Below are 144179 nucleotides of genomic sequence, written 5' to 3'. Positions count from 1 at the left end.
CTGCGATGCTCTTTTCATGTGTCAAATCTTCTTCTTCATTTTTAAAGGTTATTTTCTCCTGTTTTTCTACCAACATTTTAAACTTCAGTATTAGTTTTTACAATTCGCTACGCCATGGAGGTCAACCTTGCATCACTTCCAACGTGGAGGTGGAAATGGTGTGACAACTCTTCAGAGTTTTATTTTATGCATTTTTTTGCGAGTCCAACTCAGCAAAAGTGCATTATTACCAAGGTGACTTTGTGCATAAGCACGTACGCAGAAACGTTGAAACTTGCCAACCAAAAGGAGAGATGTTCTTTTTGTGCATCTATAGTTGTGAAAAATGAAATTTCTCAAAATCCCTATTGTTTGGACAACTGTTTATGTGGTGGTGACCAATTGTGGGGTTTACTGGGGGTACCAGGGATTGAACTCAGGGGCACTTGATCACTGAGCCACATCCCAGCCCTTCTTTGTAATTAATTTAGAGACAAGCTCCCACTGAGTTGCTGAACAACCCGCTGTTGCTGAGGCTGCCTTTGAACCTGTGATTCTGCTGCCTCAGCCTCCTGAGCTGCTGATATTGCAGGTATGCACCACGGTGCGGGGACCAATTGTGGTTTTGATTGATTTTGTCAAAAGACCTTGGTTGTCCACTGTGGTATTTCCAATGTTTGTAGTAATAAACCTGGGCATCCACAATCAGCAACCAGAGTGTTTTACCTTTACGCCTTTTGCTTTTGACCTATTTCTTTAAGAATATATTTTGCATCAGACTGTCCACACTGCCCGGTTGGCTAACCCGTGTCTCTGCTGTTGTTAGTGTTCCTGAGTGTGGATTCTGCCAATCGGTCTGACATTGCAGCCTATTTTACTGTGCAAGGTGACCCATGAAATGTCATGTTGTATATGTTTCTAAATAAATCCCCTTTCGAAAATGTAAATAAAATGACTTCTGGAGAATTTTGAAATTATTTTTGTCCAGAATTATATTGTTGAGATTTTGATATTTCAGGGTTGCAGATTTTATCTAAAGATCTTTCAAGACTCTGGGGAGTTTACTCTTTCTGCACGTCAACATTCAGGACTATGGTGTTGGGATTGTTTTGGGGGATTGTGGCCCAAACCCCTCTTTTGATCCCGAGGCTCTAACAACCACCTATTTGGTGCCACTTCCCCAATTTCTGTCCCCAGCCCCGACTTCTCCAGGGACTCCAGACTCCAGGAACATAAGAACCCACTTGCCACAGCTGCCTGAGTGTTCAATGGCCTCTTGAGTTTAGTATGTCCCCAAGCAGAAGTTTTGATCCCCACGCCAAGCCTGTCCCTCTGCTTGTCCTCCCAGTCTCCGTGTGGTTTTGGTTGCCACCCCCTGCTCAGTCCACTAAGTCAGAAATCATTCCAAGTTTCCCTTGTACTCGTCCCTGGATTTCTGGGATGACGGAGACATTCCCTGTCTGTGTCTTCCAATGCAGTCATCACACGTGACCATTTAGCACTTAGAATGTGGCTAGTGTGACTGAGGGACTGGATTGTTAATTACAGCTAATTATAATTAATTTTAAGATAAAATGCCACATGTGGCTACCATATTGGAGACCGCCAGGCTCTGGAGCAGATGCCCCGTGGGCACAGCGTGCCTGGCACGGCTATGAGTCGGCTCTGCTCCTTCCCCCTCCCTGCTCCCCTCTCCTCCAGGGCTGCACCCCTCCCTCTGCGCCCCTCTTTCCCTTCTTGGGCCACTCCCTTGCCCTTCTCCTGCCCCTCCCTGGCCTCAGGGGCCTCTTCCTCCAGGCCGGCTGGCCTCCATGCTGACTCCTCGGCCAACAGAGCTGTCGCTGTAAATCAGCCCCGATAATTTGCCATCTGGTCTCAGCTCTTAGCAGAGAGCAGAGGGAGCCAGGTGGGTTCTGGCTGGAGATGGGCCGGGTAACTAGGCACCCGGGCAGCCAGGGACACTCCATCATGACTGAGGCTGGCACTGCCCTCCTATGACACCCAGTGCCAAGAATCTGTGCCAGATTCTGAGCAGGCCACCAATCACGGAGGCGCCAGGGGCCTGGTGGGTGGAGAGTGGCCGGGAGCCTGGCTGCAGGTGCCTGGAGCAGGCGGCAGATGGAGGCAGATGGGTGGCGCGGGGGCAGCGGTGGTGAGAGGCTGCTGGGCAGCGACGGGAGTCTCCCATCGCCCGGCATCTGGGACCTCGCTATCCTCATTGCAGCTGTGGGGCCTCGGGCGGCTGCAGGAGGGGGCACCATGGAGGAGCGTTGGTGGAGAGCAAAGCTCTGGCCAGCCTGGGGCACTGCTGTGCTTCATTGGGGGCCAGCATGTATGGGGACATCCAGGGTCACAGCTGGAGGGCAGCACATTAGTCCTTAGTGAGGGTAGGACACTGAAATACAGTTTAGTGACGCACGGGGGAGTGGGAACCGCAGCTCCCGATTGTCCTCTTCCGAATAAGCAGATGGAGTGACTCAGGAAGCCCAAGTGACAGGCCAGCTCAGCTCCCTGCCCCAGCTGTGTCACTAGGTGGTCTTCACCTGGGAGTGACGACGTGGGACTTCTCCACTGATGGGCACCGAGTGGTAGGGCCAAGGAGGCCAGCCTCCTGCAGAGAGTGAAGGTCCCACAGGAGGAAATCTCTCCACCCACATGGTGACCACATCCTGCGGGGGCGGTCCTTCCTGCCTGCTCCAGGAGGGACCCCAGATGACCTTTGTAGCCACTGTTGTCCACCCACGGGCCACTCCCGGGTCACCTGCAACTGCCGGTAGCTGCACGCCCTGGCCCATGCTTTCAATGGCCACTGTGTCAAGATCTGCCCACGTGGCCAACAGAATGCTGGGAATGAGGAGCCCAGGGCGGGGGCAGCCCCTGAGCCACGGCTGATGCAAGTTGGAGGATGTGCACCCAGCTAAGGCGCATGGCCCCTGTCTCCCAGAGGTCCCAGTGGAACCCTACCTGGGTTGCCCACACGGGTGATCCCAGGCCCATCAGCCTCCCTCCCTCCCCAGAGTCCCTCCAGCCACCCTCTACCCTGGAGGCAGGCTCAGCTTCTTAGGGAGCCCAGACTAGAGTGGCTGAGAGACTCTCCAGGGACACCTTCCACCAGTCCTTCGAACTTTGCCTGACATCCTATTGGCCAGGATTAATCCAATGGCCACATCTTCCTACAAGATGGGTAGGAAAATAGACCTTATTTCAGAAGTCTATGTGAGCAGCTAAATATTGGGGATACTATCACCAAGAAAGATGAAAGGAACAGAATGGGACATCTAGCCCTCTGCTATGTGCCCTTCCTCATGGAATTTCAGTTTGGTTTTAGGGACTAGAGGACGGAACCCTTTGGGACAGAGCTCAGCCCTGCGGCTATCAGTGAGTAGAGACAGCTGGACCCACCACCATGGAGGGTTTATTCTAATAGAAGAGGCAGCTGCTGAACAAACCGTCGTGTAAACTACTAGCCCAACGATTGCGATGCACTTGGAAGGGCAAGTGCAGGTGCTTCCCCCGACCTGGAGCCTCAGTGTGTCTAACAGAGCTAGAAGCCGCTCTTGTGGGGACCTGTCCATTCATGCAGTGCCTTCTGAGCATCCAGATGCTGGGGCCTTTGCTCAAGGAGCCCACAGTGCTGAGGAGAAGACTCAGGACAGGGAGGCGAGGTGCTGTGTCAGGTGCTCCGGAGACTTGGCTCCTGTAGCGGTTCCCCACCGACAGGTGAGGAGACTGAGATTTCAGGAGGGCAGGAATCTCTGTGCTACCCAGGGCACGGGAATGAATGACCCATCCCAGCAGATGGGACAGAGTCCAGCCCATCCCTGGGGCAGTCACTGGGCTTCGAGGAAGAAGTTGGGGACGCTGGCTTCCTAAGCCTGCAGGCATCTCCAGGCCCAGGGCAGGCTCATTTCTTTCCTTGATCGCGACAGTTTCCCGGGGCCTTTGGGGGAAGTAATTTTGAATGTAATGATTTCTTTTTACATATGTCTATTGACTTTTCTCCACGCTGCATTGATATTTCCTAACACTTAACCACCAGAACGGCCACTGACACCAAGGCGAAGCTACTGAGGACGCCAAATTCCAAACGTCCCCTGTTCCTTTTTACCTCTTTCTCTAAAGCTTCATCGGGCTGCTCATGGCAGGCTGGAGGGACGAGAGAATTAACAGCTGCCACCCTATGGCTGAGAGTCCATGTATAACACCCTAGTGCCCTCCCCTCCAGAGAGCACATGGATCCAAGGAGCATGTTCTGCACTGCACCTGGTCCAGGCAAGCAGGATTCCACTGGGAATCTGCTCTTTAATGCAGATATTAAAGAGTTCCTTCTCTTCCCTTCCCCTTCCACACCCTTCCCCACATTTCTGAGCTCTCCTAGCTAAGGTATGTGCACTGGAGTCCTAGACTCAGACTAGTCAAGGACAAAAAGACAGAGGCATCGTTGCAAAGTGTATTCAAATCCTATTTCTGCCACTCAGACCCGGGGCTGCTAACTGCAGTTTTCCTTGCCTCAGTTTTCTCATTTGTAAAATGGGTACAAGGACAGACCATACCCCATAGCGTCATTCTGAAGGGTAAATGAGTGAGCACATGTAAAGCCTGGGCATGTTACAGTGGTCCTGGGAGGCAAGACTCCATCCTCATGGAGCTTTGATTCCAAAAGAGAAGCCTGCTATTACACAAATGATCACACGGAATGTTAGTCAGTGTGGTTGTGTTGGTGGCACAAGGGAACAGCACAGGGTGCTTTATGTGAGATTAAAATCTCATAAAAAAAATGAGTACATATCAGAGTTGTCACAACGTAGGCATGTGGCAAATGCTCAAATGTCATTGAACCAGGAGCCCCAGCAGGCCAGGGGACTTTGCAGGTTCCTCCCCCCAGGTGTGCTGGTCACTGTTCCCAACAGGACTGGCAGCTCCACTCAAGTGACTTCATGGCGACAGCCCTGGGCACGGCCAGCCTGGTTTCTCCATGCATTCCTGACCATGTGCTCTGGTGCTGAGTCTGGGTCCCAGGCCCTGGTCTCTGGTTCCCAGCTGAGGCTGGTGCCATCCCACAATGACCCGCTTCCCTCACTGCATGCAGTCAGGGCTGTTGCTAGGCAGGGGCCTGAGACCCTGGCCTCTCAAGGCTCAGGCTAGGTGGGGAGGTGGCGCCTGGAGGTGACCCTTCATAGGAACCAAGGCACCTGCTCTGGGCTCCTGTTCCCTTCACCTGAGCCAACAAGGGGTCCAGAGAAGCCCTGAGGATGCAGTTTCTAACTAGCTCTGATCTGCCTAGAGTGCAGTGCCCTGAGGAGTGCAGGGAACCAGTCTTGCTGGGGTGGGGGCTGGGGTCCCCCGGGGCCTCCTGGACTGAGGCTCTGCAATAGAAGACAGGACTGGAAGGTCGTGGACCAGGAGTACTGAGATTAACTTGGCCATCTTGGATAGGCACGTCCCCTCTCTGGGGCTCAGTGTCCTCATCGATAAAAAGAGGGCTGTAAAGTTCCCCCATCTCCGATTCCAGGGAGACCTCGCCAAAGATTCCAGGCAGGAGGCCAGATCATTAATACCATTATGTGCCACAGGATCTTCACCCACGGTCACCCACGGTCTAATTCTGCACAATGACCCTGTTATGTAATGACTTCCTCCTGTTTTATAGATGAGCACACCGAGGCAGAGAAATTACATAACTCACCTAATGTCACAGAGTTAGCAGTGATGGCGCTGGGGTGCTCCTTTCCCTTGTAATGAGACTTCCCTGTTGCCTCCGGCCACTGTGGGGCACGTCCTCATTCTCGGCTTGAAACTCAGGCAGGGCGGGCAAGAGGGTACCTGGGCGGGAGGGACTCAGCAGGCGGGAAGAAGAGGGCATGCTTGCATTTGCGCATGCGCAGGTGGTTGCGCGTGCACACGTGACCTATGTATTTTTGTGCACGTGCGCGTGAATACATGTGTTTATGAGCAGGTGTCTGTGTTCACGTATGTCACGATGCGTGTGGCTGCACCTATGTGGCATCTGATAGAAGTCCAGGTTCCTCTGAGACACCCTGGGTGACAGGCGCTCTGGCCAGGTCTCACCTGGTGTCTTCTCCTCCTTTCTTCCCTCACCCCTTTCTTCCTCCCTCCAGCTCTCTAGGCAGAGTCACTGGAATTGGTTTTCTTTTGCAAGCAAAACAAAGCCTGCCCTTTCCAAACTCCAAATGCTTTTTCCTTTTGGAAAATCTATAACAATTAACCAGATCTGCCAGGAAAGAAAAACCTGGAACCTGCTGAGATGGCTCTAGCAAAGGCTGAATGTTCTCCGACACTGGTTAAAAATTCAGAAGGAGCCCTGGCATATGATACGAGGCACAGTCTTTTACTAAAGAGATTTAATGGCCCACAATTCAATTTGAACTGAAAGAATCCCCCCAATGACTCCTTATAAAGTCTTCCCAAGCCCTGAGTCGATATCTGTGGGGCTGGTGAGGAGCAGCCATTGATTAGCTGTCTCTGCCAATGAGCACTACGAGCCAAGGAGGTGGGGGAGGGGAGGCCCACACACCATTACCCAGTGGCACCTAATAAAATCGACACCTATTGACTGGCTGCAGAGCCGTTCAGACCAGGACAAAGGATGGCTAATGCAAGGTCCGGCTGCTAACCAAACCCCCTGGGAGCCCCCTGGACAAGTGAATCCAGAATCTTCTACCCATGGGCCCAGAAATGATGTTCCCCATCATTTCAAACCCAAAGATCCTAGGGAAGAAAGACTAGACCTGATCCTATAAGACCTGAGATTTCACTGTGTTTCTTTTTGTGAACCAAACTGGTTAGAAAGAAAAAAATTGCTAGGACACCCCACTAATCCCATGATGTTGATTTGGCAGCCTCCACCACTCCAGAATGCAACAAGGATTTCAGAGGGAGAACATGATGATTCTGGACATCTAAGAAAGTGGTCACGATAAAGTCCATGCATTAAAATACATGTGCTATTCCAGGAAGAGCCACTTGGGTCCTCACTCAGAACGTGTTAACTCTTGGTTGGCACACAATTATAACTAACTTGATGTTTTCTGGTCGCTCGGGCCCTTTTAATACTGGTAAGCAACAAATCAGACTTAAGTGAGAAGAAGCCAGGTAGCAGTAAGAAGTAGGAACTGACCAGAAGAGTTAAGGCAAAAGAAGGATGGCATGGAAATCTAGAACCTTCTAGAAGAAAGGCAGACACAAACAGTTCCTGAGTTCCTGAATTAGCCTACTCAGGCGCCTCGACAAACCATCACAGATGATGGCTTAATCAACAGACATTTATTTTCTTAGTTCTTGGGTGTCCAAGATTCAGGCACAAGCAGGGCTGGATTCTAGCACTTTCTGGCTGTATCCTCACATGGCCTTGCGGGAATGCAGACACACATAGGGCTTGGGTCTCTCTCTCTCTCTCTCTCTCTCTCTCTCTCTCTCTCTCTCTCTCTCACCACAGTTGTACTAGGGGAGAGCTCACCCTGGTGACCTCACTTAATCTTCATACCTTCCCTAAAGGCCATTCCCAAATACAGCTGCATTGAGGGTTGGTGCCTTGCCGTAAGCCTCTGAGGGGACACGGTTCAGTCCGTAACAGTCCTTGAGGTCTGCTGTGCCCCACGTGGTACAAGAGATGCCCGTGAAGAGTTTGTCAAGAGCAGCCTTTAAATCATGTGTACTTTCCTTTAAGATGGCAGGGGACTTAAGGGGCACATTTTATGAAGATTTCCCTTGAAAAGGAAAAGAGTGTTTGCAGAAACGATGGCTTTTAAGACAGAGTTCCAATTATGGGAAAAGAATGTCACTCTTGTGAACAAGTTCTTTTTAAATGATCTCTATCAGGGTCCTGCCAGAGCTGTTAAGAGATGTCACCCTCAAATTAGGATCATTTGAAGAGAGTTGATGAAATCTCCAACATGTGAGAAGACTGAAGAGCAGAGGAAGAAGGTGGGGGGCCAGGGTGGTACCGATAGGGGGCTGCACCCCTCAACCTGAGGGCAGGTCAGTGGATTCTGAGGCGGAAAAGGCCCAGGGAGAGGGCTGTCCTGTAGGTGCTGGACTCTTCACCGTGGTCAGGTGGCCACACCACAGCGAGTCCTCAGGAAATAACTACCTGAGCCTCTCTCCTCCTCCCTCCAACCTCCTCCATGGCTCCCCATGTGTGAATCCAAGCAGAAATCAGGCATCAAGGGGGATCCCTTGGTGGAGTGTGCAGTTTGCCCCCAGGGGTGGAGAGGTGGCATGGAGCCACGGTTGGAGGACGTTCTTGTCCCATCTTTCCTAGGATGCAACTTGGCTCTTTCACAGGTCACCTTGCCCATCCCACTGTGCCTCAAGCGCAGACTGGGAAGCAGGAGCTCCTCTCCTCACCTCTTTTCTCCCAGCTGGGCCTATTGGGTTCTCCTATGTCCCCATGGTCCCCTAAGGTGCTTTCCCAGCTCCCACCTGCCGTGTCCCACGATCAAACACACACATCTGTCCACATCCTCAAAAACAAGAAAACTCATTCCACACCACATGGAGCCCACCCAGCTCCGAGGTATGCCCCGCCGACCCCAGGGAGGAGCGCTCCTGGGTGGCCACCGTGTGGAGAACAGAGGTGCCTTCCCACACCTGCGCCATTGATTCTCACCAAACTGCTCTAATTAGCACATCCCTCGCTATGATTAGGCTTCCAGGGAAGCATGCCAAATGCCATTAATTATGGATGTGATCTTAAATTATTCACTTGGAATGTTGTTGTTTTTTCTTTTCCTTGATGGGCCCCTTTCATTTCCCACTAACTTTTTGTCACATCCAAGAATAGATCCAATTAAGCCTCAAAAAGTTGAAGTTGGTTATGTTAAAGAAAAGGTAAACTGAACATTAATCCCCTCCCCCAATGACGGTGTTGGGGAGGATCAGCAAGAGGAAACGGACGGACGTGGTTTCTTCTGTTCTCTCTGCAGCTCTCAATGGGCCATCAATGCCACCTCGCTCCTTTCTGAAGGGAGCCTGGGTGGCGATGGCTTAGGCCAGTTCTGGGAAGCAGTTCTGGAGCTGAGGATACCTGTGCAAATGGTTGATTGGTTGATTGATTGATTGATTGATTTTGTTTTAATTAGTTATACATGACAGCAGAATGCATTTTGTGGTGCACAACTTCTAATTCTTCCAGCTGCACATGATGCAAAATCATGCTGGTAGTGCAGTCATGCACGTACATAGGGTGTGAATGTCCATCTTATTCCACCATCCTTCCCACCCCTTGGCCCCCTCCCCTTCTCTCACTCCCCTCTGCCCAATCCAAAGTTCCTTCATTCTTTCCATGCCCTGCCCCCATTATGAATCAGCATCCACTTATCAGAGAAAACATTCAGTCTTTAGTTTGGGGGGATTGGCTTATTTTGCTTACCATGAAATATTCTCCACTTCCATCCATTTACCTACAAATGCCATAATCGTATTCTCTTTTAATGCTTCGTAATATTCTGTTGTGCATATATACCACAGTTTCTTTATCCATTCATCTATTGAAGGGCATCTAGGTTGCTTCCACAGTTTAGCTATTTTTGATTGAGTGGCTATAATCATCGATATGGCTTGCATTACTGTAGTATGCTGATTTTAAGTCCTTTGAGTATAAACCCAGGAGTGGGACAGCTGGGTCAAATGGTGGTTCCATTCCATGTTTTCTGAGGAATCTCCATACTGCTTTCCATATTGGTTGTACCAATTTGCAGTCTCACCAGCAATGTAGGAATGTGCCTCTTTCCCCACATCCTCGCCACCACTTATTGTTGTTACTTGTATTCTTGATAGCTGTGGTTCTGACTGGAGTGAGATGAAACCTTAGAGTAGTTTTGATTTGCATTTCTGTAATCACTAGAGATGTTGAACATTTTTTCATATATTGATTGATTGACTGTATTTCCTCATGTGCAGATGGTTGATTTAGGAGGCTGAAGGGTGGGCAGTGAGTGGGGCAGCAGAGGGGAGGCGGCCAGCCAGGCTGCATTTCAGGGAATTTTCTTGCCTCAGCTCCATCCTGCTGAGCTCTGGGGCATCAATCACTTGAAACATTTATTTCTAAGATGAAGAAGCTTGTGCGCCAGTCAGTCCTTGATTCTGGACCACCCACAACTGAAAGGGAAGGAAGCCCCCAGACATCAGCCTGCTGACCCCACACATAAACTAGCCTTCACCCTGAGTCTGTTTCTTGCTGTTTGAACCCTTGGGTCTCAGGAGCTCTTGCTACAGAGCAATAGATAACCCCACACAAAGGCAGTGTTTTGAAGAGGGTATCCAGTGGGTTGTGGGCCTTTAAAAGCAAATAGGCAGATTCTGGAGGCTGGGCACACAGAACCACTAGAGGGGTCCTGGTCAGGACCACACCACATCCACTAAAGGGGGAGAAACAGGACCATAGATAGTAAATTAGAAAATGGAGAGTGACTCGGCTTCAGCACCCCTGTCCTTTGGGCTGTTGAATCAGATGCTCTCAATACCTGAGTTTTGGGGGAGACAGAAGTGAATCCTGTTGGAATTTTCCTCCAGCATCAGAAGCTCATCTCATGGGACCCATCAGTGGGAAAAAAAAGTTTTTGAGAGTGGCCAAGATTAAATACCCAGGTGGGAGGCTGAATCGTAGTCACCACAAGCGTTCCTAAGTGTGAAGTTTCCTGCAGGAGCAAGAACTCTAGCTGATTGGGGGCAGGAAGCTCATCTTGGGCTTTCTTGAAAATGTAGAGGGTTTTTGTATTTTATGAAAAACATTCTCCCATCTATTTGTTCATTTGACCCTTTGAAATAAGACTCTGAGCTGATACAACTTTCCCATTTTACAAATGAGAAAAACCAAGGCTCAGGAAGCTCACGAGATTGGCTTACCCGAGTTCCTGAAAGACAGTGTGGTAAAGCCCAGAGAGCTGATGGCCACATGTGTCCCTGCAGCCAAAGCCTTCGCCCGGAACCCTGAGTGTATTTCTTGCTGTTTGAACCCTTGAGTCTCGGGGGCTCTTGCTACAGAGCAAGAGATAACTAATGGCAACTGTCCCGAATACCAGGACCTGCAGACCTGGAGATGGGCTTTCTTGGCTTCTCCTATGGCACACACCAACATGGCATCATAAGGAAATGAGCAGAAAACCTGGCTCCAAAAGCTTTTGAAAACAAAGGACTCTTTTGCTGTGGAAGAAGGAGGAGGTAGACATGACATCTCATGGCAGAGAGCAAAACTCCTGAAGAATCCTCTGTATCCTCCTCTTCCTCCTGGAAAACACTCTCTGGAGGAAAATCCCAACAGGATTTCCTTGTGTCTCCACCACAGCTCGGGGCACAGGGCTGGGTCCCCAGGGCATTGAGTGCATCAGAGTCAACAGCTCTCCAGCCCCTCTGCTTCTCCATCCTGTCCCCTAACTCTTCTCTTGGTTGGGCTTATCCCAGGATCCTTCCCTCACCTGTTACCAAGCAGAGGTGAGCCCCCGAGCAGCACCGACATCCCTGGATTGTGGGGCAGCTCTGATCTTTTAATAAGTTGTCATTGTCACAGGGGTAAGAGCAGTCATGGACAAATGGCGAGGTCACTGATAGCACCGAGGACCGTGTGTCTGCCCGTGGCAGGGGATGAGAGCCTCACAGAGGGAACAGCACCTGTACTGAGACGGGGAACCTCTGGAAGCAGGAAGGGTGTCCCACAGGTTTGCAAACGTGCCACCATGCCAGGGAGGACGGCAGGCTCAGGTGGCGAGGCCCTGCGGCCCCTGCACCTCAACAGGGAGTTCTGGGGCCTCCTTCTGGGCAGGCTTTGAGACTCTGGGAGCAACTGGAGCTCACCCTGACCTTGGGTTATGTTTCCCTTGTTGGAACATGGCCCTTCCTGGGTTCGGTTTGGTGGCTCATTAACAGTGAGGCCTTTGGCAGCAAGCTCCCCCCTCTCTGGGCCTCAGATTACTCCTCTGCAACACAGGAGGCCGTGGGGGTGGTGCCTCTCCAACTGAGATTAGTTTAGAAACAACTGAAGAACTGGGTCAATCCCCCAGAGAGGCTGAGTCCTAGAGTCAGGACAAGCCTGGGAATCTCCTTTCTAGTAAGGGACCCAGCTCTTCTGCTGCAGGCGGCCTTACACTGTAGTAGCTCCTCGGCTATCTCAAGACTATGGCTCAGCCTTCAGACACCCACCTTCCCGGGGATCCTGGCCAGTGGACAGCCTAGGGCATGGTTCTCAAAGTGTGGTCCCTCAGGCAGCAGCTGCACCTGAGGATTTGTGGCTGGCGTGGTTTGAACCCTCTGAAACAAGTTGGGAGTTTAAGCCCCATTGTAAAGTAGTAATAGGTGGAAAATGACTGTCATTATTTATTATTTTGATATGGGAATTGAACCCAGTACTATGCTACTGAGCTGCACCCCCAGCCCTATTTATTTATTTATTTGTTATAGATGGACACAATATCTTTATTTTATTTACTTATTTATATGTGGTGCTGAGGATCAAACCCAGTGCTTCACACATGCTAGGCAAGTGCTCTACCATTGAGCCCCAGCCACAGCCCCTTTTATTTATTTTTTAGAAACAGGGTCTCACTAAATTGCTGAGGCTGGCCTTGAACTTGTGATCCTCCTGCCTCAGCCTCCCAAGTTGCCGAGATGACAGGCTGCCTACTATGGAATTTAGAGGTGAGGCCTCAGGGAGGCAATTAGGATTAGATGAAGTCATCAGAGAGGGCCCCATGATTGAAAACTGGGGACCAAAAGAAGAGAGACCAGAGCTCCCTGTCTCTGCCATGCAGTATCCTGTGCCACTCAGGATACTGCCAGGAGGGCCCCTGGACTAGGAGCCAGAACCGTGAACCAGAGTCACCTTTTTTCTTTGTAACTTCTTGGGTCTGTGGTATTGTTATTAATAACAGGAAATGGACCAACACAGCAAGGCTTAGAAACTGGGGGGCCGGCAGTTCTTCATTGGAACAAGGCCTGCGGGTGAATCCAACTCTTGCTGAGGTAAAAAGACCCGTGGGTGGGAGTTGGGTGCTGGGTGGTGCCCGGCCTTGGGGAACACTGCCACTCTCAAGGAACTTCCTAGTGGCTGGAGATAAGGCTCTAGGGTGGCCTGGATTGTCCTTGATTGGTCTCTGGGTCTCCAGAAAAAGCATCTGGGCTACAACCAGCATCTCCCTGTGATCAGCAAGCGACCTGCAGAGGAGTCGGGAACCATTAAACCCTGGCCCAGCCCCCCGGCCTATTCACGCCTGCTCGGTCCTGGCCTCTGGGTGCCCGGAGAAGGGGAGGGCTCCCTGAAACTTCCCAGACCCGAGCTTCCCAGACTGTGGCTGGGTCAGGAGGGTCCACTTCCTTTTATTAATTCCTTCCCTCCAGCTGACATCTCATTTTCTCACTGGCAACCCATGGAGCCTGGCTCCCTGCCTGCCAATTTCCCCTCCACTCCTCTGCCCATCAGGCCAGAAAAACAAGGAGATTAGAGCAGACCTCGGGCCTGCCAGCCTTCAGAAAAATGAACCACCCACTCTGTTCCACCTTTCAAATACTGTTTAATCCTAGGGCAGATGAGAGGGGGAAGGGAGGTTCCTGGCCTCCCACCCCTGGGCCTTCCCAGCCCCCCACCCAATTCCATGCTCCAGAAAACTCTCTCTCTTGCCCTTTCCTCTTAGGGTGTCGAAAATTCCACCATCCATGCAGCGTTCCCTCTCTCTCAGCTCCGCACACGCTTCATTTATTTATTTATTCATTCAACATTTATTTACTGAGCGCCTTCAGGCTCTAGGTGCTGTGCTAGGAATCCAAGATGCCTCCGATGGTATGTGACCTGAAAAACATATTTTAAGCCTTAGCAGACAAAGTGGGTCCCTCAATCTTCATCAGAACTTCCTGAGGGCGGATCGGGAGACCTTGTAGGTAGAAAGGATGGGACTTTGGGGTAGAGAGTGAGGGGGGGCCATGGAGAAAAGTCTCAATTCAACTTAGAAACCTGTTAATTGAGCAATTAATGTGTCCCAAGACCTTCACTGGGGGCCTCAAGAGAGGCCACACAGAGTCGGACCCTCCCATTCCTGGGCTCCAGAGGGGATGCCCAGTGGAGCTCTCCCTGGGAGGCATTGCTGTGTTAGGGGCAGAGTTCTGACTGAGCTGTCAAGAGCTGACTGCTTGTTCCAGCCGGTTCTCTGACTGTGATCTTGGAAAAGTCACTTTTATCTCTAAGTGTCCATAGATTCTCTCATGGGGGTGGGAATTATAATTGCCCTGCTGGTGAGAACCCATGGGCTAGAAATCGTGGCTGCATTTTGTAGACCGTGAGGAGCTGTAGATACTGGGTGCTAAATATATTCTTGTGAAATGACTATGTGCCAGACACGATTTAGGCACTGGGGACCCATGAACGCAAGGGATGGGAATTCGTCTCTTCTTGGAGCTCCCAGTAGTGGGGAAGATGGACGAGGGGCCAACACAGAGTATGTTGGAGGAAAGGAAACGGAACTGGAGCCAGGAAGCGTGGGTGGGGGCATGGCGGTCCTACACAGAATGGCCAGAGAAGATCTTTTCCTAAGTGACTAAGAGATGCTGGGGCAGGAACTTTAGGGAGGGCCTGTTACGGTCCCATGCTGGTGGTGCCATGGGAGGTGGTGGAAACATCAGGAGGTGGCCTAGAAAAGGTGCAAGAAAAGGTCATAGTGGGTGTCCCTTTGAAGGCTCTGAGTTCTCCTGGATTCTCCCTTTCTCACTCTCTCTCTCTGAGCCTCCTGTTTGGCATGAAGCAAGCCTCTCTGCTCAGCCATGCCCTTCAGCCATGCAGCTCTGCCTCACCACAGGCCCCGGACAAGAGAGCCAGGGACCGTGGACTAAGCCTGTGAAGCTGTGAACAGGATACATTTTTTTCTCCTTTTAAGGCGATTTCCCTCAGGGATTTTATCACAGTCATAGAAAGCGGACTCACAGGCCCTGAGGTGGAAGTGTGCCACAGAGAGCCACAGGGTTCCTAATGAGGGGAAAGCCCGTTGTTAGAGTTTCGGGAATTTTGCCGGCTACTTGTTAAGTGCCGCCATTATTGAACATTATAGACTGTCAATTCATGATTAAATATTATATCAAAAAGAAAAGTAATAAATATTCAAAACTCATCGCTTCTTAGTCATTTAGCTGCACAGTTTGCTCACCCACATGCTTCAGTTGGTGTAGAATGTTACGTTCTACGTGATGGTGGGAAGGTGAAGTCAGGGTTTGCCCCTGACCATCTCTTCTGGACTCTGCGTGTGAGGAGGTAGTGTTGGCAGGTAGATCTCGGCCATGGTGAGACCTCTGCATGGCGGGAATTAGCAGGACTCCCGGCTCCACCCTCTCCCTGGGCTCCCTGTTTCTCTTGGAGCTGCTTCTCCTGCGCTGCTGTCTCTCTGGGCCTCTGCTTTCCCAGGGGACTGCTGCCAACTCATTGTTCCCACAGTTCAGTTCAGTCTGCCCAGCCCTGACCTTGCAGTCCCGGGAAGGATGATGATCCCAGTGAACAGCTGTCGCCTCTGACAATTCTCTTCACAACCAGGCAGACGTGGTGATGGAAGGTCCTCCTGTCACGGAAGGAGACTCTAAAGCACACAGAGATTTAGTAACTCACCAGAATCAACCCGGTAACTAAGAGTCTTTGGTTGAGCCCAGGCCACTGGCTCCAGAGCCACAGAGCAACTTTGAGATGAGCCATGAGGCCTTGTTGTCAGAGAGCTTCTGCTGAGATGGGGAGATGGGGAGTGTCTGAGCCTTGAAGGACAGAAGGGTCGTGCCTGGAAGAAGCGAGGCACAGGGGGACGGTCCAGGTGGAAGGAACAGAAAGCACAAAGGTCCAGGGGGTGGGGAAGATGGGGTGCATTGGGGGAATGGTGGAACGTCTGGATTTAGCTGTCTTTCTTTCCATACTCCCTGGAGAAGCCCATCTTCAGATGCTTCAAATTATAACTTTCTAAAAATAATTCATCTCTGGCCTTGGCTTAGCTGGGTAGTTCCTTGTTCAGTGACTGGCACTTCACTCTGAGTGGAAGTGAGGTCAGTTAGTTTTCTGAGCAGAAATTGGTGGATGGAGTGCGTGTGCCATGGAGAGGACAGGAAATGCCCGGGTGGAGACTGGCTGAGCCAGCCTAGCCCAGGATCCAGCACTATCCCCAGATCTGCCTTGGTGAGACCCGTGGGTGAGGAGGAGGCCGGGAAGCCGTGGCTGTACATGGATGTACTGTCCCCCTCTCCAGTAGCTCCTAATCTGCTGTCCTGGTCACAATCAGACAGTGGACATCTCTGGGTCACTCCTTATGTTATGCATCGTCCTTTGTAAGAGTCTCTATGGAGCAGAGTCCCCCAGAATGACAAATGGCTCTTTCTGAATTCTGAACAGAGACCACCTTCTTTGTTGGGAAAGTCTTCATCTCTCCCACATCAGCTTGCTCACCTCCTTTGATATGTTCCCACCAGCTCCATTCCCTGGCCGTCTGCACCATGGTGATGGCATCCTGGAAGCTTGCTGTGGCTCCAGGTGAAGGTCCCAGTGGGAATGTCCACTGAGGCGGGCGTTTTCAAACTTATTGTAAAACTATGCTTGGACAAGATGATTTAGATTTTTCTATTTGCCTACAATCTTAAAAAGAAGACTGCTGTTAGAATCAGCCCAGGGACTCCCGTTTCTCTAGAAGGTTCTGGTGGTTTGGAAGATCTGGGTCACTGACTCCTCTGGGAAGAAGACAAGATCTCCAGGACTGAGGGCTCATGTTTGAGACGACAGGACCCAAGTCGAGGCACGTTTGAGATTTTCAGGAGGAACGATGCTCCTGAGCAGGGCCCCCAACAGTGAAAATGGGGTGCGTGTGTCTGAGGCCAGAGAAGACCTTCTGCACATGTAGTGACCGTAGGTGCTGGTTCTGGGTCTAAGACACCAGCAGTGCCCTCTGAATCAGAACCCTTAACTACATTGGATCTGTTTTTTTTTTTTTTTCCTGAGCTATTGGGACATTCAGAGGTAAAGTTAGTGTCCAGCCAGTGACAGGACGCCCCGACACCTGACTCATCCATTTCCATGGTGGCCCCTTTTTGGGTCCTTGTCAAGACTGTGCTTCAGATGGAATGGAGGCAGCATAGGATACCAGAATATGTGTCTCCAAATCAACCCCCTCTCTACTGGTGACTCTGCGGGTGGCCCTGGAGAAGAGAGGCCATGGCCCAGCACCACAGGATTAGTCGGGGGGGCCTTGTCCCTGGGCCTGGTGTGTGGCTTCCTCACCTTCAAGGCCTCTACGTCACTCATGCTTCCCTCCTCCCCACGTGGAACCTCTAGTAAGCTCACGTCCCCGACATTTCAGGCTCCTCCACGTTCCTCAGGCTTTACAGCCCTCAGGTCCATCATCTGTCCACTGTTCTGAACGTCTCTCCCTTCCTCTGTCCATCCATACACCCATACACCCACCCATCCATCTACCATCTACTACCTACCACCCATCTACTACCTATTCACCCACCCATGCACTCATCTACTCACCTATCCACCCACCCATCCATCTAGCCACCCAATCATCCACTTACCCACCTATCCACCATCTACCACTTACCACCCATCTATTCACCCACCCACCCACCTACCCATCCACTCACCCATCCACCCACCCATCCACCTATCCACCCATCTATCTATCCACCCACCCACTACTCATCCATCCACTCATCTATCTACCCATTCACCCATTCACCCACTCATCCATCCATTCATCCACCCACCCACCCATCCTCCCATCTACTCACTCATCCACCCACCAATCCATCTACCATCTACCACCCACCCACCCACCAATCCACACATCCACCCATCTACCCTCCCATCCACCTATCCACCATCTCATCCATCACTCATCTATCCACCCATCCACCCCCCTATCCATCTACAATCTACCACCTACCCATCCACCCACCCATCCACCTATTCACCCACTTATCCATCCACTTATCTAACTACCCATCCACCCATCCACTCACCCATCCATCTACCATCTACCACCCACCAATCCACACATCCACCCATCTACCCACCCATCCATCTACAAACTACCACCCACCTATCCACCCACCTACTCATCCACCAACCCATCCACCTATTCACCTACATATCCATCCACTTATCTATCCACCCATCCACCCACCCATCCACCCATCTACCCACCCATCCACATACCCACCCACTCATCCATCTACTTATCTATCCACCCATCCACCCATCCACTCACCCTCCATCTACCATCTACCACCCACCCATCCACCCACCCATTCCCCTACCCATTCACCTATCCACCACTCATCCATCCACTCATTTATCCACCCATTCGTCCACCCATCATCTCTCCCTCTCTTCATTTCTCTACCCTGTTCCACTCTCTGAGCAAACATTAAGCACCTCTCCATGCCAGGAGTGGGGCTAAAATTCTGCCCCTGGCTTCCAGCAGCCTTGGCCTCTGGTGGGGTAGATTTGCCCATAGATATGAGAGTGGTCAGGACCAGGTTTAGGGAGCTCAGGCTTCAGAGCCAGGCTATCTGGGGTTTGAATCCTGGCTCTACTGCTAAGCCCTGTGTGACCTTGGACAAACTACTTGATTTCTCTGCATCTTCAGCTTCTCATCTGTAAAATGGCACTCCATTGTGTCCTCCTCCAAAGTGGTGGCTCTGCTTATCGACTGCTCCATAATAAAGCCATTTTATGTTATCTGATGACTTTGTGGGGAGGTTACTCAGTCTGAATTTGGCTGGTTAGAGCTTCTTCTCCACGTGGCATCAACTCGGGCCATTTAGTGATAGTTGGCTGGCCTGGAAGGTCCCAGATGACTTCAGGCATGTGTCAGGCATCTTGGCTGGAATGACTGAAAGGCTGGGCCCTGCTGAGACTGCAAATTAGAGTGCTCACTGATGGCCTCTCTAGAGCATGGCTGTACCAGGCTAGACAGGCTCCTCCTCCTCCTCCTCCTCCTCCTCCTTCATGGTTCTAGGGATTGAACCCAGGCATTCTACCACTGAGCTACATCCCCAGCCACTTTTATATTTTATTTTGAGATGGATTCTCACTAAGTTGCCGAGGCTGGCCTCAAACCTGGGGTCCTCCTGCCTCAGCCTCCCAAGCAGCTAGGATTTCAGGCGTACCCAGCCTAATCAGATGTCTCACTTCATGTCTCAGGACTCCCAAACAGGGCATGCCAAAAAGTGGAAGTCTTGCCGGTCTTGAAGGCCTGATCCAGAAACTGCCCCAGCCTATTTCTACCACATCCTACTAGTAAGAGCAGACGCAGGACTGGCCTAGATTCAAGGTGATGAGAGCAAGACTCCCTCTCCGTGTGAGAAGTGGGAAGACCCAGGGACCTTTCTTCAAGCTGCCACAGTTGCATGGAGACTAAATGAGTTAATTCAGGAGCAGCAGCTGGAGCAGAGGCTGGGGAGTGGAGGCCCCAGGTAGGTGGTATTTGCAGTCTTTCTTGTGGGTGATGTCATGGGAGTGTGGTCTTTGCTAATTTGAAGTAGATGGTTAAGAAACCAGCATAGGTACAGCATGGGACTAGTCACTGACAGCCACATGCCCATTCCAGGACATCCTGGGACAACAGAGGGGGACAAGGAGGGAGCCCTCAGAGGCCTCTGCCTTACTTATGTCGTGCCAGGTCAGCTTGGAGTGTCTACTCCTGTGTCCTGGGCTCACAGAATCCAGTGCACAGACATGATGCACCGGTGCCAGGCTGCCTGCCTGGACCCCTGCCGCCCAGAGCTCACAGCCTAATTGGCAAGGGCCATTTCAACATCTTAGCAGAAAATGGAGTTTTTCTTTCCCTGATGTCGTGATTTGACTGGGAGTTAGCAAAGCATCAGTAGAATCCTAAATGTCTTCTTAAAAAAAAAAAAAAAAAAGAAAAGAAATCCAGCCTTCATCGGGCCTGGCACCAGGCTCTGCTCTCCCTTTGTGGGAGAAAGATAAAACGCTCTCATGCGTGTCCTCCCGCCCGCGGACGGGCTGGTTAAACATCTCTGGTAATGGCTTAGTGGTGCCAAGGGTTTTCTCTCTTCCCAGGAACAGTTCCTGCCTTTCAATGGCTTCCGTGGGGAAGAGACGTAACACACATGTAGAACACGGGCTCAGAGGCTGGGAGGGGGCCCTGGCGGGGGCAGTGGGGCCATGGAGAACTCGCACCCGGTGCCAGCCAGGCCCTTCCTGTTCTCGTCACCTTGTTTGGTCCTCACTAGATGGGGGTGGGGGATGGGATGAGGATTGAAAAACCCAGAGCCCAGAAAGGTTGCAGAATCTGCCCAAGGTCACGTCCACGGCGTGGGATGGAGCCGCAATGTCCCCTCCAGCATGTCTGATGTCTGCTTTTTACCCTGCCAGGGAGCACGGGACGTCCCCATCTCTGCCTCTTTGCCCTGGACCCATTTCCAACAGACAATGGACCTCCGGGGGTCTCCACTCTGCACTGGACCCATGATTGTTGCCACAGCTTGGTTGGGTGACTTGCTCAGGAAAGCCTGAAGGCATCACGTGGGACAAGCCCGAATCAGGGAAGAGGACAGGGGACCAAGGCGTTTACCCAGAGCCCTGCAGGGATGGAGGGAGGGAGCAGGTGAATCATGGTGGTGCCTGGGGACCCAGGAGCTGCTGGCTGACATTCCAACAGGTCATCAAGTCACTGAGGCCTGGCTCTCGTGGGGTGGCTCCCCAAGGCTCATGAGCTGGCCAACGCTGCAATGTTCAGAGGTGGAAAGATGGGATGAAGAGGACTCTGACCTCCTCAGTGGATTAATCCACTTGATGGATTCATAATTTGAATGTATTTACTGGGACGTGGTAAAAATGACAGGTAGGTGGGTCCTAGTTGGAGCATGTCCTAGAAGATTTTATCTTCTCCCGGGCACTTCCTCTCTCTCTCCTTCCCTCCCTCCCCCCTCTCCCCTCTCCCCTCCCCCTCTCCTCTCCCCCTCCCTCTCTCTCTGCTTTCTGGCTGCCATGAGCTGAGCAGCTCTCCTCTGCTGTGAGCTTCCACCAGGATTTCTCTCCCTTGGAACCGATGGACCATAGACTGAACCTCTGAGACTGTGAGCCAAAATAAATCTTCCTTCTCTAAGCTGTTCTTGTCAGGCATTTTTGGTCATAGTGACACAAAGCTGATGAACACAAGGACTTTGAAAAAAATCTTTTCTCCACATGGAGCCTCAATTTCTTCCCTTTTAAGTTGAGAGATTATGATCCAGGCTCTCTAGGGTCTCTTAGAGCTCTGAATCTCTGTATATAGCAGGTAGATGCCACTCTCAGGCTGTACACTCTAGTGGCCTTAGATTCAATAAAGGGGGATAGAGATAGAGGGGATGCAAAGAAAGGATATGAGAGGGCAAGAAAGAGGTTTCAAGCCCATTGAGGGGATAAATAAAAATGGTCTTTGCCTCTTTATCCTCCAGTCAGGAGGAAGACAAGTCTATACTACAAAGGAGGACGAGATCGGTCACCTTATCCTATCGCCACCCACCTGGTCACTCGGCCCTGTCAGCTCTGATTCAGAGGGCAGAGTCACCGGGGAGAGATCCCTTTCGTGTGGGGTGACATCCCCCCAGACTGGGGCTCCCGTGCCCACCCCAGTCTGAGGGCTGCCTGTCACCAGTTGCTAGGTCTCTATCTGGAGTCCCTTCATTTACCTACACAGAGGGCCTAGGACGTGTCAGGCACTGAGACAGGCTCAGAGTATCATGTTGAAACCACAGACTAGGGGCCTGGTCCTGTGGAATTTCCATTCACATGGGAGGGGACAGAGCCTGCTGCAGGCAGGACAGGGAGGTTGGGCAGGGGTGTGGCTGGTCTGGGGGAGGCCCCTCTGAGCTGAATTCCCGGGGATGAGATGGAGCCAGGCGTGGGCTGGTTGGGTGTGGTGCAGACGGCAGGCGCAGAGGCCCCGGGCGGCAGACAGAGGGCGCTGTGCACTAGTGGGCAAGGGGATGGCAGGAGACCAACCGACAGTCCAAGACACAGCTCCACCAGCCCCAGGCAGTAATGGACCACACCTCCCTCCAGAGCCATCCGTCTCCGACTCCTGCAGGCCCCTGCCAGGCCCTGGGCAGGGCTCATTTCTCTTCCCTGCACCTTTGGCTACTACAGACCTGGTCCCTGAACCAGCTGCTCATTCCCTGCTCCTTAGCCTGGACCAAGGCAGGCAGCCAGGGAGACCCCGGGACCCGGGTCTGTACTCACTGACAGAGTGTTGAGAAGCGCGTGGCCAGCAGACCCTCCCTTCCAGCCTGCCCCCTGCCCCCAGCCCAGCAGGTGCCCAGACCTTGGCCTTGACCCTCCAAGGCACAAATAACCCATTGCGTGCAGCTGTGCGGGCCTGTCCCGTCACGTCCCCCTCAAGTGGGCTCTTAAAAGCCCTGACCAGGGGGCCACCCTGACCCTCTGTGGAAGCTCTTCAAGTTATCTAGCCTGCCAGGCCTTCCACTTCCAGATCTATAAACAGGGATGTGCGTTCTGTACTTTTCAGGGTTGAAATCAGGTAACAACCCCTCGGCTCTGTGTGTGTTAACAGGTAACTATGACTACATTTATGAAGTGCCAGGTGCTCGACTTCATTTTCATAAGTAATATCTCATTTAACTGTCACAGGAGGGTGAATTAGAATCCCTATTTCCCCAGAGAGTCCCTGCAGCCCTCTGGGAGGCTGAAAGATAAGGGTTCTCAGGCAGGGTGGCACTGTCTCCCGAGGGGACATGCGGAAGTGTGTGTGCTTTTGTGGTGTTATGGTGCTGGGACAACCCAGGTGGGTCAAAGGGGCAGGTGGGAGTCCTAGTAAACGTGCCCTGGGCCAGGGAGGGTTCCAGCCCCTCAAAGGAAGAAGGGTCAGTGCCAAGGGTCAACAGTGTCCCTGTCTTGAGAAACACTAATTCCAGAATATTCCCACATGAATAGATAAGGGTCCAAGTCCCGGATGAAGGGACGATAAAGTCCGGGACCAGCCAAGACCCACCTAGCAGGCCAGGGCGGGCTCCTCACCCTGCCACCAACACCTTCCCCCTGCGGAGCCCAAGCCTGAACAGCCCGCAGGGCAGGGAGCTGTCCACCCCTGGGGAAGGGCTCTGTGCCCCATCCCACCAGCCTGGGGAGAGACCCCTCCCCAGCCGGAGTTGGCCCCTTTCTGCCGGCTTCTCAGCTTTCCACAGCCCCATGGCCACCTCCCGGATGGGAAAGTGTTGAAAATGACTTTTCTGCTCCCGCAGCCTGTGATTAATCACGGTTATGAATCTGGCAACTCCATCAAATAACACGGCCCTAGTTGGCCGTCACCTTCCTCCTCCTCCTGCTGGAGACAACAGGCTCCTGGCAGCTCTGCAGCCGGCTACAATTCACTCTGGGGACCTGTCAGACTGCAGCTTCCCCCAGCAGGTTGCATGGTGTTGGGGAGGCAGAGCTGAAGGAGGCGGGGGAGGCCGCAGGATTAGGAGACTGGGTCCCGCCAGGCCTAGGACTGCAGCTACTGAACCCTGATACTCACTGGTTCAAAGAGCATCTCAGCACTGATTCTGGTTCCCATTTCCGTTTTCTGATTCCTGCTGGATGTGAAGCATGTGATCCAGCAGGTGGGAGGGTGGACTGGCCGTCTCCTCAGGGGGCTGGTTTGCTTCTTCCTTATGGAAAAACCACCAATGGAAACCTGGCCTCTGCTAGCCACCTCCCCCGGGCCACAGGTGGACCCTGGAGCATCCACATCCATCCCCTAGCAGGTGTGAGCTGGGGAATATCAGATTGTAGAAGAACAAAATGATTCCTCTATACATTTAGGTTCAGTGCATGGGGCCCTGCAAATTAGATTGACAGAAGACAAATTATCAAGAGAAAAGCAAACAGAAGTTTATTAGTTTGTGCAAGATGCATATACCCGGGGAAAACAGTGACAGGTGACTCACAGGGGTGGTAAGGACTTGGGTTTGTAGAGCAGCTTAGTAATAGCAATGATTTTATAGCTAAAGAAGGACTTTGGGTCCTAGCATGACAAATTGTGGAAAGTAAATATAGGTGGATACCCATAGCAGGGAAGGACTGGTGTGTAACAGTTTCCAGAGACTCTTTCTTGGTGCCTTTTGCCTTTGGTGATAAAGTGCTAAGGTTTACATCATTCTCCTGGTACAGGAATTATGTGGGGGGACCTTCACACTGGCAATTGATGTTCTGTTTTTGGATGCACAGGGGAGGGTGGAGAGTATATCTATGTCTGCTTCAGCTCAAAAGGACCCTTGTGCTTGAGTGGCATGATTGTGGGTGGCATATTCTGAGTGCCTCTAAGAGAAGTCATCTGTGCTTAAATCTCTTCCAGAGATTTCCTGGCCCCATCCACATACCTGAAATTCTATGACTGCAGATTTATTACTTTGGGCCCTGGCAGTGGCACGCAAAGGTCCCCCCCCCATTTCCTAATTGTATCCATTATGATCCCTTTAATTGTAAATAACAGGACACTTAGCTGGGTCTTAGGTAACATACAATTTATTGGCTTAATAATTGAGAAGTTCAGAGACATGTTGGCTTCAGGCATGGTTTGATCCAGGGAGTCTCATGGTCAGTAGGGCTCTGGCCCCACTTCTTTGTGAACCTCTTGGTTCTGATTGACTTCCAAGTCAGTTTTGTTTTCTGGTCACTCCCTACTGTCCAGCACAATAGTGACCACAGTACCATCTGCACACACACAGCTTCTTAGATGTTCCTGAAGAAGCAACCCTGAGGAAGCCCCCAGCAAACATCTCAGATTTAATTATATGACTCAAATTGAATCATACGTCCCTTCATTCCCCTCCCCCAGTAAGTCACCATGGTCCAGATGATGGAACGGGTTGTATCGATTTCCTCAGAGCCCACCCTAGCATCCAGTTTGAGGTCATCACATCTAAACCCATGGGAGACATAGGGAAGGAGAGTCTGGTGCGGTTGGTCAGGGGGGGCAGGGGTAGCACACCTCAAAAGTCCACTAGCAACGTCCTCCTGCCCACAGAAGATCAGCGCCCCCTGCAGGATGGTCAGGTTTATTACAAAGCATGGGCGTTGGCCAGCATGGGTAGGGGGTGAGAGCGCCAGTACCTGGAGGCAGTTTTCTGGGATCCCATCTACGCTTGTCTTTCTGCATCAGGTCTGTGCTTCCCTCCACGTCGGCAGAGCTGGGCAGAGGGGCCGCAGCCCTCAGAGGTGGTGGGTACAGGGTCACTCGTTCACTCTCCTGATTGTCAGAGCTGGAGGGGGAAGCAGACATCCTGCCTCCATGCTGGTCCTCACCCAGGCAGAAACCACCCCTGGAACTTAGAGCCCCCAGGTTGTGGGGGGAGAGGGGTGTGGCTTGGTGCTCAGCCCGGTTTGGAATTGCAACTCTTTCTTCCATGAGCCAACATCTTAGCAGTAAGGGTCACCCAGAGTGGCTGAGGACCAAGGTGGGGTAGGGAGGTGGCTGGGGACATCCAGGGGGGGACATCCAGGGGGGGACATCCAGGGGGGGACATCCACAAAGCTCCAAGGGCAGTTCTCATTTGTGCCATGTTCCCCAGAGGGAGCGGGTAGATGCGGGTGAGCCGGGATGGATCTGGGTTCCACCTCTGAGGCTGGGCAAGGGGTTGGGGCATTTCTGACCTCCAAGACCTGGGCCTCCCAGAAAAGAGACAGCCTCCACCCAGCCCTGAGCCTACCAGGTCTGCAGCCCTCTGTCACCTGCGGCTGCCCAGGAAAGGGGGCAGCATTGGCATCCCCAGTGTGTGCAGGGAAGTCCAAGAGCATTGGTCTCCCTGATGCTCCTTCACCGGGATTTCCTGTAACTGGAAAAGCGGGGTCCTTCCGCCATGACGCTGGCTACTGTGTACCAGTGCTTACCTGATCCAGGTGCCATCCAGCCCCAGACCTGGATTTGGGCATCCCGGGTCAGCTGCCACTCACGCGTCTGGCCAGCCACTCCGTCCGTGCATCCACTCGTTCACACAGCGAGTCAATCATTCATCATTGAGACCCGAGCACTTGCCCGACGTCAAGTCTGAGGATAAGATGCAGGCCATGCCTCCCAGCGCCTTCCCACAGGATGGAGGGCCACACAGGCCTGAAGCAATCCAGTTAGGAAACAGGTTGGAGGACCCGGGTCACGACGGTGTAGACGGACGGATGCTCCCACAGGCCTTGATGTCTTCATCTGAAAATGGAAGCGGTTGGGCTCCAGGGTCTCTGAGGCTCCTTTCCACCCCATGAAACCACCTCTGGGTCACGTATGGGGAATCCGAGTCTGGAAGTTGGGTGGAGCCCAACCAGGGAACCAACTTGGGCTGTGCGAGCCCAGACACAGGCGTCGTGACCCCATCCTGCTCCCCACCCAGTGGCCTGCTGCTCCTCCAGGCTGCCTCCTCCGTGAGGGCGCGGTGAGGGATCCACCTTGAGCTGGGGTCTGGGCTCAAGGTCTTGGCTGCTCCAGGCTCCAGGACAGGAGCCTCATCTTTGCCTTCATGCAGACCCAGCTGGTCCAGGAGGCCAGGCTGCGCACCAGGCCTGAAAGAAGAGACATCCACCTGCTAGAAAAATCAGCAAACTCATTGAAAAAGCCAATCACCCAGCTTTCCCGAGTCCTTTTTCTCACCCAGCCGTGCCCAGACCCATGACCTTGGAAAGGTCCCTTATCTTGCTGCAAATAATTGCCAGGAAAAATCTACGGTCAGTTAGACAAGTCAACGTTCCTCTTGCACTTTTTACTCTTATTCTCTTAAATAAGCTTGAGTCTGACCTGAAGGAGAAGATGCTGGATGCTGGCTCGTTCTTTACATCACGCTGAACGTTTTCCCCACAGCACAGACTCCAGGGTTTGGGTTATTAAATCAGCAAGACCCAAATGCTCCCAAGATGAACTCCTGGTGATGTGATAATAGCAATTACCTTGGAGGGTTCCCCTGGGTGCAAATCACAGGAGAAATGTCATCAGTGGGAAATCTCCTGGCTCAGGCAACCCAACAGGTAATTGGCTGGTTTATCACCCAGATGCTGAAAAGGACAATGGGGTCCCGTGGCCAGTGGAAATGCAATCCTTTTCCTCACCTGAGCCAGGGAAAATCCCAGGGACTTGGAGCACCCCTGGCCGTAGGTGGCTCTTCTGTCCTTCTCCAGGCAGTTTGAGCCAGTGTAAAGGAATACAGAGGCAGACCTCGGTACCTGTGGGGCTCATGTCCATGGATTCAACTGAGTGCACGTTGGAAATATTTGAAAAAAAAAATGTCTCCATACCAGACATATGCAGGATCCTTTCCCTTGACATTATTCCCTAAATGATACAGTGTAACAACTATATACATGGCATGTACATTCTATTTTGTATTATAAGCAATCTAGAGATGATTGAAAGTGTACATGGAGATGTTGCCTAGGTTATATGCAAATACCTCATCATTTTATATAAAGGACTCAAGCATCTTCAGAGTTGGGTATCTGTGGGGGATCCTGGAACCAAACCCCCATGGCTACAGAGGGAGGCAGAAGGGATTGGGGGTGGAAGGCCAGAATTGGTATCCTTATAATTAGCCTGCCCCGCCCTGACTTTCCCCGGGAAGCAGCCTCTTGCTGTTCTGCCTCCCTTCCCTGCGCCTCCCCCAGGACTCACCTGACTCTGAGCTTCCGGACTCTGTGTCTGATTCCCTCTCATCTGCTCAGTTTTTCTGTTCTGTGCTCTCCCTCCTCTGTCTCCTCCCTTTCCTGGGGTGGGCCCCCTGTGTGCTTCAATGCATGGGATTCCAGGCCTCACCCCCAAGGAGTCTGCTCACCTGGGTCCCCTGAATCAATCAAGCCCAATTTGATTGTCCCTGATTCCCCAGGGCAGGGACCTAAGATATTTTGAAGGACATGCAAATCCAAAAATAATTGTATTACTTTATAAGTTTTATACATGTAATACTAAGAGGCAGGATATTAAGAAATAGAAGGGGAAAAGCTAATGAAGATAAAAAAAAATGGAAATTGCAATTTTTTCTTCCTGCTTTCCTAATTATTATTATTTTTTTTTAACTCCCAGGGTATGTTCTTCCCACTTTGGAAGCCATAGCCACGGGAACGGGGACAGGAACTTTAGCCATGGAGGACAGGGTGACATCACAGAGGTGGGCCCTTCTCCCCTTTAGTCTTCCCCTTACCTTCCTGGCCCAATCAGCTAAGCTGATTCTCAGGGGGGACCCTTAGGATCGGGGTGAGACCTCAAGACTTCTGTGGTAGTCAGCTTTTTGTCACTATGACAACATACTTGAGAAAAACAACTTAAAGGAGAAAATATTTCATCAGTTTCCGAGGTTTCAATCCATGGTGGGCTGGCTCCATGGCTTTGGCCTGAGATGAGGCAGAATATCATGAGAGAAGGGTGTGGGGTATGGCAGAGGGAAGCTGCTCAGTTCCCAGCAGCCAGGAAGGAAGGAAGGAGGGAGGGAGGGAGAGGGGGGAGAGGGGGGCGAGAGAGAGAGAATGTGTGTGTTTGGGGGCAATATATAGTTCCCCAGGGTATCCCCCCTTTCAACTGTGACCCCCCTTCTACAGTGGCCAGCACCTCCCTGTGGTCCATCCCACTGTGAATCCATCAGTGGACTAACTCACTGGTGAGATCAGAGCCCTCAGGGTCCAATCACCTTCCCAGAGCCCCACCTCGGGACCCTCCTGCATGGGGACCAAGCCTTCAACACCGAGCCTTTAGGGGACAGTCCAGAGCTATCAATACCCGCCACCTGATAATTCCTCATGATGTATGATATCATTGCCTTCCAGGCCAGGGGCAGCCATGGTGGGCCGTGGCCGGACACCTGCTGCCTCTCGAGGGTGCTCTATGGAGGCTGCATGCCTGGTTCTGCCTGTGCTGCAGGAGGGTCACACTCCTCTCTGGGGTGCTCGGCCTGGCCCAGGGTGCTGTGAATCGGGCCCACGCTGATTTAGTGGCACATCGTATTCCTGGTGACAAGATTCCTCACCTGTAAATGAGAGGGTTGGACCGAGTGACAGCCAGGCCTCCGTAAACGCTGGCAGCGAGACTCGGGATGCTAGAGGCAGCTTGGACCAGGGAGAAGGGAGGGGCTGGGAGGAAGTGGTCTGCCTGCCAGCTCCTTCCACCCACAGGAAGGCTGTGGGGTCCCGGGTCCCCAGGAAAGGGCAGCGTCACGTTCAGCCTTGACCCTTCAAGTGGGGTCAGTGGTCACTGATCCAATTTCTAGTCCATAGCTTCTTTTAGTAACCTCAGCTGCTTTTCACAGGAAAACAAGGCTGGTCTGCACCATCCCGTGGGGCTCTCCATGGGTGTAGTTGGCTTTTGTTAAAAAAAAAATTCCATGTATACATTTTAATTGTTTGGTGTAGCAGGGTGGGTGTGGTATGGGAAAATGGAAAATGTTCAGATGTTTGTTTCTGGTGCGTGTGCTGGTGCGTGTGCGCATGCGCACGTGCTGGGTCATGTTTCCAGTGTGCCAGTCAGTATTCCAAGAGCACTTATGTGTTAGGATGAATTAAATGTTAATATTTAACAAGTATTTCCCGTTGTTTTGGTAGTACTGGTGATTGAATGCAGAGGCATTCTACCCATGAGCTACATCCCCAGCACACCCCCACACAAACACACTTTTTGAGACAGGGTCTTATTAAATCCAACTTCAAACTTGCAATCCTCCTGCCTCATCCCCCCGAGTCACTGGGATCTCCAGTGTTCTCCAACTTACCCAGAAGAGCAGGGTTTACATAGATGAGAATTACAGAGGTGGGTAAGAGGGTCTGTGCCAGGCCCAGGGTCTAGCAGCAGACCTCTGACCCCCCTAAGCAGGAGATCACAGGGAGGGGTTCTTTCTGGAACCCATCAAGGGGGTCACATGTAGAAAGGTAACCTTGAGAGGATTAGCTTCCTTCAGCTGAAAGATAGTTGGGGACAGTAGTGAGGGACAAAATGTCCAGCCCCATGTCTGTCCCATTTCCTGCTGATGCTTACCTGTGGCCAGGATCCCCAGGAGCTGGAGGGCAAGTCAGTACCTGATTGCTTTGGGGGCAGTGGGCTGTGTACCCCAAGGGTCAGAGGAAGAGTTTTGGCAGAGGGTGATGCCCCAAATCTATTTCTTACCATAAATTGCAGTCAATAAACACTTAAAAGCCCTTGTCCATAAGGGGTGCATGGAATTTGGAGCCAATGTGGGCTCAGAGTTAGCCAGGGCAAGGCTTGAATCCCGGCTCTGTGTCTTGCAAACTGCATGATCTTGGACAGACTCCTTAGTCCCTCTGAGCCTTTGCCTGCGTGCATGTAGGAAGAGAGATCATAATGCTGGCTGCGTAGGTTTATCCTGGGGATTAGAGGTAATAATTGAGAGACGGCTGGCACGTAGGAGTGCTCAGTGGGGACTGCATTAATCCCAGTCCTCAGTGTTAAAACAGGAATTATTTGCAGAGGACAGGCGACCCCATTAGCTCTGGGCCGGAAGGAGCCCGGCGGCTCTCAGTTTCTTGAAGCATCACCAGGGTGGAGGATAGCCCTGCTTTATTTTCCATCCTCTTTGGTTACTTTGTTCCTTCTGCAGGCAATTATTGATGGAAGGATTTATAAATTACAAGGTGTTTATTGCCCCTGGAGAAAGTGCAGGCCAGTTGTCAATGGAATTTACTACGAAATTAAGCAGTAAGAAGGATTAAAGCCCAAGGAAGGGACCCGAGCAGGAATAGCTGCTATGCAGGGGGGAGAGCGGAGGTTGGAGCCTGTTTTCTGTGTAATTCTCAAGTGCCGCAGCAGCTTCTATAAGATAGGAGGCCTGCTCTGGCTCAGAGGGAAGTCAGCCAGGCAGCTTCCACTGCACCTGCAGACATGGCTTGGGCAGAACCTGCATTTCCCCTGCCCCTGCTGTGAGGAACCCAGTCCACAGGATCCTAGGCTGGAGCTCATGGCAAAGTCACTGTATGGTAATCCTCCTGTGTCCAGAGGAGACAGGTTCCAAGACCTCTAGTGGATGTCTGAAGCCATAGATAAAACAGTATCTATAGGGTTTGGTGTTTTTTCTTTTTCCTATATGCTATGTAGTGTTGCCACATAGTATCACAGTATCTCTGCATCACTACTCTTGCACTTTAAGAGACAACTGTTAATAGTAAAAACGGTAACTCTAAGTAAAATAAGGGTTACCTGAATACAAGCACTGCAATATGGTGACTTTGATCCCATAACCAAGGCGCTACTATGTAACTAATGGGCAGGTAGCATATACAGCATGGACACGCTGGACAAAGTATGATTCATATCCTGGATTGGACAGAGCAGGACAGCAGGAGATATCTTCGCGTTACTTAGAAGAGCATGCAACTTAAAACTTAGGAATGGTTTATTTCCGGAATTTCCCACTTAATTTTCTGGGACTCTGGTGACTGGATAACTGAACTAGGAAAAATGAAACTGGGGATAAGTGGGAACCTCTATTTCTCTTTGGTAAACATTGGGGTTCCCTTTGTTCTGATAAGTTGAGCTGGATGGCTCAGGCTTTCATTAATAGCTACATCCTATAAGAACCTGTTTTTCCACCTGAAAAATGAGCAAGATAACTGTGAAGCTTCAGCATCATATATGTGAAGCGCCTGGGCCGTTGGAGTGACCCTGGTCTGGCCATCCCTGGGCGAGTCCTCCTCAGCAGCACTTCTGGCCTCCTGTCTGCTCAGATTGGTTCGTATGGATTCTCCTATGATCAAACCCTCCAGATGGCACTGGGGGCTGCCTGTAGTTCTGCTGAAAGACACTGATAATTATGCCCAGTGCTCTGCCTTGGGGAGGGCAGCAGGAGCACGCTCTGCAGGAGCTGGTGCCCCAGGCTCATTTGCATTAAAGTTGGCAGCTTCCCTCATATTCCAGCCACACAGCACGCATGCTCAGGAGCCCGCAGCCAGGCGTGTGGCAGAGGCTTTGGTAACAGATGAAGGGGAGGAAGGCAGCCAGCCAGGAGCTCTGCCTTGAAAGGGATGACAAGACAGCGGCTCACAAGTCACCCTCCATGCAACGCAGCGCCGTCCTGGGTGCCGGTGGAGACGGGTTTCTAGAACTGAATTTCTCAGGCTGGGCTCTCATCCAAGCTTCCCCCCTTTCCAGCTGGGTGGCCTCCAGAAAGATATTTCACCTCTCAGTGCCTTGCTTTCTTTAATTAAAAATGGGGAGAGAGATGTGTTGTGATGAAGCTGTCACACAGGCCAGCTGTCACCACCCTGTTCATCTGCATGGCCATCTCCACCTTCATCCTCATCTTCTCCACTGAAGATCAGTGTTCTCTTGGTGCTCCCCACAGGAGCGGAGGGGCGTAGTGAGAGGAGCCCTGGACCAGGGGAGTCAGGGCTGGCATTCACTCATTATTATTTCCCCAAATGGATTGTTTCAAATAGGATCTAAGGACAGTTCTAAACATTCTTATATTTCTCCAAAAACAAGCAGAATAAAGACCTTGGGAAATTTGGACGAGGGGTAGCCGAGCAAGGGGTGTCCTCTTTGGTCCTGGGGAGTTTCCAGAGGTGGCCGCCATTCTGGCTCTGAGCTCCTTAAAAATATGATCGGTTTCAAAATTCACCGACAACCGTAAGCCCGTTGCAAAATGCATGAAGCTCCCGAGCAGAAGGTTGAACGAAAGAAGTCAGAAACAAGAGCGCCTGCTGCGCGTTCCATTTATATAAAGTACAACAACAAAGCGAACGTGCACGGTTAGAAGTCGCGAGAGTTATTGTCCTGGGCGGGGGAGGTGAGGCGTAGCTGGGAAGGGAGCCAAGGAAGGTCTTGGGGTCCAGGTCATGTTTTCTTTCTTGGTCTGGGTTTGGATGACAGGGGTGTGTTCATTATGAATTCATGATGTCTATGTATACATGAGGCACACACGTAGTTATGCCGGAAAATCGTAAATAAAGGCAGTTGCTTGGTAGAAGCCAAGGCGATCAGTGCACTGAAGTCTATAAGTTACACTTATGGTTAATGACAGAAATAAATAGCTGGTCTTCAGTGACCGAGCCTTCTGCATGGGGCCCTCTGGTAACTGGGGCAGGTATTTCCTTCATGGCCATCTGTGGGAGATGGGGTGGCACCCCACTTTCACAGATGGGGCCATTGAAGATTAGGGAGAGTAACTTCCCGTGCCCCCAGATCTCTTCACAATTTGTGTCATGTGCCCCCACAACCCACCTCACAGCACAGAACTTGGCACAGGAGGGAGAAGAGCATGTCCCTGCACTGTCACTAGCCATCACTTCCTCACATGCTAGAGTCCTTTCTGTGGCCCCTCTGATCCCCGCTGTACCAAATGGCACTTACTTGCCCTCTGTCACTAGGTCTGAAGTGTTCCATCAGCTGGATCAGGCCTCGGAGCTGCACAATTGTCCTGGTGTTTGAGGCAGGAGGAGCCCTGCATGGGGGAGGGGAAGATGTGAACTAGGGTGTGCTGGGGGCAGGGGGTTGCCCAGCCCCAGGGCCTTGGTTCCGTCTGTCCCCTCCTGTGGCCTTCTCCCCACTTATGAGATTCCTTGTCCCAATCCCTGGCCCATTTGCCACCAAGTCCACATATAAACTTTCCCCGCCCCAAATTCTGTTTCTTTGGGAAGACTTCACGGGCTCACCTGGGCCCCAGGTGGGGTCCAAGGAGATGTCATCCTCCTGATCCTAGAGGCCCTTTACATCTTTCTGGAAGTGTCAGGGACGTGACCCTCCAGCCTGTGGAGCATGGAGTCTTCCCAGTGCTTGTGTTACATGGAGTCAACATCTAATAAAGAATTATGATAATAATAACTTGAGGAAATTGATGCCCAGCATTGAGGAGGTCCAACGCATAAAGGGAAAACCCACTGTGAATCACACTCTGGGACCAGCGAGTGAGGAACACAGGCGTCCTCCCCAGAGACCGCCCACTCATTTAAATTAATAAATCCTACTTTCCTTGGTGCCCGAGTATCAGACTTATTTTATGCATTTTAGAATTGGCCAAAATGTTGAGGGAACAAAACAATTAGAGCTCCTTCTTTGTACAGAGATATTTCTGAGCTTGCTCTTATTTTGGCTGAATGCAGGAAAAGGGGGAAAAATTGAATTCCAACTGACAAATAGATTGCTTCTAAATCTACAGGCTGCCAGATGATCAAATTGGTGGAAATTTTCACTGTTTAATTGCTTCTTTTGCCTTTCTGGGTCTAGGCCTAAGACCCTAACACAGACTGGTTTTTCTTGAAAACATCCTAGCAGAGCTCGACACTGGAAAACGTGGGTTCACTCTGACATGTCTCTATATGGAGACTCTTTGCACAAAGTGGGGACATTTAAAATCTTTAGAAAATCATAAAACATGGCTCTGAGCCCCTGATGTTTCTGGTCTTAGGGAGGTCAGTGTGGGGGAGATCAAGAAAGAGAGGTGTTATAGTTAGGGTATGGAATAGCTCTCAAAGGCTCAGGTGCTGGAGGCTGGTTCCAAGCTGGTGGTACTATTGGGAGGCAGAGGAAGGAGGTCAGGGACATGCCCTTGAAGGGCTGCTATGACCTTGAGCCCTCCCTCCCTCTTTCTCTGCTTCTAGGTCATCTGCTTCACCAATCCCTCTATCATGATAATCTGCCTTGCTGGAAACAATGGAGCCAGCCAACCATAGACAGAAACCTCCGAAATCACGAGCCAAAATAATTCTTCTCTCTTGTAAGTTGTTTTTCTCGAGTACTTTGTCATAGCTATGGAAAGCTGACTAACAAAGAGGTGAGACAGAGGGCTTGTGGAAACTCAGGGCAGCAGTCTCTAGCAATACCCATGGGGATGGGTATTTCGACAGTACAGATGACTAAATACCAGACCTGCCCACCTCCATTCTTACTGCACAGCTGGGGTGGGGAGAAGGGTCTGATCAGCTTTTTGTGGGCCATTCCTGTTCTCTTCCCTTGAACCTTTTTATCAGATATCCCTGACAAGACTGTCATGCCTACCCTAACTCACCTAGTTAGGGCCAAAGCAATTCCCAACCTGGGTACCCAGAGTTCATACAGATTTTACAACACTGCCTCACGTCAGACACCAGGTGTGTAACCAGATTTTCATAGCTGTTACCAAAATTCCTGAAAAGAACTTAAAGATTTGTTTATTTTGAGCTCATGGATTTTAGGGGTTCATTCCATGGTTGGTCAACTCCATTGCCTTGGACCCAACATGAGGCACAGCATCATTGCAGAGGACATGGAACAAAGTTGTGCAGCTCCTGGTAGCTGGCAAACAGACCATGAGGAGCTAGGGACAACATGTAACCCCCAAGGGGCCACCCCAGTCACCGACTTCCTCCAGCCACACCCCTACAGTTACTTCTTAGTGATCCACTCAAAATAGTAATCCATCAAATGGACTTACCCACTGATCAGGTTAAGCTCTCATGATCCAATCACCTCACCTCTGAACCTTCCTGCACTGTCTCTCACACATGAGCTTTCAGGGGAAACCTCATGTCCAAGTCAAAGCCAGGCACAAGCTCTGCAGTCCCCAGACCTTCCACACAGCTGACCCACTGGCTACCAGTTGGGGCTTCCCAAGGCCCTCTCAGATGCCATAGTTCAGTAGAACAACACACAGAACTCAAAGAAGCTTTATACTTACACTTGCAGGTTCATTACACAGGATCCAGGTCAGCACCAGCTAAAAGAGACCCAAGGGCAAGGCAGGCAGGGTCTCAACGATGAGATGTCCCTGTCCTCAGGTCCCATTACCCTCCTGGCACACTGCTGACTGGCATTAGCCGTGGAAGGCTGTCTGAGCTTCAGTGACTGGAGTTTTCATTTAGGTTTCTTTACCAAAGCATGATTGAAGCGACAGTATGATTGAACCCCAGGAGGCCGGGTGGGAGTGACCAGCCCTCCAGGAGATGCTGGGCCACATGGAGGTGAGGAACCATGGCTTCAGGAAGTTCTCAAGGAAGCCCTGTGGAGAGAATGGAGGACCCTGGGGGAAGATCTTCATCCCACCTATGAAGCAAGTTCTGTGGTTCCTCAAATAGCATCCATCTCAGTATTGAAGATTTGTCGCTTTTGGCCACAGAGGGATTTCTTTTCCAGTCTGGGATCTCCAGAGGGAGAAACCGGGGCTCATCATAATTGGCCCGACGCAGGCTGCCAGTGTGCGGTAGAAGTCATCTTGTGCTTTTCTGCCTCCGTATGTACAAGGTGTTCTCAGAAACACAACTGTCCTAACATCGTCTCAGGACACCCAAGCTCCTTTCTCTTCTTTTATTGGGGAAAGTAATATTATATTGTGTTATTTCAAAGGGTCAGCAGTGGGTGAAGCAGAAGAGAAACATCTGATCTCCAAAACATTCTTGCTGCAGTGGGAGGGAATAAGGCTTGTTGTGGGGCAGGCTATATGGGCAGTGACCAAACAGACTCCATTTTACTCTGAGACTCCATATCATGTGAGAAATGCTTCTCCCATGGGAAAGCCCCGCCTCTGTACCCATGAATAGTTACCTAGCATAACATACTTGGCAACACAAAAGAGCAATTCTTACACAATGTAAAATTGCTTTCTTTGGTTTCCATTTTTCTTGGGCAATGTATCTTGTCAGAATCGTCAGATGTTAATAACTATTCTCTAACTTGTACTGAACTAGGGCCATTTTGACCCAATTCCCTTCTGCTTGCTTGCTGCTATGCCAACCTGGAGAGTCCCATGGGAAATACCAATGTACCCATTGCATTGTCTCGCTAACTGCCCAATTCAGCTTCTGTACCTTCTTGCTTTTGCAGCTATGTCAACCCAGATGTGGTTTTTCTGGGTTTTGCCTTTAAATATCCTAAAATGCTCAGGCTTGAGGCTGTTTCTTGCAGAGATTTCTATGGGTCCTGCAGGGGGCAATCACCAGCTGGTTAAATAAAAACTCTTCAATTTGGACAAAACTGGGACTTGGTGTGTTTTCTGAGCAACCTGCCCCACAACATTTGGAGGCCCCAGCGAGATCTACTTTTCTTGCATTCCAGAGATCTCAGGACAACCAAGGGAGGTGCTGTGGCAGAGAGATCGCCTAGGGAAAGGCCTCTGAGAAGATGTTCTTAACCCGGGGCAATCCCTCCACCAACCCCCTCCCACTAAAACTACCAAAAGTCATCTGTTTCCCTGGGGAAGTTAAGTCTGGCCTGTGTGGATCTGTATCTGGAGAGGCTCAGGGAAAGCTGGATGCAGCATTATTTACCCAAGTCCAGGGCTAGCTAGACATTGCTTGGTCCTCTGGTCCGAGTCTGGTTTTTACTCAGTCCTCTGGTCTGAATCTGGTTTTCTGTCGGTTACATTTGTCTTTGGCGCCTTACCTGTTGTGTGTCCGACTTGTGTTTTTATCTTGTCTTGTTTGTTGTTTGTAATTGTTTGTCCCCTTTTTGTTTTGTGTTAATTTCTATGTCAGTTTGTTTCTAATGTTAAAAATGGTTAAAAAGGTTTTTAACTGTGCTCACTAAAGCTTGTGTTAAAATGTAAATGGCTGCCAACAGGACTAAAAAAAAAAAAAATTCAAAAGTAAAAGCCAGAGGTAAAAAAAGCATTCTGGAGACTGCCTTTATTTAGGAACTGGGCCGGGTGCCTGACAGGGTAGACCAAGTCAGTTCCTATAGAGGGCAGACTAGAACTAAAATTTTTATAAAATTATTATTTCTAAGTTGTATAACAAAAAAGCATAATTTTGTCTAGGAAATTTGGCTTGTCTCAGTGTTTATAAGCACGAATAACTCCCAGCTATTAAAAATAGTCCAAAGATTTTTCAATGTCAGGCTAAACTTTGGTGGCTACTCTCCAAGAAACCAGAAAAACCAGAATGGGATCCCCACCTGGGGGGACTCTCTCGAGGAGACCAATGGAGCTACCTCTCTGGGAAGTTCCTTCAGGGAGGAATAAGACCCTGTCATTTGTCTATGTTCCCTTAACTCTTTACCTTTGATAAGCAGGACCACCTCAAGACAAAGACCAAGAAAGCTTCTGAAATTTTATATTTGTTAAATTCATGATTCTGATCCGACACACCTAGGTTAATATGTTTTTCTGATTACACTCTGCTTTGCTCTAAGGCCAATTTACAAGGGTTAACTCTCAATCTAATAGATTTTTAAAAAATAACCTACAAGACCTTTATTTGTTTTATGTAGGGGCACCCGTGTACTCTCAGTACTCTCAGCCTATGCGTATTGCCGTGTCTATATATATTGGGTACCAAAAATTGACGTATGAGCTCATAAATGAAAAATTTAAAAAACGGATCCAAATGCCTTTGGTTCATATGATTTAAAAGGTTCAGTTTAAATTGGGTAAATAAATAAAAGTAAAAATGTCTTTAAAGTTACTAACGCCCAGTTTTGTTTCTAGGTGCTTGAACAGTTGCTGATAAAATGGTAATGTCTATAAAGTTTCTAATATTCATTGTCTCTAGGGTTTTTTTTTTTAACAGGAAAAAAATGACAATGCTGTTCAATGCACTTGTCTGATACCTTGGCTTTTTTAAAAATAAGTAAATTAGATCTGACGTGTATGGAATTAATTATGGATGTGTTTGTTAGAGACATCTGATTGGTTTACAGAGTTAAAAATGATGTTAAGTATAATATCAAGTACTCTTAACTTTAAGTATCATAAGATAAAATACTTAATCATTGGTGTTTTCATAAATTGGTAAATTTTAAAAAGAAGTTGAAAATTACTTTGTGTCATCACTAAAACAAGGTTACTAAAAGTTAAAGTCATAACAGGTGTGATTCAAAATATAAGGGGTCCAAAGTTTTCAACTGCATTTCAATTGGAGTCCTGTAAATAACATGAAGTGTTATTTATCAAATGTTACATAGTAAAATGAAGTAATTTATCTGAAATAACCCTAATAAATTTCTGAATTTAAAGTATAAACAGAGGGATCAATGGATTAAAAATTAAGAGGTTCTAAATATCAAATATATTTAATAAAAGGAAAAAATGTTTCCAGTTAAGAAAGCCTTTACATGGTAAAATTGTAATACAGCTAAGTAAAAAATAAGAGCGCCTAATTAAGTAATATAAAGGTCTATAAATAAAGGATAAATATTAAAAGGTTTATGTATAACTAAATTGGTTATATATAAGTAACACAAATAGTTAGATCTATTCAAGTTTTTCCCTAAGGCCAAATATTAATGTACTGATATAAACCAAAGTTTGGACCTATATATTAAAATGACAAAAACTTCTTAAAATATTAATTACACTGTGTCTGTTAAGTTTTATTCTCTAGAGAAACTAGTCTTGGAGAAATTAAGGTTTGAACATCTGTGGTTAAATAGCAACTGTTATTTTAAAGAGTTGTACTGTTATTTTAAAGAATTCTGTACATTACAGAATCTACATTTTTCTTTAAAGGCTAAACTTGGTTAATATAAAAATAGATTTAAAGGAATGTTTTATTAAGCTAGTGTTCTCCAAACTAAAGCTGTCTGAAATGGTAATTTTAAACTAATCAGGGTAACAGATTTTATTGGGGATTTATTTATATCATCTGTTGTTTTGTATCCAAACCTTATGCTACCTTTTACAACGGTATATAAAAATTTAAAGGTATTTTAAAAGATAATGAGAGTCTGAGCAGTTTAAAACGTCAATATTGTAAAACATTTTGCTACTTTTCTTCAGAAATGGAAAGTTAAAAGCTCTCAGCTGTTCCTGATTCATGTTTTAGATATGTCATAGTGTGTTAGCTAACATCCACATAGACTCAAAACAATATATATAAACATTATAAAATGATATCTAAAAAGAGAGACAAAGTTCAGCTTCAAAACTAGAACACTTTACCTAAGATTTGTGAAGAGCCCTGCCTTACCCGAGATAAGGCTCTGCCTTCCACCTGACTACATGTCAAAATGACTCCAAAATGGGCCAGAGTTCAGCTCATTTAAAGTTGTATTCAAAGACTGATTTTATTATAAAGATTACTGTGATTTCAAACAGGGGATATAATGTATAGCTCAGCCAAGGTTCAAGATTGTATACAAGCTAAATATATTTTTACTGTGGTGAATTTCATTTTGTATTTTCTTTATAACTTCTGCCTGTTCATGTTCTGCAGAGGTAATATTCAAAACCACACAACCTAAGTTAATTTGAGATATTAAGCCATCATCTATAGACGGATGGTAATTGAAAGGGATAAAATTAACTGTAAAGTTACACACATTCAAGTTAAAGCCTGGTACTCTTACTTTAAGACTGATAAAACTGACTTGCTGGATGTTTAAGGCCAAGGCTTAAAGATTAAAGTTAAAATAAAGGGGCCAAGGAAACCAATATTTGACTCTTGCCCTCTGAGTCAGCCCGAACCCAGGGAACAGGGGAAGAGCTTTGCAACTCTGGGCCACATAACCTCCCATTCAGGGAGAGTAATGAGACCACTGGAGAACAGCAAGCCAATCAGTGCACGTGCGGCAAAAGAGGAGGGTCATTGGAAAGGGAAAACATCCCTGATGCTTCCACGGGAAGCCACATGGTCAGCAAGACCTTGACCCATCCTAACGCAGATGGCACTAGCAGAGCTAAAAGGTTGCTCATAAGTTCCAAGAGTGTCCCCCAAGGAAATTCAGCTGACTCTTAATAGATTGGAACAAGGTCAATTTGACCAGCTTGATCTCAAACACATAGCAAAAACAGTTAAAACCGAAGCACAGCCATTCCTGGGATTTAAAAAGAAACAGTAGTTATTTTAATGTAACTTAAGATGTACACTTGTATTAGCCCCCCAAGAATAAGTAAGACCTGAGGCAACAGAAGAGAGATTCTTAGGCAAGAATGCCTGTGAACTATCAATAGAAACTGCCAGAGCCAGAAGTTTTTAGTCAGTTTGAGGCCTACAGATCTTCCTAACCTCCTACACAGGTAGTCTTAATCAATGTTTGCTAGTATGATTATCTAGCCCTAAGCAACAAGGATAAAGGGATCTCTACTGAACACAGAGGTCATGCCAATAAAAAGGTATTTTTCAAAAATCAGATGACATTAAGTAACTTGTCTTATAAATCTTTAATGTTGTTAGAGTTAACATGAGGGCTGACTCAGAAGGCAAGAGTCAAATATTGGCCTTATTAGGCTTTGTTAGGCCTTGTTATGGGGACAGTTTCTCAGCTCTTCCACTTCTTGGTAAACAATCATTTATCTCTATCATTTTTATGATATTCATTGACAGGTTCTAGATGCTACAACTGCTATTTTGTATTAATCTTACTTCAGCACTCATGTCTTTGTTTCTCTCATAGAAGTGCCCACCCCCAGGTGAATTTACAACCTGTTCTTCCTGAACCAGATTTTTACCATGGACCCCCTTGACCAATCCAGTTTCTAAAAAGGAACTTCAAAGTGTTTGCCCCACTGAATGTCGCCCCACCCCACACCCCAGCTCGAAGCAGTAAGAGCGGTCATCGCCCTTTGTTTCCTTATAGCAGTAGAAGGTTCCTAACATTAGAGGGGGAAATTATAGTCCGTATAGGTAAATAATTGGGTTAAATCACAAAAATGGAGGCCAGTTTGGGTCCAGAAAATGTTAATCATCTTTTTTTCTTGCTCAGACTACGATTTTAGATCATGATATTTGTTTATAGTTTCAAATCATAACAACGACCACTTATGATTAATGTGGTTTTAGACTTTGAAAGGTGGACTCAAACATGAGGAGACTTACAAGAACAAGGCTTATGCTTCCCTTCCCCAGGTTTCCAAATACACAACTCCCCTTATCAACATTCCCGTCTTTCCGCCTAGGTGTTAAATACACCCGGGAGTCTTCTAATTTCTATGTGGCTTCAGAAGGTATTTGGTTTGCCTGCCTCTCAGGAGTAACTCCCCACTTGTCCCTACAACTTTTTGGCACATCAGGATGGAACAAATTTTGTGTGACTATTCATACCTTCCCAAAGTGTGCTACTACAATGGAGAAGCTAGACGAGAATATCTGGGTCTCATACACCATCCTAGGAGAATAGCCCCCATCCTAGTTCCCCTACTAATGGGCCTAAGGGTTGTGGGATCTTCAGCCCCTGGGTACAGCAGCCCTTTTAACTGGAAAAAAAGATTTCAAAGCCCTGAGCAAACAGATTTGAGTCTGGGGGAACTAGAACAATCAGTGAGCAGACTTGAGACCTCTCGCGACTCCCTGGAAGAAATGTTACAAAACAAAAGAGGTTTAGATCTCTTGCTCTTAAAAGAGGGATGCCTATGTGTGGTGTTAAGGGAGCTTCTGTACTCACTCAGGAGTGGCAAGAGACAGCCTATCTCTGATCAGAAAGTGATTAAAGGAAAGGGAAGAAGCAAGACAACATGAAGGAAATTGGTATCAAAATTTGTCCTCCTGGTCCCCTTGACTAACTACTCTTATCAGCTGTAGCTGGTCCATTGCTGTTAGTCCTCTTAGTTTTTAATTGGACCCTACATTTTTATAATCAACTGTATACCCATGATGATTGATCAATGATTTGGTTAGTTCCATAAAACCAGTGGGGAATGTTATGGGCCAGGCTATATGGGCAGTGACCAAACAGACTCCACCACAGGCTAGGCCTCAAGAAGGACTTTCTGGAAGTCAGGGAAGAAAGTTACAGAAAAATTATAGGAACTTAACGAGATTAAGAAACCCTCTCTCATGAGGACCTGAGTTGGGGTGGATCCCATCAGTGGGCAGAAAAACTGACCACAAGATTTTCAGGATTCATGGAACTGAACCGAGAGGTGGCTGTCAGGAGTCAGAGGATGGCATGAGAATGTGAATCCATTTCTCCCCATTTCTCTACCCCAGGGTCGCTCAGCCTGGGTACTATTAACACTTTGGACTGGGTCTTAGTGGAGGGCGGCATGCTGTGCATCATTGATGGCTAGCACATCCCAGTGGAGTTGGACACAGCCTTATTGCCCATGTTGAGAACCACTGATGACCTGTACCATCAGGCCAGGAGATGGATGAGGTCCTTCTCAGCACCAATATTTAAGAATTCAACAAAACTGAGCAAATAACACTCCATAGTACAAAATATCATGGCAGGGCCTGACCCCAAGAGACAGAGGTTGTGGCCACTGTGTCAAACATGGTAGACCACCATGAGGCCAGTCTGACCCTGATTGATTTTCTTGAAAATGCTTGTTTTCCAGACTAGATCTTTTTCAAAGACCACCTAACCTGGGGACTTCAAATTCTAACTTGGTTGACAGCCACATATCAGAGTGGCCTCCTCCCATTGGATTCTCACTCAATAACCAGTACCCCAAGGCAAACTTTCACACGAAACTCAGGGCCCAAGGTCCTCACAAACAAATGGAGGTTAGGACTAGATTTCCAGTCTGAGTTATTTTTGAGGCATTATCTCCAGAAGGTCCCTTTAGGTTAGAGAAAAGGAAACAGGCTTATGGAGGTGCAGGTTTGTATGACATCTGTAATTTCAGGTGGTGATGTTCTGCTCAGCAGGGATCTTTTTGCATTCATTTTAATTTTTTAGAGACATTGCCTTATAATACTACTTGGTTTCTCAGTTTGGGGTAGGATACAACACTTAAAGTTGTCTCCTAGCAGATGTGTTTCCTCCTGGTCTTGACCCTGATTGTCAAGGTTTGATGATGCAGAACATCGAGGTCCAGGGTGTGGATTGTGGCCCTGGACTCCTGGTGATGCAGAGGTTCCCAGCAGGCACTGCTCAGAATGTGTGCCCTGAAGATGCCCTGATGGTCCTTGACCCCTGATAGCCAGTGAACACACGGTTCTAGAAACCACACGTCATTCGTGCAGCGACTCCCCAATCATTCTTGGAGACCTGTTCTGGGGTAGACACCTGAGAGACCAATGGAATGGCGCTCACTTCCCATGCAGAAGACAGCTCGTAAACACACGTCGCCTAATGCCGGTGATAAAGACTTTACAAAGCACCAGGGGAGCCCCTCAAACAGCGATTCATTTGATCTGACCTTGGAGGACAGAACCCAAACGCAAGATTCATTCTCAGCCCGAGAGAGGTCTCGTCAACCACAGGTCATTTCCCAACTTTGCTAACAAGCCTGCCAGTGTCACCATGGTGAGATAGGAGCTGGAGATTTACTTCGCTCATTTCCTTTAGTCACTTAGGTAACCATCAAGGGACTTTCTACCCGCTCTTCATGTAGACAGGGCTCTGGTTGGGTGGAAACAATTAATGAAACGCTTTCCACATAACTAGAGGGCTTAATTGATAAAAAGCCAGAGTATGGATTTTGAATGCTCATTCTCTTTTTGTGTGAATTTTTTTTCTTCTTGGTTAAGGAGGTGCAGAGAAGAAACAGAAAAGATAATAGGCTATGAACAGTGATCTAAATTCCCATTTGACAGATGAAGAAACTGAGCCCCTCTAGAGAGGGCCAGTGACTTGTTCCCAGTGCTGGTTTTAAAAGAGAACTTATAAATCATAGAGCCGGCCTGCAGGTGGGGGGGAAGGGCGAGGGGACCGGTTGCCTGCACTCACTAGCTACACAGGGACATGCTCTGCTTTCTTCATTAAGAAATTAATTAAGCATCAGCTAATCCCTGCAGTGGCAATGGATGGTTCTCATAACCACACATTTGGTTTGTTGCAGGAGATGGGCTGCCTCGCGGCTGGTGCCAGGCATTTCACCCTCTGGGGCACAGGGCCTGAGGTTAGCTCATACGAGGTTGCACTTGGATGCATGGGACCTTTGGCTTCCCCCCACCCCAGCATCCCTGAATGTGCATGTCCCCCGAGTTCCTTTCGACTTAGACGGCCTCTTTCTCACATCCTACTTGCTTTTCCTGGAAAGAGGGAGAGCAGGAAGCACCCTAGGTTCCACAGTCTGGTTGGGAAGATTAGTATTCAGAAATGTCTGGACATTTGCCAAGAGCAATTTGCTACGTCAATTGCTGGCAAAGTGCCCCCTGGAGCCAGGACCACTGCCTTTTCCGTCTTCCCTGGGCCCTGTGGCTCAGCCCTGCAGAGGTTCTGCCCCTCCTCAGCCACAGTCTGGGCATCTCCCTCCCACAACAGGGCTGGGCGTGGTCCTCTCCCCCTAGGACCAGCCAATCTCAATGGACCTCCTTTGCTTCCCCCTCCCAACACTGTGCCATCTCTTTTTGAAGCCCTCAGTTGACAAGTTCTGGTCATTCCCTGGGTTTGCTTTCTCTGTACAGATTCACTCATCCCCTCTCAAGATTCCCAAAAGACAGACTTTGTCACCTTTGATAGTCTCCATACCTAGCACAGTGCGTATGTCTGAGAGACACGACTCCCTTCCCTCCCCTGAGCCTGGGATCCTCTGATCTCCAGTTACAGCTGATCCATTTCCTGCGAGCTGTCACTTAAAGGATGGGAATAGCAAACCAGTGCCTGGGGGATTCAGACAGGAAGCAGAAGCAGAGGAGCCAGGCTGCTGGGTCTGTAGCGACCCCCAAGCTCCACCTGAGTGAGACGCAGGTCCAGCCCATGATGGACCCAGCACATCCAGGAGTCTGGATTTCTATGAAATTCTCAGATGTGTCCATGCTGGTGCTAACTTTGTCTTTCAAAAGGGACACTTTGCAATGAAGCCAAGCAAAACACAAGTCTGGGCGCCGTTTGCAAACCTGGGCTTGGCATTCTCTTTGGTTAAGGTAGCACAGGCCCCGGCAAAGGGCAGGGTGGGCAGGGACTGCAGAGAGGGCCACAAGGTGCTCCTCTCTCTCCCTCCCACTTCTTCCTCCCTTGCAGGGGCAGCAGAGGCCCAGCCTCAACCTCTGTGCTTCCTGCAGCCAGGTTGGGTCCTGGCGCCTGTGTTCTCAGGGTCTCTGTCCCCCACCTTTCACTCTGCTGCCTTCCTCGTGGGTTAACGAGAGGAAAAGCCCATCAGAAAGGAAATGTTCATCTCCAGTGTCTTCTCGGCAAATCTGTTTTCAATTACATCCTAACACACCTCCAGGGAGCCCAGCCAGGTGGGAGGATTAGTAGAATAATGAGTTTAAGTTATTTAGTCTCCCCCCCTCCCCATCTTTATTCTGTGGCAATATTGAATCTAATCCAGGTCCAGATGCATTGGATGATACATGACAGGTTATGCCTAATAACTGATCTCATTTTCAAATTAATATGCAAATTCCCCCTCAGAGCTGAGGAATAAAAGAAATGAGTCGGGGACAGCAGGGAAGACAGCACTGTGAGTCGGGAAGGGGACAGGAGAGAGCGGAGCACTGTTCTCTTCCCCGGGCGTCTAATCAGAATTTTCATATGAGAGACAGGGAAGAGGGAATTTGGAAATAAGATTGAACACAGTCCCCAGGTGTACTGATGTCTCCCTCTGCAGGGAGTGTGCGGGATCTTGGAGCTGGGAAAGATTCCATCCCCATTTTACAGATGAAGGAATGGAAGGCTGAAGTTCCACTGCGTGTTGGGAGCTATGGCTACAACAGGAAAACGGAGGCCCCTGTGCCAGAAGGAAGCCACCAGACTTCTCTGTAGGAAGGAGCAGGGGGTCGGGGACTCCTTCCCTCCCGACTCTGGCAATCTTGGAAGCTTGAGCAAGCCTTTATGTTATGGGAGTTCGTGTGCCATATTTGGTCAGAGTGTGGACCACTGCTAATAACTGCTGGCTGAGAACTGAATCAGTGAAGCTGTGAATGTGGGCACCTGCTTTAATTTAATTGTCAACACACATGGCAAATGGAGTGAGATGTGAACCTGCCCAGAAATTCCAGAGAAAGTTGGGCTCCTTGGTGTGTCTGGCACCTGCCATCTTCCAGGCCAGCTCTTTGCTCTCAGATGGGCTGAGGGGATCCAGGTTAGAGACGATGACATCCATGGGTACCCATTTTGGAGATACCCACAGAAAATTGAGTTCTAATCCTCTGTTTACCTTGGAAGATGAGGAGCTGAGACAGATGGGGTTGCTGACAGATGACCCTGAACTTGTGAGAAGGAAATGGCAGCTCTCTGGCTGAGAGCTGGGCCCAAGTATGGAACCTCTTCTTGGCCCAGAGATCGACACCTGCCACGCCTCATTAGGCAGAACTGTCTCAGCAGGAGCCCTGTTCCCTTAATCACTTAATCTTCATGTTGGTTTCTTTAATGCCGTGTACCCTCCTGTTTCCCCCTTCTCTGGGCTCACCTTTGCTGTCATGATAACCGCAGATCAGATTTGGGGGCTGTTGGACATGGGGGAGGAGGCTCTGGAGTGAGGGGCTGCCGTGGAGACAAGGACTCCGAGGACAGATTCCTGGGGGGAGCTGGGGAGGAAAGAGTAGGTGGATCCCCAGGCTGTGCTGTCCAATACAATTTCAACCAGCCTTATGACGACTTCCGTTTGTATTTACATTACAATTTAACACAATGGAAAAATGTGTCCCCCAGTCCCGCCAGTATTCTTGCTAGGGTTGAACGGCTGCTGGCTACTGGCTACTGCATTGGCACAAACAGAACAATTCTCTCATCACTGAAAGTCACTGGACAGCTCCTCGTTGCGGTTTAAGAATCTGACTCCTGGTTTCATCCTCAGTAAAGTCTTTCTGGCCCTCTGGACCCGAAGTCCACTTACAACACCAAGTTCGGGGCTCTTCCTGGGGTTGGGGTGGGGGGAATGAAGTAATCCCGTTTAGGCATCTAAGAGGCCGTTTTTATTCCAGTAAAAGCCACCCAAACAGAACAGCTTGAGAGTGAAAAATTCTCCCACTCATCTTACAGCCACCCCTGGGAGGGAGGTGTGGGGTTCACAGTCAAGATGCAGTGGTTTGGGGTTTCCAGCGGCAGCGCTGTGCCTAGGAATTTTTTCTTCCAAAAGCGTCAGAGAACCGCACAGAGGAAAGCAGCGTCCAGGAGAGGGGACACAAGTAGGGAGAAGAGGGAAGGCAATCGGGGAACTGGGAGGGTCCTGGTAAGCCCCAAGCGTGGACAGCCCCTTTGACGGACCTGGCAGGTTTCGACAGTCACTTTGCCATCTGGCGTGGTCTGAGGAACAAGCACATTTGTTACCATCACGACTGTCTGCAGAGGCTGGCGGGGCTTGGCGAGGATCACCATAGCCAGGGGCTGAGGGCGGCGGAAGGAGCCTTGTGCAGCTGTGAACATGCAGCAGAGACTATTTTCTGGCTGGGAGCAGCAGGTGAGAGGTGTTTCAGGGTGGAAGCCACAGAGTGGGCGGCAATGGCAAAGACATGGAGGTTGACCAAGGGCACCACACTCATGCAGATCTTGACCAGCTCTGCATATGGCTATAGCTGGCCACTGGATGTGAAGCCATGATACCCCAGGTATTGAGGGAGCAGCGAGGCTGCTGGAAGCTTCCAGGTGTACATTCATCACCTGGGGATCAAGTTAGTCTCCCTGAAATCCATTTTTATTGCAAGTTGTATAGCAAGGCGATTGTCAATGTTCTCCCACACCAGAATAGGAGGCTGGGTATCTCGATTACTATATTTCAAACAGTTTTTGCAGTGATGCCAACAAGTAATATATTTGACATTGTGACCCAGAGTATGTATGCACATGCGCGGAAGCGTGCCCGAACTAAGGGAAATGACAATTCCTCAGAACAGTGGCTCCTTAGGATGCTCATTCACATTCTCTTTCCTCGTCTCCTCTGCCTGCTCTTTTTCTTCTCTTTTCATTCATTCAGTTTCATTTTGTAAAAATGCTGATCACAACCCACTGAATCGATCTGGCTTCTCACTAATGGGTTTCAACCTGCAGTTTAACAAACACCGGTGCTGATGAGTTGTATGCAAACCCTTTGCTGCCCTTCTGTCTCACTGCACCACCTGTGTGGATGAAATGCTCTCTGGTCACCTGTGCTGCACACAACAGAAGGACAGGGTCTGTGGAGGTTTCCCAGAAGCACTTGAGAAAAAAAATATCACTTCTGCTTCTCATCCAGCAATGGCTATCAATCCGAGAGACCATTTTCTGCCATGGAGACTGGTTTTTATTTCAAGATATCCGAGTCAGGACAATGGGGACATTCATTACAGCCCCTGTGATGTGGACCCAGCATTCCACCTGGCATGGAGCAGGTTCATCTCTGCCGGGTTTCTGTTCTCCCGACTAAAAGGCTCAGGGGTCACTCCAGTTAAACTGGGCTAACTGGGCTGCACAAAATAACCACACAAGAGACACAAATACCTTTTTCTTTGGGGTTGCTGTGACGGCTCCTCTGACCTTAAGGGTCCACAGAAAGCACGTGCTGACCCCTTTTATTGAGAAGCTATTCAAATGAGGCAAGGGGTCAGGTTTCAGGGGGCTGAGTCTATCTTCATGATGTCCACTGTCAGCAGGTTGCCTGACACCTGGGTAGGCCACACCCAAGGGCACAGTAAGAGGAGGGGACACACACAAGGCACTTCCATGGAAGATTCTATCCAAAACAGGGCAAGGGGTTATATTACAAAGGAACAGGTGAGCATAGCTTCACCCTTGGGGCTGTAGCAAGACACATCCATTTCTGTGACTGAGCGCCTCAGCACCCAGGTGGGGAGTGTAACTCAGTCACCAGTAAGGTTGGCCTCCCATATCTCATTTACTGTTTGTCACAATCCTATGATGTCAATAGCATTCGTCCCACTTTACAGATGAAAAAGAAAATGAGCTCAGAGAAGTCAAGCAACTATTTAGGGTTATGTGATCACAAAGCTGGAATTTAAACCCAGGTCTGTTCATAGATCCAAAGCCTCTATTGTCTTGGAAACATTAAAATTTTGAAGAGTTAAACATCAACATTGAGATGAACACAAGGCATTGACATGTGGACCTCTCACACACACCCACACCATATAGTTACTAAATCAAACCAGATTTAATTTATTGCCCAACTGTGCCGACACGGGTATAGGGCATGTGGAATCCAGCCATATTGGGTCTACTATACCCCTCAGAAAAAGGAAGAAAGGTACTAGAAGGCTGGCAAACACCAAGGGGGATTCAATCATGCAGACAGCCCCTTCTGATGCAGGAAGGCTACTGCGGCAGGCACGGTGGATCAGCTTGCTCACTTTCAATCTTCCCTACTCCCAGGGTGCCTTGCACTGCCAAGACTGCAGATCTACATTCCTTAGACTTCTTTGTGATTCCTGTTCAGCATATAAGTTCTCTAGTTAAATGCTGTTATGCCAGACTCCGAGACAGAGAGATGGAGGCTACCTAAGCTGCTGCTTTGGGGCAGTTGTAGAGGTGGGGCTCGCCTTTCTCCCTGAAAAAATGGCCAGATGCCCATTCTTCAGCTTCTTGGGTGAGAGAAGCAACTCTGTTGGACACAAAGGCTGATAATTTCATTCCAGCCTTGAGAGCAGTTCAAAACAGATAGGTGCAGGGCACAGCTACAGGGCTGGCCCCCTGATTCTAGATTCCTGGACTCAACATGGCTGTGGCCTTGAATTAAATAGCTCCAGTGGTGAACTCAGGAGCAGTTCCACTGACAGTTCAGGTCCAAGGTATCCCAAAGAGCTCCCCTGCACCCAGTCTGAAGCCCATATGGTTCTAGTCCTCCCAGAGATTGAGGCACTCAGTTGCATGTCTTAGATCTCTTTCCACTTAAATCTCCTAGAGCCATCTTTCATTTCTTGCATGGAAGCTGACTGATACATTTCTTGGATTCCCCGAGTATGCAACCCCCTTCTCAATATGCCCATCGAGGAAGTACTCCCTATACAATAAGGATATCCATCCTATCCTCAGGTGCTGATGCTCAGTCTCCACTGTGTTGGTTAACTGATTTCTCTAAAGCTATAGGCATCTATTTACAAATGGAAATGCTTTGTCTCATAATGTGTTGGTCAGAACCCTGTTCAGTTCTGGGGAAGCCTTAAATACTTAAAGAGGCTTTCTGGCTTCCTCTGGAAAACTGAGAACCAGAAGGCTTCATTTGGAGGAAAGCTATCCCCAGGAAAATTCCCATAACCTGGAAAGCCCTGAGGATTGGTGGTGTGACACCCCTTCCATCCGAGCACTCAGAAAACAATGACAGAGCACATTCCTATCCCCGAGTTCCTGAGGGAAAGGGATATGCTTGTAGGTCACCTGAAGAAATATCTCATCTATTCCCAGGATGAGGGGGAGCCATGGGATTCTATACTGAGGACCAGTCCCAACTGGAGGTGGCTGTCTGTCATGGCATCTTGGATGCAGTCATGAGCAGAGCTATCAAGAATGGCAGCCAGCATCAGTTTAAACACTAAACAGCAAAGTGACTGGCCCAGGGTCCCAGTGGGAATAGTGGGAAAACAGTACTAACCAGCCAGAACTCCTGGCCCCAAGCCATGCTCTTCCTGCCCAGTTGCTCCGACCAGCTCTTTATCCAGGGCAGCAGGAGACAGACATCTCTCCTGAAATCTGGGAATGGCCATCACCAAGGAAATCTGTGTACTAGTTCCCTGAAAAAGTGTTCCACCCTCCACTTTAGGCAAAGATTTGTATCCCTCAAGATCCATTACAGAAAACCGAAGGCACCCTCCATTTGAGTCACTTGGGAGATTTAAATAGAGACTATTAATCAGGGTTTTTCAGAGAAGCATATCTATATGCATATCTTATGGGTTGTAAGAGGAGATCTACCATAAGGATTGGCTGACATGATCCTGGATGCTGAGAAGCCCCATAGTCTGTTCTCTAGAGTTGCAGAATAGGAAAGCCAGTACAAAGGCCCAAGAATCAGGAGCTCTGATGTGAAAAGGCAGGAAAAGATGAAGTCTCAGCCCAAGGAGAGAGAGAGGTAATTCACCCTTCTTTTGCTTTTTTGTTCTATTCAGGTCCTCAGTGGATTGGATTGCCACATCCTACACGGCCAAAGTTGTGGTACCAGTTAGAGGCCATGGGGGATTAGAAAAGAAAAATTCACACATGCAGATATGAAGAGCTGGGATCAGGTGGAGCGCTGCTCTGATGGAGAAGCAGATCTAAAGAATTATGCCAGGGATTCCAAGATGGTGGGCCAGATGCAGCATCCCGTGTTGCTCCGTGACCCAGATCTCACCTAGTTGAAATACTGTACCTCAGAGTGTAAGAGGACCACTATACAGACGATTTCCACAGAAGTCACCAGTGCTGTGACCCCCCCCCCACTCAGGGCTCAGAGCCTCAGCATTTGAGCAGGACTCCATACCCCCGACTCCCAAAATCCAAAGCCCACAGTTCTAGTCCATGTATGGCTCTCAAATGGCTTAGCAGAATCATTTATCAGCACTTCTGCAGAACTCTATACTGTGCTCTGATCCCACTCAGGTCATTCAGCTACTACCTAGCCACAGCACAACACTACCACCCGGTCCCCTCACCTCAGACACCCCTGCACTGGAAGCAGACCAACTCCATCTTGGAGAACCTTTCTCTCCCCTATTTGGTGGGGGCAGCTTGCAGATTGGATCTATCTGGCCAGGTACCAGGTACCGGGTATCCAACCCCCACCCCAAGTGGCAACCTCGGCACAGTGACCACTCAACACAAAAACAGCTCCCAGTAGGGCAGGTATGCAGTGTGACCAGGGTGCTGCCCACCTGGTGTGAGCCTGGGTGAGAAGTCCTGCAGGTGGGACCTGATAAGTGAGAGGGGATGGGACTCAAGTTTGGAGCCTACCAGAGAGACCAGGAGCTGGGAAATATCCAGACAAGATAAACAGACCGATATCAAGTGATGAAATAGAAGAAGCCATCAGATGCTTACCAACCAAGAAAAGCCCAGGACCAGCTGGATACACAGCCGAGTTCTACAAAACCTTTAAAAGAACCAATACTAATACTCTTCAATTTATTTTAGGAAATAGAAAAAGAGGCAGCACTTCCAAACTCATTCTATGAGGCCAATATCACCCTGATCCCAAAATCAGGCAAAGATACATCAAAGAAAGAAAACTTCAGACCAATATCTCTAATGAACATAGATGCAAAATTCTGGTTAAAATTCTGGCAAATCAAATACAAAAACATATCAAAAAGATTGTGCACCATGATCAAGTGGGATTCATCCCAGGGATGCAAGGTTGGTTCAACATATGGAAATCATTAAATGTAATTCATCACATCAAAAGACAAAGAATCATATGATCATCTCAATAGATGCAGAAAAAGCATTTGACAAAATACAGCATCCCTTTATGTTCAAAACACTAGAAAACTAGCAATAACAGGAACATATCTCAACATTGTAAAGGCTATATGTTAAGCCTCACACCAACATCCTTCCAAATGGAAAAAAAAATTAAAGGCATTCCCTCTGAAAACTGGAACAAGAAAGGGATGCCCTTTTTTCACTACTTCTATTCAACATAGGTCTTGAAACATTGGCCAGAGCAATTAGTAAAGGGATATGTATAGGAAAAGAACTTAAGCTAGCACTATTTGCTGACGATACGATTCTATACCTACAAGACCCAAAAAGCTCCACCAGAAAACTTCTAGAACTAGTTAATGAATTCAGGAAAGTAGCAGGATATAAAATTAACATGCATAAATCAAAGGCATTTCTGTATATCAATGATAAATCCTCCGAGAAGGAAATGAGGAAGATTATCCCATTTACAATAACCTAAAAAAAAAAAAAGATACTTGGGAATCAACTTAACAAAAGAGGTAAAAGATCTATACAATGAAAACTATAGAACCCCAAAGAGAAAACAAAGAAGACCTTAGAATTTGGAAAGATCTACCTTGCTCTTGGATAGGCAGAATTAATATTATCAAGATGACCATACTACCAAAAGCACTAAACAGATTTAATGCAATTCCAATCAAAAGCCCAATGGCATTTCACATAGAAATAAAAAAAAATCATGAAATTCATTTGGAAAAATAAGAGACCCAGAATAGCTAAAGCAATCCTTAGCAGGTAGCATCACTATACCAGACCTTAAACTATACTACAGAGCAGTAGTAATAAAAACAGCATGGTATTGGCACCAAAACAGACTGGTAGACCAATGGCACAGAATAGAGGACAGACTCACAAAATTACAATTATCTTATATTAGACAAAAGTGCAAAAAACATGCATTGGAGAAAAGATCTTCCACAGATCATCTTCCATGGAAATTCACATGCAACAATGAAATTAAATCCCTATGTCTCACCATGCACAAAACTCACCTCAAAGTGGATCAAGGACCTAGGAATTAAACTCTGTCTAATAGAAGAAAAAGTAGGCCCTAATCCTTCATCATGTGGGATTAGGCCCCAACTTCCTTAATAAGACTCCTATAGTGCAAGAAATCAAGCCAAGGATCAATAAATGGGATGGAATCAAACTAAAAAGTTTCTTCTCAGCAAAACAAAACAAAAAAACAACAACAACAAAAAATATCCGAGATGATCAGAGAGCCTACATCCTGGAAGCAAATTTTTACCCCTCTCACACAAGAGCACTAATCTCTAGGGTATACAAAGAACTCAAAAAGCTAAGCACCAAAAAAAGCAAATAACCCAGTCCACAAATGGGTCAAGGACCTGAACAGACACTTCTCAGAAGAGGATATACAATCAAATAACAGAGGTAATAAATATTTTTTCATATGTCAATTAGAAAAATGCAAATCAAAACTACTTTAAGTTATCATCTCACTCCAGTCAGAATGGCAGCTATTATAAAGACAAACAATAAGTATTGGTGAGGATGTGGGGGAAACGGTACATTCATACACTGCTGGTGGGACTGCAAATTGGGTGCAGCCAATATGGAAAGCAGTATGGAGATTCCTTGGAAATCTGGGAATGAAACCACCATTTGATCCAGCTATCCATCTCCTTATACCCAAAGGACTAAAAAACAGCATACTACAGGGACACAGCCACATCAATGTTTATAGCAGCACAATTCATGATAGCTAAACTGTGGAGCCAACCTAGATGCCCTTCAGTGAATGAATGGCTAAAAAAATGTGGCATATATACACAATGGAATTTTACTCAGCAATAAAAGAATAGAATCACGGCATTTGCATGTAAATGGGTGGCATTGGAGAAGATAATGCTAAGTGAAGTCAGCCAATCCCCAAAAACCGAATGTCTTCTCTGATATAAAGAGGCTGACTCATAGTGGGGTAGGGAGGGGGAGCATGGGAGGAATATATGAATTCTTGATAGGGAAGAAGGATAGGAGGGAAAGGGAGGGGGTAGGGGATTAGTAAGGATGGTGAAATGTGATGTACATCAGTATCCAAAGTACCTGTATGAAGATACGAATTGGTGTCAACATACTTTATATACAACCAGAGATGAAAAATTGTGCTGTATGTGTAATAAGAATTATAATGCATTCCACTGTCATTTACTTTTTAAAAAAAAATCAATTAAAAAAAGTTATGTCAGCAATCTTTATTTAGATATGCCTTATTATCAGGTTAAAGACTATGCAAACATTCTTTGTACTCAAGAAAGTTATAGAACTAGAAATATCTATGCAGCTTTTCCACAGTTGCAATGTGCTATGTTTGGAGCTTTGTGTAGTGCTCAAGGAGGCTCATTTTTACAGTTCCTGTTAAGTGGGCGGGCTCATGAGGAGCCGAGCTGGTGAAACACTGGTTGTCTAGCATGAGAATTCCTCTATCCCTGGGAGCTATGTTCCCAAGATCAAAGTCGAAGCTGGTAAGACTCTTGCACAGAGCCTCTTCAGGCAGGGCATTACCATAGCAGCTGGAAATATGAGAATCTAACCAAAAACATTCCCAGGCAGCAGGCATGCCACATCCATGAAGTCAGAGACCCCCAATCTCGGTCACTTCTCTCCCATTCTGTCACTACTCTCCACATTAGCTGCCCACATTGGTGGGAGTGGATTTCCTTTACTTCATTTACTCACTCAAATACCAATCTCTTCCAGAAACACCCTCACAGACAAACCAGATATGTTTTACCAGCAATCTGGGCATTCTTTAGCCCAGTCAATGAACCATCAGAGGTATTTCCCAAGCTGTGATCGGGTGTGGGAAATGTTAAGTGATGCTTCAGTATTAGTGTGGAGGGGGTACCATTCCACACTGTCTACAGAACCAAGAGGAGGGAGTGGTACCAGATCCCAAAGAGACAGGCGGGTGTATGGGAAGGTAGAGATCAATACCCTGACTTCTCTCTTTTGCTCTCTAACCCACCCCCCCACATAAGCTGAACTCAAAAGTCAAGGGCACGGGAATTACAGAAAAAGAAGACAGAAAAAGCAAAGAGGCAGAGAAGGAGTGCCTAGGGATCCCCTCTTGGGCACACAGCAGGGTGGGGACTGGATCTGGAGGGAATGTTTATCTAGTCCAAGAGGAATTTGTCCTTGGAGGAGGTAGAAAAGCAATTATCCATACCCTCTGGGTGCTTGCTGTGTGGGAAATGGAGAATGTTCAGGGAACCAGCCTTCCCCTGCCCAATGCAAACCCAATTCCCCTGTGGAGACATTCCCCAGAGGGGTACTAAGTCTGAAATGATCTGCAGAGAAGTTAAATGGCTTCAAGGGCACTTTAAAAATTCCTTTTACTCCTTATATTTCTCAGGGAATGGGAAGGAATAGGTTTCAATCAAGGAGGAACCCCCCTACTGGTCTAAAGAAAGAGGCATTTAGAGATAGAGATAAAATAAGGTCCAACACTGGCTCCAGGGAGGATGGATGCAAACGACACCCCTGGGCAATTCCCCGTAGTAGCTGGATTGGTTTTGGGGGCATCCTTCAGGCCAGGTACCCACTAACTGTAATTGCCTGCAGCTTCCATCTAAAGAACCAAAAAGATGGACCTAGGTGTCATCAGCTGCTGTGGGAGAGTAAGGTACCCTGCAAAACAGATAAGTTAACAAATATGAAGTATCAACTCATTTTAGTGGTGACTTACCACCACTAATACATTAAGTGGGATTGACTCATCTGGACCTATTTCCAAGGTCCTCCAAGTTGCTGGGTGTTTATCTCCCTCTGCCTTTCGGACTGTCTACCGCTCCATCTTGCTGGATCACCTCCCTCCTGCCATGTAGATCCTTCCTTCTCCCCTGGAGCCTTATAGCACAGCCCCTTTGTGTGGGGGGCATCTGGCCTACCTCCTCAGCTTTAGGTCCAAATGGACATGTCACATACAATATGACAGTCCAGGTCCTCCAAAAGGAAGGTACCAGGATGGGATTAAATGTGTGACAATTTGAAAATATCTGGCATAGAAAATGAGGCAGGAGCTGGGAAAGGCTGGAGGAGCCAACAGATCACAAGGTCAGACTGGGCCTGACTGAAGGACAGAGAAGGCAGCTGGTGGAGAGCTTCCTAGGCCACCCTGAAAACTAGTGAAGGGCCAGCAATGTCACTGCCGAGTCCTCAAGTCAGTCTTCTAGAGAGGTGTCACAGTCTTCGGGGATGGCCTGCCTTTGTATCCCTGCTGCACCCAAACACTGGCTACAGAAGCCTTGGCACAGACGACCACATCTGAATTGATGGCAGCTGGAGTCTTGGACAATTAAGCTCCCTGTATTGGAGGGTCTTCAAGACATTCCCAGGGCTGTCCCAGTCCCCCAGCATTTTCCCTTGTTCACCCCATTCTCCACGGGCAGGAACTTCACTCTGCCCGATTCAGTGTCTGAGGTCAAGTCTTCCTTCTTGCAATGTGCTCTTGGTGCCCATCAGCTTTCCAACGTCTATGTGGCTGGCTTTTCCTTTAGTTGTTTCATGTGCCCTTACCACTCGCCCAGACCTTTCACTCTTCAGCTCATCCAGCTACTTCTCATCTTGCTGGATCCAGTCATTCCTAGAGGTCTCGATTCTCTCCGGAGTCTGCAGTCCTTCATCATGAAACCTAGTTCACCAGTGCTGGGCAGAAACTCCCTCTTCTACCCGTCTTCCCGGGGTTTTCCAGCAAGTGGATGTTCTTCATTCACCATGTTTATATTTTCACATGGACACTTCTCATTCTCATCTCATCCCACCTTAGCTGGGGTTCCTCTGAAAGCAGAACCCGAGTCAAGAACTTGGATGCAGGTATTTTGTTTGGGAGGGGATCTCAAGAAACAGGGGCGAGCAAGTAAATGCGAGGAAGAGATGCAAGGAAGAAGGGACGGATTATGAAAGTTCATTATTAGTCTAGGGCTAGATGGCTGCCAAGGTAAGTTCTACCAAACACTTTGAGAAAAAATGTTTTTTTTTTTTTTCTCTACTACTCCCTGCCAAAAAAAATAAAGAGCAAGGAACACTTCTTAACTCTGAGGCCAGCATTGCCAAAGCAACATAAAAACATTGCAAAAAAGAAATTTATAGGCCCATCTCTTTTAGGAACAAAAGTCCTCCACAAAACATTATCAATCTGAGTCCAACAACATATTAAAAGGATTATTCGTTATGATCCAGGATGATTTATCCTAGGAATTCAAGGGTAGTTTAACGTAAGGAAAAAAAATCAATGAATATAATATACCACATTAATAGAATAAAGGGGAAACTTCTGTATGATTATTTGAATGATGCATGAAGGCATTTGACAAAATTTCTATCATTTTATGATAGCAATACTCAGGGAACTAGAAGAAGGAAACTTCCTCTGTACAATAAAAGGAGCTTATGAAAAGCCCACAGTTGACATTAAACTGAGTGGTGAAAGCCTGACAGTTTTCTCCCCAAGAACAGGCACTAGGCAAGGAGGCTTGCTCTTGCCACTGCATCCAACATCGTTCTGGCCAGAACAACAAAGGAAAAATAAACAGCATCCAAATTGGTAAAGTAAAACCTTCTTTGCAGACAACATATTCTAGACAGAGAAAAATCCCAAAGAAACTGCAAATAAACTATGAGAGCCCATAAACAAATTCAGCAAAGTTTCAGGGTACAATTTCAATGCACAAAAGATTGGTTGTTTCTATGCCAGAAATGAATAATCTGAAAAGAAATTAAGAAACAGTTCTAGGGCTGGGGTTGTGGCTCAGTGGTAGAGCGCTTGCCTAGCATGTGTGAGGCCCTGGGTTCGATTCTCAGCACCACATATAAAAACAAAGGTCCATCAATAACTAATAAAAATTTAAAAAGAAACAGTTCTAATATCTAAAAAAACAAAATACCTAGAAATAAATTTAACCAAGGAAGTAAAAGACTTGTAGGCTGAAAATTACAAAACACTGAAAAAAAAACCCACATAAATAAGGTCTTCTAGTAGGTCTCACACCTATTAGAATAATAATAACAATAATAACAATGGCATCCCTTATTCATGGCTTGGAGGACTTCATCTCATTAAGATGCAACACAACCCAAAGCAATAAAACATGATCCCAATCAAAATACTAAGCCTTTTTGAATTGTTTAAGTAGAAAAGGGAAAAGGAAAAATTGATTCACAAATTCATATGGAATTTCAATGGGCCCCAGAGAGCAAAACCAATCTTGAAAAAAGGGGAATAAAGTTGAAAGATTCATCTCTCCAATTTCAAAACTTACTACAAAACCACAATAATCAAAACAGTGTAGTGTTAGTATAGAATAGACAGAAACCAATGGAATAGGGTGGAGAGTATAAAAAACAAACTCAATATGTGGCATATTGATTTCCACAAAGTGCCATGCCCATTAAAGGGAAAAGAAGAGTTTCTCCAACAAATGATTCTAGGTACAATAAGCAGATTTTCCCAAGCAAGAGAATGAATCTGGAACCCCACCCCATGCCATATACAGAAATGAACTCAGATGGATCAAGGACCTAAATGGAAGAGCTAAAACCATACAACTCTCGAAAGATGAGTCAAATCATGGCACTGGATTCGGTCATAGATTCTTGGGTCACCACAAGCATAAACATCTAAAGAACAGGTACATTGGGCTTCAAAGCTGAAAGCTTCTCTGAATCAAAGGAAAGTGAAAACCTTGTGAAATGGCAAAAATATTTGCAATTCCTATAGCAGTTAGGGGCTTAATGTCCAGGGTATAGAAAGAACTCCTGTAAGTAAAATAAAATAATTTTTTAAAAAGTCCTACAAGTCAACAAAAAGAACCTAATTTTTAAAATGGGCACAGGAATTAAATGGGAATTTCTCCAGAGAAGATATAGAAATGGCCAATAAGCACATAAGATATTCAACATTAATCAGGGAAATGCAATCAAAACCACAATGAGGTGCCACTTCACACCTACTCAAGTAATAATAAATAATAATAATAATAATAATAATAATAATAATAATGGCAAAGTATTGGCAAGGATGAGAATAAATTGAAGCCTTCATATATTGCAGAATTGTACTGTTGCTTTGGAAAACAGTTCAACAGTTTCTTAAAAAATCAAAGAATTGCCAGATGACCCAGTAATTCCACTCCTGAATATATACATCAAAAGAAATAAAAAGGGCCTCAAACAGATATGTGTACGTCCATGTTCATTATAGCATCATTCACAATAGCCCAAGGGAAACACACCAAGTGTCCAACATATGAATTGATAAATACGTGGTATATGCACACATTATTCAGCTATAAAAATAATAAAGTTCTAATAAACAGGGATGAACCTTGAAAACCTTAAGTGAAAGAAGTCAGAATATTGTGTGATCCGACTTATGTGAAATATTCAAAACAGGCAAATTCACAAAGGACATTGGAGGTTACCAGAAGCTGGGGAGAGGAGGGGAAGGGGATTTTATTTAATGGGTACAATGTTTATTTTGGATGATATAAAAGTTTTGGAATAAATAGTGGTAACAATTGCAGGACATTGTGAATGTAATGAATGCCATTATTTGTGCACTTAAAATGTTGAAGATGGCACACTTTATCACATACTCTCCAGTTCTCTAGAAGAGTGCATTATTGAAAGATCAGTAGAGGGAAGGGAGCCCTGGTGGGGAGAGGGAAGGGGAAGGAGAGGTTCTGGGGTCTGAATTAGAACAAGATCTATTCCATGCTTGTATAATTATGTCAAAATGGATTCTACTGCCACATATAACTAAAAAGAACCAATAAAAATAGAATGCATTATTGAGATTATTGAGCTGGGGACCGGAGTGGGAAGCTGGTGTTCAATCCTGTTAGGGCCACTCTGAAGAACTATGTGAAATAGACCTCAGAATTGCCCTTTGAAGGGAGGAAGGCTGGGATAGCTGTCCACCGACTTCTGTTCCCCAGTGAGGGCTGCCTTTGATTAAGTCCCCCATGGTTCCTGGCCTAGGAAACTGAAGCCTAGGAGTGAACTGCACACCACAGCTCCCGAGAAGGTCTTAGAGGCATGAGGCTGGTCAGGTGCTTGCTTGTGTTCCAGCCCCAGCTCTGGGGGAAAAACAAAGAAAACTAAAAAAAAAAAAAAAAAAAAAAACTAACAAAACCATTTGGAGGCTTGGAGAGCCAACAGATCACAAGGTCAGACTGGGCCTGGCTGAAGGACAGAGAAGGCAGCTGGAGGAGAGCTTCCTAGGCCCTGCCCTGGATCCTAAAGACAGGACTCTGGCCAAGCCCGTGTGCAGAAGTCAGCCAGGCAAGGCACAGTCGACTGCTGCTGAGGGGGTCCCTCGTCTGGGGACAGAGATGACAGGAGCCTGCCATGTCGGGTAGATAGGCTGATGGGCTGGGTCATCAGGGAAGCCTGCCTGAAGTCCAACATGTGGTCATTAGGATCATATCACCGGTGGCAGGGACAGTGTCCATCGGGAATCCAGCCCCTCTGGGGGTCTCAACTCTCAAGTGCCACTTCTCTCACTCCTGAGTACCCCAGAAATCCAAGAAGAAAACAAGTCTCCCTTAGAGATGCCTTCCTAGAATGTCAAGAGATGAGGACAGGATCTCCCGGTGGCACGAGAGGGATCCCTCTTCCAGGCCAGGGTGCCCTGAGGACAACACCAGGTCCAAGTGTCCACCCTCGGGTGATGGGGGACAAAGCCAGGCCAGCTTATCTCAAGTCTTTGGCGAGCAGCACGACCATCAGAGATAGGTTCTTAAGGTGTCAGAGCTGATGGGAGGTGGATAGTGGTGTGGCCAGTGGAAACCACCACAGAGGTGGACGTCTGGCTGCCTCAGCCACCTCATGGCTATGATCTGGTCACACCTCTTCCCCTCTCCTGACCTCGGTTTTCCCTGTTAAAAGATGCAGTAGTTCAGAGACAGACCTCCCGTGGTCCTCCTGAACACCACCCTCTTTCAACCACAGGAGCCTCACCTCGTCTATCCTGGGATTCCACGCAAGTCACACGCTTCCCAGGACTGAATCCGCCTTTGCTGAAGTTTGGGGAACAGGAGATTTCGTCCCCGTCATCCCCCTTGATTAGTATCGACTCAGGGCCCACAAGCACTCCGGAGAGCCTGGCTCCCGTCATCAAGGGAAAGTGGGTACATGGGGGGCACAGATGAATCTTCTTGCCCTTTCCCACCTCTGAGGTTTAGTTAGAGTATGAGCGGGTTTGAAGGAGGGTGTAAGATGGTAGTAGAGGACTAGTCATCAGGTGATAAAATCTTTGTCAGAGGCTGCATAGAACAAAAAGAAGAAAATCCTCCCAAATTAGGATCTGTGGTTAGAGAGAAGCAAGTTCAAATCCTGGCTCTGCCGCTTACTAGCTTTATATGTGAGCAATTTATCCAAGACCTCAGTTTTTTCACTCTAGAATGGGGGAAACACTGGCATATAAAGTTGTTTTGGGGATTAGCAATGATGTGTTTAAGTACCTGATGAATAACAGATGTTCACCGACAGTGAACTATATTATTCCTTAGGAGAAGGGACAGTAATGGTTATCGTTCTTTCCGTTGTAAGCAACAGAAACTGACAAGTTAGTTCAATGAAAAAGGAACTTTGAAGAATCATAGGATAGCCTACCACCAGGATGTGGGATCAGTAAGCAACAGGACTACTTTGGGTATCTTGATAGCAGAGGAGTACATTCTCTCAAGAAGCCCCTCTTAGGAAAGGTCAGCTCCCAAGAGGGCAAAGCACACGGCACAGACATGGCTGCAGGAGTCCTGTCCCCTCCTGGGCACCACAGCCTTTACCAGCATTTAAGGAGTCTTTGAGGACAGAGTCCCATCTCAGGGTGCACTTACAGGGATGATGTCATGAACGACATCCAGCTTTGGGCTCAAACTTTGCTTCTGAGGGGACCCTGGAGGCTGCTGTGAGTGAGCTCTGACTGGCTCAAGCTGGCCTCTTCTCCCAACACTTGCAGCCTTAGCAAGCTCGAGGATGATTGATGGGTGTCAGCCCTGTTCATCACTAGCCATGGCGATTACCAGTAACAAGCACAATTCAGAAAGATGGCGATCTATACTTTGTGTTCATCGATTTCTACATGCTTCCATTTTGCTTATGGCTCATCAATATAAATAATTGCATCACAGAGGTTCTTGTGTTGAACCCTTTGCATGCTTCTTAGTCCTTTAGAATGCCAAAGAACAGAGTGCTACTGACCCAAGGTCTGACTTATTCAAGGAAGTACCAATACTTCTTAGAATTCCAAGTGTGAACACAAACTAGAGCTTCGGAGATCACCTACCTGGTCCAGTGGTTCCCAATCCTGGGTCTACATGAGACTCACCTGGGATATTTCAATGCTGATGCACAGGCCCTACCCAGAGATTCAGATTTAATTAGAGTGGGGTCTGGGGTGATTCTTATGTGTGATTGGGGCTGAGAGCCATGATTTGGCTGAAACGATTGGAAGAGGATGAAGATAGGGCTTAAGGGCTTTGACTGGGTATTTGCCAAACTAGGATTTGAACCCAAGTGTTCCCATTATCCATTCAGTTCTCTTCTCCCTGGGTAGTTGGTGGTTGTTCTTCCATAAAGAGTTGGAAGGCTTTAGGAAGAAGTTATTGGATTTGGCATGGAGCCAAGAAGAGGCTCTTCAGCTGAGGGCAAGGCCAGGGCAAGCAATCCCTTGAACTGAAAGAACTCTGGAAGAGTCACAGTGAGACCTTCCCCACAAGACCCCTTGTAAACTACATTACATCATAATCATGTCAGTCTCTGGTGTGTCTGGGATTGTAACCCAGTGAGCTCTTGGTTATTGTGCTTTAAACATAAAGTCATGTTAAGAAAAAGGTTGTCAGTCAATATCTGAAACACACCCATGACCAAGAGGCCCTGCTCCGCTCAGCTTCCCCAGAGCCTCAGTCTAACTGAGGCCATATAGCCTTGTCCTTATGTGGCTAGGTACATGTCTGATCCCTAGTTTACACAAACATAGGTATAAAAAGTAAAAAAATAAATTATGAGTTGGGTGTAGTAGCACACACCTGTAATCTCAGCAGCTCGGGAGGCCGAGGCAGGAGGATTGCGAGTTCAAAGCCAGCCTCAGCAACAGCGAGGCACTAAGCAACTCAGCAAGACCCCGTCTCTAAATAGAATCCAAAATATGGCTGGGGATGTGGCTCAATGGTCAAGTGCCCCTGAGTTCAACACTTGGCACCAAATAATAAGGGAATAAAATTTTAGAAGTATAATGGTTACATCTAGGTGTAAGAGCACACAATTGGGAGAATCACATAGGGGTTTGCTTCATTATTTACTTAAGAATGAAGAGAAATGCCGGTTAGGGAAAATCTCTCCAGGCATTGCAGTCTGCTGATTTATTTCTGGAGTCAGGGATTGTTTGGGGATTTTGGTGGTTTTAGAGATGGGAGTAGGCCGACATCAACCTCAGAAGTACGTTTCCTTACTCACGACTTCACTAGTGTAAGTCGGCTGCTGACTGACTCACCCTCAAAGGTTATCATTGATGGGTTGGTTTTTTAAAGTGTGTTCAATGAAGCAAGTTTTCATGGCTGGATTACACTGAGGCAAGTTGTCACCGATTGATCAGACTGGTTTTTTATAGGCCAGTTTAAAACCTGTCTTTTTCAGATGTAGAGAGGTTCCAATTTTATTCTTTGTTGCTGGTTCAAAATGATCAGTTAAAAGAGTTGTGTTCCCAGATGAGAAAACCAACCAGAGGTCTAGCTAGCATCAGGGATCCAAATAGATCTGAGGCGAGATATATTATTGTGAACTTTTGGAAGGCTAGGGACAAGGAAAAAAAATCCTCAAGGTTTCCAAGGAGAATAAACCTTACTTATAAAGTATTAGGGATCAGGATGTCTATTGACTTAGTAGTAACTGGAAGCTATAAAGCAATGAATGAAGAATTCATAAAAATTCTGAAGGAAAATTATCTAACATGAAATTCTATGCCCAGCCTAACTATCAATATAAGGACAGGAAGTTTTCAAGTACACAGAATGTCAAAAAATGTATTTTTGCACTGTTTCTCAGTAATATTCTTGAGTGATACACTCTACCCAAAGAGGAGAATAGACCATAAAGAGGAAAATGGAACATATTATTTTGGAGAGAGGTGAAGAAAATAAAGGAAGCATTCAGATACAGCTGTACAGCAGTCATGGAGGACTATTTGTCCAGATGTGTGTGACTCATAATATGTTGAGGACACATAAAGGAGAAACTGGGAGAGCTATTTTTTAATCTACAGATGAAAATTTATGATGTGCCTAACCTGGGTTTTTATCTGCTCTAAGTTTGTGTTAGCTATGTTCCCTGGTTTCAGACTATGATGAGACTGTTCAGCTGTTGCCCTTGGAAATCGTCATCTATCAGGGGCCGTGTTGCCCTCTCCTCACAGTAGGTTTTGTGCCTACTCGTTTAGGGATACATGCATAGGTGGCAACAAGTAAAAACAATGATGAAACCCAAATGCTCACCTTTGATTGTGAGGGATAAATAATTAGGACATATAGGGGAATGTCAGTTACAGCTACCCCTCAGTATCTGCAGAGCATTGGTTCTAGGATCCCCAACCCATAGATGCTCAAGTCTGTTAAATGAAATGGGGTAGTATTAGCATACAACCTGCACACATCCTCACATTGCTTTAAATTATCCCTAGATTACTTGTAATAAAATATCAATGCCATGAAAATGCATGTTATACTATATTGTTTAAAAAATGAAAAAAAAACATCTGTGCATGTCAGTACAGATGTAAGCTTTTTATCTGCCATTGGTTGAATCCACACAGAGGCAAAATGCACAAGAGGGCCAACTCTACTGGTATTTTACATTCAATAAGCTTATAATGCTTCTTTCAACTTTAAGTCTTCTGGATATGATACATTTCTTAATCTTAGAAGTATGTATCATTGGATATAAATAAACCAGCCACAGTGCTTGCTATACTTCTGAAGGTGCATTATTCTCCATATTAAAAAATGCTCAGTGAAAATTCCAAATGGTAAGATGAACAGTTTCACTGTTATCTTGCTGCTGCAGAAGAGATTAAAAGAAAAACTGATTTCTGCATGTTTTTAAACCTCAGCATAATGAAATACTTTTAATTTTGTTGATTATCAGCTATATTAATGGCTGAACTAGTGTCCAGTCACACATACACATGTGTGTGCACACAGTTATATTGGAGAAGGTGGAAGAATCTGTTACTATTCATCATGAAATGACACCTGGAATCTCTTTAAATAACTGAAAGAAAATGGGAACAGAAAGCAGAGGAGGGTATACTCAGTCCCACATGAGCAGTGGCCCCACCTACTAGTGGAGCCAAGATGGAAAGATGTTGGCACCCACACCCATCAGAAGACCAGTAGCAGCCATTCCAAAACTCAGCCATCCTGGAGAATATAATGGAAGTCCCCTTCACGGATAAGGAAAACTGGCTCCCTCCCTGTCCACAGTGCGCAATATGCTAGATGCAGAAAGGAACTGTATTAGGATTCAGTGAAAGAAATGGATTTACCTATGACGACTTTCAGAGAGGAAGCATTACAATTTCCCTTCTGCCTTCCAGACTTGACTCAAATTTCTCTTGTAGTCAACTCTAGCCGGAAACCATACATCCTAGAGAATGCAATTCCAACACAGCTAAGTTGACACATTACAAAGTCACCACAGTGCGCCCCTTAAGACCTGATGTCCACAGACATCTTTCTCTTTTACCGTCCATAAATGGAGCAGCACACTTACCATGTCTTACAATATCACCTCACCTCCACGAGCCCCTGGTCTTACTTGTGTCCCAGAGTGGTGTTTGGGGTCTCCAGAAACTGGTCTCACTTCAGAGTCAGTGTCCAATCCTTGAAAAGCCTGATCACTTCCCTACTTCTCCACATATCCACACTATCTGTATGCCATAGATGTGTCCTCTGGACCACTGGGAACAGTCATTAACATCTCCGCATCAGAGAACCCATCAGTATGATTTGGTTTTCTGGAATCACTTCTGATATCCAATCCTGGGTGGGTCAGAGACACAATAATCCAGTCACAGAATATGGGTGCTCTGGTTTAAATGCACCCTCTTTGGGACTTAATTGCAACTGATGATTTGGGGGAGGTGAGACCTTAAGGAGCTGTTTAGGTCATGGAGTCTCCACTTGCAAAGTGGAGGCAGAAAAAATCAGGAGTTCAAAGGCAGCTATAGGAACTTAGCAAGGCCCTAAGCAACTCTGAGACCCTGTCTCTATAAAATACTGATGTATAAACATGTATAAAGACATGAATGGGTGTGAACACACTTTACAAAGATATGAAAAATTGTGCTCTATATGGGCTGGGATGGTGGCTCAGTGGTAGAGTGCTTGCCTAGCACGTATGAGGGCCTGGGTTCGATCCTCACCAGCACCTAAAAATATTGTGTCCAACTATGACTAAAAAAATATTAAAAATTTAAAGAATTGTAATGCATTCCGCTGTCATATATTTAAAAAAAGAAAATTAAATTAAAATTATATAAATAATGAATGGGCTGGGGAAGTGGCTCCATGGTTAAGCACTCTGGGTTCAATCCCAGTTACAAAAAAAAGGGTGGGGGTTCATACCATTATCACTGCGTAGGTTAATTGAGGGAATGAATTAGTGATAAAAAGGATGTGGTGCTCTCCCTTTCCTGTCCCACCCAATCTCTAGCCCCGAGATGCCTTCTGCCATGGGATGATACAGCATAAAACCTTTTATCAGAAGTGGCCCCTCCATCTGGGCTTCCCAGTATGATCCAAATACACTTCCCAGTCTGTGGTATTCTGTTACAGCAGCAGCAAACAGGCTGAGACCATGGGTTTATCTGAGGGATTTAACATGTGGTAGATGATAAAACTCTCAATTCAGGGGTAGGGGCGTGCGTGTGTGTGTGTGTGTGTGTGCGTGTGCGTGCGCGCGTGCGCGCGGCGTCTGCCTGGTGCTGAGCTGAAAGTAGCAGAGCAAGTATTGAGAAGGATAAAGCTTGTAAAGCAGGAGAAGCAAATAGAAAAATGTGCAACCTGTGACCGTCAGTCCCATCTCCCAGCCTCCACCTCCCTCTGTTGATGACATGCAGGAGAACCCGGCCCTTTTCACTGAAAATTGGGACTCACACCTGGCTCAGGATTTGGGGGAGCCAGAGGTAGAGATTTCACAGGAGCTGGAGGAGATGGCGCTTCTGCTGCTGCCTGTGCCAGTGAAGGAAGTCAGCGGATTTGCAAAAACAACCCCGCCTGAACTTTATCCTTCAGGGAGAAGTGAAGCAGTAGTCAAGCTTCCTACCTTCCAAGCTCCTGCACGTTTCCCTTGTGGCTTTCACCAAAAGCACACATGGAAGGGAATTCCCATTTTCTCCCTCTGGCTTCCCTGCAGGACCCAAAAGATGCCCAGTTTTTAGGGCACCTGGGGCTCCACCCAAGGTCTGTTGTTCACCACCCTCAGCCTGGAGGGGGGTGGACAGAAGGTACATGAGTCGTATAAGTGGGTGATAATGATAATGACTACTTCTTGGTAGGTCATCTAGCATCTTACGGCTTTCACATTTCTATCTGTGCTAAGTCTGGATCAGTTAGAAAAAAATGAGCTGCTTCTAAGCAGCTTGGGGGCCCCCGTAAGAGACCCCTATGTAAATTATGGGTAAGAAAATCCTGTAACAGTTGGATAATCTATGAAAATAACCTCTCCCCACCTCCCTGAAGGGTTTGTTTGGTTCTACTCATTAAATGTGTATAATTACACCTTGAGCTTAAGCTTGTTTTCGTTTGCATTTCTTTAATCGATAGGGGAAAAAAAGGCATTCATACTGAGATGATTTACCATCTACATTTCCTTGAGTTAGCACTTTCTTCCCATCTTGTTTGATCTTATTTTCTGGAATCTGTATCAACCTTATGTATTTATCAAGTCTTCATGTATTTGACAGTAAATATTTCTGATTATAGTTATCAAATATATTTCCCCTTTTCTGTTTTCCTTCTGATGTTTATTTTATTGCTTTTTATTGTACAAAAGTCCTTGGTTTATGGATTTCAACACATCCATCTTGTTCATGATGATAGCTTCCATTTTTAATATTCATAAATTTGTTTCTTCCCAGAACCAAGATAAATATTCTGTTCTATTTTCCTTCTAGATAATTTTTTATTAATTGGATTTTTATGTATATCTTCGATCCACTGGAGTCTATAGAAAGCAGTATTCAAGCATCTGGACTCTAGTGTCAAAAAGATGAGTTCAAATTCTATTTTTTCTCCTGACCTTAGAAATAAATCATTTTTTTATCTATGAAACTATTTTATCCATTAGCTCATATGCCACATTCTTAAACATTTTAATGAAACATACAAGTTTGTAAAACAAATGCACACTCTAACTTTTCCAAATAATCACTTCATCAGCATTCACTCTTCCAATCAGATTCCACTCTACACCCTTCTGTGGAATTTTAACTTGAATGGCATTGAATCTCACATTTATATTGTCCAAGTGCACTAGGGCACTGCTGGGTCAAATAAGACCCAAGAAGTGAGGGTGTTTGGAGGCTGACCAGTAAGATCAGCCTCCAATAATGATCTGACCATCAGATAGCTCATGGTGGGAGGCTCAAAATGAATAAGCAGAAAGAAAATGAGCCCAAAACTCAATGAACGGGAATCATAACTGGACCTTTCCAGTTAATCAGTGGTTATTAACAAAAATAAGTAATTTAAATAAATGCAGTGGAAAGCTGGCAATATTGATGACAGTGTCTACAATTCCAGGCACCAAGAAGGGGCTCCTCTTACAATGACCTTGGCAACCTCTGTAAGCAAAGGGCAAGTGCTTCAGGGGCTGCAGAAGGCTGAGGAAATGCAGGGAACGCTTACCTTTGTGCATTTGGTATTCCTAGGTATGAGGTAGCTCTCCCCCCCAGTCATTAGTGTCTTTTTGCCATTACATATTTATAATGTTATTTGAATGAGTCTCTTATGGTACATGTTGATATTCAATTTTTTTTTATTATCATAAATGGTGCTTTGATTCTGCATCTCATACCCCCATAACTCCAGAGGATTCATTTATTACCTCTAATAATGTTTTTGTTGATTTCTTTTGATATTCTAGGTCACCGATAAAGGAAAACAATACAAATATTCCTTTTATTTATATTGTTTGTCTTCCCACTCCTGCAGTTGGTGGGAGCTCTTCTGGTACTATATTAAATAGATACCAGACACCATGAAAAGGGCATCCGTTTTGATTTTTTTCCCCTCTTTAGAGGCAATGACTAAATGTTTCTCCAGCATGCATAATATGCCTTAAATCTGAAACTCAGTATAAATGTAGGTTGAAACAAGGTGAATAATCAATTGTAAGTAACTAATTTAAAGAATCTATCCTAATTATCAAGAATCATACACAATGAATTCTTAAACATGTCGAAGGTATTTGGGACACATTAACATGATACTTGATAATTGACCATATGGGGAGAAAACTATGTTGAGGCTTTTGATTTCTATAGGACAGCCTAGAACTCTGCAATTAAACTTGGTTTGGGTTTAGTGAATAATTCTATTAAAAAGGTGCTAATTTTATCAGTAAGTTTTATTTGGAATTTTTGCTTCTTTTTTTGGACTGGGGATTGAACTCAAGGGCACTCAACCACTGAGCCACATCCACAGCTCTATTTTGTATATTATTTAGGGACAGGGTCTCACCGAGTTGCTTAACATCTGGCTTTTGCTGAAGCTAGCTTTGAACTCGCCATCCTCCTGCCTCAGCCTCCCAAGCCACTGGGATTATAGGTGTGTGCTGCCGTGCCCAGTTGCATCTGGGTTTTCAAAGTGAATTGTTCTCACGTGCCTTCATGATTGGTATGTTATACTTGATAATTTGTTAGGGTCTGTAAACAAGTCAGGATGGCGCCTGGCATTTTGCCAGAGGGAATGGTTTGTGAAGTAACACCAGCAAGCCATTAAGTGTGGAGATTCCTTATTGGTTGACTGCTGTATCTATTTTATGTTAATTAAGATAAGCTGTGTGGAATGTATATATACCCCTCCTGTCCTACAATAAACGGCTCCCACTCCTGCTGTATCAATCTACACAAGTTCCTCATCACCCCCCGGTTATTTTGCTGTAGCCGGACTGCGGCAAGAATTAGCCTATTTAATAGGTATTTGCTAACATTCCATCTTTTAAAAGTATTCTTAAAGACCACATAACTTTCAAAAAAAGAAAATCAAGGATATCTGAGTTTTAAATAAACCACCTATAGGATCCAGAGATGGTTCCTTGTGAAGGATAAGGATTTAACAGAATTTATTATTTCTTATGTAGTCATTAGACTAGTTTTGTTCTTTTCACATTAGTTCTAGGAATTGAAAAATATAAGGGATTGTATACTTTGGTTAGCTATCACCCTTATTACCATGTAACAGAATAATTCTCCAACTAAAATACAAACACAAAAATATCTCCTTTCTCATTTGCCGACTATTGAGGTAGGGGCATTTCTTCAAGTTTTTCTGCAGAGCCAAGTTTAAAGTTATATTGTTATAATAGCAACGAATAGACCAATACAACTGAAACCAGTACAACTTTCTTTATAAAGGAAACTATGGGTTGGAGACCATACCTTCTTGGTGGCAGAGTCCTGGGATAGCACAAGGTACCATGTAGTGAGAGACAGGGAGTGTGTGAGAGAGCGTTTAGTCTCTCCCCTTCATGTAAAAACCCACCGGGACTCATAGGGACTCTACCCTAATGACCTTATCTAATTCTCATGACTTCCTGAAGGCTCCACTTCTACACTGCAGAGATGCATTCAGTTTTCACCCTTAATGCTTTACAACGGGATTAAGCAGCAACACACAAACTCTTGGGAGATACCTTTAAATCATAACTAAACCAAAGCAGATATCAGACTTATTGTAGGCACTAAGCAAATGTGTACAGAATGAGTGAAATACAGGCCCATTCCCCTTCTGTGTGCAATATAAACTGAGTCTGCAAAGTTGTCCCTCTTTTATTCCCATTCAGACCCATCTCTTTATCTTGGGAGACTGAATGCCTTTTATGAAAAAATATTTTAATGATTCCTATCTTGTCCACTCAAAAAGATTAAGATAGGAAAGAATAAGAATATTGAAGATAATAAGAAGTGTGGAAAAATAGTTAAGTGTCAATGTGGCTTAGATATTTGTAATAGTGGTAAAAATTAATCTTTATATCTTGTAGTCTCTCCTACCATGCATTTAGTTTCCTGATGTTTATTTTGTGTGACTAGGTATTGATATTATCAAGGTGCAGAGCTACTCCTCTCAAGTCTATTCTTTCTCCCCTTTGCTTAGTTTTTCCAGCTTCCTATGAAGGTCTTCCCACCTGGAAATGTTCTCCTGCCCGTGTCGGGCTGTGTGGGGGCCAAAGTTCCAGTCGGCTGTATGCCTAGAGATTCCTTCCTAAGCACAGCTTCAGTCTTGCAGTCTGAGAGGCCCAGATTTGTTGCAATGCTGCCAGCTTTTAAAAATGCTTTCTTCTTTCCTTCTTGGCCACTTTAAAAATTCGTTGACTTTAAAGTGTAAAAAAGATTAGTCAATTGGTTTCTGGGGAGTGGGAGGAGGTCTCTTGAGCAATGTCCTTACTTAAAAAACCTTAGGGAGTTTTTTCTTTTTCCCCTTTCATGATTCTTCTTTTGCTTAATGATGTTTTAATGAGTCTTAAGCACTTTTCTGTGCTTCTTGTGGCTTCTCATACACTTTCAGAAGATTTGTTTGAGTTTCATAAATTTCTATTTATCCATTTAACAAAAATATATGTTTGCCTGCTATAGTACAGGTTTCTCATGGTGAATCTGAAGGTTTGTAACCCTCCAGAATTCTTACATTGGAGCCTCTTCACCAATGTGATAATGGGAGGTGGACAGGAAGTGGTTAGATTATGTGGGCAGAGCATCACCTGTGGGATTAGTGCCCGGTAAAAGGGTCCCCAGAGAGCAGTCTCACCTCTTGCATCAGCAAGAAGTCACCATGTATGAATCAGAAAGTGGGTCTTCAAGACCCTGCATCTGCCAGGACCATCATCTTGGACTTACAATGCTCAAGACTCAAACTGGTTTCAGATAGAGCCTGGAGAATAAACAGGCCCAGAGTCAGAGGGGAGTGACTGGAATCCACAGGTTTAGAGTTAATCCGAGTTTAAAGGCGTGCATATCTCATGTTGACACCAGATAAGGGGCCAGGGGGTTGGGAGGTGCTGTGTGATCAACAGTGTTCAAATATACATGTTGAAACCTAACCCCCCTGTGATGTAGTGGGAGGTGGGGCACTTTGGAGGTGATTGGTCCCGAGATGGGAGCCCTCCCGAGTGGGATCAGCACCCTCCACAGGCACTCTCTGCTCTTCACCAAGCCAGGACACAGGAGAGGGTCATCTGCAAACTAGGAAGCGGGCCCTCCTCAGACATCATGTCCTGGCACTTTGATTTTGGACTTCCTGGCTTCCAGAACCATGAGAAATAAATGTTTTTGCTTAAGCCACAGTCTGTGGTATACTTGTTAAAGCAGTCAGATCAGAAACAGGCCAGAAAGGAATAGGGGGAGTCAATGCAAACCCACAGTGCTGCAAGCCACAAAGGCTGCCTTCCCATCCTCTGGTTGTACCAGCCCCTGTGCCCAAACCAGTGTGTGTGACAGCACCCTTGAGCTACTAAGACCTGGCCAGAGCTCGCTACAGGCAATTTTAAGATGCATGTTGGACCCATAAATCTTACACTTTGGTACAGTTTGCATCTAGAATGTCCCCCAAACACCCATGTGTTAAATGTTTATTCACCACATAGGCTATGGAAACATGAAGAGCTGGGGCCCAGGTCTTCTGATCATTAGGGGTATTCTCTGGAAGGCAACTGTGGGACCTACTCTTTCTCACTGGTCATAAGGTGAATAGCTTCCTAGGCTTCACTGCATGTGCCCTGCCATGATGTGTTGCCTTGCCACAGGCCCCAAAGCAATGAGTCATTCAGTCAACGACCTGCAATTTCAGAAAGTCAAAGTAAACCTTTCCTCTTAATTTGATTACCTTCAGTTGTTTGTTACAGTAACAGAAGTCTGACTAGCATACTTGATCAGATTTTCCTTTTTAATCTGGAAATAATTCTCATACTCTATCTAGGATCAGGTGCTGTGGCAATTTGGTATCCCAGAAAGTGGGGTTGAGATAGAATTTAGTAGGCAGGAGGTTTATTTAGGGGAGCCCTGGTAGTTGGACATGCACAGCAGGGAGGGGAGGAAGCCGGAGAAGGCAAAGGGAGAGGCTAAGCTGTAATATAGGCCAAGGAAGCCACGGGAGTGCCGGCACTTCAGAGGAGTTCCCCAGACTCCATCATAGGGCAGTGGGGTGTGGACTGCTGTGGGAAGGGGGGCGAACTTGGCCATGTCTCTCTGCAATAGTAGCAATCAATTGAGTTTCTCTCATGTATTTGAAGGCCTTAACACTCAGAAATCCTTTAAGTATTTAAACAACTCTAGTGAATTGATTTATCAATCAATCAGGCAAACACTAGCATCTTCACAAAAGTAGTAAAATGATTTTGCCACTCAACTTTTAAAATCTCACGAATTTTCAATTGGTTTCTTTAACAAATGCATTACAAGGAATGTTTTAAAAATATAAACCAGTGATCCAGGTAATATCTGAAGAAACTACTAATCTTAACTAATCTTAACTTGACCTTATTTACTTGATTCAAGAAACAAAACTTACAACAATATCATAACATTCATGAGATTATGAGAACTTTGAACACTGACCAAACCCTTGATTTTTGCTAAGGAAATTATATGACATGCTATGATTCTCACTATAATGTATGTTTTTCTTATAGATTAAATGGGAGTAGAGAAGCAGATCAGGATGAGGAAGGATTATCCATGAGTAGGCTGTTGCTGAAGGGAGGCAGTGGGTTCATGAATGCTCATTAGACGATGCCATAACTGCAATTCTGCTTAATAGACGAATTCCAAAACATCACATGGGAATTTTAAAGAGATTTGTGCGATTCCTTAAGATATTTTCAAGAACCCATTCCCGACTGACATCAGACTGAGGCGGAGGAGATAACTTCATTGAAACCTGCGGCTACAGGTGTGTAATTCCCTAGCCTTCCCTCTCCACACATGGGGAAACCTTAAGGGCCCCTCCCAGCTCTCCCGTGAGCGGGATAGCCAGCCCGAGGGAATCAGGTGGCGCGGGACCCGTGGCGCGGAACTACCGCTCCCACCAGGGTTGACTGCTGAGGTCTCTTGCACCAGCTACTGGGGGAGTGGCTACCAGAGGGCAAGTAAAATTCGCTGAGGATTCTCAGCCCCAAGCTCTACAAACTTAGGGTCTGAGGGAACGGCAAACTGGAAGAGTGTGCCCAGTCGTTCATGAAAACAGGGCTCCCGGGAGCAGCAGACCTGGCGTGTAGCCAGTATTGTGGTGAGCGGCACCTGTGAGAGGGGCCTGGCTAGAGGAAAAGTGGGAAGTGACTAGACACAAGAGGAGGCCCTAGGCACTCAGGATTGGAGACTCGCCCAGTCTGGGAGGAGCTGCTGCACAGTGACTGGTTCCCGCATATTGATAGGAGAAACTTGGCCTGGTGGGCACAGCGCCACCGACTGGAAGAGAAGTTAATCAAACTCTAAGACTGCATTTATTAGTTTTTTTTTTTTTGATTTGGGTTTCTTTCATTTTCATTTTTCTTGTTTTTTTAAATTTTTTTACAATTTTTTAAATTTTCTTCTAATTTTAATTTTAATTTTTTTAATATTTTTTTAAATTTTTTCTTCTTTTCCTATTTTTTTCTTCTTTTGTCTTTTCATTTCTTTTCAATTATCTTATCCCCCCTTCCTTGAATTCTACCTGCTTACTCTCATTCTCTTTAGTGACTTCTTCCCTTCCCTTCTAATACCTTTCCTACCAAGCATCAAATACATTTATAGGAGTAAACAGTAACTCAGCAGTCAAACAGAACAAGAAGTAACATGAGCAGCTTCAAAAAGCAAGGAAGAAAAGGAGTACAAACAATGCAGGACAGCCTAAATATTCAGGAGGACCTAGAGTCATCAGAAAAATGGTCATATAAAGAACTCAAGGAACACCTTAGACAGATGGAATGGAACCTTAAAGAGGATACGAGACAGCAAATTCAAGCAGCGAAAGAACACATTGAGAATGAATTACATAAACAGATAAAAGAAGAAGTTAAGCATCTTTATCAGGAGATAGAGATTATAAAAAATAATCAAACAATAATTCTAGAAATGAAGGAAACGATAAACCAAATTAAAAACTCAATTGAGAGTATCACTAACAGAGTGGAGCAAGTAGAAGCCAGAACGTCAGATAATGAAGACAAAATATATCATCTTGAAAAGAGTCTAGCCAACTCGGAAAGGCTGGTAAAAAAATCACGAGAAAAACATCCAAGAGTTATGGGATAACATAAAAAAACCAAACTTACGAGTCATCGGGATAGAAGAAGGTACAGAGATTCAAACCAAGGGAATGAGTAACCTGCTGAATGAAGTTACAGAAAACTTTCCAAAAATAAAAAAGGAAACATACAAATTGAAGATACACACAGGACACCGAGCACACAAAATCACAGTAGACCAACGCCAAGACACATTGTTATGAAGATATCCGATATACAGAACAAAGAAAATATTAAAAGCTACAAGAGAAAAGAGGCAGGTAACATTCAGGGGTAAACCAATAAGGTTAACAACGGATTTTTCATCACAGACACTGAAAGCAAGAAGGTCATGGAACAATGTATTTCAAACACTGAAAGACAATGGATGCCAACCAAGAATTCTGTATCCAGCAAAATTAAGCTTCAGGTATGACAACGAAATAAAAATCTTTCATGATAAACAAAAGTTAAAAGAATTTGCAGCCAGAAAACCAGCATTGCAAAGCATTTTGAGCAAAACACTACACGAGGAAGAAATGAAAAACAATAACCAAAACCATCAGTGGGAAGTGCCTCGGTAAAGACAGAGGGCAAGGGGAAAGATAATCATGGAGAAACAAACTAAATTTTTTAAAAAAAGGATAAATTATCAAACATGGAAGAAGTACAAACCATATATCAATAGTAACTCTGAATGTTAATGGCTTAAACTCTCCAATAAAGCGACATAGGCTGGTATCATGGATTAAAAAAAACAAATCCAACAATATGCTGCCTCCAGGAGACACATCTGATTGGAAAAGACATACACAGGCTGAAGGTGAAAGGATGGGAAAAAATATACCACGCACACGGTCCTCGTAAGCAAGCAGGGGTGGCCATCCTCATATCGAATAAAATCGACTTCAAGACTAAGTTAATCAAAAGGGATAAAGAAGGTCATTATATACTGTTAAAAGGAACCATTCACCAACAAGACATAACAATTATCAATATTTATGCACCAAATAATGGTGCTGTGACATTCATAAAACAAATTCTCCTCAAGTTCAAGAATCAAATAGACCACAACACAATAATTATGGGTGACTTCAACACACCTCTCTCACCATTGGACAGATCCTCCAAACAAAAGTTGAATAAAGAAACTATATAACTCAATACCACAATCAATAACCTAGACTTAACTGACATATATAGAATTTATCAACCATCATCAAATGGATATACTTTTTTCTCAGCAGCACATGGATCCTTCTCAAAAATAGACCATATATTATGCCATAGGGCAACCCTCAGTAAATATACAAGGGTGGAGATAATACCTTGCATTTTATCTGATCATAATGGAATGAAACTGGAAATCAATGATAAAAGAAGGAAAAATCATGCATTACTTGGAGAATGAATATGTTACTGAATGATCAATGGGTTTCAGAAGACATAGAGGAAGTCAAAAAAATCGTAGAGATAAATGAAAATACAGACACAACATATCGGAATCTATGGGACACAATGAAAGCAGTTTTAAGAGGAAAATTCATTGCCTGGTGGTCATTCCTCGAAAAAAGAAAAAAACCAACAAATAAATGAGCTCACACTTCATCTCAAAGCCCTAGAAAAGGAAGAGCAAAACAACACAAATGTAGCAGAAGGCAAGAAATAATTAAAATCAGAGCAGAAATCAATAAAATTGAAACAAACGGAACTATTGAAAAAATTAACAAAACTAAAAGTTGGTTCTTCGAAAAAATAAATAAGATCGACAGACCTTTAGCCATACTAACGAAGAGAAGAAGAGAGAACTCAAATTACTAACATACGGGATGAAAAAGGCAATATCACAACAGATGCTACAGAAATACAGAAGACAATTAGAAATTATTTTGAAAACCTATATTCCAATAAATAAGATAGTGAAGACATCGATAAATTTCTTAAGTCATATGATTTGCCCAGACTGAGTCAGGAGGATACACACAATTTGAACAGACCAATATCAATGGATGAAATTGAAGAAGCCATCAAAAGACTACCAACCAAGAAAAGCCCAGGACCAGATGGGTATACAGTGGAGTTTTACAAAACCTTTGAAGAAGAATTAATACCAATACTTTTCAAGTTATTTCAGGAAATAGAAAAAGAGGGAGCTCTTCCAAATTCATTCTATGAGGCCAACATCACCCTGATTCCGAAACCAGACAAAGACACCTCAAAGAAAGAAAACTACAGACCAATATCTCTAATGAACCTAGATGCAAAAATCCTCAATAAAATTCTGGCGAATCGAATACAAAAACACAAAAAAATTGTGCACCATGATCAAGTAGGATTCATCCCTGGGATGCAAGGATGGTTCAATATACGGAAATCAATAAATGTTATCTTTAAATCTATTGATGTGGTGAATAAGAACCATATGATCATCGATAGATGCAGAGAAAGCATTCGACAAAGTACAGCATCCCTTTATGTTCAAAACATTAGACAAACTAGGGATAACAGGAACTTACCTTGACATTGTAAAAGCTATCTATGCTAAGCCTCAGGCTAGCATCATTCTGAATGGACTAAAGTTAAAGGCATTCCCTCTAAAATCCGGAACAAGACAGGGATGCCCTCTATCACCACTTCTATTCAATATAGTTCTCGAAACACTGGCCAGAGCAATTAGACAGACGAAAGAAATTAAAGGCATAAAAATTGGAAAAGAACAACTTAAATTATCACTATTTGCAGATGACATTATTCTATACCTAGAAGACCCAAAAGGGTCTACAAAGAAACTACTAGAACTAATAAATGAATTCAGCAAAGTGGCAGGATATAAAATCAACACATATAAATCAAAGGCATTTCTGTGTATCAGCGACAAAACTTCTGAAATGGAAATGAGGGAAAACACTCCATTCACAATATCCTCAAAAAAAAAATTAAAATACTTGGGAATCAACCTAACAAAAGAGGTGAAAGATTTATACAATCAAAACTACAGAACCCTGAAGAGAGAAGTAGAAGAAGATCTTAGAAGATGGAAAAATATACCCCGTTCATGGATAGGCAGAAATAACATCATCAAAATGGCGGTATTACCAAAAGTTCTCTATAGGTTTAATGCAATGCCAATCAAAATCCCAACGGCATTTCTTGTAGAAATAGAGAAAGCAATCATGAAATTCATATGGAAAAATAAAAGACCCAGAATAGCAAAAGCAATTCTAAGCAGAAAGTGTGAATCAGGTGGTATAGCGATACCAGATATCAAACTGTACTACAAAGCAATAGTAACAAAAACAGTGTGGTAATGGTACCAAAACAGGCGGGTGGACCAATGGTATAGAATAGAGGACACAGACTAATCCACAAAGTTAACTATCTTATATTTGACAAAGTGGCTAAAAGCATGCAATGGAGGAAGGATAGCATCTTCAACAAATGGTGTTGGGAAAACTGGAAATCCATATGCAACAAAATGAAACTGAATCCCTTTCTCTCGCCATGCACAAAAGTTAACTCAAAATGGATCAAGGAGCTTGATATCAAATCAGAGACTCTGCGTCTGGCTCCGATCTACATATTGTGGGGTTGGGCTCCAAATTCCTTAATAGGACACCCATAGCACAACAGTTAATAACAAGAATCAACAAATGGGACTTAAACTGAAAAGTTTTTTCTCAGCAAGAGAAACAATAAGAGGTAAACAGGGAGCCTACATCCTGGGAACAAATCTTTACTCCTCACACTTCAGATAGAGCCCTAATATCCAGAGTATACAAAGAACTCAAAAAATTAGACAATAAGATAACAAATAACCCAATCAAGAAATGGGCCAAGGACCTGAACAGACACTTCTCAGAGGAGGACATACAATCAATCAACAAGTACATGAAAAAATGCTCACCATCTCTAGCAGTCAGAGAAATGCAAATCAAAACCACCCTAAGATACCATCTCACTCCAGTAAGATTGGCAGCCACTATGAAGTCAAACAACAACAAGTGCTGGTGAGGATGTGGAGAAAAGGGTACACTTGTACATTGCTGGTGGGACTGCAAACTGATGCGGCCAATTTGGAAAGCAGTTTGGAGATTCCTGGGAAAGCTGGGAATGGAACCACCATTTGACCCAGCTATTGCCCTTCTTGGACTATTCCCTGAAGACCTTAAAAGAGCATACTACAGGGATACTGCCACATCGATGTTCATAGCAGCACAATTCACAATAGCTAGACTGTGGAACCAACCCAGATGCCCTTCAATAGATGAATGGATTTAAAAAATGTGGCATCTATACACCATGGAGTACTATGCAGCAATAAAAAATGACAAAATCATAGAATTTGCAGGGAAATGGATGGCACTAGAGCAGATTATGCTTAGTGAAGCTAGGCAATCCCTAAAAAACAAATACCAAATTCTTCTTTGATATAATGAGAGCAACTATGAACAGAGCAGGGAGGAAGAGCAGGAAGAAAAGATTAACATTAAACAGAGACATGAGATGGGAGGGAAAGGGAGAGAAAAGGGAAATTGCATGGAAATGAAGGGAGACCCTCATTGCTATACAAAATTACATATAAGAGGTTGTGAGGGGAATGGGAAAATAAACAAGGAGAGAAATGAATTACAGTAGATGGGGTAGAGAGAGAAGATGGGAGGGAAGGGGGGATAGTAGGGGATAGGAAAGGTAGCAGAATACAACAATTACTAATAGGGCATTATGTAAAATTGTGGATGTGTAACCGACGTGATTCTGCAATCTGCATTTGGGGTAAAATTGGGGGTTCATAACCCACTTCAATCTAATGTATGAAATATGATATGTCAAGAGCTTTGTAATGTTGTGAACAACCAATAATAAAAAAAAAAGAACCCATTCCCCGTTTTTTCCAAAATGTATTTCTTAATTAATCCAAAAAGCACTCATGCCATAGACTCCTAAAAACCTTCGGGGTTGACAAGACACTGCCCCTTCCGAAGCAGTGGACCTCAGCCCTAGGAATGTGCCCTGTTTTGAGGCTCCCCTGGCAATTCTAAGGTGCAGCCAAGGCCGAGCACCTGTGTGTTACTCAGTGCATGAGAGTCACCCGAGGACTGGGTACAGCATGCCGAGTCTCATCCCTAGAGGTCCTGCCTCCTATGTTTGTGACAAGGAAGAAGAGTTGGCACTTACCACAAGTTCTAGGTGATGCTGCTGTGGCTGGTTCAAGGACCACACTTTGAGAATCACTGTCGTAAGGCAAGTGGATATTTACTACCTCAAGAGCATCAGTGTTACCAAGTCAATAATTCAGGTCCATCACACTGAAGCCGTCATGGTTTGATGTTGGAGTGTCCCCAGACTCCTGTGTTGAAGGCTTGGTTCCCAATGCAGCAAAGTTGAGAGGTAATAATTGGATCATTAGGGCTCTAACCTCAGTGGATTAATAACTTGGAGGAACTATTGAGGGGTGGTGGAAACCCCAGGAGATGGGACCTAGCTTGAGGAGGTAGGTCACCGATTTGATTTGTTTCACTACCTCTTCTGAAAGCAGTGGGCCTCAGCCCTGGGAATGTGTCCTGTTCTGAGGCTCCCCCTGGTGATTCTAAGGTACAGCCAAGGCCGAGCACCTGTGTTGCACAGTGCATGCTCCGGAAGCCCTAATGTGGTTCCTGGTCCCTTCCCCTCCCCCCCTTTCCTCCCTCCCTCCCCCTCTCCTTCCTGGCTGCCAGAACTGAGCAACTTTCCTCCAACACCCTCTTCTGTCATGATGTTCTGCCTCATTTCATTTCAGGCCCAAAGCAGCTGATCATGGACTAAAACCTCTGAAACTGAGCCAAAATAAATCTTCCCTCCTTAGAGTGGTTCTCAGCTTTTTTTATCTCGGTGACAAATAACCAACACAGAAACTATCTGATGGAGGATGAAGTTGTTTAATGTCCCATCTCCTGGCTGGACAGAGAGGCTGTGGCAGTTCATGGGAACGAGTGCACAGACACCCTTGTTCCTCCTCATGGGTGCTGTTAAAATGGCACGGAGATTCCCCTTTACAGTGGGTTTTTTTCAATTCATGTCCCCTGCATTCAAATCACACCCTTAACCAACTCTTTCTGCAGAGAGCCACAGGGGGAAAGCGTGGCCGTCTCCCTGTACTGAGCCCACCTCTTACTCTGCCGGCCAAGTGTTTCCATCTTCAGTTCTCAATGCAAGCCTTGGGGCCCGAGTGTCCTCACACTTGGCCTGGCGATATATGTGTCCTGGTTGTTATAGAGCTACAGCACCACAGCCTACCTGGGGCACCTGGGAAGGCTTCACAGAGGAGGTGTTTTGAGCCTAGCCTCAGAGGACTAACAGAAGGACAGGGCACCAGGAAGCAGAGCAGGGGGAAGGGGTTCTACAGGTTTCAAGATTTCTGCGATGTCAAATGGGGTATATTGGGGGAGAGGAAAGGGAGAAATGAGGAAGAACAGAAGCAGGCAGGGTCCCTGTGTTGTGGAGGGAGAGCCTCTTCTGTCACACAAGAGTTCAGTGTATCTCCAGACATTGAGGGAGCTGTTGGCGACTTTGAGAAGGGTGACCTTGTGGGATGTGCCAAGAGCAAGATCCTCTAAGATCTGTAGAGCGTGGATCGGGACTCATCGTGACCAGAAGCAGGAATCTCCCTGTGATGTGGGTGGCTATTTAATAGCAAAGAATAGCAAGACAAGGACCAGACAGGGACAGTGAGACGGCAGTGGGAGAAGGTGATATGTAAACAACTGCATTCTGATATGTGGGTCTGTATTTTTTTGTTTCAAAGGGATTGAAGGCAGGTTGGATGAATGCATACAACTTTTAAAATCTTAAATATAGAAGGAAAAAGATAAATAGAAAAGCAACATAGGAACAATTATATGAGGTCATGAAAGAAGTTCACCTTGTGACAGGAAGGTCTTTTACATGTGCCCAAGATAGGCCAGGAATTTGACTAACACTCAGTACAAAAAGAGGCTCGATTCATCACTTGATTCCCAGAACCTGTAAGATCCAAGGACCCCAGCTGCTCGAGAGGAACACGGCAAGTATTGGCTCCAGAAATAGAGAAATTTCTCCTGGGGAGCCTCAGAAAGAGAAGGGTTGAGGTACCCAACATAAACCTCAGCCTCTCAGGGTAAGGGCTTCTCGTTTCTCCGAGAAATGGTTCCTGTGGGTAGAGAGGAAGGCAGAAGCTGGGGTTCGGCACTGTCTTTTCCCCAGTTACCAGGCCAGGCTGTTTTATAGGCAAAAATCTATCTTGTCAAGGAAGGAGTAGATATGTACCTAGAAGCAAAATGATGACAATAAGTAGCAGAGAGACTCTGGGTGACAAGCCATAAGCCACCAGGCAAGGAAGGCGGAAAGCCTCCTAGGCGTGCTCATAGATGACTGTGGACAGAGGACAGGAAGAGGACAGTGCGCCTCGTGATTCAGGGGGATGGTGGGGACAGGTTGGATGGTTATTCAAAAGCCTAGAGCAGGGATCTGGGGATGCAGCATGGTGGCTCAGGACTTGCCTGGCATGAATGAGACGTCGATAGGTTAGAGCCCTAGAAACAAACACAAAGACCAGAGCAGAAAATGAAGTGGACGTAGTAGTTGGGGTTGGGTAAGGAGGAGTCAAGCCATGAGCTCACACTGGGGCGATGCTCCTGAAGATACCTAGGGGTCAGGTTGGCAGGGTTTTGAGCTATAACTTTGGTTTTAATGGGCTCTTGGTGTCCAACCATGTCCTCTGGCCTCCCCAAGAGGTCACTTGTGAAGAGTTCTGCTGGCCACTCACGGCTTTCCACCTCTCTGCCTTACAGGGGCCGTAGTAGGTGGGTACCTGCCACAACTTCTTGCCCCTCCAGTTGGACAACTTTTAGGTCTATTCTTTCAGCAATTCAGTTCCCAGCAGGATTGATGCCGGCGGTCCACGGGGCTGACCTGCTCATAAGTGCTCCTTCCTACGGGGCTCCCTGCCCTCCCCCATATCCCCACCTCCCCCTAAGCTGTCTGTCCTGGTTTTCCAATAACCTACTTTACACACCTCCTTGTCTGCAGGGTTGCCACATCTGGGCAGTTTTCACAGTGCCCGTGCACTTGGGATCACCTCCTCAAATGAGCGCCTGTTGTGGTTTAGATGCGAGTGAGTGTCCCCCAAAACATCATGTGTGAGAATGCAAGAAAGTTTAGAGGTGAAGTGTTTGGGTTATGAGAGCCTTAACCTAATCAGTGTGTTAATCCACAGGGTGGCGATTGCAGGCAGAGTGTGGCTGGAGGAGGTGGATCCATGGGGACATGCTCTTGGGTTTTATGTTTTGTCCGTGGGAGGGGAACTTTGTTTCTTGGTGCCATGTCTAGTCACTTTCCTCTATCACACTCTGCCGTGATGTTTTGCTGTGATGTTCGGCCCAGAGCTATGCAATCGGCAATCTATAGGCATTTCTGGAACCATGAACCAACAAATTTATTTCCTCCTCTAAAATTATTCTCGTCAGGTCTTTTGGTCATGACAGTGATAAAGCTGATCAAAACAGCACCCAAGGAGCACAGCCTGGGAAAGGTGCCGTCTAAATGATGTACTGGTGCACACTCGGGAGAGGAATGGGAAGGCCATAGGGCAGGGAATGAAGGGCCAAGAAGGATGGAGTTCAGTGGAGGTGGAGCCTCACTTCAGCCTGATCCATGGGGATATCTGGAGCATAAATTGCACAGAGTTGGACCCAGCTTGACACCAGCCTTTTTAAGTCCCCTGTGTCAGTCATTGGCAGAAGACTGGAGTGGGTAGAGAAGACAGCCTCCTCCAGCCAAGGCCTTCTTTGCTGGTCAACTTCTAGATCAGTCTTGAGGGATGGGGCTTATTGCTACCAGCCACACCTGCAGATGGCAGGCGGTGGGGCACTAACAGCACCCTCTATAGGCCCCCTGCAGTATTACAAGCTTGGCCTGTGGTCCCCCCGCCCCGCCACCCCAAATCCTGTAGTCCTTTTTATATTCACTTCAGGGGACTCTGGCAGATGAATGAAAGGAGCTAGATGAGGCTTAATTCCTGCACTCAGGAGGTTCCAGTGTAGGAAGGGAACCAGAAATTCACATTGCATACAGGTACAAGCAAACACTGGGAATGCGTGCTCGAAAGAGGTGCAGAGACGATTTCCACCCAAGAATGACAAGCCTTTGAGGCTTGATATGGAAACAGCATATTAGCTGGCGTCACCTTGAACGTCACCTTGAAGACTTGGTCAATGCTAAAATATCCCTTTGACTCCTTGTGAGGGTCAGGCTGTCTATTTCCGTCACCAGCTTTCTTTACACACCACCCGCTTGTTCCTAATGTTGAAAATTAGGCATTTGGGTTGGGTAGTACTGTTTTATTATTTCTTTCATCATTAAAAAATTGGGTCTTTTTCTTGGTGCTTGGTCTCATCTGTGCGTTTCTGATATTGCTTCTGCACATGCTCCTTAGCCATCCTACATGAGGTTCCCTGTCATACCCATATGTGCTTCTCTCTCCCAGTCCCTAAATACATACCCACTGTGTCCCTTATACCTCCACAACCTGGGCATAGAGACAGGTGGGGGCTGAGTTGTCACTCAGCTAAGAGTCCCCTTTCTTGTTGAGAGGGAAATCAAGGATTGCTTCCCCAAAGCCATCCCCCTGCCTCACCCTGAACAGCACAATAGGTTTTCCGTGTCATCATTCAGTTTCAACTTCCCGTCTGGCCCCATGCTATCCTGACCAGGCCTTAATGAGGTCCACATGTCAGATGCTGCTGAAAGCCTGTGCTGGGTCCGCTGTGGCAGGCTGGGAATCTATTGAAGACTTCTTCCCCAATTGTCCCTACTGAGGGCGAGCTCCTGACCTGCCCATCTCCAGTCCAGTGGCCCAGGCTGGGGAGAATGTGCCTTTGACAGGAAGTGGGGGCTGGGAACTTCAGGAACGCACAGGGGTCCATGGGAAAGGAAACAGATTCAATCTCGAAGCTCCTGTCCACTTAATCTCTCCAGTTGTCAATCAACCAGTCTATAAAGCCCAACCTGCTGTATTAGACAGAGAAGCCAGGTTTCCTCTTGTGCTGCTCTTAAGTGAGTCACTCCACACAGCCTGGCTGCTGCCTTGGAGCAGGTCCCCATACCTATGGGAAAGTCTCCCTCACATAGCTCCCTTGTCCTGGCCCCCTCCTGGACTACCACACCGAGTTACCGCCTCCTGTCCCAGGCCCAGCAATAGGCTAGGAGCCGTGAGAGACAGGCTGATCCCTGGAACATGACACAGGTGAGAGGACAGAGGGGTGGCAGCCACTTTCTTAAGTAGCCTTGGCAGGAAAGGCTCCCTAATCCTGATCTTCAGGCTGTTGCCCCTGCTATCTTCCAACAGGAAAGGGGGAAGGTGGGAGGGGATCTGGAATTTTCCAAATGCCCTGCATATAGGCATTTTGTATGCACCAGGTCATTTCATTCTTAGTCTCATTTTTTCCAATGAAGAAACTCAAGTGGAGAGCAGTTGCCCAGAGCCACAGTGTTGGCAGAGGATTAAAGACAACCGTGTGCCCAAGTCCAAAGCTTACACCACTTCACTCATCAAGTGGGTGGCGCCTTATTATATATTGTAGCACCTCACCCCAAAGGCTGTGGGACTATCTTTCCCGATGCCAAACACGAGGGTCTGAAGGAGGAGGGGAGTAGTACTCTCATGAGCAGGCACAGAGCCCCGTCATGAAATGTTTTTTCTTTTTCAGGGTGCCGAGCTCTGCTGGACTGGGAGAGAGCTGTCCCATCAGGAGACATGCCAACTGGGCCAGGAGAAATAGGTCTGCATGCCACACACCTCCCTTCTGAGGTCCCCCAGGGAAGCCCAGAGACAAATGGAGCTCCTCTCCCTGGTTCCTGTTCCCATCAATACTCTAATGGGAGCTGCACAGAGCAGGCCAGCCGCAGAGCCCAAGACCGCCTAATGTTCCTGCATTACTTCAGACTTCAGTGTACACTATTGTGTGACATTGGATTCAATCCTCACATGCCCCTCCTAAGTTATGCAAGCTTCCTTTTCTACCAGTGGGGTGGCTCCAAGGAGCCCCTTGAGGGTTGCCTCAGCAAAAGAGCACCTCACCCGAGGTGGCCTCCCTCCCAGAGCAGCTCACCTCCCATGACAGAGGCCTGTGGGGACAGAGTTCTCCAGACCATTCCGATCTTTGTATCTCCCCATAGGCTTGGCCAGGATATCCATTCAAAGTACATCGCAGCCCAGCTCCTCCCTCTACCCAGCCTCGCTTCTGCCCCGTCCCTTCCCCAGGAGCCTCCTGTCCCCAATCTCCATCTTAGAATCTGCTTCCCAAGACAGCTAAGGTCCACAGATGTGACATCCAAGAAAGCAGAGGACATTCCAGGAGTCCCAACTTCTGTTGTTTGATCTCACAAAAATCAAGGAATCACATCAAGAGCTGGAATTTGAGCCCTTATTTCCAGCACTTTCTAGAATCTTCTCTCTAACCCCCGACTTGGTAGCAGGGAAGGAGGATGCAATTCTGGTCTCTTTAGCACATGGTCCCTGGAATTTCTTGACAGACCACTCCTGGTCCTGAGCAGGCAGCTCAGGGAGCATCCCTAGGTTTGTCCCACCTGGTGCTCATCTTCACCCACAGAAGCACCCCTGGCTTGGGGGAAGCGTCATTCGTAGAGCCACTTCCTCTAGCTGGGCCTCTTACATGCCCAGAGGGTTTTTCTAGCAGCCCCCTCCCGATCACAGACCACTGGAGCGTGGTGACAAGGTGCGAGGATGTCAGCACCCAGTGCCAAAGCAAGAAAATGAGGCTTCAATTACAGCTTCCGGTTCCTAAAGATGCTTAAAAAGAAAAAAGGTCAACCCTTTGTCTCTCTAGCCCCTTCCCCTCCCAGGCAAGGAGAAAGTTCTATCCCTCAGTCAAAAGCAGATTTCTCTAAGGGACAATCTGGCCTCTTGTCCCAGGAGTTCCCCAAGTATTTATTGAGCACCCTGCTCTGGTGACAATAGGGAGCTACAAGGATAAAGGAAACACCCTAGCCAGAGGACCTGTAGCCAGCACACAATCCTCTGTGGGTGGATCCTCTGTGGAGGTAGAAAAGGAGGCTCCGTCTGAATCATGGAGGTCGCTCATCTGTACCAGGGAATCAGGAATTGCACATGTGCCCTGGAGTGGCCGTAGCCCTATCGTGGGCTCCAGCCTGGCTTAGTAGACCTGGCTAACCCCTACACCGGAGTAGTTCCATCCTCTACTGCCCCTGCTTGTCCCCAAGCCTGGAGACCTCCTCTGCCCTACCTCTACCATGAGGAAGGAGCCAGAGGCCAGGAGAGGCAGGTTGCCATGCTGTGTGAGGGAGACATGGAGTCAGTGCGTGTGCACTGGTTGGAGGTGTGGGTCTCCAAGGCAATGAGAGTCCAAATGTTCAGCTGTGGATCTCTCCTCTGCCTTCCCTGTGCCCTTGTGAAGGCCATCCTACACACACCTGCCAGACCACTCTAGGCCAGGCATTTCTAGCAGCTGCAGAGTTGGGAATGCATTGCTCTTGGCACCAGGACCCCAACCTGCACCCAGTCATGCTGTCCCCTACCTGCCCTGTCACATTAATGGACCATGATCCCTCTCCCACACCCCTCCTTTACTTCTTGGCCAGCTGGGCACTGGCCACCTGACCTTTAGCCCTTGGCTTGTTTTTTCCAACTTGAGCATGATACATAGATTACAGAATTAGACATGGTTGGCAGTCTGCGGAGAGCCCATATTATAAACTGACCGTGCAAAATGATCAGCCTGTGAGATGAACATCTGCAAGCAGCTTAGGCCAACAGGCGTCAGGCCTTGGCATGGGCTCTCCGAGCGCAGAGAAACCCCTCTGAGGGCCTTCTGTGGCTCCCTGAAGACTTTGACTCCACAATGCACTAATGAGGACTTGGGGCATTGATGGATCCCTGTCTCAACATTTCTGGGACTCGTCTCCAGAATGACCCTTTGCAGTTTACAACAAAAACAACAACAACAACAACAAAAAAAAAAAAAAAATCAGCATTTCTGCAGTGCAGGATCCCATCCCACACCAAATTGGGGTTCCCTGAGGACCAGGCCGTGTCTTGCCCCTCAGCTGGGGCTCCCCAAGGACAGGTTAAGACCCTAGTTGTAGTGGATCTTGCAATGAGGCCAGACAGACCTGGTCCCTGTGGAGCACCTAGTCTTGCCGAGATGACGGACACACACATATACATACCAGTATGTGTGTTCACTATTAGGAGAGAGCAGTGTAGACTCCTTGTCGTGCAGCACAAGGGACCCAAAGACATGGCGGAGGTGTGAATAGTTTAGAAGATAATCTGTCTCCAGTAAAATGACTAAGGTTCTCCATGGAAATCCAGCCACTGTTTTGCTTGCCTGAGAACGCACCATTAAATTCCAGGTCTGAGCTATTCCTCAGCCCTCTACCCCATGCACACTCTTCCTCCAAATCCCAGGCAATCCCTTTCCTAGGGCCATGCTGCTCAAACAAGTTGGCCACAAACCATGTGAGAGACCAAAGTCCCAGGGACCCCATACCCTCTGGAAAAATGTCTAAAGTCCCTTCCCAGTTGGCTTGCTGACTCTCCGTTGGGACTCAGGTTCTCTTTTTTTAGATTCTTTTTAGCTATACATGGGCACAATCTTTATTTTGTTTATTTTTATGTGATGTGAAGGATCAAACCCAGTGCCTCTCATTCAAGGCAAGTGCTCTGTCCCTGAGCCACAAACCCAGCCTTGGGACTCAGGTTTTCAAAAAAAAAAAAAAAAACAAAAAAAACAAAAAAAACCTTGGGCTCTTCTCTCTTTACTTCCCTACTGTGTACCTCTGCACAGTGGGCCATTTGTCCTCCAGAATGCAATGTGTCCTAAGCTAGAAGGGACTCACAGGGTGCCAGGTAGCTAAGACGAAGTTACAGGAGAGGAGCCAGGCCTTGAATCTGACTTCACTCTTTGTATTCAGTCAAGGAGGCTGAGCTGCTAGCTCCTGCCCTTCTTACTCATGTCCAAACCAGAGCCTTCCCTCCCCTTCACCTGGCTCCTGAAAAAGCCAATTCATCATGGAGTCTACTCTCCATGCCGTCCTCACATTCCATCAGACCTCACTTCTGACACTCAGAATGATCGCTTCCTACTTGCATGCAGAAAGGACCTTAAATGAGTTCCACCAGGTCCCACTTGCCTGCTGTTCCAAGCTCTTCTCTCCACAACCTCCCTTTCTGGTCACATGGTATTTCTTGTATTTCCTAACTTCTTTTCTGTAGTTTAAAAGGTACCTGGCTCATAACGGAAAGGAGATCCAGGTGGGGAGATCCACAGAGGAACCACTTAGAATGGTACAGTAGAGTAAGGTATGCTGCAGTGACAGGATGCTGTCACCTCCCCTGGGCCCAATGGAGCAAAGGGGAGGAACTGCAGATTGTAGTTGTAGGGAAAAGGCTGTCTGTCACGGCAGCTATGGTCTTTGGGAGGCTTAAATTTCCAACTCACAGAGACTTGGATAGGGGGGTACTTATTCTCTGCCCTCCTGCTGGTGGCTTCCACCTACTGCCACCTAGTTGAAGCCTCAGAGCAAAGAACAGCAGGCAGAGGAGGGTGCAGAGGGTCAAAGTGGGCCCGAGAGCACAAAGGAAATGACCAGGTAGGTTTCTTGTTGATATTGGTGTTCTCTCTGGCCTGTTAATTGCCTTCTTTTCCATGAACTGACTGGCAATATAACTCACATCTGCCGAAGCTTGATGTAGACCTGAGCCTAAAGACAGATCCCGCTCTCCTGGCACAGTTAGCCGTTGCCTTCCCACCCCAGAGCTCCAGCTGCAGGATTTGCCAAGTGAAGGATAGAAGGGAAATGAACTTCTGGGCTCCACCTGGCTCATCATAACCATCAAACCCAGATCAGCACTTAGCTACATGCTTTTTCATGTTATTTCCTTTATTCTTCCTAGCAACCTCCAAACTATCACGTTAGCCTGCCGATGACAAGGACACAGACTCCAATAGGTCATGTGATTTGCTCATGGGTACTCAGCCAGCAAGGGGCAGAATCTTCAAAGCTAAATAATGGCTTATGTTCCCTCTGTTGGGCCTTGCCCTCGCCACTTGCCCATCTACCTCCCCTGCACCTCTCCATACAGAGGCTTGTGCTCAGCCTGCACACCGTGTGACTGATGTCCTTTTGTGTGCTCCACCATGCCCAGACACCGCGTGGAGTCTGTTAGGACATGCAAACGGACAGACGGTTTCCACTACATGGCTCCAAACACCTCGAAGCCATTCTGAGACCATTAAGTGGAACCCTGGGTGGAACCTGGCCTCTGGTCAGCTCTGGCTCTTGCCAGCAATCATCTTCTGACTGGTTAATGCGTACCGAGTGGGCACGATCTGGGTGTCGTAGTTTAGTGTTTAAAAGTCGAGAGATCTTTGCATCCTCACTTAACCCATGCAGAACAGGGGTTCCAAGAGGTTAAGGCGAGTAGCCTGAGACATGACATCTAGCAAGTGGCAGACACAAGATTTGAACCCCCAGCCACCTATTTCCCAAGCCTATTTTCCATGCAACACAGCATATCCCGGGTGGGAAGAGGATTCTTCCATTGAATGATTTCCAAGTGGCCTCATAGGTATTGCCTTGATCATTTTCTCATCCCGTCACTCCTGTACCCAGGGACTGACAGAGCTGGGTCTTATTGAAGAAACCACAAAACGGCACCAAATACCAGGAAAGAAATCTGCAGAATCCCATGAAATGAAGGCTTTCCTACCCTCCCGTTCTTTTTCTTCTTGCCAGATTTTCCAGGATATTCGAGAGCACACAAGCTCTCCGCAGTGCCGTTCTGTCCCCTCTTGGGCAAACAAACAAGACATAGCTGCTAAAAACAGGTCTATTCACATTTCATTTTGCTTAAGAAAATGGAAAATGCTGAAGAGATGTTGAGGTCAAGTTTTCTGGAATTTTTGCAGTCTCAGCTACCTGAACAGAACAACTCCTTACACCTCTACTGGTTACTAGACAGTTATTTTTCTTCCTATTCCTGGCTCAGAGTACCACAGACACAAACCTACATGGAACTGCATTTTCCTCTCTATTTCCCCCCCAACCGCAGAGTCACAGACCAAGAGAGAGATGGAGGCAACTTGCTAAATGCTAGTATGTTGGCCTGGCCCCTCGACACCCACCTGTAATCACACCCTGAAGCCTTGAGCAAGGCCTTTTGATAAAACAGGAAGGAAAGCCATTCGTTTATACTGTGCCGACTCTCAATTTTTCTAAGGTTTCTACACAATTATCTTTTATGAGCTATAGTAAAACCACATGTTTATACAATCTCTCTCCCTAAGTCCCAAACATTTTAGCAACATTATCTTATGTAACACCTGGGGTTTGGGAAACAGCCTGAACAGCCGCACTTGTTCATGCAAACAGTTTTGAATTTTCCAGATGTATCCATTTCCCTTCAAGTTAGCAAAAAGCTTATTTGGAAGCCATCTCTTCTCCCCGTGCCCACCACCCCGCAACCCCTTCCCTCCACCTGCAAGTAATATTTGCATCTAGGAATGAGTTTCTGCCTTTGCTGTAACATGGAAGTAATTTTTCTGATTTGTTTTGCAATTCCTGATGAATACCTTTATCCACGTCTGTTATAGAGCAGCAGGTACTGCCTAAAATTAAATCCTAAAGTGGCTGTTTTCCTCTCTACCACCCAGGCTCAGATCTGGGATCCACTTTTAACTCTTTGTCTCCTACATTTGTTTAGCTGCTGGGGCCTTTTACTCTGTACAAGATGGCTTTGCGTGGCTTCTCATCTTCTATGGCTGCCGTTCTACTGAATTCATAATCGGGCTGTCTCATCAGGATCGCATCGAGTCTCCTGTTTCAATCTACCTTGCACATAATGGCTGCATAAATCTCTGGATGCTCTCCTGTGCCAAACTCTGTTCAGGGCTGGCCACTCTATGACAGGGGCAGGCAAACTACCGTGTGGCTGGGGACTAAGTCCAGCCTGCTGTTTGGTTTTGTAAATAATAAAGTATGACTGGAATGCAGCCACCCCCGTTTATTGACACAATGTCTCTGGCTTCTCTCCAGTAAACTACAATGGCAGAGTTCAAAGCCTCAAATGTTGACCATCTAGTCTTTCAGAGATGGAGTTTGTGGTGCAATGAGGTCTGTATCCCTCAGCCGAGGGCTCAGACTCTATTGTGTGGCCTCTCCCAGCCCTTCCTGCCTGCTGACTTGTGCTTCCTTCCTCTGCAGCCCCATTGGGTGTAAGTGGATGGCTACCTCCCTGGGCCTGTAACCAGCCCATCTTGCACTGGAGGACTTCAGCCCACTGCGACTGTTTGCTCTACCTGGTGCTCTCTCCTGCATGCTCAAACTCCCAGCAAACCCCAGTCACTCAATTCAGCTCAAGGCAAGCCCCTTGGGGGATGCCATTCTGAACCACTACCTGGGCCACCCCCTCTCCAGCCCCCATTGAACTCATTGCTTGTAGTTTTTTGCTGACTGAACTCAAATATTTCTTCCACATTCTGCCTCTGAATACATGTCTCCCTCTTTAGATTACAGGTCCCTGGAGGACACATTACTATGTCTTGATCAGGTGTTCAAGAGCTTGATCAGACCCTGGTATGGATCTGGAATACAGCAGTGCAGAAGAACAGAAGGTACACCCCAACATGTGCCTCTGTGGCCAAAGGATTATTTTGAGCTAGTTATTTTGAGAAACAGCAGATCGAGGAGAAACTGAAAATGAAGTGGAAGTTATCTTTTGACAAGAAAAATGAACGTTTATAAATAAACAGGATAGAAAAACATTTATAGATTCTGCATTTATAAGGGTGTTTCCCCATCAGCCTGGAAGAGGATGACAAGTGAATAAATCAATCATAAATTCCAACTGATTAATGCAGAAGATACAAACTTAAACCCAAATAACAAGCCTTCTTGTTTGGTGCTTTTCTGTGTTCTGACCTTTTTTTTGCCTGCCCTTGTTTCAGTAGACAACAGTGTGTAAGTCTGAATTTCCGAGTCACCCACTTGAGATTTACTGCTTGCTCCAGGTATCTTCTCCTGCATACAGGTAAACCTGGCAATGAACTCGCGGGGTGTTTTTCTCTTGCTAACCTGTCTTTTGTTACAAGGGACCCAGGTAATAACTCAAAAATGATAAAGAGAACATGATTTTTCCTCCTACACCCAGTACATATTCAAGGAATAAACAGCCAACCCCTACGTTCCCAGCATGTCCCTTTCTCTCCCTGTGACCTCAGCCCACCTCACTGGTTCCAGCTCTGAGCTCATTTTCTCCTGGCCCTCTCCTCTGAACCCCAGCTCCCACAGAGGCAGCCCACTACTCCCTTCTGCCCACATGAAGCCCCTTCACCTCTGAACTCCAGCTCCCAGGTGGCTGTGGCTCTGTGACCTTCACCCCCTGCCCTGCTGGACATCTGAACTGGTCCCCATGGTCAGATCAGACAGCCTGGTCCCCGTGGCTGTCTCTTGCCCAACCAACAATAAACTCAGACTCTTGAGATAGGGACTTCTTTGAAATAAGAGATATTGGGAGCCATTTCAGATGCTAGCTGGAAGAGGACCAGGTCCCAGGTCAAGTTCTGTAGCCACCAGCAGCAGGACTAGATACTTGTGAGAAATGGGCCTATTGGACTCATGTGCCATCAACATTTTTAGAACGAAAATTTGGGGGAGAAAACCATGAAGGGTTTGCATGGACCCACACTGACTCTAGATAACAGCGAATTGGGATGTTTTGGGACAGTGTTGGTGGAGTCTTAAGCCAGAGGTCTGACTCTGGGGGTTCCAATAGATCAGATCTAGGCATTTGTCCCCAAAAACCAAGTAGAAAAGGTAATGGTGAGAAGCAGGAGAGGAGCTTTAATCAATAAGGCCATATGGGGGAGGCAAAGTGAGATCAAGAGTCTCAGCCCTGTATTTGACGGCCTTACAGGAACTTTAGGGTTAAATACAGGAAGAATTGGCACAAGGTGAGAGGTATGCATAATTAAGCCATCTTGGCCACATTTGGTTTGGTTGGTCAATATCTCAGTTCTGGTTCTTCCAGGCAGCTCAGGGGCAAGTCCTGGTCACTTAAGGGAGCAATCTCCATCTGCATCTGCTTCTCAGGATGCAGAGTGTTCATCTACCAGAACTGTGATCCTAGGAGGGTGCAGTGCAGTTGCTACAAGATGCTCGCTCCTGCTTATGAGGACAGTCTCATGGTGGGTAGTATGTCTGGAGGCTCCTCTGGAAGGTGTAGGGCAGCGATTGGAGACGTCAAGGCACCACTCCAGAAGTCTTGAACAGGATGTTGTAAGAACTAGTCTTGCATGTCCCTACAAACCTTCAGATGCCTTCATTTTTCTTACCTTGGTGTCCTCAGTCTCGAAGAGAGACGAAATTGGAAAGCTAGGACTAATTAAGCCTTGCAGTACCCGTTTTCAGAGGAACACTCCTTCGAGGATTCACAGGCCTGCTGCAGAGCTCAAGCAGGAATCTGAAGCCAGGTACAAAATGGAGGCAGAGATGCCAAGCATGGAGCCCAGAGGAAGAGTTGGTGCTTTTAGCAAAAGCAGTTTCTAGTTCTGTTATAATAGGATGAAAGTCCCTAAGGAGCAGTGTGTGCGGTTCTGGGCTGCTTGGAGTTAAGAGTCCAGAAAGTTCATTCATAAGCATGATGTCCACGGTGGCAGATTGCCTGTGATTGTAAGTAGAGGTTTCAAGGTGCATTCAGGAATGCAGAGCAGTCTTGTGTTGATTTGGCCACAGCTGTTAACTGATTAGTTACAAGGGCAGAAGGAGAGGGGAGGAAAGAAAAGTTATTTAGGACATCTGAAAAATTTCTTTTATCACTAGTGTGATCAGGGGCTGCAACTGAGACTTCCTTATCAAAACCTGGGCTCCATCAATTTCCAGGGAGCTACAGTGATAAGAATCAGCCCCTGGACTCCGATTCCTCACCCAGAATAAAAGATGATTGAATAGATTTTTCCTGAATTGATGTTGAAGTAGTATGTGAAAATACCGGACCTCACCCTGGACTCTGGATGGATATGAGTTGTCAATGAAACATTATAAAAAGTAAGGACACTCCCCCACCCCCACTGCCACAAAACCCCTGCCCAGATGGGGCTCAATTTCTCATGGAGGAGACAGATCACAAGTAAAGATTTAGGAGGAGGAAGGTGCTTAGAGACTGATCAAGTACGTGTTTGGGCAAGGAGAAACTCCAAGATTTACTTTAAAAGGTCTTAGATGCAATTCTGAAAGAACCTTCCTTATCACTTCTAGGAGCCCGCCCCCACCATGTGAGGCTTCACGATGTTGGCCACGGGGGGCTTAATCTTGAAATAAAAAATGCTAGTTGAGTGAATAAAGGAAGGAACAAGGGAAGGAGCAGAGGGACCTTTTTTATTCCTTCAGCAAAGAGTTTGAGCATTTTAGTGTCCTCCAGGGAGGGCCGTTTGTGTTGAAGTTTCTTCGAGGAGGATTAATTTGGTAGTAGTAGCAGCTATAGGAGGTGAATCAGTGAGGGAGAAGCCAAAGGTCTGGAGGCTCATCCAAGCATCCAGGTTGATCCAAGGCGACAGCTGTGGGAGCAGGAGAATGCACCGAGACTGCATTTCATGAGACAATGTGAGAACTAAATTCAAGATCCTCTGGAATGGGAACAGGGATTTCCCTAATCCTCAGTTGACATCATAGTTACAGAGATCATTCTAGATTTGGCAGGAAGTGGGAGGTAGTGGTGTAGGCAGGGGAGTCCAGGGAGGGCCTCAGCTTGGCTTTCTGGACATTTCTCCCAACTACCCCCTTCCCTTTCCACCTCACACCAGGACCTTGTCCAGAGCACATCTGTGGGACCCTTCCACCAGTCAGCCCCACATTTCCTTCATGAAAGGTGGTTGTTAATGGGTCTAAGTTCCACCACCAGTCCTCCAGGACACAGAAAGCAGGGGAGAAAAGATGCACGTATGAATCAGTAGGAATTGGCGTAAGATTTTTTCCTCCACAAAGTGAGGAGAACTAGACAGACCCATGTGGTCGAAATCCAGCCCTAAGATTTCTAGTTCTGTGACCTTGGGAAAAATCTTTGATTTTCTGGTATTAAAAAATATCTTAATAAACCATCAAATCATGACTTTCATCTAAGCATAAAACAACTACATGTAAAAGGTTCAACTCACTGGTTAATAAGAGTACCAGTAAGAAGTCACAACTAGTTGAAGGGAGAATTTGAAGGATATACATAGGCAATCAGGAATACTGAAATAAATTGACAAATATCTGCCAAATTGGTCAATCACTGATGAGAAATATTCAGCTGCATCTCCAGCAGAAATAGTTCATTTGCATCTCTAGGATGAAAATCATTTGTACTACTATCAGTTTTCTCAGACTTAGAATTGTAAAATAGCTCCAAAACAAGGCCCTACACAGGCCTCCGCAGAATCGGGTAACTGGGCAGGTTGTACCACGGCCAACACTCATCACTAACTTTTTTTTCTCCAATTCAAAGTCTTTTTACAAATTTTCCTAACACAAGTAGAGGGCTATTACCTGAGCCTGGGGTAATGCATTTAAAATGCTCAGCTCAGTTTTTAGCATCTCTTGGGCACTCAATATGGAAAATGCCCTTGTCCGTCTTTCAGTTTAATCAAATCGCAGGGAGAGAATTTCTCCGAGGCAAATGCTGCTAGGGAAATAAGCCGTAATAGCTCCAAGTTCTGGAGGTGAGAATTTCCACATCTGTCTGTGTTGTGATTTGAATTCAAAATGTCCCGAGTCTCATGTGTCAAAGGCTTGGTCCCCAGTGCAGCAGTGTTCAGGGGCGAGACTTTTGGGCAGTGAATGGAACGTGAGGACTCTGATCTCATCAATAGAATTCATCCATTAATAGATTTATAATTGGACCCATTACTATTGGGAGGTGGTAGAAACTGTAGGTGGTGGGGCCTAGTTGCAAGAAATGGGTCACTGGAGCTGCCCCTGGGAAGGCCTATCTTTTCCCTGGCCCCACAATAACCTAGGCTGGAAAATACTCAGTAAAAGGAATCTGGTCATCTCAAATCTCGTTTTTCTCTAGCCGCACTTTTCTCAGAAAGATCATGGAGTCCTAACACCCTTAACACGTTTCTCTGTCATTTAACAGGTTATACATGCGGGTCATCTCTGTCTCCCGTGTTCCTCAAGTGCATAGAGGTGGACTGCCCAGTGCTGTAATGATTTCCACTTTACAGAGGAGGCAAGAGGTTCAGAGAGGTCAAATAACTTGACTGGAGTCATATCACTAATTAGCAACCTGGCTGATTCTGAACAAAGTCCCATGTGTCAGGAGACTTGAAGTGAATAGATTTATAACCAATATCCCACCCCTCTCCTCTAGGGGTGAGTTTATTGTTTTCTCTCTGCTTCTAGAAGTCTATGAATCAAACAGCTTTTCTTGAACAGACAGGTTTAAGTAAGTAATAAGTTTTATATTGCAGACTATTAATCTATTACATCAGTCTATGAAATGTCTATGTAGTATAAATTTCATAGCTCCCAAACCAAACGCACAGCTGGGGCACCTTGGGATTCAGTGCCTCCATTGTAGACAAGGGACAGTGTCAGGGGACAACCCCATGCTAAAGCTGCTTGCTGGGTGCACATGACTTCTACCTTGAAGACATAACCTATACCCCATCCCAGCCAAAGGGTCAGCCAGACACAGTTGCCTGCAGTCTCCGCCGCTATCACCCCTGGCTCGTTCCCCTCTTTCTCCTACGCCAGCCAGACCTGCAGGGTGAACCTCCAGGGGCCCCGACTCTGACCTTCCTTCAGCCATCAGAGCAGAGCGTCTCGGACTTGGACAAACTGCCAACAATCATCTCCAGAAGGGTGCCTCTGTGTCACTTCTCACCTCCCTTCAGTCTGATGCTCACGTGCGAATCATGGCCATTACTTTTCTGCCCACAACAATCCACTGGCTTCATATTACAGGTTGAATTTTCTGCCAGCCAACTTGGTGTGCAGACAGTGCACTTGGGAGTACCTCTGGGATCAATGTCACTGGAGAAGGAGGAAAGCAAGGAGGACTGTCCCCCCCAACCCCAGCTGCCCTTAGGACTAGGAATGGAACCCAGGTATTCATGCACACTATGCAAGTGTTCTACCATTGAGTCACATCCCCCCCGTGAGACCTCTGGACCACTTCCTGAGGGGCTGCCCCATGGTTCTATGTCTCACACAGGCGCTCCAGAGACAAAAGGCTTCCCTCTGCTTCTCTTCACCCCAGGGCTATGCCAAACTGATAGGACAATGTGGCTGCTGTCTCATTAATTCTCCGATTTCATGTCTCCACCTCAATTGTTTCCATATTCCTATCCGACAGCTTGAGGAACAATATTAGTTCCATGTATTAAGAGGAAAGTAATTAAATATTTGTTCTGGGGTAATTGTATATAAATTGCATGACAATCGAGCGGTGATATAATTAGTGAATCTTAATTGGAGGCCCTTTTACAATCAATGTTTAATTTACTAACAACTGTTTTGGCTTAAGTGCAAATTAAATGCTTATCGTTGGCCATCCACACCCATGGCGGTCAGAGCCAGCCCACCTCTTGGCTGGCAGCAGTGAAAACTTCTTTGCTACCAGGCAGTGGTGTGATCTCCAGCGAGTCTGCAACCTCTGGGCGACTCAGTTTGATTATCATCGAAAAATACCAGTGTTGGAAAGAATAGTAGTGATAGCAAACGTGTAGAGCCTCTCCTCTGAATTGCACAAGTAGGTAACTCATTACACGTGGGTAATTCACTTAGTCTAAACACAACCCTACGATTAGGTGGTATTTATTATCCTCATTTTATAGAGCATAAGTAACTTGTCCAGGACAAGACGTGGGATTTGGCACCAGAGCCCCATCCTGTCAACAGGTAAGACTCATCTGCCTCTCAATTTTTAACCCCCATTCTTTAGACACCCAGGCCTCCCATTATGTCATGATTTATCCTTCCGTGGTTTTGACCTTTTCTAGTTTGCCACTGACACCCATATGATCCTGCTTTGTCAGTTCTCAACAGCTATTTGGGTCAGTGTGGGCTAGATTATGTTTTGGGATTGTTTGTTGCCACCGCACAAACAGATTCATCTTTCACCCACATACCATGTCCAGATTGAGAATTTATGAAAATTATAGATCCATGTTTTTCCCTGTTGTCTGAACTTTCAATTGTCCCCTTTGCTTCTGTTCCAAGCTATTTTCACTCCAGGAGCCAGGCTAGCGGAGAAGGCCAATACCATTAGACATTTGGTAAGAGAAAGATAAAAACGAGGGGATGGCCGATTCTAAAAGCTTTTGCCTAGAAGTGATGCAGGAGACTGACTTTTGATGGCTTACAGCAAGCCCAGTGGCTGTCCCAGAATTCCATAGTAGCGACTTTTACCCTTCTGCAGGGAAGGGCATCCGAAGCCACGTAACCCAAGTCTGTCCATGGGGTTGGAAGGAGTATCATGTTACCACCAGGGGGGTGCGAGGACATGGGCAGCAAATATTTCAAACGATAGTAGGATGAATAGGATGTGCCGTGTAACTCTTGGTCTCCTTGCCTTCATCCTTGAGGAAAATCCTCACCTTGCCTCTGGGCTTCTGGATTCTGTTCCAGAGCAGAAAATTCTTACTGGAATGCTGTCTGCAAGAGCATGGGCCTGTTATGACTATCTCAAGTCCAGGAAACGAGGCAAGACGTTTCCTTACAGTTCCCAGCACTTCCTACATGATACCTGCATCCTTCTCCCTGCCCCAGATGCCCGACTCCATCTTGCCACAGCCCTGAATGATTAAGGCTGGGACAATTTCACAGGCCATTTCTTCATGTTGTCAGTTTGTAGGAGTTCCAGGGTTTCTTATAGTTCCCCTTGGGAGCAGACGATAAACTCTGGTATTATAGAGGCACATCCATCAGACCCACAGATGTACCCCTTAATTATGGCAACAATCTCTCAAAGCAGAAAGACTTCAAATCACAATAATGGATACATTACCCATACCCTTTCCTTCCAAACAGGAAGAGATGAATAAAACAAGAATAAAGTAATCAGAGACCTCTGCCACCTATTTCTCAGCTATTCTCTTCAATCAAGTAACCATACACTCTCTTTCCTCCTAGTGTCTCTCCCATTCACTGAGACTTTCCATATTCTTTGATCCTATTCCAACCCCTCATATTTCCAGGTCACCTTATTCCCGTTTGCCATGTGTGTCCTTCATCCATCTCCATCTTTTTCTTTGTCTCCAACTGATCTTCCCTGGGGATGATTCTGGGAGTCCGAATAGCAGGATCAAGAGGGCCTCAGTTACCGTCCCTACTCAGCCAGTGGTGACTAGAAAGTCACCAGGGCCATTTTATGATCCATCTTGACAACTGCTATATCCCAGAACCCGGTCTGGCACATAGTAGGTGCTCGATCATTGTTTCTTGATTCAGTGAGATCTGAATGAATCGGTGATATTTCCTCTAAAAGCCAAGATCCCTCTCATCTCCAAGGTGCCACAGCTCTACTAGATTCTGTAAAATTTCCACTCGCTGACTCTCAGGACTGGCATGGCAGAGATACCAACTCAAATGGCAGTAAATGTGCAAGCGATTTTATACCTAATTGACAAACTGAATGTAGATAAATCACTAGGACCAGATGGCACTCACCCGAGAGCAGTGAAGGAACTCAAGGGTGAAACTGGCGAATTGTTGGCCAAAATGTGTGAGCACTCATTACAAAGGGATACCAGGGTGCCAGAACTAGGAGGGGAAGGGGCTGTGCCTCCCACAAAAGCCCTGGGAACTGGCGACTGGCTGTGAAACCAGACCAGATGGTCCCATTTAGAATGAAGAGTAGCATCTCCAGCAAAACCCACTATCCAGACAGGAAGGCTCCTTGGTTCTGGAGGGAGCGGGGCACAGAAATCACTCCTGACACCATCTTCTAGAATCTGTGGAGACATACGTAGAGTGGCAGAGTTACCTCTAGAGGAAATGAATCTAGGCCCTCAGAATTAGATGCTCAAACCATTAAGAAAAATCAAAACTCATCATCCAACATCAGCTGTCTTTGAAGAAACCTACTTAAGACAGACTTGTGCTAGGGGATGAGATTGATTAAATTGTGTCGTGTGCATGTACAACTATGGCTTAATGAAACTCACTATTTCATATATACATGTATGTATAATGCACCAATAAAAACTGATAAGCTAGCCAACGGTATGGGATAAATACCAATTTGTAATCAGAAAGATTGATTCCACCACCCAAAGATTTTTAAGACTGACTTCAAGACAGTCATGAAATTGGTAGAAAACATTTGTCATTTAAGACATGACAGAAAAAAAGGAATTGCCCAGGTCACAGCCAAATGGGTAGAAATTCTGTAAAACCAGAATGCTAAGTACCATTTATAGTATCTCCTAAATGAGACTTAAGATTTTGATGCGCATGGATTGCTTATGAAACACTTATTCATCATGAGGAATTATTCTTCGTGTCTCACACTCGTCCTGGACCCAGCAAGTGGCCTGGCATGTTCTCCAGGTGACAGCCAAGGCACTGTTAGAAATACATAAAGCTTGGGCTGGGATTGTGGCTCAATGGTAGAGCACTTGCCTTGCACGTGTGAGGGACTGGGTTCAATTCTCAGCACTGCATATAGATAAATGAATAAAGGCCCATCAACAACTAAAAAAATTAAAAAAAATGAAATACATAAAGCCCAAGTTTGGAGCAGGCACACCATCTCTTCAGCCTCATTCTGTTGGGCAAAGCATACTGCATGGTCAATCCCAAAGTCAAGGACTGGGGCAGTTCATCCTGCCCACAGAGGGGTGCTACTGTCATGTTACAGGGTAAAGGGTGAAGACCCAGGCCATTGCCACCAACCACAGAGGACAACTGCAGCATCATCCGAGTTTGTAAATGATGTCACTCTGTTGGGAAAGTCTAGGGCTAAGCAGAGAAGTGTATTATATAGGAACTATGCACTTGTATGGGTGGATAGGAAATGGACGTAAGTTTAGCATGGGTGTATATGTTGGAATTAGGTTCAATTAAGTAACAAAACAACCCCAAATAACAAGAATGAAAGTTGTCTTGTTTAAACCAGTTGAGTATAGTGGTGGGTGAGCATCCTAGGCTTACAGATGGGTTCTCCTTCACCACTCTGGCCCACATCCCTAAGATGTAGAATGCTTACAGAGGTGTCCACCATCCTGCTAATAATTTGAAACAACCCAAGTAACAGGCCAATGCCCATTTCATTGCCACCTTCCAGAATTTCAAAAGTTCATCTGTTGGGAGTGGAGAGATGAAATTTATAACTGGAATCCTAGCTGCAAGGGAGTCTGAAAATGACTAACCTGTCTAACCTTTTTAGTCTACAGAATGTTATGAGTTGACAATGAACAGAGCACCCAGTAGCTGCAGGCACCATGCTTTGCAAAAACGGGGAAGGGACATTCCAAGAAGGACATGTGCAAGAGTCACGAGAGTCCCTTAGCTTTGGAAAAAAAAAAAAAAATCAGGGCTGCTCGGCAAGACCATTAGCTGACGAAGGGCACAAGCCACTGCTGCTTCCCCTCCCCTTCCTTTCCTCACTTCCCTTGTTGGAAACATTGATTCAAGAACTTGTCTCACTGAGAAGTGAGGGTGGGGGAAGAGGGCCCAGATTTCTTATGACCAGTTCACCTACGATTCATGCCCTGGGGATTGTGGAGAACCGAGGACCAGGGAGATGAAGAACATGTTGGAGTCACCCCGATCTTCCTTAACCCACCCACATGGGACTCTCCGCACCTCGGAGATGAATAAATACAGGAGCACATACATTAAGTGTAATTAAGTTGTTACTTATAGGTTCAATTAGACACTCTGGACATTTTTATAACATAATTTGAGGTATGATACATGTGGCAATGGCATTAACCTTTAATCATAGTTCTTTCCCTTTGAAATGCAGTAATGACCCCATTAATTAGTAATGAAATGATTAGATAGGAATAGAAGCCATCAGATGACAGTTCCTCTCACCGGGTCCTCTCCCTAGACTTAATTGTGGCCTTTTTACTTTCCTCCCAGAGGACACACATCTCAGGATGTGAGAGAGGGGAGTGTATTGCAGCTTCTCTCCCAGGGGACGGGGACAGGGTGAGCTGTGTGCAAGGTGGGGTGTGCACTCTTCCATCTTAAGTGTGTCTGCCCCTTGGGGTAGTGATGACCCCCTTTCTGGGGAGCAGCCTCCGAGAACGCAGAGTGATGAATCATGCCCTTCTCCAGGGCCTTGATATCAGCCCAGTCCTGCTCCCACCACCCCAGGACTCCCAGAATCCTAGTGGGATGTTAGAAAATGCATTTACCACTTATCCCGTGAGAGGTAGGAGGCCACATACTGTGCTTCCTCACCAACAGTCTCCTCTGTGTGGCTTACAGAGCTCCCATGTGATGGGAGTCATGAGACTCACTGAGGGAATGAGGGCAAACATCGCTGTCTGCAGGGAACCCCATTAAATTGGGTCTCACCCTGGGTGCCACTGTGGATTGTTAATTACTACAGAGAAATGGGGTCTAGAGGAAGTGGTGCTATGGAGGGCTTTCTGGAGTAGCTGACAGCCAAGCGGAGTCTTTTAAGATAAGTGAAATTAAGGAATGAATGAAGTGGAAGGCAGGTGTTCCAAGCAGGGGGCATATCAGGAGCACAGTCATGCCTCATTGTTCCTCCAACTTGAGCCCAGCAGGGAACCCATCCTCTATCATGCACCAGGTCGCTCACCTCGGTGCCTGGGCATCATCCCAGACTTTGTTTGGTTGCCCCAACCCAGTCCCTGCCTCTTGGGTCTGGCTTGGATTATTTTTTTTTATTAGTTGTTCAAAACATTACATAGCTCTTGACATCATATTTCATACATTTGATTCAAGTGGGTTATGAACTCCCATTTAAAGGCAAAAATACAACAGACACTAGTATGGCAGTATGTAAAAATGTGGATGTGTAACTGATGTGATTCTGCAATCTGTATTCAGGGTAAAACTGGCTTGGATTCAGCTTTGTGCTCAGGCCCCTGTGGCCTGGGGACCTGAAGCCTCTGGTTATCTTCACGGACCTCCACCAGGTGTCTCTCCACCACCTTTCTCTGCCCTCAGTTTCCTTATATGCCAAACTCTTAACCCCCATCCCTTTGAAGTCCACCTCTAACTTGGCCTCCCATTTAGCCCAGCCAGCTCTGCCCAATTTGAAGAGCTAAGGCCACTCCATGGTGCCTCAGAACACCCACACATCATGCTCCGTTTACCTGGCCACTGTACTCCCCCCTCCCCTCCACCCTATACCTATCAGCGGTCCTGGATCTGAGACTTCTTTGGCATATGCCTTCCTTCACTCCTTTAGGACTCGTCAGACTTGTAGAGCAGTTCTGGTTAAAATGCAAGTTCAACATTTTTCTTAGAAACTGAATAATAGCTTAAACAAAATAGAAGTTAATTTTTCTCTCACCTAGAATTCTTAGTGGTCTGGTACTGGCGGGGTAACTCCATACCCACCGGGAATCCAGACTTCTTTTATCTCCTCAGCCAGCCCCCACTTGGTCCAAGGTGGCTGCCATGGTCCTGCCCTTCCAGGGGATGCAAGGCCATTTCTTTTGACGACTTAGCTGGTCATTTCCTCAAATTTCTGCTCATATACCATAGGTCAGTTTTTAGACATAAGGTGCAGAGGCTAGGAAATGTATTCTGTTGGCTGTGTGCATTTTATGTAAAAACAGAAAAATGGTATGGGAGACAAATCGTGGGCTAGGCAGAGTCTTTATAGATCTGCAGCTGGGGGATTCCCAGAATGCCAGGAGGCCTGGTGATCTCGCCTATAGCCTTTCAGTCTCCCTTTCCCCTTCAGCTATTTATTCATGGAAAGCACATTGATCAGGGGCTGGGGTGTAGCTCAGTATGGAGCAATCGTCTAGCAAACAATACCCTGGGGTCCATTCCCCTGTATTGTAAAATAAAAAAATAGGAAACTAATATACTGAGCAGCTACTAAGTGCTTGGCCCTGGGGCATGATGGATGAACCGTGAAGAGTCCTTTCTCTGAAGTTATTCCTTGTTAAAAGGGGAGCCAACTTGTGTCTGTAACTAGTGGAAATACTTGATTAAAAATGAAAAGCTTTGGGGCTGGGGATATAGCTCAGCTGGTGGAGTACTTCCCTCGCACACACAAGGCCCTGGGTTCAATCCCCAGCACACACACACACAAAGTTCAAAGTTTGCTGATACAGGCTGCAGGAATTCAGAGCATGGACAGTTCTTCTGGAAGGGTTAGGGAGACTTCCTGAGGGAGAAGATTGGGCCCTAGAGGTTGAGTATCATGTGCAGACTTCAGACTGAGCAACACCACACTTTTCTTGATAGAGCTTTTAGTAAGGCTGCGGGTACAGGTCTTACCTGCAGCCGAGAACCTGGCACAGCAGTGCAGGGAGATGGGCATTTCCAGCAGGCGCTAGTGCCAGGCCAAAGCTCTCTACTGAAGAGGTTCAGGAGAGCCAGAATTGGACTAGACCCTGTGCTGGGCTCTCTGGGGCCCGAGGCAGAGGCCTGGCCTCAAGGTGTTAATAATCTCTGGAGGGTTTAGGGCGTCAGCGGATAGTCACTCAGGGATAATTGTTACTGTTATTCATCATCATTAAGGATGAAACAAGAGCTGTTCCAAGTGCTTCAAAAAGCGCCAGATCTACCCAGGAAGGGCAGTGGTTCCTGTGGGTTGATGTGATGGGTGTGAAGTGTCAGTTGATCCTTGAAGGATGCCATCTTAATGCCTTTTTTGTTGCTAATAACTTACCCAGACTGTGGGATTGTTTTGTTTTTTAAGAAGAGGCTGACGATTCATGGTTCTGGTCCAAGGTTAAGGGGCTTCATCTGGTGATGACATTTTTTCCTGGCAGCCCCAAGGTGGCAAGGTCCAAGTGCACGAGATCTAGCCAAGCTGGCTCTGAGAGCAGGCCTGCTCTCCAGAGAGCCCATCAACCCATTGGTTGTATGAACGGATTCATCCATGATTAAGAGCCCAGCCCTCATCACCTCGTATCTCCCAATGGTGACCGAAGTTTCAACATGAGTTTCAGAGAGGCCAAGCCATAGTCAGACTGTAGCAGATGGGTAGGACTTTCCAAGGAGGAAGAGAGCCCCTGAGGGAGCCTAGGGAAATAGTAGTCTGAAGAAGGACATGGCAGCTCCAGGTGTCTTAGTCTCTACTCTGGGGAAATCCAAACTGAGGAAAGACTCGTGGACAGGTAGCTTACACGGGAGGTGGTCCTAGAGACAGGAGCGAAGGACCAGGGGAGCGAATCAGGGAAGAGGGGAAAGCCAGCTTAGGATGTGCTGTAGCTCCGACAGGGTCAGTGGGTGCCTGCAAGGGTTGCCAGACTCATCAGGCAAGCTCCAAGAGCACGAGTTCAAGTGACGTAGCCCAGGTGAGGTGCTATCAGATGGCAGCTGCATGGAGCAGCTCCGAGCCTGCAAGGAAGGGGCCACCAAGGTGGGGGCTGGGAGAAGAGGGGCCTAAAGGATGGGAAGTAGTGCCCAAGGGGTGTCCTATTCCAGAAGCTGGAAGGATTCTGCTGAAGTGAGGGCAACTCAAGGATCTTTGGACCCGGAAGTGATAATTCCGCTTGTACAGACAGTGGGAGCAGAAGAGAAGAGGCATGGGGAGAAGGAAGGGGATACCTGTGATGTGCCATTTCCCCTTCATCATTTACAGCAATTGACCTCCAGTGAGAAGTCTGCCTGTGTGACTGCAGAGGTGGCAGGGGAGAAATGCTGGATGGGAGGTGGGACTGCACCCCTCATGAGCACCTGCTCAGTCGTTAGGGGCAGAGGAGGTAGGGCTCACATTAGAAGCCAGAAATGAATACTGGGGAGTGGGGTGGATGTGTACAGTTTCCCGATATGACAACAGGCCAGGTTCTCTTTCTGAGGCTCAGCTTCCTCATCTAAGAGGGGTTGGATTTGTACTCTCAGAGCTACTGATAAATCCTTCAGAGTTCCTAAAGCCAATATAATCAGAGTTACACGTTTTGGACCGCATCCAGGGGGCCATATGTCTTGCATAGATTTTTAAATGAAATTACATGGATATGATTTGCAGGGTTGAGGGGAGGATCCACTTGGCAGGAATAGTATTCTGTACCAAAGCTTGGAGGTTCAAGAGGAGGGCATGTTAGAGCTAAATGTGACTGAACATTTATGGCGGTTCAGACACTGTTCTAAGCCCTTCCTATCAGTTAATTCACCCAGTCCTCACAACAGTTTCAAAGGTGAGATGCATCTTGGAGATGATATACCCCAGAACAGGTTGGCACAGAAAAACGAGAGACTTGGATCTTGCTCTTGACAAGGACGTGTACAGTGGATAAGAGGGAGCCTCAACTTCCACCCCTGGAGGTCATAGGTGCTAACTGGCCTTGAACTGGCAGGCTATTGCTTTGACTGTGCCAACAGGTGCTTGCTGGGTAGCCATAGCTCAGCATCAGACGAATGATAGGAAACTATTTTCTTTCCTCGAAGTCTACTTCCTAATGTGAGCGAGGTGCCCCTGTTGTGCAGATTAGCCTTCTATTCATAACAGCATTTTCCCAGAGTGTCTGGATCCTCATAGAGGCTCAGCTAATGGCACTTGAGGGATAGACTTTGGGTACACAATATTGAGAGCTCCAGGATTTTTTAGTTTTGAGAACAAAAAGAAATGTTTGTAATCAGCATCATCCTGGACTCCAAGATCTATGGTTTCCCATGACATTTCATTTACTCCAACAAGTATCTGTGGGGTGCCACCCGGTCAGGGGCTCAGGCAATGCAACACTGAATCGGGCAAACAGAGCCCCTGAGTTTGCAGGAATTAGTCTTCATGGGCGGTGCCGTTCATCAAATAGCTCCATGCGGGAATAGTTGCAAAATAATGGATGCTACAAAGGCAAAATTCCAGGAGTCAGCGGAGGGTCTTTGAGGGATCTGGTTGCCCAGAGGAGGTGACGTGGGAGCTGGAAATAAGGGGCAAAAGGCTGCCCTTGTGGGTAGAGGAAGGTGTTCCAGAAGGAGGGCAAAGTCAGGTTTTGAATCCCTGTTGGAGGTAGGGTTGGAAAAGGAGTGAGGACATGAGAGAAGTCAGATCCTTCATTGTACGGATGTGGGGAATGCCACTATATGGGATTAGGTAGCCCTGGAGGGTTGACATTCTTTCTACATGTCACTCTGGTTCAAACATTTAAAAGGGAAGCAGGGGAGAACAGCAAGTGTTTGCAAAACTGGTGGGCAAGACAACTTCAGCAGCTGTCTGCTTTTGGGTCCTTCTGATTCATTCCCCATCATTCACTGTTTCTGTGACAACAAACTTGAACGTCCATCAGTGAGCTCCTGTCCCCTCTGCCTTCTGCTGGGTTTGGCCAAGGGAGAGCACCAGACAGGAGGGAGGGAGGGAGGAGGGTGAGGTCACCCCAAGTAGATACAGGCAGGCTGTATCCCTTGTTTCCTTAACCTGACGTCACAGTGCGGGATTGTGGTTTTGCAAACTATCCCTTTGTTAACCTCAACAAATTATCGAGTCTGAGCATACCATCTGTGTCCTGCCAGCATCTCGACTATCAGTGATAATGGCCTGAATTACGTACAGTGGCAACTGTAGAGCAAGAGAGAAGTGGCCAAATTCAAGTTCATACTTAGGAGGAAGAAGTTTGTTGGTTAGTTATCAATTTGATTCAGTTTTCATTTTAAAAATAAGTAATCTTACACCATGGTGTGAGAGCTCTAGGGGGAGAAATTCCTGTGAAATTGTAGTCGTAGAAATTCCTGGGGTAGGAAAGGAACGTCTTCCGACTGGGATGGGTGTCTGAGAGGAAGGGCCTCAGGTTGCAGTGCAGCTTCCGGGTGCAGAGGAGCCAGAGACCTCTGCCACACTGTCATTGATTGGGAGCAGCCTGCAGAGGACCTTGACTTTGGGATTCATGGAGGGTGTTCTCTAGAGATTCTAGACCTTGGAAGGAGGCCTGAACACCACTTAGCCAAGACTGCCACAGTTCACATGCTAGATATGTGTCCTTCAGGGACCTGAAAGAGCACCAGGCAAATTGTGGGGACTCAGCCCCAGAAGGAACTCAGGAATGAATGGGCCTTTACACACCAGGGGATGTAGGCAAGGTGGACATCCTGAAAACTGGTTTGTGCTAGTGGTATCTCCTGATCTGTACTGAATTTTAGAGTCCTTCCATAGCTCATGAAAGACTGAAGGTGGTTTGGATCTTTCCTAAGCACCCACACCAACTTACAAGGACTGCCATTGTGGGCTGAGGTCCCTCTGTGGACTCTAGATCTCATCTTCCCCCACAGTCTAATCGTATTTCTTTGGTGACTGAGCATTGGAGAAAATTCCAATTCTGCTACTGACTAGCCTGATCCCTTGGGCGAAGCTAACCCGTCACACCGATTCCTCGTTGTCACATTTTATTGAGCACCTAATACACACCAGAAAATAGTCAATTCCAAGGAGTGTTATAAACCATTTATAATTAACCTTCACTTGACCATGAGAAATCTGTCTTGCTGAAAGTCAGGAATCAAAAGTTGGCTTGTTTGATCCCAAAGTCATTCTCCGTACCTCCCCAGTGTCTCCAGATAGTCACACCAGGAATGTCAGAATCAGACTGAGAAGCTTCCCGGGATGCCAATATCATTCTTTTAACTTGTTGATTGACCTGTTGTCTGCTGGTGTTTGAAGACATGCCCAACACGTGGAGGGACATGTGGGCACTGGTCATCTCTTCTCTCCCACCCCCTTCACCATTCCTCTTGCCCTCTTCCATTCACCTCTTCAGAGATCTCCTCGTCTTTGCTCCCCTCATTCTGCCCGTTTCCTTCTCTCCCTCTGCTCCCGGCCTCTCTTCTGGCCTCCCCACTGCTGGGCCACACTCTTCAGACATCTCGTTCACGTAATTGTTGACCTGAATTCCTATTCCAATGCATCTATGATTATGCTGCCCAGGGAGACCCTGGGGGATTCAAAACAGACTCTCAATGTATTCTACATGAATCAGAAACAACTCCCAAGAAAGCAGTTTAATAGCCTCGATTAAGGGAACCCTGCTCGGCCATCCATGGGAGATGTCACAGCCCAGTGCCACCCACCTCCCAGGCAGCCGAGCTCAGAGACAAAGGTCCTCTCCAGAATGAATAAGGCTTTAGGGTTTAATTTAGTTTTCCTAGTTAATTAACTGGATGAGAACATAGCTGGGGAATTTTGTGAAAAGGAATCCCTTGTCCTTTCTGTCCTCCGGGCACCAGGATCCCACAGGCCATGCAGCACTGGGGTGTTTCCTCACTTGGTGCAGAGGCTGGCTCCATCCGGCAGCATGGCCACGTCTGTGTATATTGCAGTGAATTAGCAGAAAGTCTGGACAATCCCCCCTCTGTCTGCTTCCTTCCTACCAGCCTCAAGAAATCCTCCTTTCTCCCTTCCACAAAACGCCCACCAAAACACTCCCTTCCTAGATGCTGGGGGCTAGTTTTGCAGAGATGCTGCATTGTCAGAGTGAGGGACATAGCTGCCCATTCTATGGAGGGTCACAAGAAGGTATGAATGCCAGCATCCTCCGAGTCACACCTCCTGAGCAAGGGACTTGGGACTTTCCTCCGGAGACCACCTGAAAGAATTTGGTTAACTCTTGGGCAGGTCTATGCTAGCAGAGTAGCATTTTTATAAAAGCTTGTGTGTCACTTTCTGGTTACAGCTCTCATGGAGTCTGGAAAAATGGTCCTCAAGATCATCCATGCACCATCATTGTTTAGTGGACTGGTTAAAGCAAGTCTCAGCTGAGATATGGCCTGAGCATTTGCATTTCTAGAAAGTTCTGATTGTGACAATGTTCTAGACAAGAGCTCCACCTTATTATTCAAAATGTGTTCAACCAACATCATGAGCATCACCTGGAAAACCAGAATCTCATACTCCGGCCCAGTCCTACTGGTCAGAATCTACATTTTAACAAGCTACCCAGGTGATTCCCGTGCACAGCAAAGTGTGAGAAGCACTGCTGTAAAGAACTGCTCACGATCTCAGGTACCTATGAATTGAGAATGGAAAGGGATCACTGTCTCCATTCTGCTAGGAAATCAATTCAGAAGAACCTCCTCCCAGCTCTGACTCGCCCACCCTCCTCACCCAAACCTCGGCTACTGCCAGCAGGTGGTAATGTAATTACCTTCTTTGTGAAAGCCCCAACTCAGGGGCAGACATTTTCCAAGTGAATTTTGCTGGGGGAGTAGACTGCTGGCTAGTTTTAGGCCTTCTCTGCCTGCATAGAGACCCACCATGCTGCCCCATTTCCACAGTTGCTCACTGGTTTCTCCTCAAGGAAGAAGTGGGCAGTCATGATGCCCCTTTCACTCTTAGAATTTTATTCTAGAAAAAAATTAGAGACCAAGAAGATAGTTTTGTCATGCTGCAACAGCAGTCTTCAGGATGCAAAGTCATTATGCATCACAGACAACAGATTATAAATAATTCTATTTCTGTGCAAAGAAATGAGAAGTCATCTCCATACACCAGAATACAAAAACATCAATCTGCCTCTGCACCCTGAGCCACACAAGATCCTCTTGTCTTCAGGGCTGGGCGAGGAGACACACAGGCCTAATGGGCTGGGGATCTTTGCCATTAAACTTTTTTTTTTTTTTTTTTTTTACTGGGGATTGAACTCGGGGGCACTTGACTGCTGAGCCACATTCCCAGCCTTATTTTGTATTTTATTAGTTGCTCAGTGCCTCGCTGTTGCCGAGGCTGGCTTTGAACTCGTGATTGTCCTGTCTCAGCCTCCCGAGCCACTGGGATTACAGGTGAGCACCACCACGCCCAGCAACCCATAAACTTGACAGCAATTCCCAATCAGCCTCTTTGCCTTGTCTTTGATCCACATCTGTGTTGAGTTTACTTTTTAAATTAGGGTTGAGTAACTGCTGAATCTTGTTGAGGTACGTATTTAGCGAAGAATATATTCCATGTAATTAGCTCATTACTAGGTACAAATCATTATTTCAAGTGTTTTCTGCGAGTTAACTCATTTCAACCTTGTAATAATCCAAGAAAGTGCGTTTATAGTAATAATCATTCCTATTTATTGGTAAAAACCTGAAGCAAGAGAGATCATGGAACTTGCATACGGTCACATAGTAAACTATAGAACCAGGTATAAACACAGAAACTGCATACACAATCCTATCACTATACCTCCTTCCAAGGTCTCGGCATAGGTAGGCCAGGTAAAGCTTGGAGTAAGGATAGGATAGAGGCAACCTACTTCCTGCTCAAAAATCTCTTCCTTCTATCATGCTTGTAATCTTCGTTTTTCCCGATTTTGCAGGCTAGGCTTATAGAATTAAAGCCTTTTTTATAGCCCAAGAAACTCCAGAACTTTCTCCTGTGTCATTACATGACCCAACTCTGGGTCTACAGATTAGACACTATAAGGGGTAATTTCTTCCATTATCTCCCCTTTCCTTCTCTCCCCCACCCATTCATCTATCCAAGAAACATCACATTTGCATCACATGTTTTGCTTGGGGTTGAAGTTATTCTACCACCCTTTCAGAAACAAAGAATATGAAAATTACTAAACACAGAAGGTATATATGACATGGACGTGAAAGTAATGCCAGCACAGAGCAAATCAAGAAAAATGTTGATCAGTGTCCAAGGACTCCCAGGGAGAAGACCATAGTTTGGCCACCTCCAATTCCCTAATCCCCAGCACCTCAGAAAAACCATAACAAGCACCTAGTGAGCAGGTGAACTCAAGCTGGAAAATCAGAGGATTCCACAAAGACTTAGCATCTTAGTCATCTTAAATAATACTACAGGACGTTCTTAAAGAAACAGGAGGAAAGACAAGAAAACTTTCAGAATGGATTAGTTATTACTTTGATTAGGAAATGTTTATGGAAAGAAAAGCTTTGATTATTCCCAAGAAAGTTAATATTTTTTTCACTTCTTGCAATGCTTGCCATCACAGGGCGGGTATCTTATTAAGTTCACTTGCCAAAACCCTGGAGGGTTTGCAGGGTCTTCTGGCTACTCACGCCTACACTCATGTCCTCAAACTTTCTCAGTCCATCACATTTTCTTCTTGTGCCCCTTCCCTAGGCTATCACTTCCCCCGTCTGATGGGGAATCTGAGGTCTAACTCACAAACTGGTCCAGGTGAGCTGGTTGATAAAGCATGCCTTGAGGTACACCTGTGGCTCGTTACATTGAGCAGACGAATGTGGGGCCGATGTGGCCCAAAAAATAAGGACAAGGCAGTTCCCCTCTTGAATGCTTTTTTCTTTCAAGGGAAAAGGACTTACTTGGGGGAGGAGTGCTGGCATTACTTTCACGTCCAAGAACACATAATAGGCTAACAGAAGCCATTTCCTAGACGGGAACTTCTGAATTCTAACTTTTTAATACTATACCAGCCTCCCTAAAGACGCAAACCTCAGGGAAGCTCATTAAAGCCCCCGACTCCCAGGTCGTTTTCCAACACCGGAATTATTACTCTCAGAGAAGAGCCCCGGTAGCCTGGGGTTTTTATAGGTACTTCTTCACAACAGGAAAGTTGGGTGAACACAGAGTACAGTAATGTTCTTCCTATCTAGAGGCGACCCTGCTTTTCCAATTAGGCTTCTGATAGAGGTTGGAAGCCGAGTTTTCCGTGGGGGAACAGATACAGCACAGTAGTAGAGTCTCCGCTCTCTGCTGCTGTTGAGGACTTACAGACCAGGTCTTGAACAGAGTGGGCGGGAGTTAGCCAGTGATTGAGAGGGAGAGAGCCAATGAGAAACCAGAGGGGCAGCTGCTCACCCACAGTGCTTTGGGGCAGGGGGCGGTCTCAGTCTCCACAGCCTATATATTCCAGGGTGGGGGAGGTGGAGGAGGTCTTTGCTGCTCGCAGAGCGGAGGCAGTTGTGCCTCTAGGAGCTCTGAGGGCAGTGGGGTCTCCTGGAAGTGGGTAGGGTCTCGTGGAAGTGGGTGGGCTGGGATAAGAACGGGAGAAGGAGGGAGGTCCGGAAGAGGGGAAGGGTAGGTCCGGAAGAGGGGAGGGTGCTGGAAAGCCAGTCTCTGTAGTTTCTGGTGCAGATTTCTTAAGCTGTTGGCTGCCCCATCCCTTCTTTCTCCTTGCTTCATGCTTCTGAATATAGAAGCAAGAGCTCCTGCTCCCTGGAACTCGTCTGTTGTTTTTGAACTTAGCAGGGAAATAAATTTTTCACAGGCTTAACTCTGTCAGAACGGTGCCTACAACTTTTTCATAATTGAAGCAGGGCTAGCTTTTCTTCCTGGGGAAGTAGTCTTCTTCCAGGACTGAACGTCCTAACTTGTTCTAGGAAGCGGTAGCCTTGTGCTAGGGCTGTGGAGGTCTAGCTCTAACTACTAAGCTGTGAACTAACACAAATAGGCTGAACTAGGGTCTGGGTCCGGGGTGCTGACTTCATCTGATCTTTAGGAAAACCTGAAATTCAAACTTCAAGCTTTGGCAGGCAGTAACTTTCTATCCTGATACCAACGTGATATTCCTGGCTCTATTATTCTTGCTAGTTGAGGTCCCTCTAGCTTGAGCAAATGTGTGGTGTGGCTTCTGTGACCAGGTCTTGATGGCCCTTGCTGGTGTCTCTGGATCCATCAAGCTTCCTGGTGACTTTCTTTGGGATAGAGCAGATATAAGGGTTCCCCTAAACTGGGAGTAAGTATTCTATTGTGAAACACTAACAAAGATGTGAACTGAACTAGGCACGTCTTCTAAAGTCCGGAGAACTCTCTCCCAGCTGAAAAAAATGTTGAATTGGCATAGCAAACTGGAGCTAAAGTAGCCTCAAAAATGATCATCTAACCCTGTGGGTATACTACACATGCTGTCCCCAGGATCTGGTGGGAGAATTAATAATCTGGATTGACAGCTGAGTGTGCTGTGAGCTCTGACTAGTGCTCCCCTTAACTATGGGGCTAAACAGCTTCTAAAGGCATCCTTACTAGCCTGGGTATGAGATGCCATGTATCCATCTCACTCACCTTAGGAAAGTGAAAAGGATGTGGAAGCCATGCCCCAGCTGACTACAGTATTGCGGTTTTGAGCATGACCTGTAGCTCTCATCTGCCTGGATGAACTCTCTTTAAGAGCAGAGTGCTTTTCCTGGTAGCTTCCGGGAACTGCCTTCTGAGTAGGCACAATGCAGTGTGGTGGCCGAATCAAATTCAAGTACAACAGGGGCAGCAGTGCACAAGTCTAAAAGCGTCCAGTTCAAAACTCAGATGGAGGAAGTTTCCTTTTTTTCTAGACACTATCAAGAACCTCCGGGAACCAACAGACTGGGGGCCGCTTATGCGGTTAGCTTGAAGTAGAGGCTCGATCGAAAAGGGCTCAACCCACTGAGCTGGGAAACGCCCCTCTGAAGATGGGGCAAGGCAGTGGGGTATGCCCAGCTGAGCCAGTTGAGCCTAAAAGCCTAGAAAAGAATTGGCAAGGTCATACCTCATGAAGGCTACTGTAACTGCTTCAGGGGCTGTGAATACTTGTGTTAAGTGGGCAAGCTAGGGTCTCTTCTCAGTAGTAGTAGTAGGTGATGAGCTGTTCTGATGATCAGACCACTGATCACTGACCACTTGAACTGAAACTGTCAATGTCATGTGACAGTGGGGCTGTGGGCTTGAGCTCACCTGGGTTCAGTCTTTGGCTCTGTCACTTACTAGCTTTGTGAGTTACTGAACAGGAGAAACGAGCTTAGTCTGAGGCTTTATGGTGGCTGGATGAGGCTGATGCCAGACTCCTGGATCTTACCTAAGAAAAATGAAAACCAAGTCAGGCAAGTAAATGGGCAGGTGAAGCTCTAATTGGGGTCTCTACTTACAACGAGATGTCAGGCTGGCACCTGAGTAAACTAGCCTTACAGATGACCTGTAAGTGTGGGAGTACTGACAAACTAGCCTTTTGACTAAAAGCAACTCTTTGAAGTTACCTGAACACAGGACACCCCGTCATAAATGACAAGCGGATACTGCCTAAGGGTAGGGTGTGTCGAGCATCCCAGGATCTGCTGTCAGAAGTGCTTTGTTCCCGTCTCTGTGGCTCCTATCACGTGCCTGGAGCAAGTCTCTTGCATTCGTTCCTAGCTTGTACAGGGACATGATGAACACCTAAGTGATACAAACCTGCCTGGTGAGCGTGCACCAGTTAATGACCTTGAACAGGGCCCCTGCAAGTCGCCATGACCAGGTTGTTTCCCCCAGTGGACTGATCCTAACAGATCATGAGGTCCTCTAGCAGCCCACAGGTGTGCTTAAGCTGGAGAACTCTATGCAACATCAGGTGGAAACTCGGTAGGAATAACCATAGTAAGGTAGTCATCAACTAGGAGACCTGACAAAAGCGACTAACGTAATCGGTGAAACCCAGAGCTTATGGGCTCAGTGTAAGGGGGGAGAACGCTTCTGGAGAAGAGCATAAGTCTTCACACTAAGGCCTATAGGATCCAGGCAGGAGGACATGGGAGGAGACTGAGGAGCCTTAGTCGTTTTACATCCTTCTGTCTCCTCAAACTGTCCTGAGTGTAGACAGAAGTCCTTCCTCTGCTTAACCTTGGTGCACGTCAAATCCCCTAAAAGGAACAAGGAAATGATAAATGAACAACCTAGCTCACAAAGCAACGTTGAACTCCTGACCTTGAATACTAAGGAAAGTGTTTCCAGGTCCATCCTGCCCAGCCCGTCCCCGGGGATATCTAAAACTTGTAGAACTCGGGAACACAAATCTCTTAAGTACACTTCTGTTAGTCCTTAACAGGATTGTGACTTCGTCCTCTTGGGAGAAAGCAAAGCCCCCACAAAGGTGATCCCCTACTTTTCTGAGAAAGGTGGCAAAGCAACTTAAAGCGTTCAGAAACGTTCTCATGGACCATGACTCTTTGTAGCCTAGAAAACTGGCACAAAGCACTTGATAGTGATGTGATACCTGGGAGGTCATGATTAGACTAAAAACACAGCCTAAACCATTAACTAATCCACTGGATGGAGTAACTTGACAACTGCGCATATGGGGTGTGACTGGAGGTGGCTCCCTTGAGGCAACATGCCCTTAGGGGCTTATCTCCAATCCTCCTCTGCTCTGCTACTATGACCTAACTAGGTTTACTGTCTTGCCCTCTCACCATGATGTTCTGCCCCACCTCTCGTCAAGAGAAAGCTGGGCAGATGGTGGACTGAACCTCAAACTGTTAGTACTCGAGAATTTGAGTCCTAGCAATGCAAAGCTGACTACCGGAGACAAATTGTTTTTTTTTAGTTGGCTTGCTTACTAGTCTTCACAGAACCAAAGGAAACAAAATATTTTAAAGGGAGGATGGTCAACAACATCCAACATCAGAAGCCAAATGAGAATCAAAGTCTTCTTGCCCGACTCTCAATGCGAAAATCGCACGGCTTTCCATAATCTCTGGAGCAGTGGGGAATGGAAGCCATAAGTTACCTGACAAGGGAGTATCCTGTAGACAAGGAGGGCTTGATCATGGAGAGCACATGCAGGCGAGGTAACTAGAAGCAGACTTGAGGTTAGGGCAGACGGCCCTTGTTTTCCAAGCACTCCCATTGTTCCTCTGAAATCCTCAGCTGACGGGATTGGGGGGGGGTCATCAAAGGGAAGGCTGAACTTTTCAGATGGGAAAGCAATGGAATCTCAACACAGTGGAATGATTGGAAGGAAAGCTCTGTTTCTTGAGCTCAAAATGCTTGCCTACCTTGATCTCTGGAAGCTGATGCTGACTACAGTGGAAGACAACGGATGGGGAGTGTAGGAACTCTCAGCTGGGAGCCCTAATACCTGCAGGGATTTAAGAGCAGGTGTTGCAGGTGTTGGGAAGAGGATGGTCACTTCACTAGTTTGCTGTCTACAAAACTACGTAAAAACCAGGCCCCTCTATCAAGAGGCTTTGATGGGAGGCTGTAAAGGGAAGGCTGAATTGAACTCCAGTCTGACTGGAATTGGCTCATTAGTCTACTGACTCTCGAAGGGACTTGAGGTTCTGAGTAGACGAACTGGATTTGGTCTAACATAACCTCAGTAGGCCAGGGGGGACTGAGTCCTCCCTCTGAGCTGGTGACTGACTTGACTTCTCAAACTGGCTGGGGATGGGTATCTGAGCCTACGTAGATACCAAGGTTAATTCGGAGGCCCGCTAACCAGCAGAATAGCTGCAGCCACTGCTCTCAACTGGACCATGCTTCGACCCATGGTCCTAATTACTAAGAAACATGCTACTGGAACATAAACTCCAACTTTGGATTAGGACCCCCTAAAGCTAAAAGTTCTTCCAAAACATGGAAGACTTCTGTAAGTTGGCAAAATCCAAAGGGAGGCCACGACCCAGCTCAAACTGGCTCAAATTTCCCCCGAAGTCCAGAAAAGCTCCCCCAGCCCTTAATGCCAGCAGGAATATTCTGCCTTGGCCCTCCAGACAACTGAGAGTTGTGTCTCTTTCCCTGATGAGGCTAGTGTAACTCGCCCTCCGGATCAGTGCAGTGTACTTGATCTGAATTCTCCCAACATCACTGTGTGCCAGCGGAAACGTATGTTCTTATACCACCTCCCGGATTCGACCGTGGCAGTAGTGTGTGCTTCCGTATCCAACCTTGAATCCTCAAACTATTCTGAGTCCAGTATTAAATCCCAGTAAAATCCCTCCTTGACCCACGTCGCTGAGAAGCTATCCTATTAGACCAGGATGCAAGAAAAGACCACGGACTCCAATTAAAATAAAATTAAAGCAAGCTTATTTCGACCGGCCAGGCTGCCTTTCCCTCCCGAAACGGAGGGAACCAGACAGCCCCCCCACCTTTCCTATAGCCCAGCTTTATAGCCCAGAAATTTGCACGAAAGGGTAGTTACAGATAACAGAACTGACAAGCATCACACTAATGGTAGTTTACATCTTTTTTTTGCTGGCCAACATGGGAATTTTTGAGGACCATTAGAGCCTGAGGGTCATTGTCTGGCCAGGGAAGGCCAATATTTATGAGGTGTCACTAAAGTTTCAGAGGGCTGCTATCTGGTCAGAGAGCCAGGCATGGTGAGTTCAAGGCACGGGCAGGCATACCAAGCAGGTTCAGAACTTGCAGTAATTTTTTTTAAGAGAATTTTAAATATTTTTTAGTTCTCGGCGGACAACATCTTTGGTATGTGGTGCTGAGGATCGAACCCGGGCCGCACGCATGCCAGGCGAGCGCGCTACGGCTTGAGCCACATACCCAGCCCAGAATTTGCAGTAATGTATAGTAAAGCCGAAATTAGCTTTTCATGGCTTTGTGGCAAGATGGCTCCAATTTTAATGAAAGATCAGGTTGGGTCTATGACTATCAGCTTTCATGGTCTCATGCCATGGAGCAGTTGGAAAGCAACCTCTACCATATTCCATACCTCCCCTTAATCCTATCTATGAAGGATAAAGGCTAGAAAATGACTTGTTCTGGGGCAACTTGACCTGAACATGAATTTTTGGCTAATAACACTTGCTCCTAACCTTCTTAGAAGTAGGTCCCTTTCTAACAGGGGTAGGGAATTCTAAAACACAAGCGGTTTGAGAGGGAACTTTCCAAATAGAACGTGAGGCATCTTAAGTCAACCACCTACTCCTGTTATAGAACACATCTGGTTTGTTAAGGAAACCATTGGTTGGGACAGAAGCTCAAGTACCAAGTAACTATTCTACCCACAGCATTGAGAGTGATGCAAAGATCCTCTACAATGTTGATCCAGAGCTGCCAGAGCTGTGGGGGCACTCGGGTCTCAACATTCCCTGGTGGTTACCTTCCAGCAGTGCCAAAGGGGGGGGGTCTGACTAGAATTACCACTGGTCATCCTAACGGGAATGACGGGCATTCACACTGTAAAACACCATTACTGGGTAGGGGCACTGACAGGTGCCTTCTAGCCCTAGATGGCTAGAGTCGCCTTGCGAATTGGGTTCGGGAACTTAAATGCTGGTATTAAGTCCCCGTTTCCCACCTGTTGCCTCTCTAATACCTGAAAGTCCTCTCAGAACTAACAGTAACTTGTCCTTGCGCCAATCATTGTCCTGCTTGGGACTGGTTGATTAATGAAATGCATGACTATCCGTAGTTCCTACTGAACTCGGATCTACATAGCACACCTTCTGAAGGCTTGTCTGCCTACTGGGGAATACATCTGCACTGTCATAATTCATAAGGCTTATGTGATACCTAGAGGAAGAGATGCCATTAATACATCCTATGTATGTTTCACAGGAAAAACTCGCTTGTTGGATGTCTGTCCCAGAACAAAGCCTCTTGAGAGGTCGGGTGTTTCTTGCCAGTGCAGTGAAAGGGGGTTTGGTACCATTCAGGGGGTGCCAATGACAGGGAAAGGGAAAAGCGGAAAGGTCAGATGACGTTGAATTCGGCCTCGGTTGAAGGTCATGCAAGAAATAATCTAGTGTCCCTTTCAGATGAGGGTCCCTCTGAAAACTGATCAAGAGTTTCGGAAGGCTTTCCCTTCATGTGCCAGAGGAATCAAACCACCTTGGTCACATGGGGCTGAATAGGTATCTTTAATGAACTTGGAATAAGTCTGAAACTGACGTAGCATTTCCAGCCTGACCTTATCAAAGATGGGTGCACCATGGTACACCAAGAATGGGTCTCAAACAGGTTTCAGACACGGCAGGGACCTGCCTGAAAGCTATAAGCAGGCTAGGAAAACGAATGGCTTCTAAAGTTAAAGTTCCTCAAGGAAACGTGAGGATGAACCCTGCTGGACTGAAGCTCATTAGAATTGGTCTTCCATTCCTGGTTCACTTAAACACTGAACTTCAGTGCAGATCAAGGATAGTGGTGCTTGGCCTAAATATCAAGACTCCAGGTTTTCATGGCTTTCTAGACGTCTAAATCAGTTCAGATCAGCATACGAACAATCGTGTAAATTGAAGTCATTTTTCTCCAGTGAACCGTAATTAGCGGGAGTATCCTGTGGACACGATGCTTCCTGTTGCCTTCTTTTGGTATATTAGAATCAAAGACAAGCTGGAGATTCTGTGGGCCTATCATTTTCTAGGACAAACATGGTTCCCTCCCTTGACTTGAACAGAAGTTTCTCCCACGTTCATCTGGAACGGCAGCTGAAACTGCAGGTGTTGCAGACTTGGTCCATTGTAACCTCATGACTTTATAAACGGCTGGGTTCAGTGTTTCAGTCCATTTTGTTCATGGAGGCTAGAATTGCACTGTCTCGGGCCAATCACAGAATGAAGTGGAAAAACTTCAGGCTTCCATACCTTTAAATACATAGGGACTTCTGGTAGTATAACAATATCGGATCACTGACCTTAAGTAAGTCTCAACTGGACCTTTTCAAGCTCCAGTGTCTAGAGCTTGGAATTCATTCCTGTCCTTGAAGCAAGAAAGAACAAACTGGAAATATATTGGAGCCACTGAAATTGGAGGTGATGTGGCAAACGATTTCTTTGAGAAACTACAAAGCTGGCTTAGTATGGAGAACCGGTTTGCCAGTAGTGGAGGTCAGAGCCAGCAACCACTCAGTGGGGGCATGAAGGGTAACTACTTCCTGAAGTCTGAACTAGCTTGAGTCTTAGATCCTAGGTTCTCAATATTGCATGTCTCCACACTTTTCATGAGCTTCCCTATTTGAAATGAGAAGAATCCAGTGTTGGCCAGCTCAATAGGAAGAAATAACCTGGGAATCCATCTTGCCTAGTTGAAGATGAACCCAAACCTTAGTCAAGGGGAGGCAGTAAGGAAGGACCACCAAGGGGTCAGTTCTCGGGATCCACAGGCCCCACATGGCCTTAGTCTACACCAGCATTGTACATGGCTGGTGTGGTGCATGAGCATGGTCGGAGGGACACTGCAAGACCAGGTTCTAAAGGTTCTTGTAGAACTCGGAGCGCCATCTAACAGTGAGGCACTTTTGTGGCAGTCCATCCAGTTTCCAGGGTTTCGATAGTAGGCTTCTTACTGAGTGCTTTGCTTCTGCTTTCTACGTGCCTGGCTTTCGGAAAGCAGAGATGAAGTAGCTTTGCCCACAGTGCACTTATTTGTCGCTAGAGTAACTCCTCAGATGCCCACTCATCGGTTGCGAGCATCCAGATAGACGGGGTAAGTAGGGCGCACAAACCATGAGTGGCTAGAAAAATCCCTCAGAGCTCTTTAGGACCAGGTGCTTTCTAGCTCAACGTGCTTGAGTCTGCTGCAAACTTGTGCCTTACCTGACTTGTTCACCTACAGACTTGGGTCCTCTGGGGGAAGAGACATGGCCTTGTGAATCCATCACACTGGTCTCTTGCCGTAGGTGAACTTCCGATGTGCATTTTCAACAAGTGAAATGCAGTCATCCCTGTCATGAGTGCTATTTGAACCTGCTACTCGGTTTGCTACGGAGTGTTATGTACCGAGATGAAAGTTGAAGCACTTTAACCTGCCAAAACTTCGAGGTCACTTGTTCCACAGGTGGGTGTGCTGGGAGAGGATACAGAAGCTCACTGTCCTGTGATCTCTTCAGCTTTTAAGCATCTCATTTCTAAGCTACTCCTTAACCTCGTAGACCCTAGGGTAGGGTCTTGGCTAGGAATGCCTCATACCATTGTCCAGGCAAGACATAAGTTGGCCAGTTCAATGAACTAACCAAGGAGCTAGATTCCTCCATGCCTCTTCAGATGTCCCAAAGACGGGTTTGCCATGGTGTGATATAATTCTCAGGACTTGGAATGGACATTGAAGACTTAGACAAAGTAAGTCCTAAAGGTAAAAGATTGCTTCCTGCCGCAGTCTGGCTGGGCAAATAACCAAGAGGTGATAAGCAACTTGAAGGTTGAAGGGAACCACTTTACTCAAAGTAGCTGGCACCCGAGGTAGCAGGAGACACTGTATTGCGAGACAGCAGAGGCTTATATACCCAACTGATTACACACAGCTTGACTCAATTAACATCGTCTAGATACAGCTTCATTTTTCAGAGTCCTATACATGGAGGACTTGATTACATGCAAAGATAGGCCTAGGTACCAGACCATTACTGAGCTCTCAATGAGAATAATCTCAGGATCCTACAGCATGGGACTTCAAACAAAGGGGGTACTGTCAAAGCTCCTAAATCTCAGCTTCCCAAACCTGGAATCTAGTCTCCCTCGGCAACTCAACTCAGATTGGAGTGGGGTATGGAGAGCTTGCCATTCCTAAATCTGGCATGGGTTTACTGGATCTCTGCACTACAGAATTCGTTGACTTAATATTCTCTTCCAGCTAGAGGGGAATATCTTGTACATTTTAAGAAACTTGGCTCATGCACGGAATTTGAAGTACTGTGTTACATGGCTTACCTGACGATGTAAGTGAACCTGTTAAACGTCTGGCTTTATCTGTACATCTCTCTACTTGAGTGATCCTGAATGAACAGTTAAGGTGACTGCCTACTAGCAGTTACGGCTGCAGTGAACACACCCCTCTTGAGCAACTTCACAGGCTTATGGGTGGGGCCTAGCTCTGCTGTACCAGGCTTTCGGTCTCAAATGTGGCCATCAGCCAGGGAACTGTAGAGCAGACCCGCTGCCAAAAATAAACTCCATGCATTTGCTAACAATGCAAGATTAGGCACAAACTTGAGTACCTTGGAACTATCTTGATGTTCCCCAAACCAGAGCTGGGAATCCCTACTCCGTGATGTGTTTTTATACTCTACTAGGAAACTGGCTCCATTTCAACCTCAACTAGCTATCGACATCTTTTCACATAGCCACTTACAAATGAAGATTCAGACGACCTAACTAGGAAAATGTTCCTACCGATCACCACAAGCGTAACAAATCCACCTGCTAGGGTAATTCCTTTGGTGGGAAGGTGTCACACTTCCATGTGACAGCAGCCCCCAGGCATACATGAATTGAGTGAGCATCCCTCAAGGAACTTCATGGGAGAAACGTTTTGCCTGACTTACCAAAGGAGTCGGAGAAACTGGAGATTCTGCTCTGAACTGAACTAGAAGCAGAGAAACTAAAGGTTACAGAACTGAAAGTCGGGTTTGTTGGACTTCAGTTTCCTACACAAGTAACCAGGTTCCACGTACAGAGTTGAAGAGCCGCAGGTGGTGTGGCCGTAGGTCCACGCAGGACTAACGGACAACATGGACTGCCAAAGGGAACATATACCACACGAGTACTACGAGGCACTGGTGGAGGCAAGACAAAGCCGAGTGGAAATGGGGTCAAGAGCTCGGGAGCTGGGTGGATTGGCAATGGCTGGAGGGAAGACAGATAAACACAACGTTGTAGCACAAGGACCTCACTGTCAACCCTTCACTGAGGCACTGGTTTTCTTGCAGTAGGGACCAACAAAACTGTCTCAAATACTTTGAGGTCTCATTTCAGAGAAACCCAGGGAGCCTTCTCTCTACCAGCTCTGCGAGTCCCGGGCTAAGAAGTTGGGTGTGGGTGGAGGATGAGGTTTCTGCCTGTCTGCACACTGGACTCTTGGCCACACTTACTGTCCCTCATGACTTGAGCCGTGACTTACACGGCCTCTACCCAGAATTTCCCACTATCGGCCCAACGACCTAGTCTGAAAGGGAGCATTATCTCAAACCGGTAAGAAGGTAGAATGTAACAACTCGGCTGTAACATTGAAAGATGGCTTATGTTGGAAGTAGAGTCCGAAACTAGCTAAACCTGGATACCTAGTATGGCTCTGGCCTATGGTGCACTCAAGGGGGGATACACTTGAGACTTTGGCATTTTATGAGGTGGCACAAGTCCTAAGCCCAACTGTCAGTAAAAAGTATGCTACCATAAAAAGCATACACTGGGGATTTCACAATGAATGAGAATCTGTCTTGGGGGCTGTGAAGTCAGAACGTCACAACTGGCCATCTAGTGAGGGCCTTCTGGATGTAACCTGTGGTAGAAGGCAAAGGTAAGGTGTTCATCTAAAAGGTTCAGACATGCCACAGGGGTATTGCTATAAATGGACACCACTGAGTGCATTCATGAGGGCAAAACCTTACCTTTCAAAGGTCCTACCTCTTAACACAGCTGCATTGGGGATTAAATTTCCAACAGTGAACTGGGAGAAGTCAATCCCACAGCACCAACCCTGAGAACCCTCTAGAAGTCTTAGCCTTAAAGCATGCTCTGTGCTCTAAGAGGCACAATGAAAGCGTGCTCCATAACCCTCATCCTTGGGATAATTAGACGTAGACGTCACACACTGTACAAAATATTCAAGCTGGAATAGTTAAGTTTCCACCTTGAGGTTAATATAAAAGCTTCAGAGGACTGGATATTACCACAGGGTATTCAAAGACGAAAGTTGGAAAGGTTGAGCAAATAAAACTAATGGGTATACCAAGACCTGTGCATAACTACATGGAGGGAAAGAGCTTGTGATTAAATAGAAGCTGTGAGGTCATACAAGATCCCCAAATGCAAAGGACCATCAAATTCTGAAGTGTTGTACACTAGCAGAACAGAAGCATGAGATATGGAACCGAGCATTCTTTTTTAAATGAAAGCCACCATGCATTGCCATTTGCTTACCTACTGGAGAAGTCTTTCCTAGTCACCACTGCATGTTTCTAACAGACATGAGGGGGAGGGGGTCGCCTCACTCACAATTTTCTAGTGAACACTAGCTGGGTGTGTTCCAATCCATCTTAGTGACTGAAGAGCATTAGATCCTACAGGTTAAAGAGGGTTCCATCAGAAACCCCTTGTATTAGATGACAATTGCAGTGAGCTACATTACCTCCAACTGGCTACAAACAGCTCCCACTACTCCCTTGATTCATTAATTTGCTAGAATGGGCCACAGACCTCAACACTAAAATCGCTTGTGATTGTTCATCTGCATCTTATTTGCAGTTAATTATCAAATAAGAGGGCCAAGCCAGACCTCCTCTCAGAGGCTGGCGGGTGGGGCTGAAAAATCCCAAGCTGCTCATCTCTGCAAAGCTGTCTAGGGGCCTCCAGTCATCCTGTCATCCTATCAGCATTTAGGACAACTCTCCCTAGAGACTGCAAGGGTTTTAGGAGCTGTGAAGACCAAACACTGTATCGCTGCAGCTCCATGAGGTAACAAAGTGACACTACATGGAGCTTAATGCATATAAGTACAATACTTTCTTCCTCAGCTTTCCTCAAAGTACCTAGCCAGGCCAGCTTAAACTCTTCATACTCACTACTATGCGATCAACCTGCTTCAACACAAACCTTTAAGTCTGTAAGGCAGGTAACTGTGAAATGACTATATCCACAAGAGGTTAGAGTCCTCCTCAATCCTTATACCAGTCAAGTTCCATGAAAGAAGCTCTAAATGGCTCCTGAAGAGTATCAAGCCAAAGTTGATGAATAGGAAAGATGTACAATGGCCAAACAACAATAAAACGAGCACAAGATGGGAGACTGGAGATCCAGAACTCTCCTTGAGGAGGGCTGAACTCACTTGCCTGTCTTTGAGGCACTACAGGTGACCACCTAGTGGAATGTCCCCAGATCTTCCCCCTAGGCTTGATTGGCCATATAATCTGTACCTGAGGGGTATTATGTCAGTCTTAACTGGAAGAAGTGGCTGGAGGTGAACACCAAGTGACTTTCTACTTGGTACCACATCTCGGACCAGTCCATGCTGCACTGGGTGGTTAAAGTCATTCCACTGACCCTCCCAAGAGGGGCTTACACACTCTCTGGCTGGTTGTGAAGTGACACTGACCTGGGTTGCTCTCAAGACTGCAGACGAACATGAGGACTTGATATGGGTAAAGAAACGAAATGTGGCCCAGAGCAGTGGGGAGAAACAATGCGAAGGAGCATGACGATTGAGCACTGCCAGCCAGGTATACTCGAAGTCCCTCAAGGTTTTCCTGGAAAGGATCTTCCCCCCCACTCGGCTCCTTGGACTAGCTTCAAATCATGGCTCCTGCCTGGATTCATAGCAGCAGGGATCCCTGGAACTGGAGCACAGGGATTCCCTCGAGGCAAAGGGGCATCAACCTGAAGTGAGTTGTTGCCTGCACTGGAACCAACCAGGCCGTAGTGGAAGCTGGAAGTCTGAGCATGAGTTGATGCCAGAACATAAGTCACGTAACTTGGGGCTTATTTATTCAGCAAAGTATCAAGTGGCCAGGGAACATGGTTTGAAGATGAACTACTTACAGTGATTTGTCGATGGGCTAAGTCTCAGGTGGACTAACGGGTGTGACGCTGAAACTCCAGAAACGGCAACAAAGGCACTAACTCTCATGCCCTCCTCCAGCCATACTGCTCTGTTGCTAGACATCATTATGATGTGTGCAGCATGAACGTACACAGGGTGCTTTTACAAGAATAAAAGCATAGACGAAGGAAAGCATGTCTTAAATTCTCTAGATTGAGAACAAAAATCCATAAAATTATTCAAAAACCCCCTACAGTGTTCCAACTTGAGACCTGTCAGGTGCTACCTATTGGGATAATGCCCCCTTAATTGGGATTTATCAGTCTGACTTAGGCAGCTGAACTCCTTGATAACTGGACTAAATAATCTAATGATTTGGAAAAGCAATACTGAACTGGACACAGCCTAACCCTGTAGACATTGTGTGAACAGTGAACCCACAAGGAAAGGTCATCGGTTAAGCACTCAGTCCCTGCCACAGTCCGTCTGGGCCAAATAACCGGGAGGTGACGAGCAACTTGAAGGCTGAAGCGGGAACTCATTTATTGCAGGGGAACTGAGCGGGAGCCCAAGGTAGCGGGAACCTTTCTAAAATATGAATGGAAAATTTGTCAACTGGGTAGTATTAATAACTGTGCAATCCCATCTCCTGGTGAAATGACTGAGATATCCCTTGGAGAACTAGCTACAACTTCTACTCACATTCATAAGTCCTGGGGTTATTGATCCCGATTATGACTCTTTTAGAGAACTGTGTACCAACAATAAGCCTACTGTTCCTTGGGGAAGAGGTCCTTTTACCCCTGTGGGAATGATTTGAACTCCCATCTCTGGAGTCACTACTGCTCTGGCGGAGGCGCAGATGTCCAATCCTGCACTACCTCCGGTTTGTCTGATAAGGGAGTTAACGGATAATGTGTCCTGGGCACTACCCTGACGGTGTTGCTGGGATCCTTCAATGCCCCATATATTTGTAGTAGTGGGCCCCAGGGCATCGGGCCCCCTTGTCTGTTTTTTGGCAATGGCGTACCTTCTACAGTAGTGTAAGAATGGCATTCATTAGCCCAATGTTTTCCTCTATGACATCGTGGGCAAACAAATCCCCACCATTGAGGGTCCTTTGAGTTGAACAAAAGGCAGGTCAAGCCCGATGACTATGCTCTGAAATACTTGGGAAAGGACTGTTCCTGTTAAAAAATAAAAAGTCCCCTGATCCAGCTTGGGGTCACGCCAGGTGACATGACCTCTGGCAAGTGGGACTGGGTTGAAGTTGCCTCGCATAAACTTCACGTCCTCTCGCACTGTGACGCTTTCCACTTTCCTACTAGCTCCTAGGTGACCTGGCTTCTGACCTTACACATATCCATTCTCCACTGTCCTGAGAGGGGTATGCTTTGGACTATATTTCACTCCGGCTCCCTTGAAAGCTAACAGGCAATTGGATTTGCCGCTTGCCAATGCTAGCTAGGGGAGTGGAGTGTTGGCGGGAAGGAGTTGGGCACTTCTTCCCCAAATTCCTTCTCGGAAGGAGCCATGTCTTGAATGGTAGTCCTTAAACCTGTTGCTCCTGCCGAAGTTCTCACTGGGCTGAGGTAACTTTATTCTTCTGGTTCTAGGTTTGCTAGTAGCTTTCCACCACTCCTAGTCTGATACTTTGTTCCTTTCTTAAGCTTCTCTTCCCAGAGGACTTTCCTCCTTAAACCTTAAACCATCTGATTCGGTTCCTGCTGGAACTGATACATGCACACAGGTCTTAGCTTGGAAGATAGTAAGCCCCCGCAATCCCATTGCCCCGACTTCTGAGGGAAGTGGGATCCTCTTCCCTTACGGTACACAATATGGAACGCGGTGCTTCAGACTCGGGTCTGACTTCATGGCTGTAGCATGCTCGGTGCCTAGGAAACATCTTACGCAAAGGGGCAGGATGCCTAGCTGCTGTGGTACTGCCCTCAGTGAGCAGGCTCACTAGTCCTACCAGCCTCCTTGATCTCGGCACACAGCTCCTGTGAACAGAGGAACTGTCGTGCTAGACAACCACCATGTTTCACCAAGCTCCTCGGCTACTGAACCTGCCGGCATAACAGTAACACTAAACACTCGACTCCCCTGAGCTACATAAAGCTCCAAACATTGCATGCTGCAACTGTGCAATGCAACTGTAGAATAAGTAGCATAATGTTGCTAGTTCTAAAACTCCTGAATACAAAGAAAGCTTGCAGTCATCAATCTGACATAGATTGCTGGCCTGACTCTTGAGACCTACTTCTGGAGAGCAGCGCTCCCTCACCCCAGCTGTTCAAAACCAGTCTTATCCCCGTCTGCCTCTCACTCGAACATGCTAGATTAATGCCGTGATCGGCACAGCCAGACTAAAACTTGTCTCGGGCATCCGGAGGATGGGTCAGGGAATTACCAATTAGTGGTTCCAGGTGAACGGTTCTGCAGAAAGCGGAAGACACTTGCCCACAGATGGAGGGGGGCGTTTGGAGAGAGGCGATGGTCTACCAATCGCCTAAACCATAACCAACAAAAATATCTGAAGGTCGTTGCCCAAACACTTTCACATTAAAAAATGAAGCTAATGTTTGAAGCTGCAGCCCAAGGGTCACAACTCTGAAACGATGTTATCTACTAAGTTCCTGGTGATGGTCTAGCTTGAGATCCTTAACTGGGATATCTGGTTCAGAACACTCAAACTTCTATCCAGACTCGAAGGCCCCAGGGGCCAAGCACAAGGTTAGCAGCCTTTGGAGAGAAAAAAACACTGCCTTTTCCCACAAGCTTATCGATAGCCTTCCTCTAGGGGAGCCTTGTCTCTAGGCTCTTGAATCTTGACCATGTAGCCAACCGTGAGTCATCTTGACCCCGAGTCCACATTCTGGTCGGATTCATGATTCACATGAATTGATAAAATGCTAGAGCATCACTTTCAGAGCCATGAAAGGCTGCAGCACAGAAGGACAACGTCTGTTCACAGGATCTACCTGGCCACATCAAATCTGATCCTAGTCTCAGCATAACATGAGGAAACGCTTTAAGGCCTGTTCACAGTGACAGGGCTTTGAGCCCCTGAGCTGTGCCTGCTGTACCATATTCAAGGAGTTTGATCTGTGCATGAAATATGCAAGGCCAAAGAGAAAGACGGCTCTGGCTTCAAGGACACATGTCATCTCGGTCATCCTGCCTTTATAAGGGGACTAGGAATAGGGTGGCAGGAGTTGATGCTTTCAACTTCCTGTAGCATTCTGGAATTGTCTAAGGCATGTACCTTTAGCACCACCAGGATGAAGGGTCATGAACACATTGCAGAGAAACTTGTTCTGAACCTCGGATCTGAAGCGGATCCCTTGTTCCAGGAGTCTAAATGACTGCTGAGGTACTGGGGAGTTACAGCACTACTCCCAAGTGCTTCCCTTCTGAAATCTGAAGCCACCTACTAAAAGTGAGGAGGCATGAGGCTTAACTAGCCTTCAGTCTTCCAGTGAACTTTGGAACTCCCCCCCCCAAAACCACTGGCCTCCTAAATCGGACAACCCTCTGAATATCAAAGGCTTTTGACTCACGTTATGCTGAGAAGACTCTGCCATGCGTGTGTCCCAAAGCCATGGACCCATCTTGCTCAACAAGCTGAACATCTCCTCACTTACAGAGGACTGGAATGGAAGTCCTCAATCTCAGAACTCTAAGTCAGATTATTGTGGCAGTCAAAACCTGACAGAACAGGAGGGCGAGATGAATTTTTGTTTCCAAAGGCTTCTAACCTTGTGCTTGGGTGTTGGTGTCTTGTTTAATCAAACCACGACCCACCTACCGTGGTCGCCCAACAATTCATTCTCGTCAACTTCATGGATTGACAATTAATCGAAGGTGAGGTCAGAGCCCTCATGATTCAATGTCTTCACCCCGAATACAGCTTCACTACCTAACATGTTCCAGGCCCCCCGAAGACTCGTGTTTTTTTTTCACGAGTTACACTAGTGATATTGGAACAGTCCAGATCATCTGTCAGTGGAGTGTCTAGAAGACTAGACTTGCCTGGCCACCAAAAGATGATCACTAACATCCTCAAAATGCCCACAGCTGACAAGTAGAGAGACTACCTCTGGTACAGCAGTTACTATTGACCACTCGGCTGAGTAGTGTATATGCCAATCAAGTGAATTAAGATGGGAACTGCCCGTGTCCTTACAGTTTTAAGATGTGATAGTTACGGGAGTCAAAGGGCAAAGATTCTCTCCAGGGAATTAAACTTGGTGTTTCCTACCATAACTCTGCCACATGGGTCAAGGAAACGGCATGAGGAGGGTTGAGTTTGTCAATCCTGGTTAGATGATTGGAGAAATGATCAGACGTCTACAGACGTGTTGGAGCCACCCTGAGAAGTCTCTGGTTGCATCTCATCACCTAGTTTCCACCCCCTCCCTGTTGGATCAAGGCTACTAACCTGGCTCTTGAGTCCTTGATGCCAGTATCTTCAGACCCTCTGTCAATAGTCCATCATGGGCCTTTTTTCCCTTTCCGCGTTTGTAGTCACGCAAGCAAATGGGCAGAGATGGCCCTTGTAAGTGAAAGGATTGCATATCTGACACGTCACTTTTCGGGATTCGGGTCTTCCCTTCAACCGACTGAAAACACGAACTGAGAACTCTGGCAGGGCTTGACAGAAGCAAAGCCTACAACCTGGACACACCAACGGGATGGACTCTGACCTACGTAGCTGTTGAGGTTGAGGCAAGTCTAAAATCCGTGGCTGGTTAAGGGACTGTCACAGGCAACTTGGAACTTGAACATGGATCACATGACACAGGACTAACTAGCAGAAATGAACGTGGAACTAGTGAAATACTTACACAAAGCCCCTTCTCATTTGATTTTTGAACTATATCAAACTTGACCAGTTTAATACTTGGTCAAATGACCTGACGATTAACTGAGCTGGCTCCAAAGATGTCAAAGATGATGACTGCTTCTAACTGCTGACACCTCAGCTGCTCTTACTGCTTAATACATATATAATCAGAATTATTGTTGCCCATCTATCTTGCCCCTAAGTATACCAGTCAAGTTCCTGCTAAATTCCTGCAAGTTGAGCATCCTGACGCGGCTACCTGTTGTGGATGCCATGTCTACTAAGCATCGACTATGCAGCCCCCTGACCCCTATTCTAAAATGCCATCCTCACAGACACCAGGAAGCCTGGATCTATGGCAACACTCTTACCAGCTATGGCTGACGTGGGAGAGCCCCATGGAGATCCTTGGGATGCATTCCCCTTTTAAGGGAGATATGTTCCAAGGAACATGGCCAGGTCATAGGATTCTCTGGTCTTAAGTTGCTGTGATCATAATTGAGTCTTACGACCAGTTCCTGAATAATAGAAGGGAAAAGTTCTCACTAAAGCCAGTTATACGCAAGACATGAAGTAAAGAGTGCTACTGTAAAAATACTTGCTGAGATGTCAAGTGCTAAGCCATAGTAAAGGATTCCATGATATATTCTTGTACAAGTTTATCTTACCGAAGTACTAGTTCCTGGCTACATCAAATGGGTTCTAACGTTCTAGAACAGGTCTCCCTATTGCAGAAACCTCATTGTCCCTAGTGTGGCCTGACCCTATAAACAAGAACTGCCTGTAGTTAAATGTAGGTGTTCACATAGTAATAAATCCCGGAAGCTGCCTGGGCTGGCCCTAGATGTCTCCTGGAAATTACCAAAGGCCTGGGTTTGAGACTACTTCATGACTGGAATTGAGCCCTCACAGATGCTCACTTGTGACTATACAAACATGTCCCATATGACCCATGAAAGGTCTGTAAATGGCACTTTTACAAAATGTGGCGTGTGCCAACATCCATGCTAATGACTTTGGCTTAGGAAATTGTTCAAGAAGTCTTAACTCAAGGTTGAGGGTGTCAAGGGTGGCTTTCTAATCCTGTGTGTTGGTTGGCTTAACCAAGTGAATGCCAGATTTTAGACCTTAATTGGAAGTTAAGGAATGTTAGCACTCTAGTTAAATTCCTGGAGCCGAGAACCAACCTCTTGACTGAACTAAATAGCCTTAGTTTCAACCATGGACCAGGACAAAAACGTAAGTTACTCTACAGGTCAGATGCATTAAAGTACCTCTAAAATCTGGGTCTTCAAGACTGCAGCTGACCTTGGGAAAACTCTCAAGGCAAGTTACCAGGGATTAGAATGAAAGAATCATAAGTGGTCACGAGCAACAAATGAATAGATGCCACCCGACTCGTCACTTCAAGTGTCCTCCTTTATCCCCACAAATGAGAACTCTCGGAGTAGACTCAAAAAAACGAGGTTAGGTCACTGACAAAGAGGCCTTCACATAGGGGTGTTCATGCTGTGCCCCTAACATCTAGGATTTGCTAGGTGACCCAGGACCCCAGCCCTGTCTCCTATAGACAAGGATCTAGAACTCGATACCAGACGGCAGTCTGAATGTTGCAATGTAAGGCAGCCTTGTAGGCTATATCGGCCAACTAGCAGAATCTACTGAATCACATTATCACTGGTTTCTGTTCCTGCTTTAAATGTGTAGAGAAACTAGAGGTGGGTTTTAAACGTGAAAACTGAGCTCCAATATAGTAACTTTTAACAGAACCAACCTCTTGGCTTAAGTAGTCTTAGTTAGACCATGGAACAGGAAGAGAACTTAATGAAGATGTCTTGAGGTACCTCTAAATTGGGGCACATTCAAAGCACTCGACACTAGGGAGAATGGGAGAAAGTAGTCCTGAAAGGACATTCTGGAACAAATGTACTTAAATGGGTGTCCTTGGAATGAGCATCCATCTTATCCTTGATGGACCAGCTTGATGACTGATACACTGAATCGACACTTATTGTGCTCTTGTGTCCCTTCACAAATAACCTTCAAATGTTGTAATGAACTGCAGGAGAGTCCTAAGGGTTTCTCTTGTCAGGTGCTCACTCATGGCTTGTCGGCTGCAATAGCCCATCGACTGAACATGATGTGCACATAGACCTAAGTGTAACTATTAAATTGGATCAAGTAGTCTCATATTTTTCTTTCTGCTCCAGAGCCCTAGAACAGGATCTTAGAGAAGCTAGAGCTCTAACTACTGGTGTCTGAAGCCTATCTTGGCTAAAGATCTCTTGTGCCAGAGTCAAACATTGAGTCTAGCAGGTGTAGGTTGCCCAAGGCTAGGAGAATCGACTTAGGGTAGATGGATTTAGATGGTCCTTCCCAGAAAACCTGTTACAGGTCAAGGGATCCCTGCCAAGGAAGGCTAGGGCATAATAACTCAGACTTGAGCCATCTCGATAAACATGGAACATGATGCTACTTTGAAGTCCCCAGACTCACCAAGGCACTTTAAAAAACCAGGTAGCCTATTGTAGGATTAGTCTACTATTCTGGTACTTAATAGTGACCTACCATTCCATGGGAAGTTCCCTGGGGCTTCTCAAGATACACAAGCTGCTATACGCAGGGGTATATAGAAATGGCTGTCAAAAAGTGGCTTCAACCATGAAGCAGCACTACAGAGAAACTAATGGAACCATGTTCTTGCAGCTTTCCATAGATTCTGGTCGGCTGGGATACCACCGTACCCTGACTATCCCAGACACAGAAGCAGCAGTTTTAAAACTGGATCTTCCAATCTAGTCAAATCCAAAAGACAACTTAATCATGAGTCCAAGATCAAGTAAACGTTAGAAGCCGGGATGGTGACATGCAGAAGTTGCTTGGATCTGGTTGAGTCTCTACTCTGAAGCCTTGGGAACAGACTAACTCTGGAAGGGTCACTGAAAAGTGACCCAGTGACACTCCTAAATTGAACCTGTTACTACTAGACAGTAAACATGGTAGACTACTTACACATCACGTGGCTTGTCTGCTTCTACTCTCATGTTGTAAGGCCATTTAAAAATGGGACAGACTGTTAACAGAAACCACACTTCATTGTGAAGGAAGCATCACTATTGAGTGGGTAAAGGATTAAGTAATGACTGAATATTAGTTGGAAATCAAAGTAGGTTTTGTTGGCTGCCTCTTGCTTTCCATCTTGTTAAAGGAAATCCTAAAGCAAATCTTAGATACTTACCTCAGTTGCTTCTTGAAGCAACATCTTGCCTACACTAAAATGGTAGAACTGTGGATCTCAGGATTGATCCTGGAATACCCCTAGGAATAATCGAGAGGACATGTGACCAAGAGAAATGACAGATTCACCAGTGTAGCTGGAAGCTTCCAGAGGAAACGCTTAAGCTCCACGGTAAATGGCTAGCATAAACAAAACAAGGAAAGCAACTTCTGAAGACAGAAGGTCCATCTGCTTTGGACTTGACTGGCCACTTACAGTAGCATATAATGAAACTGCTCTTAGAGGCAGCATTGGTAGTCCTTGGACTCATCCTAATCTTTTAAACATGCTTGGAAAAACAACCATGTGCATTGTCACTTAGATTTATAGCATCTAAATTGGCCCTTCGGAACAAACCATGGCATCTGTTAGACTTGCCCTCAACACAGAAACTAGTGGTGACAGGGATGTGTGTGCTGCCTCATAAAAATGAGCAAAAGACACTCCAGAATTGGGATCACTAAACCCCCAAATGCACAGGTACTGAAGGCTGGATGATGGTGCTATCATCTAAATCAAATGACATGGATCTCCTGAGGGTAAGAGGAAGGAACTGTTGTCAGTTATTTCTTCCTTTGCCCCACCTCGGGAAACGTTCCTGTTGAATGGACAGAGGGCTTCCGTTGTTGGCGCAAGATAGTAATCAGTTGGGGCTCTGTCAGCTTCAGTGTCTGCTTTCTTTGGTTTCGGCCATTTTTCCATGGCACTGCCTTGTTGAAGCCTCATCTGGCATTAGGTATTGCCCTGCTCCCTCCCATGAGCTATAGTTCACCTCCTCTTCAGTTGGTGGTTAAGACCTCAAACCCCAGGCCAACATCCTGATCAAGGTCTTGCCTTTAACTTCTGCTCACAGGCCCTGTATCTAAGCTTACATTCAGCTCTTCTTGACTTGGTTACTATTGGCAGTAGGCCCTGAAGGAATTTGGAATAGTCCAGCTCAGAAATCCCATGAGTAAGGTGCTTGAGACTGGGGTGTTCCCAACTTCCTTGGCTAAAACTGGTCTTGACAGTAGTGTGCATATCAAACTTCCATCTGCTTCTAAAATGTACTTTGGTTATTCTTGGCAGGACTAGGTGGAAGAATGGTACGGGATGACTTGTGAACAGGTCACTAAAAACGGGGTGGCCAAGTGCCTTGCTTTGCTTGAGAACCAGACACTCTAAGTCTAGAATGAGTTGGTTTCCCTACATAGTGGACTACGGATAAAGGCATGTCTTAAGGCAGAATATCACTTGTCCCCATGACTTGAGCATTACAAGTGAACTACTTGGTATTCAACAAATGTGTTCTACAAATGAACACTAGCACTGCCAATCGGAATCCTTTGGCATCCATTGCCAAACAGTAAGTGCTCTGGACTGTCTAAGTGAACCTCCCAGATACTGATCTATACCTGGGGTTAATGTTGGTCTCCAGTGAACTTGGAAACTCGTGGATAGTTGGCCCCTACATTGCTGTTCAGGTGTCTCCACAGGTAACCAGGGTCAGGACTGAGTTTCATACACTTAAGGCAGAGTCTTTAATAAAAAAAAAAAAAAACTGAGTGCACTGAAGAAAATGGGAAATCGTAGCCCATAGCTAAGGGAAGAAACAAAATCCTGTAAAGGTCAGAATCTGGATGAGAAAGCATGAACAAGCAGGCCTCTGGTCAAGAGGCTTACTATAATGGGTTCAGTTTCCATGGGTCACCAGGCTTACAAAAGTTGATAAAGGTGGTGTGAATGGAGGAATGTCATAGCAAAATGGCAAAGGCCCTGAGGATATGGGGTGAGTACTGACAACTGCTGTATCCACTCAAGAGTTCCCATGAGCCTTTCTTAGTCTGTGTTTTAGACTATTTCCCTGGGTTTCTAGGGAAAGCGACATAAGTCTGGTCTACAAAGCCACGTGTGTCAAGGTAAATAAAGACTTACACTTGAAAATGAGGTCAGTTTTAAGCCATCTGGACGGGAATGATGTCATCCAGATTGTTGGCGAGGTAGTTACTCCTGGTCCTCAAGAATACAAGCCTATTGTTCACTTGAGCATTTGGCCTATTAGAAAGTAAGTTAATGTCAAACTCTAAACTACAGGCACTGTAGGAATTGGCTTGATGGCAAAACAGTGAAATATGTACACTAACAGAACAGTCTAGAATTGTGTCCCAACTGAAGTTGGAGTAAGAAATGAGAATTGTACTCAAACCTAAGAGCACTTGATTGCTCTCTAAAATGAGAGAAACCTAAAGCACTCTAGTCCTACTACCTGAAGTGTCTGCTATGACGGAAACGGCTGCCAACTTATGTTGGTCAGTTTCAGATCTGGTTAGCTGACTCCACTGCTCTGGATCTGAGGTAAAGTGGATGGGGCATGGTGGGTGCTCGGCTTTTGTCAGCTGGAAAGCAAACAAAAGGTCAAGGGACAATTTCCTTAAGGCCATGCCACCAGTGATGTACTTCCATCTGACCCATATGCAGTCACATCCAGTAATCATTCATAATCCATTTGATACGTTAATAATTGAATTAACTTACTGATGGGACTGTAGCCCACACAACTACTTCACTTCTGAACAGTGCCTTACCCAACAGATGAGCTTTGGGGAGGGTATTCTGGATCGAAAAAAATGTATGAAGAAGCCTTTTGACTTTGTTCTCGTAGCCTACCATCTCTGGGGAGAATATCTTCTGGAACCTAGGGAGACTCGGTGCTCTATCCTCGGTCATTGCAAAATTTGGGAATTTTGAGGCAACAGTGTAGTGGAAGTATCAATTTCCTGAAGTATTAGAAGTCATCATAATCTCAAAGATGGACCAGGAAGTCCAATAATGACCAAGTGAAATAAAACACAAGGCATCCAAGATCCTGTAACTCGATAGCCACACTGTGAGCAGGAATAGCTTCACCAGAGCTGGTCAGGTGCTGGATCTGGGTCAAGATATTTTAGTCCGAAGCAAGACAGACATCAGAGAGCGAAGACAACATTGCCTATGAGACTCGGGTTGTAAGGGTGTCGTTTTAGCAGAAAACAGAAAGCCATCGATCTAACCCCTGTAGCGACAACATGCTGGCAGACATGTTCCAAGTCTCATAATCAAGAGCCACATCAACACCAGAGAAATGTCTGTTTTGTAGAACAAAACTATGTATATACCATTGAGTTGGTGAAATCATTCTAACAGACTAGAAGTATGGGGCAGTTGGCATCTGGGGACATCCCTGATGTATGGGAGCTGGGAACCAATGGATAAACGAGCTTCCTTCTCCAAAGTTCTGTGGCACTTCATAGTGCTTCTTGGGCACTTCTGATGGAGATGACTGTCTAGCATTAGTGCAGACATAACAAGTCGGTGCAGACTTGTGCTAGCCATCCTGCGGTCCTTCATCCTTAGGATCCTGGCCTCAAGTGAACTGACAGGCTTTTGCTTCTCTGGTTTCACTTCAAGGCAATGACTAAAATTTTCCCCTCGATCTAACTTGCTATCCTTTCTGCTGGCTACCTTTCCACTCACTGTTGCCAAGCATGTGTTTTGGAGATTGACTGATGGGGCTTCCAGAGATGAGTGTGGGGTGAAAGCATGGATTGCTAGAAATCCAGAAAGGACAGACTAATGTCTCCAAATTCCTTTAGTCTTGCAGGGAAGTATGGGGTACTGATTGGACAGTCGGGTCAATATGTGCAACAAGTGGCATCTCCCAGGAGCTTGAACTGGGCATTTGACATCAGAGTTTGTTAATCCCCAATACGAAAATTTCTTTGACAAGAATAATCCTGTTGAGTCAGTTGCTGGCTCCTGGGAAGAGTTCAGACCAAAGATCACGGGAATGCAAAGTAAAGCCCATGGCCTGAGAACGGAAAAGGAATACAGGTAAGGCAGAGTCACCCAGCAGCCATAGCCTGCAAAAATGCCCAACCTTGAAACTACCTTACTAATCATCGTGGATCTTCAGAACATGGAGTACAAGAAGTGCAGGGAGAGGAGGATAAAGCTTTCCCATAACAATCCTGGGATTGGGGGTTGGGTCTCCATCACAAAACCAGATTCTACACATCAGCTCCAGTGCCTTGATGAAGCCAGGATGGCCATTATGGGCTTGGTTGAAAATGGTTAGTTGACTTGGTCTCTTGGTTTAGACCACCTGAAGAAACAGACGACACTTAAGTCTGATCTCTAGCTACAGCTATGTGAGCCAAAGTCTAAGATGACATCTCATAGATTCAGATCCTGGTAGGGAGGCAAATGCCCAACTGGAGAGGAGTGGAGTTCAAAGGACCTACGTGGTCTAGACACGTGGGTTTTAACATGGGGTGGTGTACCAGTGCTGGCTACATCTTCTAACTTGGGGGTGGCTTCCTGAGGAGCCTTAAGTCTTTCCAAGGAGCCCAGTAATGGAACATACTGGATCATCTAAACTAAGTAGCCCATTACTACTAGATGTTATGATCTTGGGAAACCTTATACTCGCAAGGAGTTCTTGTTGCTCAGGGTCAAGAGAAGCATCAATCAAGTTTCTGGGATACCAGATTATATCAGCCAATGATATCCTGATACAAAGAAATCAATAGTTTTCAAACTTCATTTCCTCCTAATGGTCCAAGCATTAGAAGTCTGATACAGAAGCTAAGGATTTAACGAATTCTTGTACTGTCTTGAGGGCCTAAATTCTATGAATGTTACGCTTAAGTGTATCAAACTAAAGCTTCTTCCTTTAAAGCAATGGCTTAAATTTGTGTGCACTCCTAACCTTACGTTTTGGACTTAGGAAAAGCATTATCTACATCAACTAGTCTTGCCTGTGCCTGGAATCTATCACTGCAAAAGGAAAGTAAACAATTAAGTGCCCACTAGCAGTTTGACACCATATTTGACCTTGAGCTGAGTGCTCTGCACTTGCAGAGATAAAGTACTAACCCACTTGTAATTATCTGGCATAGGATTCCACTTAAATTCACTTATTTCTGTTCCTTGCCTCTAAAGACCATTCATGCAGGTGTCAATAGCTAGTTACTGACGGAGGGGTGGGGGTGGTTAAATCCAACAGCAAAGACCAATTTAAAAGTTCCTTGACATGAATTTCTTGCAGTGCTCACACTCACAAAAATGAAGAGGTAGAAATCTTTTCAAGTGGGCCAAAGACTCTGGTTCTTGGTTATTATCTACCAGGGTTTAACTCCTGCAAGTCTGAGGGGAAGTTGAATTGACAATCTTACCACGAGCTAACTACTGGTGCTAAGGGTAGAGTAAGACTACTCATAATGGAAAAAAAAAGACAGATGTCTACAGATGGTGTGAATTTCTACATTTCTTGAGGAAACCAGTATACTTAAAGAGCCAACTTAAGTCTTGGACAAGCCTTGTATAAAGGATGACTTTGAGCATCCCTCCACATGCCACCCCACTAAAATAAAACCTAACAGTCAATCCTGTTGACAAATCATTAGTCACTTATTGAATACCACAACTCAACATGAAGGAACTGACTAAAACTGGATCAAAAACCTAAACTTAGACTTTCTTTATCATAACTCCTAACACCAACCTAGAAGCAGATACTGACTTATCGAGTTCATGAAAATAAACCTTAAGCTTGTTTCTGACCTATGATGCTGTATTGACTAGGATGTCTTAGCACATGATTGGGTTGAGATACTGAAGCTTATCAACGTTCATCTTCTCCCTTTACCACCATGCTGCATTCTGCCTAGTTTTGCTGGGCTGGGTGGCATATCTATTGGGAGAAACCCAATACTAGCTCACAGGATGGAGCCCCTGATAAGTCCTCATTCTACTGTAGTTGCTGTTGGTCCTACATGGACCCAACAAGGTCCCATGTGCTCCAGATTCATGCCCACTGTACAGCACCCACCTTAGCTTCTCAGAATAGCACTTACTCCTGCCAATAAGCTAGCTGCTTCCTTCATCTGCTGGTCCACCATCACAAGTCAGATTAGGTAGACTCCTCACTGTGCCCTGACAAGGGCATTCCTCTTCCCAGGGACCAAGTCCAACAGAACTTAAGCTCATGGGGGGAAGAGGGCAAATTTGAGTGCCTTCAGAATGATAAAGGGGAGATACTCGGTCATCCCTCCCAGACTGGCATGGTCATGCTACTTTGTAGACAAAAACAACCACTGGTTTCAGTGTACACCTCAGACTGATCATGTCCCAGTGTCATGTACAACTTAGGCTTGCCTCTTCAGGAGGCTTGACATCAAGTTGACTTCTGGTAATCAAGACCTATAGCTTCCTCAATCGGGTCTCTTAAAATCCCCAGTTCTGTGAATAGGCAATCTGAGATAATGTCAGACTTCTTATGTCACTTCAGTAAGCTTGATGGACTTTCCTGGTAGTGATGTTGGCCAAAACACTAAATGCAGGCAAAGCAAGCTCATCCTCTGAATCCCTTACTAACAAGGGGATAGTCCCTTATCCTGAGGTGGGGGAAACGATTCAACTAGTATTGAACTTGCCTAAGTGGTTGGCCAACTGTGTATAGGAACGGTCGTCTTTAAATCGGTGGGAAAAGCCTGAACTAAGACTTAACTATTCAGCAGTAGCAATTCAGGTCTTCGAGTCGGGTCCACGTATGATCTCCATTTCTGCCCCAACAAATACTTCGTGGGTCTGAGGAAGCACTAGGGTAGTGATAAAGAGTCTAGCTGACAGCAGACGGGCAGTTGATCTGCTGATGTTTCTGCTTGAGTAACTTGAGCACTATTGTGTGAGATAATTATGTCACTTTGCACAGGTCCAATGAGTCTTGTCCTTCCAACCTCACTTCATTCCTTGCACCTGACCAGATATCAAAGCCATTTGCCTAGAAGTGACCCAAGGACAGATTTCTCCCAACAATAAACTATGAAGTTCTGATACCTAGGGGGGTTTCTCCTTAACACTGACGTTCAGATTTGCTACCTTCAGATTTGCTCCCTAACGGGACTGTCATAACAGCACCTTCACCAAGCTGATCTCTGAACTAGATCCACTTTCCCACTCTGGTCACTAGCCTAGAAGCTGCTCCCCTGGAGACCAGATGAGAACTGAGGTGGGGAGGTAAGCAATATGTGATTGGGATGATTTCTGTAACTTGTGGTCCCAAGACTGCCTCAGACCTAATCCTAATATCCATTTTTCAGTGATTCTACATGCCCACCTAACACCAAGTGTCCATACCTGCCTTATGATGGCCAGCTCTAGTTATAGCCACATGCTGCCCCAAAGTGAAGCCCCGAGTCTCTAAAGCAATGTTGAGGGTGAAGAGTTATCACCTGCAAA

The sequence above is a fragment of the Spermophilus citellus genome (genome assembly GCF_964194105.1).
Source record: "Spermophilus citellus genome assembly, chromosome: 5".
In the NCBI taxonomy this organism is placed as follows: Eukaryota; Metazoa; Chordata; class Mammalia; order Rodentia; family Sciuridae; genus Spermophilus; species Spermophilus citellus.
The sequence above is the reverse complement of the archived record's forward strand: the minus strand, read 5'-3'. Positions refer to the sequence as shown.